The sequence below is a fragment of the Sminthopsis crassicaudata genome, chromosome 5, assembly GCF_048593235.1.
Source record: "Sminthopsis crassicaudata isolate SCR6 chromosome 5, ASM4859323v1, whole genome shotgun sequence".
In the NCBI taxonomy this organism is placed as follows: Eukaryota; Metazoa; Chordata; class Mammalia; order Dasyuromorphia; family Dasyuridae; genus Sminthopsis; species Sminthopsis crassicaudata.
Window position 1 is genome coordinate 185,140,492 of NC_133621.1, and position 144,179 is coordinate 185,284,670.

The 144,179-nt window shown below is 35.1% G+C and overlaps 1 protein-coding gene across 2 annotated transcripts; it reads left to right on the forward strand.

Annotated features, from left to right (window-relative positions):
* The first annotated feature begins 47,764 nt into the window (after positions 1-47,764).
* Positions 47,765-51,190, forward strand: KCNA1 (potassium voltage-gated channel subfamily A member 1). 2 transcript variants are annotated; one of them, XM_074268998.1, is made up of 2 exons: positions 47,765-48,462; positions 48,851-51,190. In XM_074268998.1, exon 2 carries the CDS (start codon positions 49,346-49,348, stop codon positions 50,828-50,830), a length of 1,485 nt encoding a protein of 494 aa, XP_074125099.1. In that variant the 5' UTR covers positions 47,765-48,462; positions 48,851-49,345; the 3' UTR covers positions 50,831-51,190. The 2 variants fall into 2 exon arrangements, with proteins under 2 accessions (XP_074125099.1, XP_074125100.1); XM_074268999.1 differs by having other exon boundaries at positions 47,776-48,462; positions 49,338-51,190.
* Positions 51,191-144,179: the final 92,989 nt, after the last annotated feature.

Genomic DNA, 144,179 nt, shown 5'->3' on the forward strand with positions numbered 1-144,179 from the left:
GCTCTGATTAGGACCCTCAGCCAGTGTCCCACAAATGATCTTGCTTCCCTAACCCTTCTGATGGATGCCAACTATAGCTGTCCTCTTTGCCCTGGAGCTGAAACCAGGGACACTACTCTCTTTCAGGTGCTCACAACCAGCAGAATCCCTGCCCCTCTGCTATTGCACTCACCAGGCAAATGCAAGCTCCTTATACTTCCCTCATCCCTCTGTAATAGTAGCTCAGCTCAGAACGTGTCTGGTCTTGGCATCCCTGGTCAGTGGAAGGTCCTTAAACATGTCCTACTCAGCCATCAGACTCCTATACTGTCTCCAAGATGAAAATTTCTTAGACTGACACTGCCTTCCACCCCTAACTGCTCCCAGGGCTTTGTTATTTATTGATTCTATGCACTTCATTCATACTGAATCTTTGCCCCAGGAGGTCAAGTCTTTCCTGGGATCTTCCCAAGTTGTTTTAGGAGAACAATTGCATTTCCCTGACTTTTGTTCACTTTCACTTTTCTACATTCCCTTTGAGGTGAGGTTCTGTCTCTTTTTGTGAAGGAAATTTGGGGTCAAAAGTTTTTTGAGCTACTCCACCATCTTCCTAGAATCCTCTCCATCTTTCCCCTCTCCAACACATGCTCTAAGAGTTGATATGCCTAAAGCATCATTCTGACCTTGTCATTTCCCTTTTCAAGAAACTTCAGTGATTTCTTATTTTTCTAGAATAAAAGACAAACCCCTCACTTTGTCAAAGTTTTCATAACCTGACTAAATTCTCTTTCCAGACTGATTTCACAGTACTCCCCCTCATGTTCTCTACATTTTCGCCAAATTTGTCTGTTTGCTTTTTCCCATACATGATATTAAATTTTGATCTTCTTTATTTTCCGAGGCTATCCTTTATGCTTTTTAAGCTTTCACTCCTCTCCTCCACTGCCTGTAATCTTAAACTTCTTTCAAAGCCCATGTTAGGTATGATTTCCTATATAAGACATTTCTCCATCACTCCTTTCTCCAGAATTAATTTATATTTACTTGGCATGTGGAGAGATCTGTGAGGTGTGGGTGTGTGATATTAAGCTATGAGCAATGCACTTGAGGACAACCATAAAAAAATTGATTCCTGAAATAAACAAACAAATAAATAAATATATCAGGTTCATTGGTTAGCTGTCTAGTGCCAATGAGAAAGACCTGAGTTCAAATATTACTTAAGACACTTACAACCTGTTTGTCTTGGGGCAAGTCATTTAACTCCAGTTTGCTCTGGTTTCCTTGATTATGAAAAGGAGATAATAAAAGCACCTACTTCTCAGTGTTGCCATGAGGACCAAAGGAGATAATAATTGCAAAGCACTTAATCTAGTATTTGACATATAGTAAGAACTATGTAAATGTTAACTATTATTATTACACTCTGAAATATTGTCATTAATTTCCAATGTAGCTGGCTTAGAGATGAGTACACTGCATGCAAATTAGTTATGATGGAGTGGGCTGTGCAGTCTGTACATTAATTAACAATCAATCCAATTCTCATTCCTTTCTACTTGCTATTGGTTTATTTCCTTATGAATCATCTACTTGAGTTCCAAGGCAATCAAGACTCATATTCTGATTTTACCTCAAAGTAATAGAAAAAAAATCTTGCAGCAATCAATTAATTAGCTTCAAGTTCTCATCTCAATTTATAAAAGGGAGAAATATTTTCCCCTATGTGTCTGATTTTTGATTTATCTCAAATCATCAAGTTTCATTGGCTTAAACAAATTATTATAGTACTAAATAACATAATTATAAACAAATATTTATAATGTATTAGAAGTGAGAAAAATTCACAGCCAGAATCAACCTTCACTTCTTCAAAACAATGAAAAAAGATACAGAACAGAATAATGTCACTAATACTACTGATGACTTCTCCTTAGCTCTAGAAACATTTCTCTCAGGATGGTAAATTGTTGAAGAAATTTTCTTCAAAATACTTCTTCAGATTTTCTCAGGATGTAACAGCTACCTCTCATAGTCTTCTCACACACTCCTCACTGTGTGATATGGTGAAACTCAGTCTCAGCCTTTCACATGAATAATAGTTAAACTCTATTTCAGTGTCTCACAAGAGGACAGCTAATTTTCAGTCTTCTCACAACTCGTAGCCAACTAACTGAAAGTTAACGCTCAGTCTTTCCCTCCTCATATAGGAAGCAGCAATTTAAACTTAATTCTCTCATAGCACTTCTGTAGACTACTTTTCTCATATCTGTTAACAGTCATATTCTCTTTCCTGTCAAATGTATGGCAATAGAATCCATAGTCTATGGAACCAAGTACTAAAAAAGAAAATTCTCTCTTTAAATAGCTATCAGTACTTCCAAATAGCACCAGGGAATTAATTACCTTTTTTCACAAGCTAATTTCCCCATAGTCCCAAATTTATATATATATATGTATATATATATATATATATACATATACATATTTATAAGTCCCAAACTTATAAACAAATAAAATTATGATTGATGGGCTTGTCAGTTATTAGTATTATTAAGTAGTAAACACAACATTTAAATAAGCTGTAGCTAAGATGAGGTTTACAGCACTATTTTAGTCTTGTTCTTTCTTTTGAGAGGCAGTTGGAGTTAAGTGACTTGCCTAGGTTACACAGCTAGTAAGTATTAAATGTCAGAGGATGCATTTGTACTGAAGTCCTCCTAACTCCAGGACAGGTGCTCTATCCTTTGTGCCATCTAGCTGCCCCTAGCTATCTTAGTCTTAAAGCAAGAGAAAGAAGAATCGCTTATTGGACATTGCTTTCAACATTTGTTAACCCACTTCTTATTGAATCTCTTCAAGTTCTATAGCTCATGTGTATAATATTCCCTAATTTAGAAGAAAATTCTTTCTTCAAGATCACTGGAATTCCCAGAGTTCTGAACAAATGGGAAATTTTATGAACAATCTAGGTTTTTTTTAGTGTCTGTTGAGCTCTTCCTAGAATCTGTTAACAGTCTAATCATCATTATTACCATCATCACCATTACCATTATCATTACCATCACCATTATCATCATCATCATCATCATCATCATCATCATCATCATCATCATAGCTGCCATTTATAGAACATCTATTATGTGTTACACTGGCACAGAGCAGGCATCTCATAAGTATTGAATTAAGAAAATAATATATATTTTTAAAATTGTATCTAATGAATGAGGACTCTGATAAGTAAAGAGCCACCAGCCTATGACCCCCTTTATTTTTACTTATTTGGGTAACGAGGTGACATAGTGTGTAGAACACAAGGCCTGCAGTCAGGAAGATATGAGTTCAAATCCAACCTTAGAAATTTACTAACTGGGTGACTCTGGAAAAGTTATTTAACTCTCTTTATCTCAGTTTCCTCACTTGTAAAATATTGATAACGTTGTTGTGAGCATCAAATGAGATAATAATTGTAAATAACTTAGCACAGCAGTGTCTGGTACATAGTAAGCATTATAGCATTGTTAGATAATATTGAACCATCCATGTAAGTTTTATTCTTTATTATTAATGTTTTAGCTAAGTTCTCAATTCTAAATATAGGAAATAGATTAATAGACACTTTAAAAACATTTTTCTTTAAAAAATAATAATATAAACCAAACTGATTAAAATCATATTTTACTTAATCCCCTAACATCTCCTCCAGCAGTTGTCCTCTATCATTCTACCTCTTGCTAATCTTTAATCTCTCCTTATTTAGTGGTTCCTTCCCTGTTTTGTACAAACATGCCCCCGTCTCCCCTTTAAAACATCTCCTCTGACTTCTCAGTCTCAAGCTAGTATCCTTTATTCTCTTCTTTTTCATTAGCTGTTTAGTGAGGGTATATGTGGGGAGGAATTGTCTTTACTTATTAACTCCAATTCCTTTTCTCTTATTCCATAACCTTTTGAAGTCTGACTTCCCACTTCATCACTCAAATGAAATTTCTTTTTCCAAAGTTCCCCTGATTTCTTAATTGCCAACTAGAATGGTTTTTTCTCAAACCTCCTCATTCTTAGGCACTCTAAAGTATTTGACTTAATTGACTACCTCTTGTCCAAAATTGTGACTTTTCTTTGTATTTTCAGGACTCTGTGCTCTCTTGTTTTTTTTTTTTTTCTTTTCTTTTCTTTATACCAATTCTGAGCTCAGACTTCTCTGATGCAGCATCATTCATGTGTCAGTTCTTAAGTGTGGATGTGCCTCCAAGATTCTGTATTGTATTATTTTTTCCTCATTCTCTGTCTCTCTGTTTCTCTCTCTCTCTCTTTCTTCTTCCCTCTCTGCCTCTCTCCCTTCTTCCCTCTTCTTTCTTCCCTCCATCCCTCTAAGTTTCTTTCTCTGCCTGTCTGTCTCTCTCCCCCATTCTGCTCTTTCCCTTTCTTTCTTTCTTCCTCCCTTCCTCTATCCCCTCCCTCTCTCTTCCTCTCTCTGAATCTCACCTTATCAATTCCTATATATTTAAATGTCATGTCAGTGCAGCTAACTCTTAGATTTATAAATCTAGTCTTAATCTATTTTCTAAGTTCAATTTTATTCTTTTAGACATTTTATCCTGAATGTCTGGGAGGCATCTCAAGGATCTACTTGTTCAAAACAAAACTCAATTATATCCCACCAAACTGAACTCTGCTAAATTTTCCTATTTCTGTTGAAGACAAAATTGTCTTTCTAATGATCTAGTTTAGTATCCTCAATGCCATCTTTACTCTTCCTCAACACACACAAACACACACACACACACACACACACACACACACACACACACACATGAATGCACATAAACACACAGTTACAAAGCATTTATACTTTCATTTCATCTTTCAAATCCATTCCTTTCTCTGTACTCATATGGCTACCATGCTAGTTTAGGTTCTCATCATCACTTGTATGGACTTTTGTATATCTTTCCAGTTGGTCATCTTCTCTCAAGTTTGTTCCTTCCACAATCCTTTCTTTACAAAGCTTCCAAAGTGAAAGACCTAAAGTTCACACCTCTCTACCTTACTGTCTGAACATATCAATAAACTTCAGTGCCTCCTTGTTATCTCTAGAGTTAGATCTAAACTTCTCCCTTTAAAGCCCTTCACAGTGGGCCTTCAATCCACCTTTCTAGCTTTATTATTTATTCATGCACTCTTAAATCTAGGCATTTCAAACTGGGCTTGCTGTTCTTAAAAAATGACACTTCTCATCTTTCTTCTCTATATCTTTGTATAGGTTTTTCTTATGGATAGAATTATAATGATAATAAAAATAACTAATATGTATATAGGATTTATTATATGCCATGCACTGGGCAAAGTGCTTTACAATTATTAACTTATCTAATCTTCACAATAACCCTGGGTGATGGGTACTATTATTATCCCCATTTTACAGATGAGGAAATTGGGGCAAACAGAAATTAAGTGACTTGCCTTTTGTCACATAGCTAGCAAATGTCTGAGACTGGAATGCAAATCTTCTTGGCTCCAGGTCTAAGTCTTTAAACATTGTATCACTTCATTGTGTTAGAATGTTCATCTTTCCTTACTCCTGCTACTTAGGATCCCTAGTTTCTTTCTGTAATGGGAATTGGTAGATACACAGATCACCTCACATGTCTTTCATGTGGAGAAACTGGGAAGCTTCCTTCCAAGAAAGTTGTGATGTGGAATAACAAGGAAGTGTCATGGTTATAGATTCATTCTGTAAATAGATCTGTTTGGCTATATGTTGAACAGGGGTCTCTTTGATGAATTGTGGAAGCATTCAAAAAAAGACTAGTGATGTGAGTCTCAATCATTTTTCCTTCCAGCATCACTGGTGGTGGATATTTTGGACTCTTTTGCTGATGGTGTCTTCTGGGAGACAAAGTTGGGATATATTAGGTCTTCTTCCCATTTAGATTAATAGGTGGCCTTTGAAAAGAAGCCCAAGTTCTTTGTCTATCTTGATCTTGTTCTTTCATTTTAAGGGAAGGAAAAATGATAATTTAGTGTCCCAGTGTCCTGAGTTTTGCAGCCAGTCTTCAGTCCCAAGAATCAAGGTTTAGAATTAAGAAACTTGTTTGGACCAATGTTATGTAGATATTATGTTAATAGTGGGCCCAATATCCCCAAAGATCTAGATGGGATGGGGGAAATGTACCCCAATCCTCCCTCAAATTATTGGGGGAAATGCTTATATTTTTATTTTTAGTATAACTTCAAAGTAAATATCTCTTTGTAAAAAGCAATTGACTACTTAAGTGGGACTGGGGTATATTAATCACTAACATCTACCAGTGGGAATAAATGATTGGAACTTGAGCAGATGGTAATAGTGAATAGACACACCAAAATCCTTCAAAGTACCCTAGAATATACAGAATACAAATAGTTAAATAATGGAAACTGGACTGGAGCAAATCTCATGGAGTGTTTGCTGGACATCCCAGGTAACTTTTGGTGATGTGTAGCTAAGAACTACTGAGTTTGTCCCTTCATCTCTCACCTCATATTAGCCAAAGGGAAGAGGGAAACTGAATCAAAGATGTCAGAAAGGATTGCCCATTGAGGAAATGTAGCCAGTTAGTGGACTTTAAAGGGAATTGACTCCATTATCTAGTGCTCTATTTTTATTTCAATATCCTGACCATATCTTCTAATCTCTCCTGGAGTTATGGGATGGTATATAGTTCTTTCCCCTCATTCATGTGGCATGAATGACAAACTTTGACAGCTAAATTGTATAGACCAAGATGAACTTGATATTTTGCCTTAATTCCTTGGGTGTCTCTTGTGCTTTGTGTTTCTATCCTGAAAATAGTGACAGCAGAAATCCTTGATATGAATATTTTCAACCTTACAGACAACAATGCGAATTTGAAGGTTTTGGAGCACCTTGAAATGGTTACTTTTCAAAAGTCCCCAGTAACTGTCCCACAACTTCTTGGATATGACCTCCAACAGGAGGATGAACCCAACCCTCTGAGTTGGAGGGATTTGCTTGGACAGTGCAGATTTGAAGTGAAGATCAATTTCAGTAATCTATGAAAATCTTTCATATTTTGTTGCATTATAGATCAACCTCCTGGGACAATAACATGGTAGTTATAAGTAACTGCTACTTGTTTAAATCTTTGATAGGAAGTCTCTTGTGGTAATGATTCCTTAAGGAAATAAATAATTGTTTTATACCTGGTTTTCATTGTACTTTCTACTCCTCGCTTTTGGTGAAACTGTTTCATGAGCCAAACCTAAGTTTCAAGTTGTTCTCCCCCCAGAAGTCTAGGTTAGAGATATAAAGAGTCAAATACTTTAGTAAATTTAGAACTCTTTCTTAAGAGCTCAGCATCATTCAGTATTGACCCTAGTCTATCTGTGTAGGTTTTTAGTTGATAAAGAGTGGAGAGAAAAGAACAAATATGTTAGCCTTACAAGGAAAGTTTTTTTGTTTTTTTTTTTTGAGGGCCAATGGGGTTAAGTGACTTGCTCAGAGTTATAAAACTAGTTAAGTCTGAAGCTAGATTTGAACTCAGGTCCCTCTGACTCAAGTGCTGGCACTCTATCCATTGCACCATATAGTTACTCCTAGAAGCAGCATATTGTTGTTAACACATACATACATGTTGTCTCCCCTATTAGAAGTGCAGGCTCCTTTAAGGGAGAGGATATTGCTTTTCTGATATAGTATCCAAACTTAGTAGGCGGTTAATAATAATAGAAAAAAAAGTAGATCAGTTAATGGTAATAGAAAAAAAAGTCCTCCATCTATTTAAGTTTTACAGTTTCTGGAGCTTTAGTACTGTATAGTAATTATGCATATGATAATGACTAAAAGTCATTGGAAGATTCAAAAGTGGTTTTAAAAAATATTTGAGATTAAATTATTTTTGGTATATCCTTCATAAATTTTGAAAAATTATATGCTGACTCTTTGAAAATTGGTTATCTACGCATGATAATTTGATTAACTGCAATATTCAATTATAATACTTCATTCTTAGATAAAAAATTACTGTAGAACACATATAATGATGGTTTAAATAATTAACTTGGGAATTTGAATTAATCTGAATATGGGAAATTACCCAATGCTTTTAATGACCTTAACCTTCTTACAAAGACAAAAACATCTTTCTATCACCCATATTCTTCATGTGATGTTATATGGCTGTGAGTCATGGAATACAACAATCTCTAAAGAACTGAAGTTGAGGGTCATCCAAAGGACAAGAAAGAGACACATGATAATCGTGAATAAGCTGCAACATATTACTAATGACAAATTATGTAAGAGATACAGGGTAAAGGATATTATAAGAAAATTGTATGACAATCAATAAAATTGTCATCCTTAATTGGTGTACTGAAAGATATATTCTAGTTTCCTAGTCTTTTTTCCTTTCAATGCTGAGAAATGGAAATTCAGGAAATAGGAATGAAAAAGATCTCTTCACAGTGAGCACTCCATAACATTTATTTTATTTAGAAATCCTTGGATTTGATCATGAATATAACTATCTTTTCAAAGGCAAAGAATGTATGTTTGTGTAAGAATTTTGCTTTTTTATATTTTTAACATGCTAGCTGAAATGATGAAATTAAAAGTACTTAGTTTGACCTTATTTCTATAAATATTTATTCTTATTTTTTGCATATATAAATTGCTTTTCTTATTAATTTAATATGGACCTAGCCCCATGTAGCCTAATATAAATCTCTGTTGATTGATTCATTGGGAAGGAAAAGACTGTATGCTTCCAATGTAATATCACCACCATGTCATAATACCTATATAACTTCTCTTTTGTGAATGTAGCCTACTTATTGGGTAGAATGCCTTATCTATACCTCTTCACCACCTATCTGCCTAAAGTTTACCTTAAACAAGATTAAGGTATCTTACTCATTATTTATTGATGAGACTTTGTGTCAAAGCAAGAATCCAGTATAAGTGTTAATATCTATGGTAAGGTGCTTCAGGGACACTTTTCTTGCTTTCAAGTAGCTTACAGCTTAATAAGGGGAGAAATATTTATATAAATATGTAGAGCACATGGAATCCCTAGACTAGTGATCCCATTTTCAAGGTAGTCTTTGGGTCCACATCTACTCAAAATAGTTCTCTGTTCATTACTGATGGATTTTTTGTATTGAGTCAAAGAAAATAATTTGAAACAAAGAAATTTAACAAAACAACCCAGTGTGAATTGCATTGCCTTAAATAAAGAACACACTTTCCTATATATATATATATATATATATATATATATATATATATATATATATATATATATATATATATATATATATATATATATATATATATATGCAAGACTTAGCATTTATAAGGATCATACATTAGGAACTTAGCCATGGAGCATATTTGTGGAGAAGCAACTCCTCTATGTAATGGTAAAGAATCCCTGATGACTTTGTTGTCATCTCAAAGCTGTCATTAGGTGTGTTTCTTGCTGGGTTTTGTATCTTTGTTGGTCATGTTGCTCTGTGGGGCTCACTAAGCCTTTTCTTCATTGGGCACATCTCTGCTGGCTCTATCAATTTTCTGTGCATTGCTCCAGCAGGCTCTGTTGATATGGTGCTATCACATCCATTGGTCTTTTGTTATTTTGGTCCCAAAGTGTTTCCTCCAGGTCTTCCTTCTACTGCCTCTTTAGGACCAACCAAGTCATAGACTAGAGTTATAATGGTGAGAACTTCTTTTTAAGGCAATGGCTCATCACCAGCTCTTTAGTCATACCGTGTTTCCCCGATAATAAGACACTGTCTTATTATTTTTTTGGGACTAAAAAACACCAGAGGGCTTATTTTCAGGGGAGGGCTTATTTTAATGAACATTGACAGCAATTTTAATAAACAGGTAAATGTGAACAAAAATTTTTTTACCTTTATTCAATAATGATCATGTCATCTTCTTCAACAACATCGTCATAAGTATCCATACCCTGAATTCCAGCCTGGATGTCTTGCGCCAGCAAGCAAATCACCAGGGAAGAAGAGGATGACGCGCTCACTGCTGCAGCTCTGATTGGATGCAGCTCGGAGCGCGACGTGCGTTTCACCCGGGAGGGGAGGGTGGCGCTGCTTACTGAAGATACCGCTACGCAGCATATAGCGCAGGGGATCACCATGATGACCGTTTTCATAGTAAGTTCGATAGGGCTTATTTTCGGGGGAGGGCTTATTTTAGCGGAATATTAAAGAGTATGTGGGTGTCTTATTTTCAGGATAGGTCTTATTATCGGGGAAACACGGTAGTTAGCAAGCAGTTGACAAAAGAGACAGAGTACTTCCAGGCTAAGATTAGACCCTTGCTTACTGGGTATTATGTCTAAACCAAAAATCAAAGCCTCCTGTTATGCATAACTATCTAATTCAAGGTTCAGACAATTTTATACGTTCCCTAATTTCTCTATTGTTCCAAATGAATTTAAGCCAGAACATCTTTAAGCAGCAAAGAATGAGTGGGCTTTGGTGCTATATTTGGGCCAACAAAGATTTCAGTTTCTCTACTAGTCCCTACAATATCCCCCAAGGGATAACTGCACAAAAGAGGTCAAAAAGAACAGCAGAAATGATTATATTTTATTATATCACTAAGCAATTATTAAGTTAAGATTAAGATTTTTTTCTCTATATATTCTCATTGAGGTACCAGCCTTTGTAGATCAGACTTTGCTAATAGATGAGATTTCCTAAATCCTCTGAGTTCATGTTCTGTAATCTTGGGTGGGACTCTAACCCAATAGAAGACCTTACAAACAGAATCCAGTCTAGGTGAGTTCTTGCCCTTAAGAAATAAGCTTTTGTCCTTAAAACCTCCATTAGAATTTAGGCTAACCCAAATTATGAAGGCGAAAACTAATTAAAATGGTTTAGGTAGAGATGAATTCCTTTGTACAGAGTGCTAGGGGCAGTTGCATTTCATGGTCAAGTTAGGTTCTCACCAGGAAGAAATGAAGATTTTTTTTTTTAGCCTACCCTCTCATTAATATGTCTCTTTCTTTATCAATTTTTTTTTTTTTTTTTAACCAACTAAGGTTGATTTTCACCTGTCAAGGGCACCTCCTTTTTCAAAGGTAGTTAAGTTTTCAGGGATCTCTATGATTTTGTCTTTGGTTAGTAGAGAGATCACTATCATTTTTTTTTTATTATTATTTATAGCCTAATTTATAAATTGGTTATTAATTACCTATAAATTTCATCTCAGGATTTTCATTTGTTGCACCTTTAAAGGGAAGCCAGAAGTCTAGAAGTCAGAGAAAGGGAAATAATTAGATCAAAGAAATCAGAAAAATAGAAGCAAGAAAAATATACATGGAGGGAAACAGGCAGCTAAACAATCCTTTCAGGGTACCAATGTAGTCCCAGGGATGGCAGCAAAAGAGTGGCAGCTTTAGAATAGTCTTAGACCTAGTAGAACAGATCCTCCAGTGGACTCTATTATAGAATCATTCTGAGTTCTTGGATTCAATGGAGGAGTTCCTAAACCAAACAGGAGCCTATTTGGGAGCAATAAAAATCAGAATCATAGACTTCATTCTTCAACAGTATTGTGAATCATGTGGGGAGTTGAGGGAGAGTCGATTTTATTCACATCAAGTGCTTTTCTATTGTGGATGGGCCTCACTTAGGGTGGTAACCTGTAATTGTTCATTAGAGAAGTGGGGATCAGTGGAAAAGGAAAGTTTTCTTGATGGTTGTTCTATCTAAAATTTGCTTCTTATCTGAACTTATTCTGAATTTTAGTGTTAACACCAATTTTAGAGGACCATGTTATGTTTTTTCACTCATCTTCTATTACCTAGCATTTATTCTATATTCTCTCTCTTTATCTCTATCTCTTTCTCTATCTCTATCTCTCTATCTCTATCTCTATCTCTATCTCTATCTCTATTTTTTTTTTTTTTTTTTTTTTTTTTTTTGCTGAGGCAATCGAGATTAAGTGATTTGCCCAGGGCCATATAGCTAGAAAGTGTTAAGTGTCTGAGGTCAAATTTGAACTCAGGTCCTCCTGACTTCAGGGCTGCTGTTCTATCCACTGCATGCACTACCTAGCTACCTCTATTCTATATTCTTTCTAGATATCTTTTCAAAAATCTAAGTTTGGTACTAGTCTTGCTTTTTTGTTTTGTTAAGTTAAAAACAACTTGACTTTTACTGAATATATCATTTTTGCCTCAGTGCTTACATTGAAATTGAGGGCCCTTTTCAATTTTGTAAAAAACTAGATATGAACCAAATTTTCTTGTTAGGGAGACAGCATCAAGACAAAGATACCAGTGTAGCAGCAGAGACCCAGGCACCCTCATTGCATGTGTATTTACAATTTTGCCTTGTTTCTGAGATCTGGTCCTGTATCTCTCCCTGGACATCTCCCAATACTTATTTAGTTTGATATCTTAGGGAATGGGGAATTTGCAGAAAACTTTATATGGAAAGACAGGGAGAATAAATGGTCTTTTCCTCAATTTCATCTGTGGTAGTCATTACTATCTGCTCCCAGAAATGGAACTATATGTAACACCTACATATTTAAAGACTGACCTTCCTTACTTATGACTATCTATAAGATCCATGTACCTCTGTAGTCTGAATATCTAATGTAGTCTGAATAAAAAATACTAATTGAATAGGACTTCTGAAAATCTCAACTGGATAAAATTTGTGAAGACAGAAGTTCCCCTAATAGGCAACTATTTTTGCATTAGCTTTCAAGTTTCCCTTTCCTGTTATAAATGTGAACAACTCCATTAATTTTTTTTCAACCACTGTCAATAAAAATTCTTTTTTGTGTTATGGGACTCCTAGAAACTAAAACACAGACTTTGTGTAGGCAATGGTGCCTCAAAAATGGCCTGCATCTTTCCCCCAAGACTTGGTTTCTTTTTCTGAATAAATTATTTATGTAACACTCAATTTACCAAGTTCAAAAAGCTTGATGTTTTCCTTGAATCTTCCCTTTCCCTCACTTCTTATGTCCAATCAATAATGTTAAATCCTATCTGTTCTATCAGAAGATTTCTTCATGGTCATATAGGTATTTATGGCCATCTACTTATACTATTGCATAATCTTTCCCTGTCATTCCATTTTAAATTTCTTCCTCTAATCCATCTTTAACTCCAACACCAGAATAATCTTTCTTTTCCTTTGAAATTATGCCTTGTCTATGCTTTCCTCTTTTTATCACTGCTGGAAAAAGGCTAGAGTATCTGTGGGGGAGAAATACAATCCTCCAGATTCAACCTTCTTTTGTAACAAAAAAATATAACTAAATGTGGATTTCAGATACAATGATCATTAAAAATGCAGATATCTGCTCTTTTACTGACTACTCTCCACCTCCTCCTTCCTCAAAGCATAAGATAAGCTTCATTATCTGTTCTTCAGGATCATTATTGGTTTTTCAGTTACTCAGAATTTTTCTTTTAAGGATTATTTACATTGCTATAGCCATTATATATATTATTATTCTTTAGATTCTGCTTATTTCATTCTGCATAAGTTTGTGGAGTCACACACTCCACTTATGAAAAATAACGAATTCCATTCTTTTATTCCTCCTTTCTCCACGAGTGTTGGTTTTCTTTTATCCTCCTTTCTCTTTTTTATCTTCAAATTATTAGAACAAAATCAATCTATTTCTAGGATCTTTGCTTTTCTTATTTCGTTTCTTTGTTAGTTTTTGAAGAAATATTTATTTCTTTTGTCTTTATTAAACTATTGACACTACATAATCTATAGTCCCTTCCAATTGCCCAAATAAATGTATCTTTCTAGGTTTTTATGAATTGTTGTTTTTGTACTCCAGTCTTTTGACTGGAAATTCCTCAACATTCTCTATTTCATTAAAAATCCATTTCCCTTCTTCCACTCTTTTTAAGATTATAGTCAGCTTTGTAGAGCAAGTTATTCTTAATTGTAAGCAATTAGTTTTTGCTTTTTTAAACATTATATTTTCACATCTCCTGCTATTTATAGTAAAAGCTGTCAGATCTTGTATGATCCTGGGTATAGATCTTAGAACTTGAACTTCTTTCTATATCATTGTAATATTTTTTTCTTCTTGGAGTGAGAGCTCTGTGTGACAATCTGTATGACAATTGGCTATGACAATCTTGGGACTTTTCCTTTGGGGATTTATTTCAAGAGGTAACAGATGAATTCTTTCTATATTCACTATTCTCACTGGTTTTAATACATGTGACAAGTTTTCTTTTATGATTTTCTTGGAACATAGTGTTCATGTTCTTTTTAAATGCAGGAAGACCAATAACTCTTAAATTATCTCTTCTTGATTTGTTTTTAAGTCAGTTGTTTTTAATATCAATGATAGTTTACATTTTCTTAAATTTTTTTTGAGTTTGTCCTTCACTCTGTCCATTTCTTGATGTCTTATAAAATCATTGATTTCTGTTTGATTTAATATGATTTTCAGGGGATCCTCCTTGGGTCTCTTCTAAGCTATTTATGGTGCTTCTAATTCTTTCCTCAAGAAATTTAATATCATTTTCTATCTCTTGCCAAATTTACTAGACCTGTAATGAGTTTCCATAATGATTGATGTTTTATTTGATTTATTGATATCTTCAGCTTTAGTTTCTGAATTGGGCCTTTGTCAGATTCAGGATCTACCCCATTCTGTATTTTCAAGTGGAATGCTAGGCCCTGCTCAGCCTCAAACTGGGTCAATTGTGTTTCTTTTCTGACTTCTATCTCCAAGAATGATGTTTCCTTGCATCCTTGAGGTTTAATATATCCTGGGACAGAATTATAGAGACCTTGGAGGCTCAAGAGCATAGGCTATCTAAGTAATAGTTTTTGTTACTATTTCACCTTTACTAGCCACTGCTGTTCTCAAAGAGCCCTTTTTTATATTTGTACAACTTTCCTGGGGAGATGTTTAGACTCTCACTATTGTTGCATCCAGAGGGAGAGACTTGCAGGTATTACTTGAGCAATATGAGTAGTAATACATTGATCATCCTGGGAAGCTGGGCTTATTTGCAAGTACAGATGCTAGCTTTGGGGTTTTATTCTCTTTTCCTATTACCTCTGTGCTACTGGCTGACTTTTTGTGTATTTTAGGTGTGCAAGTCACTTTCTATAGTATTTCATTTATTTCTTAATAAATATTTGATCTAGTGATAATTTTCTGCTTTTTGCTGAATAGTGTGAGGGAGCTAGACAGTTTGCCTCTGTTTAGGAAGTGATCTTGGTTGAAAGTCTAAAGATTTAAAAGAACCATGTAAACATAGAATATAAAATCTTGGATATAATCATGTGTAAACCATCTTGAAAATACAATGTGCTATGATGGAAAGAGCACTGAATGGGGTGTCACCTGATATAAAGTGGAGTCCTCAGGCTGCCACTAATTGACTGTGTGTTAATGGGCAAGGGACTTTCCAGTTCTAAAACTCTAAGTTTCCACTGTTTAACACATATCTGTTTGTCATTCATATTTGTGAGCTATCATTTGGTCTATAAATAAATTAACAGGATAATAGACTCCTCAGGTAAAGTTTCTAGAAATTAAGGCAACTATTGCTTCCTACCTCTTACTAGAATCCATTTCTTCTCTAATAGTGCAAAAATACTTTCTCCATTCAGTTCTTTGGGGGAAATAATTGCCTCATTGACTTAGATCTTCTCTCCTGTGCTTAATTTGATATCTAATTGTCAAAATACTGCTTTGACCCTGTCTCCTCTATTTAATGTCTTTTCCATTATATTTCATAAGTAACCCCACCATCTTTAAGGTTTTACTCCTTCAGAGAACCCTCTTACATGAGAAATAAAAATGCACAGAAATTATAATTAGTACAAAATATTCAGAAATCATTTTTATTAATTAGTTTATTTAATATATTTTCCCAGTTATATTTCAAACATTTTTTACATTTTTTTAAACTTTTGAGGTCCAGATTACTACCCTTATCTCTACCCTTAACACCCATTAAGAAACCACATGTAAAGTTATGGAAAACATTTTCATAAAAGTCATACTGTGAAAAAAAATAGATCTCCCACCCTAATTAAAAAAAACCCTCAAGAAAAATAAAGTTAAGAGAATGAAAGACTGACATACACACACACAGACACAAAGAGAGACAGAGAGAGAGAGACAGACAGACAGACAGAAACAGAGACAGAGAGAAAGACAGAAAGAGAGACAGACAGACAGACAGAGACAGAGACAGAGAGAGACAGAGACAGAGAGAGACAGAGAGAGAGATACACAGAGAGATACAGAGAGAGAGAGACAGAGAGAGAGACAGAGAGAGAGAGAGAGAGAGAGAGAGAGAGAGAGAGAGAGAGAGAGAGAGAGAGAGAGAGAGGGAGAGAGGGAGAATGGTTCCATCTGTATTCAGACACAATCAATTTCTTCTCTGAGTATGGTTAGGATTTTTCATCACAAGTCCTTCGGAGTAGTTGTAGATCATTGTATATCTGAGAATAGCAAACTCCTTTACAGCTGATCATTCCAGAACATTATTATTACTTTGTATACAATACATATCACTTTGCTTGATTTTATGGAAGATTTTCTAGATTTTTTTCTTAGTGCCTCCTGCTCATATCTCATAGAACAATAATATTCCATCATAATCACATATCACAATTTATTCAACTATTTTCTAATTGATAGGATATCCCCTCAATTTTCTTTCTTTCTTTCTTTCTTTCTTTCTTTCTTTCTTTCTTTCTTTCTTTCTTTCTTTCTTTCTTTCTTTCTTTCTTTCTTTCTTTCTTTCTTTCTTTCTTTCTTTCTTTCTTTCTTTCTTTCTTTCTTTGTTCTGAGAAGAGAGCTGCTATACATACTTTTGTACATAAAGATCGGGATTCATGACTAGTAAAAATTGTCAGATCAAAGGATATGCATAAATTTATAACTCTTTGGGCATAGATCATATCTCTTAATCATTTATTAATTGGGGCATGACCTCTTATTTTTAATATAAATTTGATTCAGTTTCCTTTAGGTTTGAAAAATGAAAACTTATCAAAGAAACTTGCTTGAAAATTCCTCCTACAATTACTATTACTAATTGTATTCTCATTTATTCTATTTTCTCTCTCCTTTTGCCCTGCCTATCATCAAAAGTGTTTTGCTATTGACTATCCTTACCCCCACATGCCCTCTCTTTTATCACTCTCTTCCCTTATCCTATTCTCCTCCTATTTTCCTGAAGGGTGAGAGATTTCTATACCCATATTAAGGGTGTATTTTATTTCCTCTTTAAGTCAATTCTGATGAAAGTAAGGTTTATTCATTGCCCTTTTTTTCCCCTTCTTTCCCTCCACTGTAAAAGCTTTTTTCGACTCTTTTTAATGGCAGATAATTTGTATCATTCCATTTCTCCCAGCACATTCCTTTCTCACTCCTTATTTTCATTAAAAAAATATATTATCCCTTCATATTTAACTTACACCTGTGCCCTCTCCTCTGTCCATGTATACTTTTTCTAATAGCCATAATAATGAGAAAGTTCTAATTAATTACAAATATCATCTTCCCATGTAGGAATGTAAATAGATGAACCTTATGAAGTCCTGATTACCTCCTTATGTTTCTCCTGAGTTCTGTATTTGAAAATCAAATTTTTTACTCAGTTTTGATATTTTCATCATGAATGCTTGAAAATCCTCTATTTTCACCCTTTCCCCTGAATGAGTAATACTCAGTTTTGCTGGGTAGATGATTTGGTTGTAATCCTAGCTCCATTGCTTTCCAGAATATCACATTCCAAGATTTCTGGCCCTTAAAGCTTCTAAATCTTGTGTCATCCTGACTGAGGTTACACTATACTTGAATTATTTCTTTCTGGATGTCTGCAATATTTTCTCCTTGACCTGGGAGTTCTAGAATATAATATTTCTGGGAATTATTATTTTGGGATCTCTTTTAGGAGGTAATTGGTGGATTCATTCATTTCTGTTTTACCATCTGGTTCTAGAATACTTTTTCAGTTTTCCTTAATAATTTCTTGAAAGATGATATATATATATATATATATATATATATATATATATATATATATATATATATATATATATGTATATATATATTTATCATGGATTTCAGGTACTCTAACAATTTTTAAGTTATCTCTCCTGAATCTATTTTCCAAGTCAGTTGTTATTTCAATGGAATAGTTTCCATTTTTCCTGTTTTTTCTTTTTTGGGGACTTTGCTTTATTCTATTTTGATTTCTCATAAAGTCATCAGCTTCCATTTGTTCAATTCTATTTTTTAAAGAATTATGTGTGAACTTTTGTATCCTCTTTCCCAATTGGCTAATTTTGCTTTTTAAGGCATTCTTCTTCTCATTAGCTTTTAAAAAATATTTCCTTTTGCATCATTCTCAATTCTTTTCCTACTTTTTCCCTCTATCTCTCTTATTTGATGTTCAAAATCTCTTTTGAGCTCTTCCATGGCCTGAGCCCAATTCTTATTTTTCTTGGAGGCTTTGAATGTAGGAGCTTTGATTTTGTTATATTCTTTGGAGCGTGTGTTTTGCTCTTCCTTGTCACCACAGTAACATTCTATGATCAGAAACATTTTTTTGTTTTCTGTCCATTTTTTGGACTATGGAAAGAAACTAGTCTATGACTCAGCTTTTAACTCTTTGTTAAAGTAGGGCTCTATTTCCAGGGTAGAGGGTGCACTGTTCCAAGCTTCAGGGGTTTTGTGTATCTTTTTCAGAAATCCTTCCAGGGACCTCACCACAAGGTTTCTTTTCTGTCCTGGAGCTGAGTGTCCCCATCCCACTGTAGCAGTAAGATGTAATGTACTAAAGTAACAAGAGTCCTCCTATTCACCTGGTTCCACAGACCTTTTCTGGTGACTTTCCAGGTGCTCTTTGGTGTCTCTGGACTGAGAGGTCTGGAAGCCATCAGTACTGATGTTATAGACCTGTTCCTGCTTCAATGGTGTGGGACTGGCTCCAGGCCTGGGTCAGGTTCATGGCTGTACTGGCGGGGCCTGCACCAGGACTGCACACTGGACTCCCACTCAGATGTAATAGACTTTTTCTGTTGACCTTCTTAGTTTGCTTTCGGCTAGAAAATGTTCTACTCTGTCATTTTGGGCGTTCTGACCTTCTACAATTTGTTTGAATCCATTATTTAAAAGAATTTGGAGTGGTTTGGGGGAGAGGTGGGCTGAATTCCTGCTTTTACTCCACCATCTTGGCTCTGCCTCCATATTCAGAAATTATTGAGTGCATACTAGAAGGGCAAGTCTACTGCTTTACCAAAAAATGGAAAGTTTGCAAACTGCAAACTGTCCTTAATGCAGTTTTAATTAAGCTTAATTAATCCAAATTAACTTATTAACTAATTAAATTAAGCTTAATTAAAAATTGTACTAGGACTTTTGGGACATCCTGTATAAGACATTGAGGGGAAATGTGATTTTGGCAACATTCTAGAATGTATTAGTTAGTAAGCATGTAAAAAAAATGGTGATTATAAAGAACCATAGCTTCATCAAGAACAAGCCACATCAAACTAAGTTCATTTTCATTTGCAGGGGGGATGGGGAGCAAATTAAATAGACTTAGAGATTACATTAATAGTAGACATAGTTTACCTAGATTTCTGTTATTCATCTGACAAAATTATGTTATCCTTGTTGGCAAGAAATAGAAAGATGTGGCTCAGACAATTGTTTAGTTAGATAGATTCATAATTGGTTGAAAATCCAGACTGAAGAAGTGATTAGTGATATATAACTAATTTTTTAATCCAATGATATTTAATTAATGGTTTAATGTCATTTGGGGATGAATCTCTGGTGGTTTATCCTAATGTTTTATATTTGAATCTGGGCTTTTAAAAATATTTTTTATTTACAACATGGTTGGAAGCAAGTGACACAAAAGTGGATTGTATGGCTAACAAATTGTGTGACATATAGTTAAGATCTAAATAAATCTAAAAAAGACTAAAAATGGTAGGTTGAATCTATGAGATAAAATGTAATAGAGACAAATATAAAATCTTCCCATGCAATTGGCTAGGCAGCAGGGTTTTTTTTTTTTTAAATGAATTTATTTATTTATTTTTATCATTATTTTAAAAATTTTGAGTTCTGAATTTTTTCTTTCCCTCCCGACTCTCCCCCACCCATTGAGAAGGCAAGTAATAAGATACCAATTATATATGTGACATTATGGGAAAACATAGGTCCATATTAGTGATATTGTGGCAGTTTATTTGAAAAAAGATTAGGGATTTCAAAAGATTATAAACTCAATATGTCATAAATATGACATGAGAGCCCCTTCATCCCAAGTATGACTCTTAAACTGTATGAAGCTAAGCATTGTGTTCATGATGATGGAAATGGAGTCCCTCAGTATTTTGGGTCATCCCAACACACTTGGAATATTGCATTGGCTTAGATACTGCATTTTAGGGAGAACATTAATAAGCTGGAAAGCAACCAAAAGAGAAACATCAAGATGAAAAAGGACCTTGAGATGAACTGTATTAGGGCTGACTGAAGGAACTGAGAATGTTGAATCTAGAGAAGAAAAGACTATGATGAGATATGATATCTTCACATATTTGAAGGAGGGTTATATGGAAGAACGAGTATAATTGTTATGCTGAAATTCAGGGGGCAGAACTAATTATCAAGTGTAGAAGTTCAAAGTGGCAGAGTTAGTCCTGATATAAAGGGAAATCCCCTAGGAATATGACTCAATATTTATTTTGCCACAGAAATTTTTTGGTGTAAAGGAGTCTGGTTTATTCATAGACCTCATCAGTTGGTTTGTGCAATTTCTTCATGAAAAGCTTGCTTCTGGGAAAATGATATGTAAATGAACTGCCTTGTAGGAACTATGGAATTTATCTATACATTCTGTAACTGATTCTGATTGGCCAAAAGTTGGGGGAATAAAAGCCTTTTTTTTTTTTTTTTTTTTTTTTTTTTTTTTTTTTTTTAAATTAGTTGTAAAGATAAAATGGTCAGTGATTTCAAAAAGGTCTGAGTCATTTTCACCTGCCTCTTGGCTTCATTTCAGTTTGGAAAAGATTAATGATTCATTCCCTCTGAGGCATCCACTGAGAGGGACCTCAGGGCTTTAAATACTCTTTGAGGCCATGTAGTCTAGGGAAATAAGTTTCATTCCTAGGCCTTGTTCCTATGGGAGAGCGAGCCACAGAAATCCAGAAATTACAATCCAGAAATTAAATACAGATCAGGTGTTGAAATCAGTCCAGTATAGCTGTCTTAAGAAAAAAGGAGAAAATCTCTGGATCTTTAGCTGTAAAAGCTGAAAAAAGAACAAACAGCAATATTACCTTTGGATGTAAATTTGGGACCAATACTACAAGGAAATGAGATTAAGTTGTGACCTACTTTTTAGAGACCAAGAAGCATAGTGGAGAGCATACCTTTATAGGTAATGTTTAATCACTGGTTTTCCAGACTCAATTTTAAATTTTATATATATATATATATATATATATGTATATGTATATATATATAATTATTATTATTAACAAAACAATAAATCCATCAACAAAACAATGAATCAAGCTCCAATCTGTAGTATTAAGCTGGTTCAGCACATTTCTGCCATTTGGTATTGGGAAAAAAATCTCGCACATTTGTTCTTTTAATGTCTTTGAGGTAAACATCCCTTTGTAAAAATTTCCTGATGTGTTAAATGAAGGTACAGTGCTGATCACAGTTTTATATCAATTGTAGTATGTCAACTGGATTGAACTGACCTCTAACCTATGGGTGACCAGAACCAAACAGAGCCAGCTAGAAATAGGAGAGTCAGGACACAAACAAAAGTTTAACTAGCTTCAGAGTGAGGAAATGATGTTTGCAAATGGAAGTCCAAAGGCAGGTGGATTATGACATAAACATTTTTAAATCTTGAGCTATTGTTATCTGAAGAAACAGTATTATCTTAAGTCTTGGGGATTGTGCCCACCCCTCAGGACACAGGGACAGGGGTTCTTTGATGGGAACTGGAGTAAAGTACCTATCAGTGACATGGAACAGGGATTGTGAATAAGGGATGAATGACCCTGGGAAATAGGGGGAGCTAAAATTCTTCAGTGAATACCTGGTGCTGGTCCAAACAATACACTTTGCCAGAAGGTAATGTCATCCTGAGTGGATTATTGTTATGTGAAGCTCAGGACGCAGCTGTTTGCTGGGGCTCAAGTCTGGGAAACACCGTATCCTCAAAATATTTTGATATTTCCCCTTTTTGACTAAAGAGAGGAGGGGCTGAAAGAACTCCTATCCTTATTATCCATAAAGGAGAAGCAGGTATAAACCATAGGATATTGTCCAGGAGGTTAGTTCCTTGAGGGGACAGCTAGGAAGTATTAAGTCTTCGAGGCCAGATTTAAACTCAGGTCCTCCTGATTTCAAGACCGGTGCTATGACATCTAGCTGTCCCCATCTTTGTTTTGTTACCTCACCTAATCATTTCTTCCTTTGAAGGGTATCATCCCTATGTTATAAATATAGGCTAAAATTATAAGATGTTCAAACTTGAATCCTATTATAATAACTCAGAGATCTTCTAGTGTCAACCTATTATTAAATAGATTTATAGATATTAGATTTTTTAATAGATATTTTGATTATAGATATTTTCTATAAAAGGGAAAAGAGGGACATAGTTATATCATAACAGAGGGTGAAATTCCCTTAACTTTGTTTGATTTTAGGCATGAGTCACATCTGAGTCAATCATGTAGTCACTGAGTATTAAAGGCAAGACTCATGATTAAACAAGAGGGAAATGTTCCTTTTTCAGAAAGGAAATAGCACAATGGGGAAATAGAGTCAGGAGGATTCCACCTAGACCATTTCCTAGATCATTACCAAAACTTTTCCCAGTACACTTAAATTCTTTCAAATGTCCTCAGATTGTTGCACATATCATTTTCTACTATTGGCTTTATGACAATTCAGATAACTATTTGAGTAATGAAAGCTCAAAACAACAGCAAATTTGTAGTCTCAGAAATTTTTACCTAGGATAGTGAAATTTCACTAACTTGTGTTTTCCTGACTTCTTCATATTTATCATTTCTTACAATAACTGAATAAATTTTTAAACACTCAAATATACCAACTAGTTCAGTCACTCCCCAGTTGATGATTTTCTATTTTGTTGCCATAAAAATGTAGCAATGAATATGTTAGTATTTTGTTTCTAATAGTTCCTTTACCTTGTATCATTTCTTTTATTTAATGATCCTTAACTATCCCTTCTTTAAGTTTAGCCTCATTGGTTCTTGGAAATTTACCTTTTCAATAAAGAAAAAATATTTTATTTTGATCTCTGGGCTTGATAAAGTCTTTCATAAAGATAAGTTTAACATACAAGGATAGTGAGAAATATTTTTGAAATTAATCAGTAATTACATTTTTCTTTTATACAATTAGTTCTTTTCTTTAATGTAATAATTGATACAATAGACTAAAAATGTTAGGGATCTGAGAGGCCATTTGGTCCAACTCCATTATACAGATGAGGAAAATGAAGTTTTAAATGGTTTATCCAAAGTTACCTATGCAAATGCCACAGGCAGCCTTGAATCCAAGTCATCTGCCTCCAAAATCAATGCTTTTCTCATGGTATCATTGTTTTGGGTTTTGTTCTTTAGTGTTTTTTAAAGCATTCTTATTTTTTTTTCCTTCTGTTTCTGCTGACTATCACAAACAAATCATCAAATCATCAATTTCCAGTAAAGTGAATTACAATCTTTAGTAAAAGAGAAATCCTTTTCAGACCCTTACATGTATGACAACAATATATTTCATAGCTAATACTTCTCAGCATCATTTTCAGATTTTTTATCCTATTTTGTTATCCTCTTTCAGAAAGGTTCAATCTTTTGGTCTAGGGGCTAGGGATTCAGTTTAATTTTTGAATATGCTAATATTATAAACAAGATCATTTATTTCTGCTTAATTAATTAAATATAAATAAATAAAAATTAAATAAATAAATAAATAAATTTATTTTAGAAAGCGGGTATCACCATCTTCTAATAGCCAATCTTGTCAGATTAAGCCTTAACATTACAATTTCAATCATCAGGTTTATCTTTATCAAAATGACAGGTTTTAGTGATAGTAAATACTTCACTGGGTTAAAGAGGTGTTACACATGGTAGTAGATTTGGAAATTGTAGAAGATTTTAGATTTAAAGGATCAATTTCTATAAACAAGGTTTCCCCAGACGTCTTAGTGAAGTTTTTGGCTTTAATATTGTAAAGTCATTGTTGCCATTGTTCAGTCATGTCTGAATCTTTGTGACCCTGTTTGAGGTTTTCTTAGCAAAAATACTAGGGTGATTTGCCATTTCCTTCTCTAGCTCACCTTTACAGATGAAGAAATTAAAGCAAACAAGGTTAAGTGACTTGCCCAGGGTCAGACAGCTAGTATGAGTCTGACGAACTCGGGTCTTCCTGACTTTAGGTTCCAGATCAGATCCACTGTGCCACTTAGCTGCCCTCTCTCTTAAAACTACTTATGTTTAAATTGCACTAAGACTTTTGGGACATCCGTTTGTTCTTTCCAAATCATGGGATTTGCAAGTGCAAAGACCTACTCTAGCATAAGTGATGTGTATCGCACAAGCCTTATCCCAAGAATCAAATCAAAATATAGTTTCATATGTTTTCTTAATTTAACTTGAAGATTCAAGCTTTATGAGATCACCCAAATGATTGACATACTTAATAGACATATAGAAAATTGAAGTAAATGTACACCAACATCTACAAAGTATGGAACACTTATTAAAAAACAAAACAAAACAAAACCCAACTAGTGTTAGAAACAAGAGTAATGTTTACAAAAATATAGCAGGCACACAACTGAGAGAACAGTCAGTTTCATGTGGAGACTTTTGCTGCCTGACTGAGCATGAAACAGGGAGGATGGTACTAGACAGGTTGGCATGAAAAAATGGAAAATGTGCTGAATTTGGAGTGAGAAAACCTGGTTTTGAATCTGCTCTGCCACTTCTATGTGATCTTAGACAAACCACTTTTCCTCTTCTGTTTAGTTTTTTCATTTGTAAAATAAGAATATTAAACTAAATGACAACTTAATTCTCTTCAAACCCTAAATCTATGTCTCAGCCTGCTCTACCACACAATGCACACACTAAGACTTGACATAGTATCCAAAAACATACCAACTAGTCATTTTCTTTCTACTATTCCCCTCTTCCCACTTCACCATCCTTCCTCAATTTCCCCAAAAAGCCCATATTTTATTATTGATCACTTTCATTATCTATATAAAAATTCATATCATATTATATTACTCAATTATGATGGCTCCTAGAAAAATTCTGTTTGTTGTAAACAATAACAAGGTTATGTGATGATCATCTGTGATGGACTTGGCTCTTTTCAACAATGTGGTGATTCAAGGCAATTATCATAATTACACTTGGGGTGGAAATGTCAATCACATCCAGAGAGAGATCTATAGACACTGAATGTGGATTGAAGCATAGTATTTTCATCTTTTTATTTGTTTGTTTTTCATGGTCTTTTCATTTTGAACTGATTTTTCTTACACAACATGACAAATATGGAAATATGTTTAAAAGAATTACACATATTTGACCAATATCAGGTTGTATGCTATTTTAAGAGAAGGAAAAGAAGAAAGGAATAAAGGGGAAAATTTGCAACACAAAGCCTTAAAAATTAATGTTGAGAACTATCTTTACATGTTTTTTCAAAAAATAAAATGCAATTGAAAAATTCTGTTGTTTTTTTTTTTTAAATCCAGCTTCAAAATTTTACTTATAAAATATTCGGACATGTGATGCCCCAGACTGGCCCCTCAGAGTTTTAGAATATTCCAGGGAGAGTTGCTATGTTGCTTGTCTCTAATGCCATCATCTTGAGCCCCAATTTTCTGTTTTCCCTTGTGAAAATATTTTGGAGATACCCTATTTTCCGGAGCTTAGGACAAGAAAGCAAGCTGTGTCTTGAGCGTGGCATAACAACAATGCTTTGCACTCAGGATGATATCACCCTCTGGTAAAGTGTATTGCTTGGACCAGCACCAAGTGTTCACTAAGGGATTTAGCTACCCCTCTTTCCCAAAATCATCCATAATTTATTCACAACCCCTATTCCTTGTTACTGACAGGTACTATGCTCCAATTCCCATCACAGAACTCTGGTTTTATTCCCCCTAGGGTAGGACATGACTCTCAAAGCTTGAGACAATACTGTTCTCACAGAGAACCTAAAAATAATTATGTCATGATCCAGCCCACCTGTGGTATATAAAACCTGCCTTTGGTCCAGGATGTTAAGCCCTTTTTCTTGAAAAATAGAAGACTTCTGTTTGCAAACATTTTCTGGGACAACTGGATAGTACAATGGATAGAGCACAGGTCCTCGAGTCAGGAGGACCTGAGTTTAAATTTGGCCATGGACATTTAACATATCCTAGCTGTGTGAGATTGGGCAAAAAGTCATTTAATTCAAATTGCATTGCACAAACAAATAACATTTTCCTAAATATGAAATTAATTAAATTATGTTTGTGTGCTAATTTTCTTTTTTCATATTTTCTGTTTGCCAGCCTTTCCTGAGCCTTACCATCAGGAATTACCCCACCTGCCACCAGTCACCCCAGCTCCTAGGCAGTGCCCACTGCTCTATTCCCCCCAAATCCAGTCAATCAGTGTCTTCATTAGTGTTATGCCTTACCCTCTATATACCCCACTCAGTTACTTCCTGGAAAAGTCCAGGTGCCCCTAGAAGAACCTAGTATGGCAGTACAAGACGGGGGAGCCAGCCAGCTCCTGACCTTAATGAACTCACCCTTCTCTGTTGCAATTGCAGAAATGTATTAGCTATGTAATTTATGGCAAATTATTTTATTTGTACTTGCCCCAGTTTTGTGATTTGTAAAGAGAAAGGTAATAATAGTTGTTGTTGTAAGATCAAAATGATATAATGATTATAAAGTGCTTAACACAGTTACTGGCATATATTAAGCACCACCTTATTATTATTTTTTCAACTGAATATAATTGTTCTATATTTGATAACTTTAAAGTAGGTTTAAAGTGTCAGAGGTAATAAGGTAAATGATTCTTATATATGATAATTTGGGAATGCAATTGATGTCATCTGAAGTTTAATATTTGTGTTGTTATTGTATTTCTAAATTATATTATATTTCCAAGTTTTTAATCTGGATGTTATTATACATGATTAGGGCTTTTAAAATGATATGACAAAAATTGAAAATTTGAGAAGTTAAACACTTAGTGAAATGTTTATAATATTTATTATTGTAGCAAATTTTCATTTAAAAAATCTTGGCTATTGTCAAATCGTATAAGGTGATTTAATGATGTACTTCAATATATTAATGATGAGCATATTATCAGATATTTACTATATGTTCAAACCCCCTGAATATAGTTAGTTTTGATTTATAAGTAAAGGATTAATGAAACTATTGGGGAAATATCAGGACATGAAAACACAAATGGCTAGAGAGAAGACAAGTGAATGACAAAAAAAGAAATTAGAAAGATAGTAAAAAATCCAGTAAATATGGTGTCTCTGATGCTTTGGAAGAAAGTATCTGCTAGGAGAAAGAAATCAATAGAATCTAATGAGAAGTACAGATGTTTATGCAAGGAAATGTGATTTAATAACTAGATCAAGTAAGGAAGTAGGAGGAAGTTTTTTTTTTTAAGGTTGAAGATACCTAAGTATTTTTGTAGGCAAATGAGGACAAGGCAGACTCCACCCAACCTTAGAAGGAATTTAATCCCATTATGTTGTACTCATATTTGGGTAGAAATCCTTTAATTAGACTATCCAATACTGGGGGTTAGGTGCTTGTTGTTCTTCCTTCTGGAGGAGGATCAAAATGACATTACTAAGTTGGAATGAAATAGTGTGTCTCACTGTGGCTGATTAGACCAATATGAGCTCGGAATGCTCTGCCACAGGTCAGACACAGATAGTCCCTATGAACATTTGGTGTGGATTCTCTGGCTTTGCTGGAGGTAATTTAGAAGTAAATGACATAGTTAAAGTTCATTAGAATAGGTCCAGTTCCTGATTGTAATGTTCATTCTCTCTCATTACTTGTTAACCAATCAAAGTTAATTGCCATCTTCTGGAACACTCACTTTTTCAAGGTCATATAAGCCTTGAGCCCCACCACAAGGGTCATTGATATTTGAGAACACCACTGATGCCTTTTATTAAAATGCTAACATTATTAATAAAATAACTAACTACCCAGAAAAACAAAAACAAATGAAGAGAGGAGACTATGACTTAGACAAGATCACTTTTAGCTTGAGGAGAGGGGTACATATATATCATGGTAATGTTAGAGATGGGTCTTAAAGGAAGAGAACAAAATATCAATAAAGATTTAAATAATCACCAGTAACAATTATTACAGTCTATTAAGGTGGATACTTAAACATCAAAATATGAAACAGCATTTCACCTTCACCTGGATGCTTTATTATCTAAACAAATCCTTCCAGGTTCATGTTTTATTCCTTCTAGGGATTGTGCTCTGTTAGAAGTCCTCTTTTCCAATAAGGGCTGGAAAAATTGTGAAGAAATTCTAAACTCACAAGTTTAGAAGATTAGCTGGAAACATCTGTCTTAGGATTGCTACTGAGTTACCTATATTCACAAAAAGGAGAAGTAGCTTGACTTGGATCCAGACTCATGTTGACTTAGGGCAACACATGGGCTGGCTGCCAGGCTGGAGGGGCTACTTTTCTTCTGGATCTGTAAAGAAAGCTACATCTCTGCCACTCTCAGGACTTCAAAGCAAATGTTACACTTAGAGAAAAAAGCAAAATAGAATTTTCATTTACATTTTCACATAATTCATATTTCTGGTCCACAGAACCCCATGGTTCCATGGGACAGAGCCTCCAACCCTTTATTTTGCAGATTTATATCATCATAGATGTAGATGTAAAAAGACATCAGAGGCATCTGGTCCAATCTCCTTATTTCACAGATGAGAACATGGAGAAGAAAGTCCTCATTGACAAAGTCAAGACTAAGGACTGGATCAAGAAATGGGAAATAACCTTATAATATTGTTGCAAGTTTCTAAATCAATGAAACGTCCTTTAGAAGCACCTAAGTGGCCCAGGAGGTAGAGTAGTGGGTCTGGAGTCAGAAGATCTGTGTTCATATCTGCCTTCAGATACTTACTAGCTAGAGAGAATTTTAATCTGGGCAAATCATTTAACTTTTGTCTGCCTCATTTTCCTCAGTTTTAAAATGATGATAATCACTTATTTCCCAAGATTGACATAAAGATCAAATGAGATGATATTTATAAGATGCTTAGCACAGAGCCTAGCACTTATTAGGCATTTAATTAATATTTGTTTCCTTAGACTCATAAATATTTAGAAACTGTTTGCAAAACAGGACTTTCAATATGTTAGAATAAAATCTTTCCAGTCTTTTATTTAAAAGCCCCCAAAGAAAAAGTTTAGTGAGGGGAAAAATAACAACAAAAACAAAAGCTAAAAACAAAACATTGGGCTAGATTTGGAATTAAAGCTTCACATCTGAATCTTAGCTATGCTACTGACTTGCTACATGACTTTGGGTAAGGTTTTTTCCTCCTCTGGGCCTAAGTTTCTCCATCTATCAAATGAAATGGTCTGACTAGACAATCTCTTAGGTGCTTTCCAAGTCTGATGCATTGAGTATAGTATTGGTCTTATAGAAAATTCAGCCCAGTGACATTTTAACCAACTGAAACTTCATTGGAAGAGCTTTTTGCGGAGAAGTCTCTTTCCAAATCATAGCCAAAACTTTCCCACCAACTACTGCAGAATTGAACAGTGATGGATAGAGAAAGCTCTGCCAAAAGGAGCTGCTTGCAAAAATATGCAAGGGAGACAATAAAAGATATTATGGTAAAGCACAACTCAGAAGCCTAAGGAAAGCAAAGAAAATTATAGACTGCAGAGTGCTCTGAACTTGGCTACTTGCACAGACCGGTGTTTATTTTGAAGTTCTCTAAAATATAATTTCAGAAAAGGAATCCTAGAGGCATTGAAACATGAACTGATGATCGCTTTAGGGACTCCTCACCCACTCCCCTTAACTATTTAGAAAGCTCAAACATTCCTCTATATAGAGCTTTTCTTTTGACCTAAGTGGAGGTTCAGATATTTGACAGGCTCAGAGAGGGAGATCATTTCAGTGCTTACATGGGAAAGGAAACTCGAGGATCTCAAATATCAGCTTATCTACCCTACCTAGAGTCAGCACAGTATAGCAGAAAAGGTATTGGCTCTGGAGTTAGAGGGCTTGGTTTAAAATCTTTCATCTGATGATCTTTTTCTTCCCTTTTCTCCCTTCCTTTCCCCTCTCCTGCTTTCTCCTTTCTATCCATCTATTTTCTCCCCTTGAACCAATGTTGAGCAAGTCACTTTACTTTCCTAAGCCTTTACTACTCTGTGAAATGAAGGTGCTGGACTAGATAATCTTTGAAGTTCCTTCCAGCTCTATGACCTTCCCTCTACGTAGAAGCAAAACTCCATTTATAATATTATAAGGGAGTAGCTTTCTAGTCTAGTTTCAAAGATCTTGAGAGAATGAGATTTTACAAAACTGTAGTATTATCTATTACTTTGTTTCATAACCCAGGAAATTCTTCAACTTAAATTTATCTTTTGTTTAAATTATATTCAAGATTTGCAACATTCTAGACCAGTACCTGATGTTTGCAAAGCTCTATGCTAGGCTCTGGGAAAGATCCAAAGTTTAGGTGATGAATGATCCTTGTTATTATGAAACTTATATGAAGGGAAATATAGGAGGTCTGATTAAATTACTGCCAAATTTCCTTCTAGCTCTGAATACTCTAACAAACATACCAATTCTTATAGCAAAATAATAAATTATAAGATATCAGAGAGGTAAAAGAAAAGAGTTTTCTGAGATAGTTACTAAGAATGATAGGAAATTAAGAAAAGATTCTCCAGAAGAAGTAGTATTTTTATATTTTTCAGGGAAGTGAAGAAGGAAGACATTCACACTAGGCAGGAAGCTATTTTTAAAGAGCATTGGCATGGTGGAGGAAACATAATTTGGTCTGGGGGAATTTCTTCATTGGGAGATTACCTCTAAGAGAATTGTACCTCCATGGGCTGTATCATACATTACACACACACACACACACACACACACACACACACACACACACACACACACATACAGGATAAGTGAGTTCCAAGCACCATTTGACCCCCAGAATGGCTTATAGGATTGAGGAAGGGAATATAGATCCCGAAATGATGATGCAGCACTACCCCTTAGAGTTGCCACTTCCATACAGCATTGGTCCATGATTTGATATTTCTAAGATTGATTTATGGCATAAAAAAGAGGATGGGGCAAAAGCCATGAAAATAATGACATAGAAATTGATTGGAAAAAGGAAATCAAACTTGAACCTTCAGAAACTTTAACTCCATGAAGGAAGTGAATATAATGACAAAGGAATAAAAAGGGTATAAGCTATAAACAACAAAAATTCAGGATAGACTGAAAAAGAAGGTAAATAATGAAGAGAACAAAACAGAGAAAAACTTATTAGAAATTTTCATAGTAAAATCCTAAAAATAAGAAGGCTACAGTGGTGAGAAAAGGATGGATTTTTATAAGTAATCATTTGAGTGGGGAAAGAGAAGGGATAAAAGAAAGAAGGAAATAGATCATGAAACACAAATTTAAAAGAGATAAAATAATACAATCTAAGCTCCTGGAGAAAGGTGGATGAGGGAGAACGAAACAGAGGAGAGACAGACAAACAGACAGAAAGAGAAAGTAAGCCTGTGGTTAAAATCAAAACAATATCAGCAAAATTAATCATAGGGATAAAGTTCTAACTGAAAAGAAATTGAAAGAGTAATGCTAAAGAAATATTTGGAAATAAACATAAGCCTGGCAATTATAATTTTAAATGTGAATGGATTAAATTATCCAATAAAGTAAAAGAGATGGACAGATTTATTAAAGAATAGGTACTCTATAAAATCTTATTCTAATATTTCATTATGGTGTGGAGGTAACCCTAACTTCTCAAAGACAATTCCAGAGAAACACAAGTTTTCTCAGATTCCATATATTTGAAAGGCTTTTGCTTGGCAACATAATGGTTCTGCTTTTTAAAGGGTCAGAGAGATTTATCACCAATAAACTGGTGATGAGATCTTTGATCATGACAACCCATAAAAAAAAAAGAAAAAATTATTATGGCTTTCAGCCTTATGTCCATATTCTTCAATATAGTTAGGATTCTGCTAACTCTCCTTTTCTCAAACAAATTATCTCAGTTCTTTCAATATATTTCTGTGGTTAAAGAATGTTGGAAAAGAGAGATGATGCTAATAATTATAATTTAAAATCCTGATTTGACTATTGATACTTTAAATGACATTAGAATGGACATATGAAAATAACTGAATTATTATCAATATTGGCTTTCTTAAATCCAGAAAAAGGAAATTAAAGTTAAATTGTAACAAGAACCTTTAAAAAAGAAAGGAGATAAAATTGATTTTTTATCATATGCCTTAATACAAGGAGAAATCTCATTTGGTCTTTTAATATTGAAATGCTCATGTTAAATTTTATGAGACTTCCATGAAAATAAATCTAATTGAAGAAAATAATAAAGTAGAGAAATGTTATGAATAATTTGATGAATCTCCAAATTAAATCAACTATATTTTGATGCTTAATGACTTCAGTTCAAAAGTTTCCGTTGTTTTAATTTCATATCTTTTTTTTTCTTTTTTAAGTTTTATGCTTTCTTCTTCCTTTCTGTTAATGTTGATCTTTGCTCTAGCAAATTGACAGTTTGACTATAGGTAGCAAGCTCATTCAGGAATGATTCCTATATTATGAATGCTGTTAAATGTAATCACTTTTATGTTTTATAAAAGTGTTTACAGCTTTCTTGAAGAATTCTTCATAATACATGGGAATGAGACTTTTATAAAACTTTCCCCTCTTATTCCTTCTTTAAAAAATAACAACAGCTTTTCATTTTTCAAAATATATGCAAAGATAGTTTTCAACATCCAAAACTTTGTGTTGCGAATTTTTCTCCCTCCCTCTTCCTTTCCGCCCTTCGTAAACAAGTAATCCAATGTAGGTTAAATATGTGCAGGTCTTCTAAACATATTTCAACATTTATCATACTGCAAAAGAAAAATAGTATTCTTTATTCCTAATCCATGTTTTCCAATTTATTTCTCACTATCCATTGTCACTTTTGAATTGAAGTCATTAAGTATCTAAGTATGGTTGATTTAATTTGGAGGCTCATCTAGTCCTTCATAACATTTCTATAATGTTTGGTTTGGATTATAGGTCAGAATTCCAAGCCACCCATTTAAATCACATCAGGAGAAAAGAAAAGTGAAATAATATAAATAATATGTGTTTATAGAATTTAAAAATGTACAATTCTACCCAATTGTTTGGATATTTGCTGAGGGTTTCCCCTTATAGTTCTCTCTAATCAAGAGAGAGGGGAATAAAAGGGAAGAGATAGGATTTATAGTTGCTTTTCTGGGAGCTATGCTGATTGGAAGAGAGGCTTTATTGCTGGTAGATGGCTGGGCAAAGTAGAATCCTTCTATGTGAAGGCTTGTCTAGTTTGTACTGTTCTTCAGAGCCCAACTCAGGGAGCAGATCTGGAAAGCTGCAGACATTAGGCTTAGGATTGCTGCTTCATTGAAGTAGTATAATGCTGTCATTTTTGCTACAAAATTTTAACACTTTCTCAGAAGGTGGCTGTCCTGTGTGTTGAAAGAGCCTATCATGACTTTTGAAAGTCTAGAATAACAGAGAAGCAATTTTCCCCAGAAGAATAGTTGTGACGATGAGAAGACCAGATAATAGAAAAGAGATTTTCCCAGCAGGTAGGATGTGGTAAAATCAAGGACACCAGTTCTGCAGAGAGGAATTGTGATTGCTCTAGGCACATGGATTTCATACTTATGTACTTGCTGGCTAGGTCTCTATAGATTTGAAATGTATACCTTATTAGTATCCCTTGACCCTGGGGCCTCTCTTTTCTGACTGTGGAGGGTAGAAGATGGACATTGGAGAGCTCCTTTTAGATCCTCATTTACAGAAGGTCTTTAGAATAGTCATCTCATCATTTTTCACCCAGCTCTGGATTTCATCATGTTTCCTGGCTTGGTACCCTCTCTTCCTTTCCCCCACATTTTCAGCTTCTTATGTGTTTTCTCCCAATTAGATTGCGAGTTCTATGATAACAGAGATCACCTTTTGCCTTTTTTTTTTTTATCTTTGGCACTTGGCATGGCTTCTGGCACATAGTAGGTGTATAATAAATGTTTATTTACTGATTCAGTGATGTAATTATAATTACTTCGTGTAAATGGGAAGCACATCAGTGAAGACTCAGGATCTAAAGCAGTAACTAGAAGTTTATGCTCTCCTAAACCCCATCAGGCTTACCTATAAGACCTAGAACTTTTAATTGTAATCATGTGGACATCCTAATCTGCCAAAAAGAATGCAATAGGGATGAGATAGCCTTCCCCAAAGGAGAGTCTGAAAGAATTGAAGTAAGTATCATACTTGAGCAAAGTCATTTTAGGCTTTGGGTCCAATTTTATATTTATTACTTTATAAATGCTATTTTATTATATATGTACATATACATACATATGTCTTTGTGTGTGTTGACAGCATTTTAAAATTATATATATATATACATATATATATATATATATATATAAATGTATACTCACATATGTTTATTTGTGTATTGATAGCATTTATATTGTACTATATGGTTTGTAAAGTATTTTTTTATATTATTTCATTTGACCCTCCTGTGAGAGAAAAGCTATTATTTTCCTCATTTTACAGTTGAGGAAACTCAGGTTGAGAGGTTAAATGACTTATCCAAGGTCATACAATAGTAAGTGATCAAGATAGTATTTAAATTTAAGACTTCCTGACTTCAAGTCTACCATTCTATCTACTATATCCAGCTACTGCAGCACCTAGCTGCCCAGGCATCTTGACATAATAAGAGATCTGGTATCAGAGTCAGGAAGGATTGGATTCAAATCCTGCCTCTGACAGATACAATACTGCCTCTATCGCTCTGGGAAAGTCATTTTACTTCTAAATGAAGCAAAATACTCTTTAAGATCATACACTACAATCTAATTTAAATATTTTAAATTAGATTTCTTTACATGAGAGAATTTCTTTACATGAAATTTCCTACAATAACAAAATCACAGGTCTTAAAAAACCACTAGTAACTATTTTAAAAAGATATGAAACATTCATTCCCAAATTGACTCCATTCCCTATCATCTTCCATCTGCATTGGAAAAGGTACTAAGAACTTTGCAATCAAAATCTCTATGTAACCTTGAGGACCCATGACTCAGTATTTCCTTTCCTAGCATTTCCTAACATTTTCTTCCCCTCAAAACCTCCCACAAATAAAGCGAAAGCAATACCTTCCTTATAGGATCTCATAGCATTTTGTATTGTTTTTATGTACTTAACCATATTCTAATTAATATTTATTTGTATCATTGTATTATAAATTTTATTAGATTATAAGGTCCTTGAAGATACAATTTTTTTTTTTTTTTACCTTTTTTTTATCTTCCCTAGAACTCAGCATAGTAGGCACCAAGGTGAGTTGAATCATGGTGAATAGGGCTGGAGATTGCTGGTAGAGGAGACAGTAGGTGTGGACCATTCATTTAAAAAGCTTATGGGAAAGGGAGGGAGAAGATAAAAACTGGGAATGAGCTAAACTGTTATTGTAATTGGTGAATTGAGTTCCCACATAGGCTAATGAAGACATTTTTCTTCTGAAGCTTGAGACAAGTGACTCTTGAGTTTGTCATGAATACATTGAAAATTTAGATAAATGTAGAGCTATTTGGTAAAGTCTTTGAGTATTGGCAATATTATTGCATAAAACACACATATACTTTTAGGCAGTGGCCTTGGAGATGGAACAGAATTCACCCAGCAGAAGCATTTAATTCCAAACCATTTCACTGCAGTCTATAAAATATTTACATTGTTATTCTACATATACACATTGCTTATATCCCATCGCATTTCTTTCCTCCTGATGTGATTTAAATAGGTGGCTTGGAATTCTGACAATATTACCCAAGCCAAATATTTGGAGAAAGAACAATAGAATTATACATTTTGAAAGTATTATGGGTGGTTATCAAGTCCATGTCCCTGTTCCCTTGACAGAGAAGTACCTAAACTACTTTAAATAAATAAGCAACTATTCTATATACAAATGACATCTATGACATTTTAAATCTCTAAACAATCTTTCTCTGTTATCACTCAATGCTCAAAGGAAGAACATTTAAAAAAATCTTCTATAACTTCTTTATTTTATAATCAGTACAATTTAATTCAATTAAACAAATCTTTATTAAATTCCTATTACTCAACAAACTAAAATAGGAAAAAATGAACAGATAATTTTTGGAAATCTTATGACTTTATTTGGTAAATGACACAAATATAGAAATAAAGATTATTTATTCTTTATTATTAGATAGAATAAATTAAGGAAAAGTCCAGACAAAGTACTTTTGGAAATTCAAGGAGGGGGAAAAAACTAGTGTGAGTTGAATTGGAAGGAATTTTATTGTTGTTGTTTTGTTCTTTCAGTAGTGCTTTTGTGAACCCACTAAGTTGTTTTAAAGATATTTGAGTGGTTTGCCATTTTCTTCTTCAACTCATTTGACAGATGAGGAGACTGAAGGAAACAGGATTAAGGACTTGCCCAGGGTCACCCAGCAAGTAAGTATCTGAGGTCAGATTTGAACTAAGGAAGATGTCTTCTAACTCTAGGCTTGATGCTGTTTATGTCACCTGGCTGCCCTGGAAGGTTAGGAAAGGCATAAAAAAGAAACTTAAAATTTTCAAATCTCTGTCCTATTAGAGTCTGATGCCTCAAATTAGAAAGGTAAATTGGAACCAGGGAAGTTTAAAAATGAAAGTCTCTAATTAAAAGGAAAAGACCTTCAGAAAATCTTATAAAAATGTATGAAGAATTATGATGATAATCACAATGATAAATATAATAGAGCTAGACAGCATCCAATTGGAGTATAAGCTTTAGCAAGGGACCTTTTCCTAAGGTTTGCAAGGTGCTTTACTTATGCAATGAGGGAGATAAACAGAAGTCTAACCCTAGTTGCTTCTAGGTAAAGAACCCGACATAAAGAACTAGTCCTATCTGCTTCAGGAAAAACAAGTGGCTCAAGGCTGAAAGACTTGTTTCTTTGGAGTAATGTAGGAAACCCTTAATGGAACCTCTTCCCTGCCCCATTTCTTCCCTAGATGGTTGTAGTGGAGGGAGGTGGGATGGGGACATAGACTATATAAAAGTGAGCCAGGAAGAGTGGCTCACTTCACAATGAACCTAAAAGGGAGTGAATTCTCACTTTTGTTTTCTCTCCATTATGAGTAACATGTAGAATCCCTTTTATCTTATTTATCTTATCCTACTCCAACAGCATGGAAGCTGGGAGTACATAACAGAAGGTATATGTCCTTCCCAGGAAAATGTATTGCTTGTTCTTGAGTTCAGTGGGATTTCCCCCACTGAGAATAGCAGGAATGCTGAGAGAAAGATTTCCAATGTTGGAAGCAGCCATAGGTATTTGGAGATTAGGAGGAGCTTGGTTCCTCAGCACTTGGCTACACTCTAAGAGGAGCCTGACCACCCTTATTCTTTGGAAAAAATAGAATGAAGGAATCAATTTGGAAGGAAGCAGGATGAGCACAACTAGTTTTTCATAAGACATATAGATCTAAAAGGAATAAGACATAGTGAAGAATGCCAATTTAGCAGTCCCACCAACTGTTTCATGTTTTGATGCTTTAAGTCTCAGTATATAATTGTCATAAATCACTGCTTCTTGTTGGTTTTGTGCTGTTTTGATCAATGCACACTTATGAGTCTTCTTAGTTGAATTATTTCTTTTGAGTAGAGGAAATACAGAATTGTCCTTTCCTGATTTACACTGTCAATATAAATCTTTCTACTTTTACTTTTGGGGACATCCCAAACATTTTCCCAGTCTCTAAGAGTGAGGATATAAACTAGCCAGAGAGTTTGAGAAAAGGAGCCTGATCTATCTGTAGGGGTTAGGATCTCCTAGAACTGTACAGGGTATAAATTTATGGGTCCAGAGCCGAAAATGACAAATGGAAAGGGAGAGGACATATGTCCCTGTTGAGACCAATGTCAGTTCTTAAGGTTACAAGACAAAATATAGAGTATAAGATATTATCAAGCCCAAGTCAAAATCAGTCATTATTACATTTGTTCCTATTAACAACGCACACTACAAGTATTATTATTTTTATTTTAACAGAATTCCCCACTGCCAAGACTGGGAGAGGTTAAGTGATTTGCTCAGGGACACAGAACTAAAAATCATCTGAGGATTGTGACTGAGTATAAATCTGAGCAAGTTCAGCAAAAAGTGAAATAGAGACAATGGTATGCTGGCAAATATTTAACAACTAGCTCTCCCAAAAATTGTATGCATGACACACTTTAAAATGTGATCTCAATTATTAATATTTTCTCCATCATTTTAAGTTCAATCAACAGTATAAGAAACTACTCATTGATTAATAGCATTTGATTTTCATTGTATAGATATGCACACGGAAAATTTAACAATTGGCTCTTAGAAGCTGGTTCAAGCTGACTGTAGCACAACCCTGGCCAAATGCTGCATGTATCAGACCAAGTTCATGGAAAAGATATGGACCTCCAAAGAAGAGAAGAATTTCAATAGATAGAGATGTGGAAGGAGAACATTTTAAGCATGGGGAATGGCTTGTGCAATTGAATGAATGCATGAAAGGGCAAAATGAGATCAAAGAATTAGTACACTTTTTCTGGAATGTAGGGTTGGTGAGAAAGATTAAGTAAAATTTAAAAAAAAAACAAAAAACAAATTAGATCCAGTTTATCCAGGACATTGAATGCCATAGTAAGGCATTTGTATTTTATTCTGTAGGCAATGAATATAGAACCATTAAAGGGTTTGAGTCAGGATAATGATGTGGTCAGACCTGTGCATTAGGAAGATTATTTTGGCAACCACGAGAAGGTACTGTCAAAGACAAAAGTGGCTTAGAATACAAAATCATTTGTATAACATTACACAGTAGGACAGTAGAAGATTACAAGCAGCAGTATCACCTCATGAAACACTGAAAAGTTTAGAGAGGGGAAATGAATCTGCAAAAAGCTTGATGTGAGACTCAGCAAAGGTAGGTCATCCCAAGAGCATTTGAGATGAAACTGGATGTCAGCACTTCTCTAATCACTGATTCTCATCAAAGGGGATGGTGACATTGCTGTGCATGGACTTTAACTCCTCAGCCCCCAATGTGCCACGCCCTTATATAGTGATATGGAGGTGATAAGTAGAGCATGTAGTTGGGAAAAGTGACTAGAAGAGATCAAGTCATGCAGAAGAAATTTGTGCTAGCAGGAACACGGTTTTAAAATTATTGGTTTGAGGTTTTTAGAGTTTTAATCATTTCCTAATAATTCCCCTATCCACACAGATCCTTTTGCTATACAAAAACAGGTAAGTAAAATTGATGGCAGTAAGATGACAGCTGATAGAAAATGTAACATTCTATACCCATAGTCCACCATCTTTATAATAGAAGAAAATTCCAGTCATCTGAAACTACTATTGATCATTGAATTTACTCTGTATTCAATTGCTTTTTATTTTTGTCTTGTTTTACATTATTGTAATCACTGTGTGGGTTGTTCAGCTTATCTGCTTTCTTCTGCATCAGTTCATAAAGGTCTTCACACATTTCTTTGAATTATTCATAACTACTAGTCAATAAATAAACATTTATTAAGTATCTACTATGTGCCAGACATTGTGTTATGCACTGGGAATACAAAGGGAGATAAAAAAGAATCTCTACTCTCAAGAAGCTCACAGTCTAATGAAGGAGTCAACAAGCAAACAAATATATACAAACAAGCTATATTCAGGAGGAATAGAAAATAACTGAGAGGGAAAGCATTAGAATTGAGAGATTGGGTCCCCATACCTCCTATCACATGCCTGTAAAATAATTTGTTCAAATCAAATTAAATTACTTAAATCAAATTCATAAGAACTATCAAACATTTACTATGTCCCAGGAAAGAGCAGCTGTGATATAATGATAGAACCTGGAAGTCGAAGTTCAGGTCTTGCCTTTCAGACATATTAGCTACATGCCTCTGAGCAGGTAAATCACTTAACCTCTTAGTGATCTAGTCAAATCTAAAAGATTATAAATTGGAGAGATTGTGCTGATTTACATTGGTAGAGGGAGCTTCCTCAATGGAGAGTTCCCTATTTTAAGGAAATCACAGGTCATGCCCCAATCCCTATGTTTCAGACACTTTCTAAAGTGTGAAGGATACAATAACAAAAATAATGTCTGCCCTCAATGAACTTACATTCTACTGGAAACATGCAATATAAACACTGGCAAATAAATCCAAAGCATATCTAAATAAATACAAAGTAAATAGGAAGAAGGGGAGATCCTACTTTCTTAAAGGGAAGTAGAAATTCTAAAAATTGAGATGAGATAAAATATTCCAGATATAGAAACAGCAAAGGCATACAGTCAGGGTACATCAGGTCATTTTAAATGGAACTTAAAATGTGTGAGGGTGAACAATGTCAATTAAACCTGGAAAGATGGGATGGAGCTAGATTGTGAAAAGTCTTTAAGAGTCAGAGAGTAGCTTGTATTTTATTCTAGAGACAAACTGGAGATACTAAGAGGATTTTTAGAAAGGGAAGTGAGATGATTAAACCTCTGTTTTATAAATATCAATTTCATAGAAATGTAGTGGATAAATTGAGAAATGAAAACAGTATAAGTAAGGATAAGTAAGGATGTCAATTACAAGTGTAATATGGACCTCCAAAGAAAAGAAGAATTTCAATAGATAGAGATGTGGAAGGAGAACGTTTTAAGCATGGGGAATGGCTTGTGCAATTGAGGTAGTAGCCATGTGAATGAAAAGAAGGGAAAGCAGCCCCTTTACCTATGTTCTTGGTACTTCCTGTGTATTTGTCCATTCAAATCATCTACTTTCTATTTATAATCTTCAATTTTTAAATAGTAGTTCTTTGCCCATTGCTTACAAATATTCCCAGGTCTCCATTTTCCTTAATAAATCTATATATAATACTGCCATCTCCTTGAGCTATCATTCTATCTTTCTCTCTTTTTTTTTTTTTTTCATTGCTACCACTTAGAAAAAAGACTGTGTTTTTTGTCTGCAGTTCTTGACCTCCAACTTCCTTTCTAATTTGGCTTTCACCCCTGCCACTTAACTAGAGTCATTCTCTCCAATATTACTAATGATCTTCTTACTTCTAAGATCAGCGGACTTTTTTTTCCCCAATCCGCTTTCTTTTTGACCTTTCTGTAACTTTTGATTCCATTTGACAACTTTCTCCTCCTTGATATTTGTTTTCCCCCTTAGTTTTTTGTGACTGTCCTTCTAATTCTTCTCCCATCTGTCTCACCTGGTTTTTCTCAATTTTCTTTAGGTGGACCATATCCCACCACTCTAAAGTGGACATATTTCAGATTTCTATGGCAGGGGGGGTCTCTTCTTTTTTTCTGTAAATATTCCTTCTTCTAGTTATTCCATTTGCTCTCATGGTATCAACTATCATTTGTGTGTCTCTCTAATCTACATATTTAGTTCTCATCTCTCTTGAGCTCCAGTCATATTTCTTTAATTACCTACTGGACATTTCCACCTGAATTTCCCATTGACATTTCAAACTTAACAAAATAAAATGAATGATCTTTTCCCCTCCTAACTCTTTCCCAACCCCATCCCCACTTCAAACTTCATTATTTCTGTGGCTACCTTTCTAGATACCCATATTCATAACTTAGGGATCATTTTTCAACTCTTCACTGTTAATCAAGCCCTACATTCAATTAGTTTCCAGGCCCTATTCTATGGCCACAATATTTATTTTATCTGTCTTCTCTCCATCCATACAACTATTACCCTATTGTGAGACCTCATCACATCTCACCTAGAGTATTGCAGTAGATCCCTAATTGTTCTTCTCTTCTTCCCTCTCCATTATACTCCCACCAAATATATATTGCTGGCCATGTTACTGGGATGCTCAAGATGTTTCACTGACTCCCCATTCTCCTCAAATTAAATACAAAATTCTTTGGTTATTTTTTAAAGTACTTTATAATCTGGCTCTACCTGATCTTTCCAGGCTGATCATACAGCTCTTCTTCTACCTGACCTTCCTTCTTTAAATGTGAACACTGCTCCCCAGGACAGAATTCTCTGCCTCTTCACCTCTGCTTAGTAAATTTAAGAGTTTTTTTAATAGCAAAGTTCAAAGTCCCACCTTCTATAGGAGGCCTTTCATTCCTGTGAAATTATTTTATATTTACTTTATATATTCTTACCTATGTGCATCTTATTTATTAGCAGTAAAATATAAACTCTATGAGAGACACTCAGTAGATGCTCAACCAATTCTTGTTGAATTGAATTGAACTAAAGTGGTGATCACTGAGAACCATCATGGCCTCATAAAATGTTCTCATTGTCAAAATCATCTCACTGCACTGTTGGATAGGGATGCTGGGCTAGTAGACTAGAAGAATTTTGTCAATGTTGTTCACCCAGATTTTGGGTAAGATGATAGCTCCCATTCTTTTCTTTGAAATATGGAGAGAGATTATTAAAAAATTACCTCTGCTGATTATTATGTGTATGACTTTAGGCAAGTTACTCTACCTTTGAGTTTCCTGATCTCTTAAATGAAGGGTCAGCCTCTGAGGACCAACTAGCTTCAGATCCACAATCCTATCATTTGATGATTCCATGATTCTTTTTTTTTTTCCTGAGGCAATTGGTGTTAAATGATTTGCCCAGCGTCACACACTTAAGAAGTATTAAGTGTCTGAGGCCAGATTTGGACCTTGGTCCTCCTGATTGCAGGGTCTGTGCTCTATTCACTGTACTACCTAGCTGCCCTGATCCCATGATTCTTGATTTATTTTGTCTGTAAACTTGTATCCTTTAGTAAAATATAAGCTTCTTGAAGGCAGGAATTTTTCATGGTTGTATTTCTTTTCTTTTAATAATATTTTATTTTTCCAAATACATGCAAAGATAGTTTTCAACATTCACCTTTGCAAAATCTTTTGTCCCCAAATTTTCTCACTCTAGTTTCCCCTCCCCTATTGAGATATTAAGCAATCTAAATTAAAACATGTGCAATTTTTCTAAACACAGTTCCATGATGTGCCAAAAAAAAAAAATCAGATCAAAAGGGAAAAAAAACACAAGAAAGGGGAAAAAAAGCAAACAAATAACAACAAAGGTGAAAATACTATGCTTTGATCCACATTCAGTCTCTATAAGTCTCTCTCTGCATGTGACTGGCACTTGCTATCACAAGTCTTTTGGAATTGCATTGAATTACTTCATTGTTGAATAAAGCCACGTCCATCACAATTGATCATCATGTATCTTGTTGGTATGTACAAAGTTTTTACTTCATTCAGCATCAGTTCATATGAATCTTTCCGGAGTTTTCCGAAATCAGACTGCTAATCATTTCTTACAGAACAATAGTATTCCACTATAATCATATACCATAACTTATTCAGCCATTCTCCAATTGATGGGCATCCATTCAATTTCTAGTTCCTAGCTGCTACAAACATTTTTGCACATGTGGGTCCTTTCACCTCTTTTATGATCTCTGGGATACTGACCCAGTAGAGACACTGCTGAATCAAAGGGTATGCACAGTTTGATAGCTCTTAGGGCATATTTCTAAACTGCTCTCTCTAATGGTTGTGTCATTTCACAACTCCACTAACTCGTTGTATTTGTGCAAATACAATTACAATACTTAGCTCACCATGTAATAGGTGCTTAGAAAATAGTTATTGATTGATAGATAAGAGTAGTTCCTGCCTTTATAAAGTTTGCATTTGGAGGAGATAATGATTATGAAGGTGACCCAGTGGATCGAAAAAGCCTGGAGTCACAAAGATCTGAGTTCAAATTTGGCTTCAGACACTTCCTAGCTTTAGAACCCTGAACAACTCACTTCACCCTGTTTCCTTAGCTGCAAACTGGGCTAGAGAAGGAAATGGCAAACCGAGCCAGTATCTTTGTCAAAAAAAAAAAAAAAACCAAACCAAAAAACAAAAACAAAAAACAAAACGAGATCACAAAAGTTGGACATGACTGAAAAATGATTGAATGATTAAAATGCTTATGTAAATAATCATAGTATGGAAATAGGACAAGAGAATTTCAAAGAGGAATGCAAATAAAATTTTGAGATGAGTTCTGTCCTTCCTTTATTTGGCGTGAGTGATGCCTGACAAGACCTAGAACTTGAGAAGACAGGACTTGGTCTAATGACAGAGTCATAAATCAACAGAATCTCAAAGTTGGAAGGGACATTTAGTCCAACTCAGAATCCCTTTCCCAACATCTTATAAATGTTTCTCCAGGCTTTGCTTGAGTACCTTCCATCAGAAGGAACCTAATACTTTCCAAAGTAGGCCTTTCTACTTTAGAACAGATCTACTCATTAGGAAGCTTTCCTTTAAATCAAAAATAAATCAGCTTTTGCAATTTCCATACACTGCTTTTAGTTCTGCTCTCATGGAGCAACCAGAAGAAATCTAATTCTTCTTCTATGTATCAGCTTCTAAAATACTTGAGAATCGCTTTCACCCAAGTCTTCTTGTGTCCAGACTAGGTAGTCATGAGTTCCTCCAACTGAGCCTTATATAACATTAGTATTACTCTAGTTACTGTCTATTAAATACTGTCCAGCTTCTTAACGGTTTTTCTAAAATGTGGCCCCCAAAGCTTAATGATATTCCTGATAAGATATTCTCAGATCATCATTCAGTCTTGATCTTATGATTTGCTTCATGAAGTCTAAAATTATATTATTTTCACTGGCTACTTTGTGTCATTGCCTAATCTTTTTCTTTTAGAGTCTGCTATCCCCTCCAAATATTTTTCAGATAAATTGCTATCAAGTCATACCTATCACTTTCATTTTTATCTTATGAACATGATTTTTATAACCCAACTAAGACTTTACATTTTCCTGATTTAATTTCATATTTTAAATTTTGGTTGAAATTTCTAGGCTACCATGGATCTTTGGGGGATTCCCCCTCCCTTCCCTCATTAGTATACTATTCTTCCAAGCTTGGTGCCATATCTAAAGTTGATGAATATATAATCTAAGACTTTATTCACACTAAAAAGATAAACATCAGAGGGCTAAACCTAGGTTCCTGAGTCATTCCTCTTAAAGATTTCTTTCCAATTTGACAGCAAACCATGAAAGAGAATACTCTCCTAGTCTAGCTATTCAAGTAGTTCTGAATTATCTACAACTTTCTAGATCACACCTTTCCAATTTATTCACAAGAGTAGCACGGGGAAGTTTGTCAAATGTTTAATAAAACCTGGATGAATTCTATATTTATAGCACCCCTTAAACCTAAAAAGCCAGTAACCTAATGGGTTTCCCTAAGCCAGTTTCCCCTAATGGGGAAAAAGGAAATTATATTTGTTTGGTATGAAATGTTTTTGATGGATCCTGTTAACTCTTCTGGATCATCTCATTCTTTTCTATACTCAACCTCTTTTAGGGTTGCAATCTCCAAATGATGAGTCAGCAAAATTAAAGTCTGCTTTTGGCTGCCCAGATCAGGAAGACAGAGAGTTGGTGAGTATTCAATTCAACTGAACTCAACAAGCATTTATTAAGTGCCTCTTCTAGGATCTGGGAATACAAAAAAAAAAAAAAAAAGACAAAGTCTTGAAGCTTACATTCCATCGGGAGATATAACAGGAATCCCCAAGGAAATAACCTTGCCTATATTTTATTTTTAGGAGCAAAACTCTAAATAAAACTGCTTAAAAAGATGCCTATTCTCTTTTACTTCAGAGCCGAAATGTTTGCCAAACTGAATTTCCATTACCCTTTCAGCATCGTTCTTTTAGTGGGACAACTACTGGTTCTAGCTAGTTGGGATGGAGGGAAATCCGTACTTAGAGAGATGGCATTTGGTCTGGTAGCTTAAGACTGAGGAGAAGAGGTACTTATATAAGATACCTCAGCATCCTCAAAAAGAATGCAGGGGTGTGAGTATGGGGGGAGGGAAACACATAAATAAAAAGGAAAGCTTTTAACTCTTTCTCTTCTAGCAACCGCTGAACTGCGATGAGGGCTGTCCAGGGAAGCACGGAATCCATTAGACATCCTCTCGAGTGAGCCAAACAGGGAGGCTGGGGCCACTGACCTTGATTAAAGAGGTGGTAGTGTACTGTAAGCAGAGGAAGGGGGAAGTGTGTGCGTGGGGTGTTGGTGCCAGTGCATCAAGGAGAACCAATCACTGGCGACTCCCGCTTTCCCCTATGCCTCTTAAGAGCCTTAGCCGCAGCCCTAAAGAGCTGGAGTGTGCTCTCTGGCTTCCCTTCTGCTGCAGGTTTAGGCGCAGCGCCTACGGGGGCACAGCTGGCGCCTTATGCCTTATGCGCCCAAGCTCCTCGTGCCAAGTACTGTGTCCTACCCCGCATCTCGCCTCCTGGCGATTCCATGGGGGCGGCTTCCTGATTGGAGAAGTGGCAAGGGCGACATGTGGCTCAGGAGGGGGGATCTATCGGGAAAACAGATCGAAAGTGAGGAGGAAAGGGCAGTATGTGTATGTGTGTATACTGGGGTGGGGGGGGGGAAGAGAAATTCAGCAGGGTTTTTCACTCGATTTTCAGTTGGCATTAAGTGGGTAGAATACGCCACAAAGCGAAGGCGAAACCGTCTCCTCACAAAGCAGGCAGATCTTTTCTAATTAAAAATAAACAAGAAAACTTCATACCTACGTTAAGACTCAAGGAGATGATTCCCTCCCTTCTCCTAAAGAATATCCCAAATCCAAGTGAACCCGAATTGCTGACTTTTCTCCCCCCACCCCCAAATGCTCTAACGAACAGGGAAAGGGCTGCATTTGCCTAGGAGTAGAACTCCTACCTCAGGCAACGGGGGCTCTCGGGGGTAGTGAAGAACGCGTTGAGTGAGTTCAGGCCAGGTGGAGAGGGGCTTTCGGGGAAAAGGATGGAAGAGGTGAAGTAGGAGGCAAGTATGACAGCAGTGCATCACACGGTGACTAAAGAGATTCAATGCGGAACGGACACATCTATACAAGCATCCACATCAAAGCCACCAAGGATTTTGCTTGCCTCGAGTGCTACAGCCTGCATTGCGTCGAAAGTGGTCATTTCCAATGTTAAATCCCCTGGGAAGGTCGCAGCTGGGTAGTTTCGCGTGTTTGAGGTTCTGAATTGTGATGGGCCAGGGACAGAGAGGGGGAGGTTGGGGGTGTTTGTTGGAGGAGGAGAAGGATGGCTGACAAGGGTGAGAAACTCGCTCCTCTGCACCCTTCCCCCCCTCCCCCTCCCCCTTCTCTATCCTCCAGCTCCTTCCTCCTCCCCCTCCCCATCCCACGACCCTGGCGGGCCAATCCCCGCTTCGCACCAGAGGCGCCTCCTCGGGTTTCTGCTGATCTTGCAGGGTCCAGAAATGGACCGCGCCGCCGCTCTGCCGTTGCTACCGCCGCTGCTGCTGTCACTACCGCAATAGTCCCGCTCCACTCCGAGGCTTCCCAAACCCCAGGTGTCCAGCGGAGCTTCCTGGAGGACTAAACTAGCGGGAGGCGGGGTGGAGGTGCTGGAGTCGCTATGTAGATCTCGGGGCGGCTCTCTCCTGCCGCCCACTGCCGGGATCCATCCCTCCTGAAGCGAAGCAGAGACTCCTAGAGTGCCGGGGGGAGCGATAATTTTTTTTTTTCCTTTTCTTTTTTTTTTTTTTAATTTGAATTTTATTTTAATTCCAGAGATTTTGGAGAGGTACCTCTCCTCCCCACTTCCCCTCTTCTCCCTTCCCTCTTCAGCATCCCAGTAACTTGGAACTGGAGAGGGTGCTATCTTTCTCCCTCTCTGCATAGTCCTTTGAGTTGTTAGAAATGGGCTTGGGTATGAATATTTCGGCAGCAGCGGCCCTCTAAAGCGATCTCGGCAAGGAGAGGAGCGCAGGAGGACAGAGCTGGAGGCTGAGTTTGTCACTGCGCCTTTTGGATGCTGCTGTTGCTACCGCCGCCGCCAAGGAGACTTGCCGCATTCCAACAGGAACTCTTCTCCCGACTCCACATTGCCTCTGACGCCTGCCCAGACACCCCTCCAGGTAAGATGAGCAGCCCGGCAGGGCTCCGCCATTCGGGGGGCTGACTTCACGAATAAGAGTGGGGAGGACGTGGGGGGGAACGGGGCGGGAAAAGCCTGCATCTCTGGTAGCCCCCACCTTTGGGCTCACTTGTTAATGAAGTTGTAAACAGATTGGCTATAGGGGAATGGGGGAAGTGGGCAGGAAAATCTAGAAAACTTGAAGTGTGTGCGTGTGTACGTGTGTGTGTGTGTGTCTGAGTGTGTGATTGTCTTAGGTGTGCCTGGTGCTTTCCAATACAGGAAAGGTAGATAGATGTATGTGCTTTTTCAGTGTCTGTAGATGCGTTCCGTCTGAATGCTTTTGATATTTTTTTTATACCTCCCTATTACTTTCTATTTCTCTGCAGCATCCATCGATCGCCCTGGTGGGAGCATAAAAAGCAGCAGAAGAGGGGTAGGAGGGAGGATAGACCAGAGAAAAAGGGAGAATGGAAGGCAGGGGAATCTGCTGAGCTGACACGACACCCATTCCTGTTCTTATGACGCTTTAGGGCGGGGGAAAGGGGTTGCCCCCCCCAAGGCAATGTTGAAGTTTGCCAGAACAGCTTTACCTTGAGAGGAAAGAAAAACAGCCTCCTCCCTCCCTCAACAGAACAGGAGCCAGGTGCTGCTGGAAAGGGGATTCCAATTTGAGAAAAGACTAGGTGGGGGTGAGAGTAGATTGATAGGACCCAGATCAGTTTCCCTTCTCCCCTTGGGTTATTTTCCCCAAGGGGTGGCGGATTTAAACACTAGGTGGGGGGTGGGGGGGCACTTGGTTACCCTCCCCCCCCTTCCAAAATCTTCACTACCCCAGTCCCTCCCCCACTCTCTGCTCCACACTCTTCCACCCAGCTTAGACCATGACGGTGATGTCCGGAGAGAACGTGGAGGAGGCTTCTGCTGCCCAGGGTCATCCCCAAGACATCAGCTATCCAAGGCCAGCAGACCACGATGACCATGACTGCTGCGAAAGGGTGGTGATCAACATCTCTGGGCTGCGTTTTGAGACACAACTTAAGACCCTGGCACAGTTCCCCAACACATTGTTGGGGAATCCCAAGAAACGCATGCGATACTTCGACCCCCTGAGAAATGAGTATTTTTTTGACCGCAACCGGCCCAGCTTTGATGCCATCCTCTATTATTACCAGTCCGGAGGGCGTCTGCGTAGACCTGTCAATGTGCCCCTGGACATGTTCTCTGAGGAGATCAAGTTTTATGAGTTGGGTGAGGAAGCCATGGAGAAGTTCCGAGAGGATGAGGGTTTCATCAAGGAGGAAGAGCGTCCATTGCCGGAGAAGGAGTATCAGCGCCAGGTGTGGCTCCTCTTTGAGTATCCTGAGAGCTCCGGGCCTGCTCGGGTCATTGCTATTGTCTCAGTCATGGTAATCCTCATCTCAATAGTTATTTTCTGCCTGGAGACCTTGCCTGAGCTAAAAGAAGATAGGGAATTCAGCACCTTTCAACCAAGTGACAACACAACACTCTACTACAAATCCAACATTTTTACAGATCCCTTCTTCATCGTGGAAACATTATGCATCATCTGGTTTTCCTTTGAGCTGGTGGTACGCTTCTTTGCCTGTCCCAGCAAAACAGATTTCTTCAAGAACATCATGAACTTCATTGACATCGTGGCCATCATCCCCTACTTCATCACCCTGGGCACTGAAATGGCAGAGCAGGAAGGCAACCAGAAGGGTGAGCAGGCCACATCACTGGCCATCCTAAGAGTCATCCGATTGGTAAGGGTCTTTAGAATCTTCAAACTGTCCCGCCATTCCAAGGGTCTCCAGATCCTAGGTCAGACTCTCAAGGCTAGCATGAGAGAGCTAGGTTTGCTCATCTTTTTCCTTTTCATTGGGGTTATCTTGTTTTCTAGTGCTGTATACTTTGCAGAGGCAGAAGACGCTGAGTCTCACTTCTCAAGCATCCCCGACGCTTTCTGGTGGGCTGTGGTGTCCATGACCACTGTAGGATACGGTGACATGTACCCTGTGACAATTGGAGGCAAGATCGTGGGCTCCTTGTGTGCCATCGCTGGTGTGCTGACAATTGCCCTGCCTGTACCTGTCATTGTGTCCAATTTCAACTATTTCTACCACCGAGAAACTGAAGGGGAAGAGCAGGCTCAGTTGCTCCATGTTAGTTCCCCTAACTTAGCCTCTGATAGTGACCTCAGTCGCCGTAGCTCCTCTACCATCAGCAAATCCGAATACATGGAAATTGAAGAGGATATGAATAATAGTATAGCCCATTATAGACAGGCTAATATCAGAACTGGCAACTGCACCACAGCTAACCAAAACTGTGTTAACAAGAGCAAGCTTCTGACGGATGTTTAAAAAAAAAAACACACACACACACAAAAACAAACTAAAAACATCTCTCTCACACACACACAGACCCTCCTCCCCCACAAATTTCACTTAGTAACTTGAAAGACTTAATAGAAAAACCTCAAACAACAATAACAACAACAAAAAAACCTAGTGACTTATGTCACGCTCTGTAGATACTTTACTAAATAGTCTTTGAATGCTCTATTGACCTGTAAATGCATTATTGCATTGCAGATTTTTTTGGCTCAGAGAACCAGAAGCTTTCAGGATCCATAAAAAATACTATTTTCATTTTATTAAAAAAAAAGAAAGAAAAAGAAAAGGTATTTTCCATAATTGGTAAAAAAAAAAAAAAAAAAAGAACAGTCTTTGAACTAGTCTAGGTAAAATAGGACTCATATGCTTCTCTATATTGAAATGTTTTTCATCCCTCTGCTTGTTTAACTTAATTTTAAAGAAATATTTAAAAACAGATGATCATTTAGAAATATAAAAAATGAAATATGCATGGGACTCCAGTTAAAAATCTCTGCAAACTGCACAGTGACAGTGTATCAAGAAAGTGTATCAACTATCTATACATATAAAATATATGTATAAATGAATTGACCAAAAAGCATAGTGAATATTGGCCGTTTTTATTTGATTCAGCTAAAGTGTATCTATCCTCTTGAAAAATCAGATAGTCATGAATAGGCCATATAGCACCTTATAAACACAATATTGGGATGGATCTCTATTGATCTTCTCTACTCTTTGCCCCATTCTCCCCAAATCAAGGTGGTTTTATTTTTTATTGTTTGTTTTTTTTAAGGAAAAAAAAATCAATCGAGACATCTGCAATGCTGCTAAGTTTTCTTAACTGCAGATGAACTGCACATAAGGTTTTATTCTTCCCCTGTTAGAGCTCCTTATCCCTTCACTTAAAAAGAACTGGATGCAAAACTTTTGTTCCCCCCTCCCTCTATTGCAAGAGAGAACAAATGGAGTTTAATGTAGGCATGTTTGAATTTGACACTATTTATTTTATAATCGCATGCGGGGATCATTACCTCAAACAATAGGGGATAAGCTTTCTTTTGAACTGACTCTTCTAAAAATAAGCCCTTTTTCATTTGCATTCACCAAAAGTGCACTCCTTAATTTATTACCTATTTTATTAGTAATTTAAAGTACTGTATTTAAGTGCATATGTTAGTCAAATGGGAACAATACTTTTTTTTGGAGCTCAAAGCATGTTCTATTATTCCGCATCATGGCCTATTTGACTAGGGTGTAACTTGAATTCATTAATGCATGATTTCAGTAAGAAAAAAAAATAAGTAAAAAAAAAAAAGTTTATGATATGAAGGGCCCAAATAAAGTGAAGGGAGAGAAGGACTCAGTGAATTTTCCTGCCTTAGCTCAGGGAAATGTTTGGTTTCTGTCCAGGTGTTGTCAGAAAGAGGATAAAATATTCCCATCCCTTAAAGGGAAAGTATATGGAAAAAAAAAGTTAAGTTATATATAGCAACACCTAAGAAACAGTATCCTCTATAGCTAAAGACAAAAACAAACAAAACAAAAAATGGTGCAATACTGCATGCTTTTTGGTGCATTCTTAGAATGTAAATGAAACTCTTTAACTAATGTGCGCATCCAAATTATAGATAATTTCTTTTTGCAGTTATGATTTGAGGTCTTTAGAGACTTTGGTACTCCCTTTGAGAACTTACTGAAGAAAATCAATTTATTTAAATAGTTGCTTAGTGCCTTTATCCTGCACCCACTGAATTGCAGAAAGTGCCTCCATTAATACAGCTGCAAAGTTGAAGAGGGGTAAAAGGGGAGGAGCTGGGGCATCTTTTTTTTTTTTTTTTTTTTTTTTTTAATTTTTCACCCTCACCACCTTCCCTTCCTCACTGCTCACTCCCTCCCCTCCCCCTACACCAACATGAGAAGACTACACTATACTGACTCTTGGAGAGACAAGACAACAAGGACAACGATGTCCTATGTCATCAGTGGACTTGCTTCTCATTGGTAGTCTGATGTTGACAGTGACCTGAGGCCTGAGACCCAGCTTCTGAGTGAACATGGACAATAAACTCAATTTCTCCTTTCCTCTTCCAAAAAACTGAGAGAAATGCTTTGGGATTTTGACTTCTGCCAGAGTCTCTATGAAGTTTTAGCGTCTCCTTAGATCATGAACAGGTACTTTTCTCTTCTACGTCTCATATTTCCCTCGTATTCTTACTCCCCTGTTATTCTGGAATCCAGAATAATTCAGTAAATAACCTTTTCCTGATCTTCCCACCTCAACTCCTTTAGTTTTCTAGTTAAACCTTTTTTTCTTTCTACTCTCTTTTTTTATCTTTCTGCCCCCATTTCCATTAACTGAACACCTTACAACCCCTGCCCCAATCACCAACCTCACAGAGTGGTGGTCTGCTTATGGACCAGCTAAAGGAAGGAAATGTATAGGTCCTTGGAGACAAACAGCTGTCACTTAACTGAGAGGCACAAAAAAAATCTTTAAGGACACACAGGTGGGGATGGAGCTTCATTTTGAATTTAGCATGAGGCTGCCGGCTGCTGACCACTTCCTTCTCCTGTCCTGCTTTGTATAGGGATCTCTCCCCTTCCTCTCTCCCTTCTGCCCTTCCCTCCTCTCTAGGCAGTACAGTAAGGCACTTAACACAATATAATCGTGCACAAGGCTTAATTGCTGAGCTAAGCAAAATAATTTAGACATTTTCTTTGCTTGTTTGGCTTCTATGAGCCTGAAGGATGGATACAAACAAACATACCCTAAGTGAAGAAGGATCGAAAGAACATGACCTTCCTGTGGTAATTGGAAGGCACCTGACTGTAGGATGAGAAACCTCTCCAGAATGAGCCTGTGGTGCTTCCTCCCCATCCTCCTCTTTACCTCAACAGTCATTCATCACTCTTTCCTTCCATCTCCCCCTCCCCTCTAAAACTCCCTGTTTAGGGGAGAAAAAAATCCACCCTCAAAAACAACTACAAAACAACTAAGAATGTTCCAATCGTTCATCTCCACTCAGAGGTCTAGAACGCACAACTTCCTGTGTTCAACTGCACTCAGTCAACAGCAATAATCCATTCAGTGCTGTGGGATGAATGCTGAAAGGACCAGCAAATAGGACCAAAGCAGATGTGACTGATTGGCTACTAGGTGTCTCTAGTAGTTGAAAATCTTCACCTTTGCCTGTCCACTGGACTGATGACTCTGCATGCGTTAGTGGAGAAAATGATATGTGGATGGGACTGTTGACCGGGGTTTGGGGTGAGTTCTAAAGAGTTTGGGGGTGGTATGGGGAGTCTGGATGTCCCTTACTCATTCTTAATTCATTTCCAGAATTCAACAAGGATGGCTTAAAGGGATTATTTTGTGTAGTATAGGCATGCAAAGTTTGATAAAAGCTCTTATTCCTTGCACTACAACAGGGCTGAAATGTATTTGTAGACCTGAAGGTGCACTTAACAAAGCTGCCTGTTAAGGAATTGAATTAATACCCTTTAGCTTATTTGTTTATTTTTTTGACTGGCTTTTGTCCTTTTCCTTTCCTTCCCCAGAGACTGATATGGCTCATGTTCTGAATATTCTCCAGGGGGAGAAAACTTCAGAAAGGCTGATATGCACAAATCAGCTCTTCTAGAATTTAGGGGCCCTAGTTTAATAGGGTAAAATGTTGGTCCCTGCCAGTGCTCTGAGAGGAGCTAACTTAACTAGACAGGTTTGAAGCGACCAAAGAAATTATATCACCTCTGTCCTTGAATGTGTAGAAGACAGATTATAGCCATAAACCTTTTCTGTTATTTCTTCACTTGCTGTGTCCCACCAAAAAAAAAAAAAAAAAAAAAAAAAAAAAAAAAAAAAGTTGATGTCATTAAATAAGTCATTCAGTTCCTTGGTAGTGGGCTAGCCCAATGAAACCAAGTTAAGCAGCAGCAATTTCTTGAAGTTATGGCTAATGGACAATCATTTCCTTAAAAAAAAAAGAATTTGTATAGATGGTTTAGTTCCCATTACAGTAGAGCTGAAGCACAAAGGGAAATTACTATCTTAACTCACTTAGAAATAATAATCATCAGACATTAAGTGAGGGATGTGTTTCCCTAAGTAGAATTTTCATTCCATTGGAGGAGAAAGGGCCTCTTTTATTTCATGCATCACATTCAGATTTTCCAAATAAGAAAAAAACACATCTGAAGGAGGCAGGAAGTAAAGGTCCTATCCCATCCCCCATTTATTGTGAGAGATCTAGAAACATGCACTCATAATTTTAACTTCTTGTTTGGTTGATAGATAATTCAGTTGGGTAAAACAGAAAGAATTAAAGAAAGACTGAGCAGAAGGCAATTCTCCTTTCTCTTCCAGGAATGGCATATTCTTGGGAGTGGTGAGAATTGGTGGGTGGTAACCATCCATTGTACAATTTGTTAGGAAGGATGCAACTGCCAAACAATCGATCTGAACTGTTTAAAGCAGGAAACTAAATCGTGAGATTTTGGTATGTCAGGCCTGATTTTTACTTTCATCTTAAAGAAAAATAAACTTGAAATCAGGAATAATATATATTGGTTGGTGGCATCAGGAGGTAGAATCCCATCTGCCATTCAGATTATCTTACATGTGTTTATGTTATAGAACTTTGAGATGTATGTAAAATTTCTCTTCCTCATCACTCAGGCAAGCTACCAAGAAATTTACACACTTCATTTTGCAAAAAAGTGAATGATGTGTTAATTGACTAAAGCTCCACATCTAGCCTGAATGGGCTTCAAGATTTAGGGTTTCTGTTTGAAACCTAAATCTTTACTTAATACATTAGTATCAAAACCCATCTTTCCACACAGGTAAACGTTTTCTACTATTAACTTCCCTGGGAGTACCAGGACATCCAATAGAGGTTCTTCAGGAAGTCTTCCCACCATAGGCTGTTAGTTTGAGGGATATCAGCCCTAGTTTCAGGATAGTTTTAATTGGGAGACTACTTGAATTTTCTATCACACAGAACAGAAAGTGCAAAGAAAGAAATTTTATATCCCACTGTTTTACAAAAACAAAATATTAAACCCTTGAAACAATAAATAGGGGTAGGGGACTGGGAGAGGTGGGAAAGTTGGTGGGGGGGAGGGGATAAAGAGGGATGAAATCCCATGTATAATATGCCATCTGAAAAGTTTTTCTTTCCATTGACATGCAGAAGCACTTTTATTCTCTAATGCACTGTTTGGAAATCATGTATTCAACAGCTGCAGGTAGATAATATGGGCTGTATATGACATACCTCTGGTTTTTAAAATAAAGTATTAATCATCAAGGTTAAAATAGAAAATGAATAGTATTAATTTAAAGTGCACCATCAGGGCAACAAACCATTGAAGCTGACAAAGCAGTATTTTGCTTCCTGAGTTTGCAAACTGCTAACCTCGTTTTCAGGTTACTGCTCATTTTCCCCTCTCCTCACAAAGCTCTTTGATTTGTCAGTTAGAGGACATTGAATGTTACAGTTGAGAGCCTAACTGAAGTGCATAGTTTTCATCTATGCAATTTTCCTTGCTTCTGTCACTTTATTATCTGTTCATACTTGGCATCAATTAAAGATAATTTTTAAGGATCTTATCCTGGAACATCTCGACTGATTATTTGTCTGGAGTCCAGTTCATCTCTTTGGGATATAGACACTGATAGATCTTATTTCCCAGTCATTTATTTTTAAAAAAATATTCAATAGTATTTAAGTTTTCCAAGTACATTTAAAGATAGTTTTCAATATTCATTTTTGTAAGACTTTGTGTTCCAAGTTTTTCTCCTTCCTTCTGTTATTTCCCCTCTCCTCAAGACAGCAAGTAATCTTATGTGGGCTAAATATGTGCATTAAAAAACATTTCCATATTTGTCATGTTATGCAAGAAAAATCAGCTGGTCATTTATTGATGGAGTCAGCACAGAATCATGAAGCACCTGTGATCTTTTGAAGAAACTTGTAGTATTTCTTTTGATTACTGAACACTTTTGAGGTTGAATGAAGGCACCAATTGTAGGATTCTTCTCAGGCTAAATCTAGCCAGAACTTGGCCCGCATAAGCAATGGGGGAACCAAACCTAGTGAATGAAAAAGGAAATACTGTTCAAGTAAGTATGTAGATTCAATTTTCTTATATACTGTTGGACATATACTTATGGTTTGTTGTTGCTGTTGTTTTGAGTTTATGGCTTAAGCAGTGTTTTGGGAATTTGACATAATTGCAAAAAGGATTTGAATTGACATCAAGTGGTACAATGCAAATGAATTGTCACAACAATGTGTGGAAGGAAAGGGTGACTTGTTTGCTTTTTTTTAATGATACTTCCCCCCTTCCTTTGATGAATCAAACCTAGTGAATGAAAAAGGAAATATTGCTCAAGTATGTAGTAGATTCAATATTCTTATATGCTATTGGACATATACTTATGGTTTGTTGTTGCTGTTGTTTTGAGTTTATGAATTAAGCAGTGTTTTAAGAATTTGACATAATTGTAAAAAAGAATATGGATTGACATTATAGTAGCCTAATGCAAATAAGTTGTCACAAGAATGTGTGGAAGGAAAGGGTGATTTGTTTGCTTTTTTATGATACTTTCCCCCCTTCTTTGATGAGGGTCATGAACTTGGCAGGACTTTGACCACTGTCTATGACTAAGTGATGGAAGTAATATTTCTTTTTGATTATTGCCAGACCGAGAAGTCGTTTCATTGCTTCTTTGTAAAGACGCTGTTTTATCCCACTTATTATGAATCAGCTATTAAAACAAGAGCTCAGGTAGTGTGTGTCTAAAACTGGTACCATGACAATACATTTGTGTATCCAGTGCTAAAATAGAAATACTTTTGTTGTGATATTGGGGGAGGGGGGAAATCACAGATATCTGCTTTTTTTCCCCTCTCTCCAAACAATGAGAACAGCAAGGTGACAGAAGCTTCATTTGGAACTCACCCTACACTTTGCATAGATCTGGACTTTCAGGTGTCACTGGAAGAAGGCCAGATGAATAGTAAGCAGTAGGGTAGAGAAAGGACCATAAGGGTGGGTGTGAATTTTTGTGAGATTCAGCCTAAGTGTGAAGCTTTCTTAAAACAGCTGTAGTCAGAACCAAATAACTAGCAGGGCCAAGGCTGGGGAGAGAGCCAGTAGCTTTGTAGCTTGCCCAACTTCGAGGGGAAAAAAGAAGCCAAGCTAACTTTGAAGTAATGCTACTCTCAGAGATGAGAAGGAGGAACCAATGTAATTTGGTCTCTGAGGATTCAGTAATAGTGAGAAAGATCCTAGTGACTACTTGCAATCAACTGAGAGCCTTAACCAAAAGGCAATCTACACAAGGAGAGAGCACAAGAGCACAAAGGTCTGATGGAGGACTGTGTTGCTGCTGTAAAATCACTTGCAATTATGAAAAAAGTATGCATATATATGCATATATATATATATTATAGTCAGAAAATAATCTTTTATACCAACTCAGCCACTTGATCTTCCCAGAAACTTGTATGCTGAAAATGTTAAATGTGCTTCATTGTTTAATTCTTGCTCTGATGCTAAAGAAGCAAAATGGGTAATTTAAGTAGTTTTCCCTTTCTCTCAGACCGCTTTGGCTCAATCCTTACTCATCTTTTCTCTTCTCCTAAAGCTTCAAGTAATCTGAGACGGCTGAAGTAAAAAAAGGGAAGTTTATGATTGTTTTGGGTCTTTTCACTACTTCTTTCAGCATCTCTTCTCTTCTGGGACCAATGTTCTCCTTCACTTATGTTAGGGAGCAAAACAGTTTGATAATCTCACTCATGCTAAATAGTTAGAAGTTGATGTCATTGTTACTAATAATCAGCAAGCAATCATTAAGGTCCTATTTTGTATCAGGACTGTGTTAGGTGCTGGGGATACACATAAAAGAATAAGAGTAATGTAAGCTCCTGAAGTTTGGGGGTGTGTATACTTCCCCTTCCCCCCCCTCTCTCTCTGTCTCTGCCTCTGTCTCTATGTGTGTGCGTATATATGTATATATATATATATATATATATACACACATATATACGCATATTCAACCTGGAAAGATAATCTTGATCCAGATTTCAAAAGGGTTTAATGCCATACAAAAGAGTTTGGATTTTATCTTTAAAACAATAGGGAGTTCACGAAATTTCTTGATCAATGGAATGACATAGTCAGAGAGTTGTGCTTTAAAGATATAAATTTGGCAGCTATGTAGAGATAGAATTGAGAGTAAAGAAACAGAAAGCATGGAAGCCATTTAGAAAAAATTGCAATAGTTCAGGGGAGAGGAGATGAGTGCCTGAACTAGGGTAGAGTGGGGGGAGAAGATAATAGAGTATGTATGCAAGATATGTTAAGGAAGTATAACTAAAAATCCCGACAGCTGATTGAATATGGAGGTTAAATAAAAATAAAGAGTTGAAGATGACTCCTGAGTTGTGAATCTGGATGACTGGAAGAATGGCACCCTTTATAAAAATAGGGAAGTTAGAAGGAGGCATAAGTTTAGGAGGAAAAATAATGAGTTCTATTTTGGACATGCTGAGTTGACGATACCTATCAGAAATGTAGGTGTATATGTCTAGCAAACAGTTAGAGATGTGGGATGGGAATATGGGAGAGAGATTTGATTCATTTTACTTCAATTCAATTCAGTAAACACTTATTAAGTGCTTGCTATGTGCCAGGCACTCTGCTAAGTGCTAGGGATACAAAAAAAGAGTCAAAAGCTATCCCTGCCCTTAAGAAGCTTTCAATCTAATGAAAGAAACAACTTGCAAATAAATATGTACAAATAAAAATGTAAATATGATCAACAGTGTCTCAGACGATGGGAAAGATGAATGTTGGACTTATTAATTTAGAGGTCATTGTTAACCTTTGGGAGAGTGGCTTCCAATCAAATGGTGGGCCCAACTGCAAGGAATTGTGAAGTATGGAAAGGTAAGAAAGTAGAGGTTATGAGGGTATACAGTCATGCTGGTCCCTCCTCTTCCATCTGGAGAATTAGACTATGAAATAGAAGAGAATTATACAGTAATAACTTAAGGGGATGTTAGCAATGAGTGATAATTTTTCTTTTTTCCAAGATGGGAAAACTACAGGTATGCTTGAAGGTAGCAAGAAAAGAGATAGAAATAATTATAATTAAAGATAATAATTGCCACTATCAGTAATTCTTATTGTAATAATAATAATAATGATAATTATTATTATATTAACACATTGCGCTTGAATTATGTTTTACAATTTTCAAAGTACTTCACATGTATTATCACCTCATTTGATCTTCACAATACTTTAAGATAGTCAGGGTACAAATCTTACTCTTATGAAAATTGAGGTGCAATCAGTAATCATTTATTAAGTACCTATTTTGTGGCAAGCATTGTGCCAGGTCCTGAAGAGAAAAATAAATATATGAAATAATCACTATTGATAAGGAGCTTAAATTCTATTGGGAGAAACAAAAATGACATAAATATAAAAAATAAATTCTAAGAATTACAAAATAGCTAAATGCAGGGTATACTGAGAAGGAAGGAAATAGCAGTTGAGGAGATCAGAAAAGACTTCATATAGAAGGTCATTCTTGGACTAAATCTAGAAGGAAAAGAGAGATTCTATGAAGGGTAGATAAAAGAAGGGGTGGGAGGAGTCAGTTTCAGGAAAATGCAAAAGACATGAACAAAGCCAACTTGTGAGGAACAAAGAGTATAGGAGGAAGAATAATGTACAATGAGACTGAAAAGATGGATTAAAGCAAAATTGAGAAGAAATTAAAAAAATTAATAGTGGTTTTTATACTTGATTCTAGAGATAAGAAGAAGCTACTGGAATTGTTATGTAGTCAGATGTGTGCTTAGGGAAAAAATCACTTGTAAGCAAAGTAAAGGAGGGGAAATTTGGGGAAATGAAGGATGGAGATTAGTTAGGAAGCTGCTATGATAATCTCAGAAAGGAATGATAAAACTTTCAACTAAGGGTAACTCTGTGAGTAGAAAGAAGACATCTAAGAGATGTGGTAGCAGTAGAAATAACAAAATTTGTCAACGGATTGGATGCTTGAGATGAAGGAGACTGAAGTGTTGATAAGATACTTATGAACCTGGGAAGGAAGCTGGCACTTTTAACAGAAACAAACAGGGAGATTTGGATAAGGGGTAGTTATGAGGGGAAAGGTAATGAGTTTTGTTTTGGAAATGTTGAATTTGAGATGTCTCTAGGACCTTCAGTTTAAAATGTTTAATAGGAGATTGGTGATAGAGGATTATAGCTCAGGAGATATTTTGATTTAGAAGTCATCAGCATAAAAATGATAATTAAATCCATGGGGACTGATGAGGTCAATGAGAAGAAGAGCATAAGGTGCCAAAGAAAAACTTTGGTGATCAGTCCCAGTTAGGAGTCACCATGACTCATGAACAAAGAAACTTGAGAAGGAAGAAACAGACAGATTGGGGAAGAGCGATCAAGAAGAGATAGTGCCATGGAAACCCAGAGAGGAGAGAATATCTGTGAGGAGAGGGTAGTCAACAATGCCAATTATAGCAGATGAATCAAGAAGAATGATGACCATGAAAGACTATCACATTTAGAAATTAAGAAATGATTGGCAGCTTTGGGGGAGAACAATTCCAGCCAAATCATGATGTTAGAAAGCAAATTGCAAAGGCTTGAGGAGTGAGTAAGAAAAATAGAAGTGGAGACTGCAAAGTATAGACATCTTTTTCTAGGAGTTCTCTAAAAAAGGGAGGAGAGATATAGGACAGTAGCTAGAGTGGAAATGACAGGGTCTAGTGAAAGATTTTTTAAGAAAGGAAGACCCTTGAGCATAGGAAATAAATGACTTGATGCTAGCATCATAGCTAATAAATGATAGTTTCAAGACTATAATCCAGGTTTTCTGGATTCCTAATCCAGAATTTTCCCATCATACCTTTGATTTTAATGTGCTTTTCTTTCACTGGAGGAATATTTATTTTTAGGGAAATATTTGAAGGCTAGAGGAAGCTTACCTCACAGGAATGAATCACTAATGTTAGCATTTGAGGCATTGATGGTGGAGATACTTTTATGTAGGAATGGGAGCTCAAATTTCAAAATTACCTCTGGACCTAGTTTTATTTTTTCTATATTTTTAAGTCTTACTCTATGTCCTAACCTAATAATATCACAGACCTTCAAATCCTAAATGTCAATGTCAAGTCCTGACAGGGGATAAACTGAATCACCAAGTTTAACATTGGATAAATCATATCTTGCCTTTTTGCTTCAATTTTTCATAGGTAAAATATTATTGAGATTGATTTCTTCCTTTTACTTAAGAATACTGAGGCAGTATAAGACACTTGTTTGAAAAGTTCTTAAAGTTTGTTGGACAGACACTCACTTTTTAAATGAAAATGGCTATTACTAATCTTCTTTACTAAAACAAAAAACAACAAAAAAAGACTCTTACAAATATATTGGTTAAGAGGATAAAGCTGAATGGCACATGTATTCAAGGCTTCCTAGGAAAATTTTGCTGCCAATTCTGTCTCTGCAGAATTGAACTGATCTTATATAAACGTATATATATATATATATATATATATATATATATATATATATATATATATATATATATATATATATGTATATGTATATCAGCTGAAAGATTTATTAGTATTTCAACCACAGCTACTTCCTGCAGTGTTCTCATCTGTTCTTTCCCTATTGAAACTTCTTTCATATTATACTCACTGTCACATCTCCCAAGGCTCTATCCTTCATCTTCTCCTTCTTTTTATTTATTGCTGAGGCTGGGGTTAAGTGGCTTGCCCAAGGTCACACAGTCAGGAAGTGTTACGTGTCTGAGGTCAGATTTGAACTCAGGTCCTCTTGACTTTGGGGCTGGTGTTCTATCCACTGTGCCCCCTAGTTGCCCCTTATCTTCTTCTTTATACTGTCTCACTTAGTGATTTCATCTATTTCCATGGATTCAATGATCATCTCTAAACAGATTATCCCCCAATCCATATACCCAGCTCTAGTCTCTCCCCTGAGCTGCAGTCATATTTCACCAAGTGCCTACTTAATTTGTCTCTGAATGTTCAAAACAGAACTCATTACTCCACCTCTTCCCCCTCTGAGTCTTTCCCTCTTCCCAGCTTTTTTACTAATAGCACCATCAATTTTCCAGGTGCCCAAGGTCACAATCCTCAGAGTCGTTCTCAGTTTCTCACTCTCAATTATCCCAAACATTCAATCGTTTGGCAAATTTTGTCCTTTCTACCTTTGCAGTATCTCTCCTATATATCCCTTTTCTCCACTCACACAACCACAACCTGAGGCCCTCATCATTTCTCACCTGGAATACTGGAATAGTTTGCTGGTTAGTATCCTTACCTCAAGTCTGTCTCTCCTTACTCCAATCTACCCTTAACTCAAGTGTCAGTGAGTTGCATAAAGAACTCCAGTGATTCCTTATTATGTCCAGGCTCAAATATAAACCTCTCTTTAGCACTTAAAAACCCTAAAATTTACTACTTCTTATAGTCTTTTTATAGTTCACTTGCTCCCTACCTCCTACCTCTCCACGTGCTCTGGAAGCTAGCTATATTGGCGTACTTGCTGTCCTTGGCGTGATGCTCCGTCTCCTTTTGCCTTTGCATTTGCCATCCCCTACACTAAGGCAATCTCCCTCCTCATTCCTGCCTCATAGTTTTTCTGACTTATTTGAGAACTGAGCTCAGTCTATGCCTTTTGTCAGTGTCCTGTCCTGGTCCTTTTAGCTTCCACTGCCTTCTCATCTGAGATTATCTTCCAGCACAGAGAGGCAGGTAGGTGGGGCAGAGGATCTGGAGTCAGGAAAGACTTGAATCAAATACTGTCCTCAGATGCTTACTAGGTTTGCAATCCTGGACAAACTACTTAACCACTGCTTGCCTTAGCTTCCTCCAGTGTAAAACAAAATAATAATAATAACATATCATATCATTGTGAGGATCTAAGATAATTTGTGTAAAGCATCATGTCTGGCATGTAATAGGTACTTAATAAATGCTCACTCCTTTCTCTGTCTGTATTTCTGACTGTCTCTGTCTGTCTTGCTCTGTTTCTGACTCTCCTCTCTGCCTCTTGCAATCTCTCTTACTGTTCCCTCTCTTTTTCTCTGTCTGTCTCTCTTTCTCTTTGTTTCTCTCTCTGTCTCTTTCTCTGTCTCTCTGTTTCTCTCTCTCTCTCTTTGTTTGTTTGTTTCTCTCTCTCTTTCTTTCTGACTCTGTCTGTTTCTCTCTGTGTCTCTGTCTGTCTTTCTTACCCTCTGTCCCTCTCTTCTTCTCCCTCTCTCTCTTTCTCTGTCTTCCTATCTGTCTTTCTCTCTGTCTTATCTGTACCTACGTCATTCATTTTCTCCATTAGAATGTGAGATCTGCAGTTAGGAAATGTTTTTCCCCCCCTTTTGGGGGGTATTCTTTGATGTTAGCATAGTGTACATGTTGAATAACACATAACGACTGTGACTCTGGGCTGGTCACTTAAAATTTCAGTGACTTGTGAAGTATGTTACAGAACAGTTGTGGATGAACCTTAGTAGAATTAACATCCTCCCTGAGAGGTTCTTATATCAATAGACTCACAAGCTTAGATTAAAAAAAGAAAGAAAGACAATTGGTTATGTAAGCCTCCTTGAAATTAAATACTTACTTGTAAATTAACAATCAGAAAGGAAGCCAGATTCTAGAACATATTTTCAAATGTATAATAAATGCATTTGGATGTGGTAAGCTTGTGTTTGCTTATATCTATGCACATATGCATACTTGTGTGTGTTTATATGTATACCTACACATACAGATATGTATACACACATATATGAAGGGCATGATCTCATCTCAAGGTTGTTTCAAAAGTTTGGATTTAAATGTGTTTTTGGGAATATTTCCAAGAGACTAAATCTATTCAATTTGGGTTTTTCAGAATTTAAATCAAAAGATGATCAATGAATAGAATATCAGACTTAAGATAATTATATTTTGAGATTGAGCCAAGCCTAACCTTAATAAAAAATTCTCACCTCATAATGCATTCAATTAGTAGTGTTTGGAAATAAAAGATACTTTAATTAGACCAACAGTGCCCATTGCCCTTTTCTGTGCATTCTACACAATGTAGTCATTTTGTTGGGGGTAGAAAAGAAGTAATTATGCTTTATTTGAATTTCAAAAGGAGCCTTTCTGTGACTGGCAAGATTAATGTTAGGGTTTGTTCTCCCTTACCCAGGCAAAACTTCCTTTGGAACTAGAGACAGTTGTGCCTACAGCAGTTTCAAAAGAAGGGTCCCTAAAACTAGATTTTTTTCAATTAAATTCATGTTACAAGGTTGTTATTACATGAAAAATTTTTATTTAGTTGGTAATAGTGATGTTTGATAGTGATGATTACAAATATGTTCAATTTACTTTGTAACTATGTAATATATTGAGAAGCCACTTGGCCTGATGAACAAAGAGCTTCCTCAGTCAGAAAGACCTGAGTCACTTAAACTTTTAGTGCTTCAGACAACTCTCTGAGAGTTACAGTACAATTTCCCATTTCTACTGGTTGAAGATATTTCTCCATGAGAATTTTCTTCACTACTAATGAAACAATAGACCAAAACCAATCAAATAAAAAAGAATTTTAGATATTCTTAACTTTGACAGAAAAGATTTTATTTTCTATCTACTTAATTTCATATTATGTAGTAAAATAAAGCACTGACAAGTCAACAATAGCAAGTGAATATCTGAAGAAAAGTTACAAGCATTGAAATTATTTAGCTTGAAAAAATTTTCAAGTGACTTTTTGACAAGTCTGCAAGAATATGTTACGTTTAGAAGAAATGTGGTGAAATGGTAAGGGTCTTATGTGTTAGAATTGAAAATAACCATATCTTACCATTTTAAAAATAGGAGGCTGTTTTTCCCTTATTTATTATCTCTCTCTCTCTCTCTCTCTCTCTCTCTCTCTCTCTCTCTCTCTCTCTCTCTCTCTCTCTCTCTTCATTCACTTATTTTGCCAACTCTAAAATCTATAGTTTCAGCATAATATGAATGAAGAACTAGTTACTAAGTTGGAAATTATGAGTAAAGTGGGTTTTGAGGGTAAAGTGATGGTTCCATTTTAGTATTTGTGACAAAACAGAGCAAAATTGGACCTAATTTGACATAGATGATAGATTTGAGAGAGAATATGTTAAAAGTCTCAGAGAATATATACTTTAAAATTTATGATATGACTTCATGATTTCAAGTCACTAACCCCCATAAAATTGTAGGTAAACGGGAATATGTAGTATGCATGCATGCATATGTGTGTGTGTATGTGTGTGTGTGTATCAGTAGTTATTGATATTGGTTGCTTCTTTTAGTGACACTGAGATTGTGAAATAATCTCCCAATTCCTTTACAATTATATCACTTCCAGCACGGATTTCCTCAATATACACTTTTCTAATCTAGCTGCTAACTCGATTTTACTTCTCTTTTGTGCTATTTATACCTCTTCTAAAAACACACACAGGAATGTCATATTTGAGTTCAAGTATAGTGACCCTACTGTCCTTGATAATGAAAAACATATGTTACTAAAATCTTTGGAGACTCTTTCCCATTTTTCTTCAATTGGTGGTTCTTCCACCAATTCTTCTCCATTCTTCAATGCTCTTGGTATACTTTAAATGATTGAGTCTCTCACTGAGATTTCTTTAATCTGCTTCTGCTCTCATTGCTTCTCTCTTATATAATTACACTGCTCATTAGATTCTACCATCCTTTATAAAATTTTAGAAAAATAATTTATCTATTTAAAGCCAGTGTGACCTAAGATTTCTACATTTTTTCCTTTGGTGAGTCAAGTGTTTCATTGAGTCATCGAGCTAGAGCAAGAAGGGACCTCAGAAGCAATCAAATCTCCCCATGTTATTTAGATAAGGAAAATGAGACCCAGGAAGTCATAAATAGTTTCAGAAGTGAGATTTGACCCCAGCCTTTAGACTCAAAAACTGTTGCTCTTTCTGCTGAACCACATTTTTCTGACCAACTCTCTTCCTTTAGGCTCCTTTTGCCTTCTTGTTAAAACGTTTTATTTACATTGGTTAAAACTGTGTGTGAAATTATCATAATCTCTATGCCCTTCTGTTTTTCATCTTCATTTTTCATCACTAACAATTTGTTTAAATAAGTCAAATTGGTACCATTCTAATTGTGTATCCTCTCATTTACATGTTTTTTAAACTTTGACTAATTTTAGTTTTTAATTAAATTAGTTGATGATCTGACAGGGTGTTTATGGAACATGAATAACTGATTTAAGAATGATTCTTATATCAGGAATAAGTTGTTTCATGTCCATCAAAATGTAATCAGTTTTATTTTTGTGATATTATTCAGTACTAGGCAGTTCTGGAGACTTCCAATTCTTTTTTGAAAATAAATATTCATATATGTATATATGTATGTGAATATATGAAACTTGCATGTGGATTATAAGCCATTGACCTCTCCTTCCTTATTATTATTATTATTATTATTATTATTATTATTTTTTGCCAAGGCAATTGGAGTTAAGTGACTTGCCCAGAATCACACAGCTAGGAAGTGTTAATTGTCTGAGGCCAGATCCTGACTTCAGGGCTGGTGCTCTATCCACTGCGCCACTTAGCTGACCTCCTCTCATTCCTTATTTGTGATCTATATTTTCCAATACATTTTTTTGCCATCTCATTTTGGGGTCAAAATTATCTAATATCAGAGGGTGGGTTGCTTTAATTTTGAGGATCTTATCGAGTACTTTTTGGAATTTCTCTACATTTTCATTCTCTGTAACAGATGTTGAATGAGCTACCATTATCTTCAGGATGGTATTTGGGCTAATTAAGTCACTCAAGAGTTTCATCATCCCTTACTTGATTAATCAAGTCCTACCACTGAAAACTGACTCAGTTGAGTGACAGCAGCTGCTTTAACAGGGACATTTCACAAGCATGGCATCAATTGTATTAATAAGTGGATAAGGCATAATGTTTGAAAGAATTGGTTGGGTATTGTCATGACCCATTCTTTTATAGCTCAATGGAGTTATTTAGCTAGTGACCACTGGCCTGTGTGTTATTCTAGCCTTGCAACCTGACCAAACCAAATCTGATTTGTGTCTAAGAATATCATTTGGAGACTAAAGGGTAATATGAGAATCCCAGCTGGGTACCATATGGAAAAGTATTAGCTTGTATACTAGAATATCTAGTTAGACAATATAGTGAACTTGTTGGGTTATTTTACTGCAAACCCTGTCTTCTTTTAGTAGTCAGTGTCCAACACAAGTAAACCATATGTTTATATATATATGTACGTATGTATTTATACACACATATAAAATATACACACATATAACTACATATATGTACTGATACATAATGTATTCATGTACATATACATATATGTATTTGCAAGTGTCACATAAATGTGTTTTTTCAAATCCATGATATATGTTTGGAATTTAAAAAAAAGACCATTCCAAACTTTTCCTCTCCCCTTTTTAATAGGGATATTAGACTAGAAGATTAGAGAATGCTATAAATATTATTTATAAATTAATCAAATATTAAATATTAATTGCTGATTAATTAATATTAAATAACAAGCATTATTATTTAGGAAAACATTTTACAGTCTTTCATAGTATTCTTCCTTAAACAATGAGAATAGTTCAATTGATTGGCTACTAGTTTGGATCTGCTTAAATGATCAGACTTGAAAAGAATTTAACAATAGCTTGATACCAACTTGGATTGTGGTCTTTTGTGAAGTGCCTCAGGAATGTGTGCTTGGTGTTATGTTTTGAACACATCCACATCCATACATCTTGAAGAAAGTATAGGGTTAGTGCTTATCAAGTTTCCAGTTATACAATGTTAGTCAGATGCAAAAGACTCTTAAGAAATTAGAGCATTAGCAAAATCTAATAAGAAAAAAGAATAGGGTTAAATATAAAACCTTATCCTTTCAAAGAAAAAAATTCACAAGTAGAAATTTAAGGAGGACTGGTGAAGGAACAGTTTGTTTGAAAAATAGCTGGAGCTTTAAAAGACTTCAAGCTCAGTATGAGTTAGTAGGGTGGATAAGTCAGTAGGGAGATTAGGTAACCAAAAATGATAATGCTTTAGACAACCTTTAGAAGATTATGCTATATGAAAGTATCACTTGAAAGAATTAAGATACTTAGCTTGTAAAAGAGAAGACTTTATATCCTTTTTATTGGAATATTTGTTTCTCCCTGATGGCAATCTTCATTTTTGGCTTCACAATTTAGTGCCTCTGTTTAGCTTAGTGTCTTGTATGTATTAGATACTTAATAAATGTTTTTGGAATTGAATTGATAGTTGTCTTTAAGTATCAAAGGTGTGTCACTTATAAGAGGAATGAACTGATATTTGGCCACAGTGAGTAGAATTAGGAGCAATTGGTAGAAGCTGTAAAGAGTAAAATTAAGCTTGATGTAAGGAAAAAATTTCTTAGAACTATTTGATACCAGGATGGGCTGTCTTTGGAGGTATTAGCATGCTCTCTCTGATTGGAGACCACCCTTCAGATTCTGAGCCTCACACAACCTTTGCTGCGTGTGTACTTAAAATTACTTCCATCAACTGTTGAAACAATGGAGTAGAACTTCAGTGGGAGGTCTTGGTGGGAAAACTGCTTGCAAATAATAATAACAGCAACAACAGTAATTTATATTTCAAAAGCATTTTTAATTTTACAGTTCTTTCATCACAATAATTCTATGGAGACAGGTAGTAAAGGTTATCATTCTGATTTTTACAAAGGAGGAAATGGAGGCTCAGGGGAGTTAATTGACTTGACCAGATCATACAACCAATGGGAGTTTTACCCAGGTCTTTGGATCTAGAGCTAATTTGCCACAATCCTTCTTCTTAGACTGAATTTTTAGTGATGTGATCCATTATTAATTACTTTAAAAAAAGAAATTGATTGTATGATTAAGTGTGCGAAATCACAATGAGGAACTTTGCCAATGATAGAGATCATCAGGATGAATCATGCTTTCTATCTCTTGGCTGAGAGGTGATGGATTAGATATGCAGAATGAAATATACATTTTCAGACATGGCCAATGTGGGAATATGTCTTGTTTGATTATGCTTATTTTTTCCAAAGGAGGGGTTCTATGGGAGTGCATGAAAAGGGGATGCAGATAATTAGTGATAGCATACCAACAGAAGAAGAAAAGAAAGAAAAATGTCAACAAAATATTAATGATACCCAGAAAAGAATAGATGGAAAGTGAAAAAGGAGCACAGCACAACTGGGGAGATTGTTATGGATCAGGGAATCAATCAGATTATTTTTAATCTTTTAAATTTAATGTTTATTAATTAAAATAAATAAAAATAATTTAATTATCAGATATTAAGGGCTTACTCTGGAGTAGGCTCTATGATTTTATTCACATAGGAGCTGTCATAAGGGGAGCTTCCTCTACCAATGTAGGTGGGCCATTTCTCTGCAGTTTAGAACTTTAACCTTAGAATAAATGTTCACCCTTCCACATACAGAATAAATCATTCAGAGCCTAAATTTCTAAATATAGAAATTAATTAGCAAAGAAGTTTGCATGCTTGTGATGGGATGGGTCTAGCATCCTTGTGTAGTCCCTGGGAATTCCTTCACATACTGGCCTAAAAAGTTACTTCCTGTTCAAGGTATCCTGCAGATCCCCTTTTCTCTTACATAATTGCTTTTACCAGCCAATGGAAGGACATCTTAATTCAAAGCAAAACATATTTAATCAAGCAGCTTAGAAAATAAAATGATAAGAAAAGCTTTCCAATCATGTCCCACGTATCCAGACATTTCCACAAGCTACTGTGTCACAATGAGACAGGGTACCTTGATCATGATCAAGAAACATGCATGGAAGAACACACACACACAGGGAGCAACTGTAGCCAGGGAATATGCACAAAAAAATGAAGTGGCAGAGACTAGGAACATGCATGTCCAGGACATAAAAATCAATCAATCAATAAACAAGCATTTATTATATACCTACAATGTGCCAGTCACTGCACTAGATACTAGAGATATTATGCTTAAGGAACTTACGTTATGGGGGAAAATGACATATATGTATATAAATAATAAACATAAGGCAGCTAACAGAAGGTAGTAAGGGAGGGGAATCCTTAACTATTGAGGGGATTGAAAAAATCTTCATGGATAGTTTGGTGTTCGAGCTACATATGGAAGAAAGAGAGGAATTCTAGGAGGGCAAGATGTTCTGGGAATGGAGGATGACCAGAGGAAAAATATGGCCATGGGAGATGGAATGTCCAGTGTGCATTGTGGGAAGGGGAGCAATGTGTATATAATGAGACTGGAAAAAGTTTGGAGCTGGGTTGTGCAGGACTTTCAGAGCTAGAGGAATGAAAGGTACTCGTAAGTACATACATCTATTGTAATTCTCCTCTTAACAATGACAGCTCCCTATGCTGCACTTTGCATTTACAGTCTCTATGTCTGCTAGGTGTCTTTGTCTGATGGGCATTAAGATCAGCAGGTGATCTCTGCTCTCATCTGTTGTGTCTCAAGTCCCTTCAAGGCCAACTGATTTTTTCTCTGTTAATCTCTATGAGGGTATAATATTGGCAAATCTCGCTAAATACAAATATAAGGCTCTGTTTTTGCATAGCCAAATGCAGGGGAATCCAGGACCCAACTTGTCAGAACCATTACTAAATTTTCGGTTTGAGCATTTATACTTCTGAAATAGACATATTACAATCAGAATTGGTTTATTGTTTTGTTGTTTATCTAGATTTTAAAAAGTGTTGGAGAAAATGCTACTAATGGAGGTTAAGTTTAGAAGGATGTCATGATTACATTTTTTTCTCCAAAGAAGTATTTTTAAATATTATCAGAGCATACCTTTTATGAATAAGAAGCCAACAAAAGCTAATAAGCTAAAATTGTCTATCCTTTTAATTGCTTAATTGCTGGTGCAGATTCAAATTTTGAATCTTGGAAATTATCAGACTTGGGTTAAGAAATTCTTTCTAATTCTTGTTGCATCTATTTCTGATTGGGGTATAGTTTCTTTCACAAATTTCCTTTTTCCAGGGGCTAAATTTGTTAGTTAAGTTAATTTTATGAAGAATCTTAATCCACTTGGTGTTTGATAAGTTCTAACATATTTCTTTGAAATTCATCATAATAGATATTTTAAGAATTTTCAGAAGTATGTACATTGGGACAGAGATGCATTAGGTATAATGGCTTCCATCAGATTTCATACTGTTTTTTTTGTTACCCTTTAGTCATTATAGTATGTCAGAAAAAGCATCAATCATAGAGTCAAAAAAACTGGTTCTGTATTCAGACAATTTCCTCATCTATCAAATTTGCATAATGCTCTTTGTTCCAGAGTCTTGTTTTAAAGAAACAGTTTAGTCCAATTTAAAGTTATTATATAAATGAGTTATCATACAATCACAGAATAGTAGATCCAAAGATACAATCAAACTATTTCCCCACACCCCATTTTACAAACAAGAAAGCTGAGATCCATAGAGATTGATGACCAAGTTCAGTGGATACAGTTCTAGAACCTGGGTTTCCTGAAAAGAAATTTAATGCTTCTTTCTTAAGACACATGAGAATGATGAAAATGGGATAATATTAAAGTAAATTCTGGTTAATATTCTCTAAACTCAGAATTAAATGCCACATACTAATGTATCTACTAGCCTAGGTCATCAGGCATCTATGCTGTACTTATTTTAAAGGCATCTTAAATATTGGCATATAGTAAGCACTTCATAATAATATTTTTTTGTTAATGTTGGGCTGTTTGTGATCAACATGGTATATTGCAAAGAGTACTAGATTTGAGTCCAAGAACCTGAATTAGAATTCTGCCACACATAATTTGCATGTCCTCAGGCACATCTTTCTGAGCCAAAGATCCTCATCTATAAAATAAGGAAATTGAAGTAGATGACCTTAGAGATCCCTTCCAAGCTTAACTATGAGTCTGTGAATTTATGTTTTAAAATGGAACAGGACAAGAACATCTCCACTGGAGATAAAATCTTACCTCAAGTTCTTTACTTGGGTTTACAAAAAAGGTACATGTAGCATGTAGTAAAGCTACGGCCCCCATATTCTTTTTTCTTTTTGTCTGTTTACTTCTATGATTTCATTCATATAGAGAAGTCTTAGTAAGGAAACTTCCTCTGTTAATATAGATAAGCAACTGCTTTGCACTTTAGAGTCTAGGACATTGAGAAGGGACATGTCTAGGGCTATATAGTAGAATCTTTATTATTCAGTTGTTTTTCAGTTGTATGCAACTTTTTGTGATCTCATTTGGGGTTTTCTTGGTAAAGATGGTAGAATGGTTTAATATTTCTTTCTCTAGCTCATTTTATAGATGAAGAAACTGAGGCAAACAGGGTTAATTGACTTGCTCAGGATCACACAGCTAGAAAAGTGTCAGAGGTTAGATTTGAACTGGAGAATTTCTGACTCCAGACCTGGCACTCTATAAAGTATAGCCTTTTGAAAGTCTCCTACTTTGTTACATGTAAGATGATGATTTTTCCTACTGGTTTCTTTAAGATTTTGATCGATAGCCTCTATGATACAAAATACTTAAAAAAAATTGTCACATGGATATAAAATCAAGCAAGATCTCACATATATGGAGCAATTGAGAAGACCATTACAAAGTAAGAAAAAAATAAAAAATCTGAAGAAATGTTATTTATTTTACTTTTTTTTTTGCTTTGGACTAAATATTGCACATTAGGCTATTTAGATTGCTCTGAAACTCTTGGAAACAGCTTGTGCTATACAAGATCTAAGATGCTAACCTTGTAATGCATATTAGGAGTAATCCTCTAGACACTCCAGAGTTTTGCTATATAGATTATAGTTCAATTATTAATCAGAGATGATGGAGGATGGCTGGCTCTAATGCTAGTTAATGGCAAACATCTATGTTAATAGCTCTTCTTTTTAATGCATGTTCAAAAGTATAGAAGTTTCGAGTGATATTGGTATGAATCTGTTCTTCTCTGGCTTGGACACCTCTGTGGTATAATGCTTCACAAAGGTCACAGAGAAAGCACTAAGCCCACTGGAATGCTTTAATGTAGCTTCACAACATATAGCACATTTTCCTAATGAAATGATAACTAATGGATTTTATATTAGAAATAAGGATTGCCTGGAGAATGATGCTAGGCAGCACAAGGGGCTGTTAAAAGAAAAACCTCTTAAATAAATTTGGGGATAGAATCAGAATTAGAAAAAAAAAACAGTATTATTTAAGCCCATTATTTTTCAAAATGGGGAAACTGAGGCCCAAAGATAATAAATATGTTTAACTTTACACATCTGTTTAATGGCAGACCTAAAACTAAAGCCCTTGTCTCTTGATTCTCAGACCAATAATTTTTCTATGACATTCGGAAGCTTCTAGATTTTTTTTTCTTTTAGAAAATTGATTCTACAGAAAAAGTTCACTTAGGAGGGACATGATCTCTCTGATTCTTTTAACACAAGTTCAGTGATTTGACAGGTAAATTTGCCTGACTTGATAAGTGGCCTCTAAGGAACTCTCTCTCTCTCTCTCTCTCTCTCTCTCTCTCTCTCTCTCTCTCTCTCTCTCTCTCTCTCTCACACACACACACACACACACACAAATAAATATATCTTGAAAGGTTAAAATCCTTACAGAATTTCAAAGGTTGTAATGGCATCAGTAACTATTTAATTCATCTAATTCTCCAAAAAGACTAGTCTCTACAACAAATCCAAAAATGGTCATTCATCTTCTACTTAAAGATCTTCAGTGAGAGAGAATTTACCACTTCCTGAGACAGCCATATTTGAGTGGGTTTAATTTTTCAGATCAAACCTGTATTTCTTTGCCTCTTTGTGACTTCTACTCATTGTTCTGAGTTTTTCTTCCAGGGACCAAATAGAACAAATTAGAATATTCTTTCCCTTTAAATGTTTAAAGATCCCTCTGAGTCTTGAATTCTTTATTCTTTTATCATCAGTTCATTCAGCCTGGGCTTGTATAGAATGAAGTGAAGCCCGTTTGCCATTCTGGTTGTTCTCTTCTTGATGTCCCCCAGCTTATCAAAATCCTTCCTAAAATGTCTAGAATTTAATGAAGTTATTGATGTGTCACCTGACCAGGGTAGAGTATTGTAGGACTGCTGGTTGCTTTTCCCAGGCAGTTATGACTTCCTTAATAAAGCCCAAGTTCGAATTATCTGTTTTGATTGCCTTATCGTACTCATGTTGTAGACTCATGAAGCACTTATAGTCTATTAAAACCCCCAGCTCTTTTTTTTTTGGGGGGGGGAAACAACTTATTGTCTTACCATGCTTTTTTTTGAAGTTATCTTCTTGAAATTATGAAGTAAAATTCTTGAGCCTCAATATAACAAATATGTTTTTTATCTCTATAGAATCGTCATCTTTTAAAGATTTAGTCTAATTTTCTAGCCTGTCAATATCTCTTCAGATCTTGACTGTTATCCACTATGTTACTAAACTTTTTAGCTTCCTAGCTAAGCTTCCTAGTTTATTGGCAACTTTCTTAAGATGTCATCTATACCTTTATCCAAATTTCTGAAAAAAATATTAAATAATACAGAGACAATACCAGTCTCTAAGACATTCTACTAGATTCTGTTTTCCAAGATGACATGGAACCACATATGAGTATTCATTTTGTCAGATTATTCAACTAGTTTTGTATCCATGCATTTTGTATTGTTCTCTAGAAAATCTACCTTTTTTAGAAGAATAATGTGAAACACTTTATCAGTTGCATTATTAAATTTAAGTATTAAATTTAAGATCCATATGTATCTGTATATATATGTATATTTGTGTGCATATATATACATGCATATATATGTTATAAATATATGTATATATACATACAAATTATATATATATATATATATATCTAATTCTATATTGAATGACTTCATCAGAATTGTTATATAAGCAGACCTTAATGTCAGGTTTTTGTCTTTCATCTTAGGGAGAACAACCTTTAGGAAACTTAAATGAAATTTTTTTTGATTGGTGTATAAGATTTAGATTTGTAAGGGACCTTAAATCATCTAGTTCATCTTTTTCTTCTAAAAGTAGATCAGCAATACCAGTTGCCTAATGTTGTAGTTAAAATCTTAATAGGAGTTGGGGGTAGGAGAAGGAAGTAAGTGGCAGGTCCTTCAAACATAGTAAAGAACATGGTTTTATAACTTTTAAATGCTCTTATATAATCTATGTTTATGTAGAATACTCTATAAGATTTCTTTTAAAAAGCAGCAACTATGCTTTAGCTGGACTTTGTGTCTTTAGTGCCTAGGAAAAAGCTGTATATGCAGTAGGTCCTTCATAAGTGTATGTTGAATGAGCAAATGAATGAACAAATTTCACAAGAGTTGTTTGAATAGAAAGATTAGTATTATTCTGCCAGACCAATATACATCATATAAAAAGCAAATTTTTGGTCATTAATACTACTTCAAAATGGAATGATCTATTCTAATTTTTGATGAGTTCCCCCTTGCTTGAAAATATTTAAACAGGGACTGGATGAATGAACTCATATCATATTCTGCTCTTCCTTCCTTCCTTCCTTCTTCCCTTCCTTCCTTCCTTCCTTCCTTCCTTCCTTCCTTCCTTCCTTCCTTCCTTCCTTCCTTCCTTCCTTCCTTCCTTCCTTCCTTCCTTCCTTCCTTCCTTCCTTCCTTCCTTCCTTCCTTCCTTCCTTCCTTCCTTATTTTTAACCTTCCTTTCTTCCTTTTTCTTTTTCCTACACCTTATCAGTTAAATGTCTTTCCTCATGTGGAAGAGTGGAAAGAGCAGTGATTTTCTGATCCATTTTTATTGATTTAAAAGCTTAGGGCTTTATGATGTTGGATTTTATCAAATACTGGTTTGTGTGGTATATTTAGTTCTATTCTGAGATAACTATTTTGTCTCATTGACTTATTTTGTATCCAGTAATAGATACTTAAAGTAATTTTGATTTTATAGTATAATCTGAGATCTCCTGGTGCAAATTCCTTCTTAATAATTTTTCTTCATAATTTACAAGAAAAATATTAATTATTATTATTATTTTTCTCACATTTATGTTTTTATCATTTTTATCCAGTTAGATGAAATAACCCATTCATTTTTGAATGATATTAAAATAAATATATAGATTAATTTGAAAAGTAGTGTCATTTTAACTCTATTGGCTAGCCCTAGTCATAGAGAATATATTTCCAATTATTTTTTTCTTTAATTCCTTTGAAAATGTTTTGTGGTTTACTTTACACAGGTCTTGTATGTGTCTGGTTACAATAATGCATGCATATTGATTTGAATGCTTGAATGAATAACTTCCATTGGTTTTGCTAGACAATAATTCCAAAATCAAACTATTGACCTAGTTGAAAATAGCTTTGATAGGAGTGCAGTATAAAGGCAAGAGAATAGGACAAAGTCTTCTAAGACTTGGTCTCTGTTTCTGACTCTGCTCTCAATTACATGTGAAATGAAGATGGCTGGAGACCAGCTTAACTTCTGGGTCTTATTTTATTTTCCAGTTCATATTTACATCTATATACATGTACTTCAGAATTAAATGAGTGAAAAATATTTATTAAATGAAATATTGCTGTTATTGTTGTTCAGTCATGTCCAATTCTTTGAAATCCTGTGGACTATAGCACATCAATTCTGTCCATGGGGCTTTCTTGATAAAGATATTGCAATGGTTTGCTATTTCCATCTCTAGTGGGTTAAGACAAACAGAAATTAAATGACTGCCCAAGATCATAACTAGTGTCTGGGATCAGATTTGAATTTGGGTCTTCTTGACTCCAATACCAGTGCTCTCTCCACTGGGCCATCTAGTTGCCCCTAATGCTCTAAGTACTGGGCAAAGTACTATGGATACATATTCAAAAGCAAAGACAGCCTCTCATTTCAAAAAGCTTATATTGTAACAGAGAAATTACATGTGGGGATGGATGGCCAGGGATGAGCATTTTGGTTTGGAAAGTTACAGAGATGATAAGTGAAACCGTAAAGGAGTAAAATGATGTGGTTTGCCTAGGGGAAATGGCAGAATTTTGTCATTTTTCCAAAGTCCCCAACTGGAGATTGGGGAAATGATGAGGGGAAAAGGGTCCAAGGGATGAAGTGAAAGGAGCAGTGGAAAAGGTGGTCAGGGAGGAGGAAGTTTATTTTTTATGAGGAAATTAATTTAGAGGAAAGGGAAGAAAGGCTATATCATCTAATCACTCTTTCATATGGTTGTGTAAGACAACTGAAAAATTCGATATGAAGAGGAGAAAAAAAAAACAAAAAAATTTTACTCCTTGTTAGAATAGGAATTATTTCATTAGGTAAATCCAGCTGCATCCAGTATTGTGAGTATGATTGGAGTTCCTGTACCAGAGCCTAGCTAGCTATATCTGTGCTTGAGGGCTCTAGGATACTTTTATGGGGATTATGGGGATTCTTTTCTCAACTACCATTGACTCAAGATCTTACCAATAATGTTCCTCCATCATTAGGGACTAATAATTAGCACTCCAGCCCCCATAACATTGATTAACTTTTACAAAAATATCTTTATTTCAGAGATAGAGCAAGAACAAAGATATAAATATTTCCCCTAACAACTTGGGGACATATACAGCTCAGTCTCTGAGGGAATAAGCACATAACCTAGGTCAGTTCCTACACATCATTGGTACCACAAAATTCATATCCAAATGTGGATGTTTGCCTATGAGTTCTCATCTCAGTTTACATTTCAACTTCTGTTGCCTTAATTCCAAAAAGTCAGTTCAATGGGTTGCTTCTTGTTCTTCAAGGCATCAAAGATGAATTAGCAGCAATCTAAGCCTGGATTCTGACTGAAGTCCTGTGGTTCGCTCTCCTGACCTTTCAAAACTTACAGGGTTGGAAAATCCATCCTCTTTACTTAGAACGGAAAATAACAAACACAAAGGCTGAGGACAGAGGCCCATTTCTTAGAGCTCTGTGACTGATGTGGAGAAGGCCTCTTTCCTTTCAGCATTGTCCCTCTGGATGGCATAAGCAAAGGAATCCATCCATGAGCAGAGCAGCTAAAATGACAAAATTCTGCCATTTTCCCCAGGTAAACCACATCAGTTTACTCCTTTCTGAGGCCAGAAGGAGAGGATGGAAACCTCCTATAGCCTTCTGAATCTATTGGCAACCCAAAAGCCTCCTATTTGACACCTGGTTTTAGCAAACTAGAACCAGTTACAGAATGTCTACTCATGCTCTGCAGTTTCTCCAAGGCACTTCCATAATATATCACCTTGTCTCTCCCAGAAGCAGGCTCCCCAACAACTCCATTTGAGGAAGATTAATCAAGTAAGCTAATGTATTTTGTACATATGCCAGATGTTCTTTTTTACTTCCAAATGCTAGTAAAGGGAATTTTTTTGAGGTAATATGTGTGGGAAGAAAAGGAAACAAATGGGAGGGAAGTTATTTATTAATTATGACCTTATCATCTATCCTTTTGATCTTGAATACAGGCCCCAAACATCTCTTCAGGTTTAAGGCCTTAACAATGATATAAAAAAAGAAATCTATAGGGATTATTTTAGTGCTTCACTTTTTGGGTTGTTTAGCAGACAAGTATGGCAGGCTAAAAAAAAAGGCCCCAAGTACTGCTTGTACTTTTATCCTAAGCTATTTACTAGTGGCTCTTGGAGTAGGTGAGATCCCCCATACCCTACTCCATACACTTAACTTTTCTGAGTCTTCAGAAGGAAGAAAAAGGAAAAAAGTGAAAAGGTCGAGTAGATCTTCTCTTGAAAGTCAGGAAAAAGAAATGACATCTCTCTTGGTATTTAAAGCTAGAGGGGACTTCAGGAGTGACCTAGTGCAATTTGCCCATTTTATGGATGTGGAATTGAAAATTAAGGAATTTATGCCCAGATAGGAAGCAGCAAATGTGGGATATAAACCTAAGCTCTTTGATTCCAGAGTACATACTCTTTCTATCTTATCATGCTGTCTCTCATAAAAGGTCATTCTCCAAAGTGTCTGAGTCAACCAATAAGTCAGTATTAGTGAAGACCATTCTTGAGGAAGTCCCAAGACATATACATGTCCTGCTTGGAGAAATATCATCAAAGAGCCAACAAATATTCATCACTATGTGGGTCATCAAGATGACTGGACCATTGGTCATATTCCTACATGTATAAATGGGATGAATTTCCCATTTAGAAGGGATAAATTATTCTGGTAGCTAACTATTCCTCCCCCCCCTTTAAAAAGTGGTCTTCCATTTTGCTTAGGCTGGAAGTGTAGCATCTGTTAAGGGCCTGATCTCACTGCGGATCATCAGGGAAACTTTGACCTGCTTCATTTTCAGCCTGAGTTGGTTGCTCCTCCTTAATCAGTTGCCATCCCCTTTTCTCATTCTAAAGAAACTAGATTTAGTATGTACAACTGATTGACTTTAGCCCTACTCTATCTTGGAACTCCCAAAGTCATCGTGTATCACCCTCAGTCTCTCCAGTAGCAGAGATTACAGGCCTGTGCCATCATACCTAACTGGCCTTCAAGTTTTCAAGACATGGACCATTCCTCCCAAAATGAATTAGAGATGAACACAAAATTAATTTCTTTCATAAGTCTGCTCATAATTATTTTTTTCTTGTTGCTTTTTGTTTTTATATCACATTCATTTGTTTTTAAATTTTATTTTTTTTTATCCTGAATTCAACAGCAGCAAAAGAACATTTCCATGTACAAGGAATAAAAAAAATTATGTGAAACTGTAAATCTCCATTATGTACAGTTTTCTTTTAAAAAATGAAAATATATTATAACTTCAATATGTTTCCTTATGAATTTTGTTCTATACATTAAAAACTCAAACTTCCTCCTCTGCTCCTTCCTTCTCTTCCTATTCTTCCTCCTCATTCTCTTCCTCTTCCTTGTCCCTTTCATTTTTATCAGCACTATCACTCATTCCCCATATACTCCCTACTATGACCAGAAGAAAAGGAAACCACAGTACTCATAACAAATAGGTATAGTTAAGCAAAACAGATCTCCACATTTTTCTTGTCCAAAACATCATGTTAATTTCTGAATGTATACTTTCTATTTCTGTAAATCAGTTAGTTTTCTCTTGTAAAAAGTTAAAATGAGGAAAAATAAAGTACTGTTTTAAATTGTTAAATATTTTTTCTCCCTATAATAACTTAAAAATAAATTTAAGCAGAATCAAATGAGGTTTATAAATAATAGCACTTTTCTGATGGCAGATACCATCATGTTTCAGAGCTTAAAGTATCATATTCCCAGTGTGTTATCCCCAGTGAACACAGAAGAGATCCAGCAACCTGAAATGGCAACCAGAGATAACAAAGGGAAGAGCAGTAATGAATCACTAGAAAGTAAAGGGGTTCCTTAGTGATGAGGAACTCCTGAGAAGAAGATGAGAGATATAGCCAGGGCAACACTTGCCCAGTAGCATTAATGATCAGAGGTGGAATTTCTTCTTGACAGTTTTTTCTGTCTTTTTGATGTGTTCAGGGGCAATCAGAGTCTCTCCATCACTGTGGATCTGGATCTCTGATATTGACACATTGAATATTCCCTGGAAACCACAGTGTTTGGAAAGGGAAGCAGCATGGCCACTTTAATTATCTGCTTGTTGTCATAGCTATCTACTTTTGTAGCTTGTGAACATGTGCCTTCCCTAAGTACAGTTGCTGTGTATATGGGAATCTAAAGGCTTCTGCCATCTCTGCCTCCACAAACTTCTACTTTTCACTTTCTGGGCTGAATATAGGGGTACAGACATGCATCGTTTGCTTTCTGGGCAGCCTTTTCCCCCCTCTCTATTTTCCCATTACTTTTTCTGTATTGTGTAGCAGGGACTATCAGTTTCTTCAAGAATATTATTTGTTGATAAGTAATGTAATTATTACATTAGTAATAATAATAATTTAATATCTTAAATTAAGGGGAGAATAAACATTTGAAAAAATTAATAAAATCAGGAATTTTTTGAAAACAGCAAAAATAGATTCATATAATTTAATAATTAAGAAGAGAGGAAAACCAAGTTATCAAAACAAAAATGAGAAAGGAGAACTCATAATGAATAGGCAAAGGGTTAAAGAAAATTATTAGAGAATGCTATGTCTATTTATATGCCAATGAAAATGGGACTATTTATAAAATGGATTAATGACTATATTTCAATGCTAATATGGATATCTGATCTCCCTTATATAGGTATTGTATTCAGTTGTGTAAAGCACAATCTGTCAAATGCTTTTTCATCCTAGGTTACTTTTCTATGATCTCCCATTCATCTTCTCTGGGGATTGGGGACAAGGTTGGCCCAATATGCCTTTCTCTAGGTCTTTTAAAATTATGTAAATACCACTGTGATGTAGAATGTTCTTTATTATCCCCCACTCTTAGGTTGTAACCATTCAACTATTACTCTGATATCCTTTATTATACTTGTGCACAAGTAACAAATCACCATTATCTTGCCCTTTATTTTTGTCCACCACACATTTCTACACTGACCTTTGGACAAATCTCAATTTTAGTTGCTCAGAAAATATGATTCTCCAAAGTGTTCTATGGGAAGATTCTAGGGGAAGAGTTGATGTCACAAAGATGGGTTTTATTTTAGGGAAAAATTTGGAATTAGTGAAAATGTTCTATAATTTCCCAATGCAATCTTTGTCATTGTCTCTTATTCATTCATTCATTGAATGAACTTTTGTTAAGTGGATAATGTGTTCCAGTCTCTGAACTAGATCCTTGTTCAAATAGATCTGTGATTTCCAGTTTGGAAGTTCCCTCTAATAATATGGATTGAAATCTCTTCATGCTTTTCCATCTTGTGCAACTCTTGTTTATATCTATACATAATCTTGCCTCAGGAAATCCACTCATTATGTTGGGAACCTTTCTCTCTTCTGTCATTGTAAATAAACAGTGGAGCACCTATCATCTTCACCCTCATCAGGTAAACATCTTTTCTTCCTATCGTGCATTTTGGTGACATTTTTTCTTTTTTCTTTTTTTCTTTTCTTTTTATTTTTTTACTAGCATCCTTCTTTGAAGTTCCTTATTGGTTCTCTGTGATAGACTATTTTTCTCTATTATGTGCTTCCTTATATTCCTCTCTGTAATATTCTTAATTCTTTTGAACACTGTTTTATTCTTTGTTTCATTGCCATATAGTAACAATGGTATAATGATGACATTAAAGAGATGGTGGAGTTCTGAAATAACAGTTAAGTAAATCTCTTGATAAGAAGATTCTGAATATCACCTTGCAGGATAAGATACCAGACACAGAGGTCCTTTCTTGAATAAAACTGCCAAGTATTCCTTCTCTACTGCAGAGAGCACAACTCTGTTGGGTTGACCACATTGTCTGAATGCCAAATGTATGCTTGCCAAAAAAATTAATTTAAGAAGAACTCACACAGGGCAAGTGCTCACAAGATGATCAGAAAAAAACAATACAAGGACATTCTCAAGGTATCTCTTAAGAACTTTAGAATTGATTGCATAACATGGTAGACACTGGCACAGGACCTGCGAGCATGGAGTGCCCTCATCTGAGAAGGTATTTTGTTCTGCTAGCAAAGCAGAATTGAATTAGTCCCAAAGAAATGAAAGATGTGCAAAATTAGAGAAGCCCCCAAATGTTCATATGGACATTAGGTCTGACCTATGGCAGAGCATTCCCAGCTTGTATTGGTCTGAATAGCGATAACTGGATAAGCTGCAACTTGACTCTGAACATAGTGATGTCCTTTTGGTCGTCTTTGAGAATGAAGGACAACAACCAGCCAATGTAAGTTTGTTAGAAGGAGGGAAAAGACTGCTTCATTTCTCTATTTTTTATTTCAAGTACCTAGAAGAGTTCCTGGCTCAGAGCATACATTTAGTAAATATTTGTTGATTGATTAATTAATAAGAGGAAAAAGACTCCATTTCAAAATGCCATCATTTTCATAAGTGAGAGAAATAAAGGGAATAAATAAGTACATAAAGGGAATAAATAACAAACTCAAAATCTAGATATATATGTTTTTTAAGAGAATAAGGAAAAAGGTATGGAAGAATATCCTAGAGAAGGAATAAGAAAGAAGACTTTACTATTCTATGTAAATGGACTATTAAACAAGAAAATTATGAATATAAAGGTAGAGATAGTGGGATAAATCATCTCATGAACCTCATTTTTATTTTAACTGAACAAGGTAAGGTTGGGGGAAAAGAATAAAACTATAATAATGGCAACAAAGAAATGGGCAGAGACAAGGAGGCAGTATGAGGAAACTTTAAGAGAAAAGATAGACTTGGGAATGAAATGATCACAAATCATCCATGAAAGGCTTATTATGAAGTAGGGATTAAAAGAAGAAAGAAAGAGAAAGGGATCTCAGTAAAAAGAAGAAAATGGGATCATTTCTTCAGTTCAGCTAGATTGGTAGTTCTGATTTCACTTGTGCCACCTTCCCATCTTTTCCTCACCTTCCTTTCCCCTAGATGGTGTGAGGGAGAGTATAAAGAGATTAGCATAGACATAGAACATAAGGAAAAGAAAAGCAAACTTAACAATTATGTATGTAAAAATGAATGAGATGAATCCATATACAAACTAGATAAGAGTGGAAGAATAAACCAGAAAGAATTATTTCAAGAAACACATTGAAAACAAAAATTCACACGGAGTTCTAATGAATGATTGAAGTAGAATCTATTTTGCTTCAGTTGAATCTACGAAACCAAGGGTAATTATTTCAAAATGAAAACACAGATACAATTAAAAAGTGCTAAGAAGGGAAACTATCTTATGCTTAAAGACATCATACATCATGAAACAATAGCAATACCAAGTATACACGCCCTGAATAGCATTATATCAGAGTACTTAAAAAAGAAAATGAAATTCCTGGGAGAATTAAAGAAAAAACAATAATTGTTGGAGACAAATATGTGTCAGTCAACAAATGTCATTGAGCCGATTTTTGATCATGTCTGATTAAGTTGGGGTTTTCTTGACAAAGATACTGGAATTATCCTTCCCCAGCTCATTTTATAGACGAAGAAATTGAGACAAACTGAATTAAAAGACTTGCCGTGAGTCACCGAGCTAATAAGTGTCTGAAGGCAGATAAGAACTCAGGAAGATGAGCTTCCTGACTCCAAGCCCAGAGCTTTATCTACTGTACTACTTAGAGTCCCTACCCTAATTATTAAGTTCCAACTATGTGGTAGATATTGTGCTAAGTGTTGGCAATACAAAAAGAAGAAAAGAGAGTTCCTGTCCTCAAGGAACTCACAATCCAATGGGAGAGCAAAGAAATATATAGAAATAAGGTATGTATAGAATAAATAAAGAATAATTAACCTAGAGAAAGCATTCGAATTAAGAGGGACTGAGAAGAATTCCTGCAGAAGATAGAATTTTAGTTGGGACTTGAAGAAAGCTGGGGAAAGTAGGAGGTAAAAATGAAGTAGGAGAGCATTTTAGGCATGGGGGACAGCCAGAGAAAAATCTCAGAGCCAAGAGTTGATTGTCATGTTTGTAGAACAGCAAAGATGCTAGTGTAACTAGACCAAAGAGTATATGTCAGGGAATAAAGCATAAAAAGATGGAGTTTGTGGGGTGGGGAGGAGGGAATTTTGTGTATATGAAGGGTTTTGAAGATCCAAATAAAGAATTTTATTCTGGAAGTGATGGGGAGTCACTATGGTGTGTATATACTGAGTGTGTGTGTGTGTGTGTGTGTGTGTGTGTGTGTGTGTATGGGTGGGTGATATGGTTGTACCTATGCTTTAGAATAATCACTTTAGAAGTTAAATAGAGGATGGATTGGAATGTAGAGGGAAAACTTGAGAAAGGCATTTATGTTGACCTAAATTAGGGTCAGAAGAGAGAAAGGCGCATCAACAGATCTTGGCAACAGATTGGACATGGGGGATGAGAAAAAGTGAGATAGTGAGAAATTGAGGATTAAAGCTAGTTTGACCTAATAAGTAAAGTTAAAGAACCAAAGACAATTTTAGAAAATTTAGATTTAGATTTAGAAAATTTAGAACTTTAGATTATATAGTTTTAACAATTATTGAATGTGAATCTTGAAGAATACACACATTTCTCAACTTTGCCTGATACTTTTACCCAAATTGATCATATTATAGGGCATAAAGAACTCATAAAAATGAAAAAAGTTAAGCATACCATTAATAGATTATAGCCCATGTAAGTTTTGTGCATCCTTATTCTAACACCAAGTATCTTAGATGACCTCTGTATCCCAGAAAAAAGTCTGCATCTTTCCCTCAGGGTACTTAGGAGCACCAATGAAGGGTAGGGAGTGATTCCCTAATGCCAGAATCCTTTCTAGGATATGCTTCTGGCCAAGATTATCAATTGAAAATCATTTAGTTGGTCAGTCTTAAATAGTTTTTCAAAGCTATTTTAAAAGAAAGGAATGTTAACAAAGGAAGTTAAGTAAGCTACAAAATATCCTCTTCCCAACCTCCACCTCCAAACTGTACATTGTCTCATAAGTACAAAGGAAGTGGGCTGAAGCTTAGAGAGAATATATCACAAAGGAGGGACTTATGGATTCTGGTTGTTGGGAATCCTTTTCTACCATTTCTGGGATGCTTAAGCAATCCCCCTCTGACATAGTAAATCTGCTCATCTGGGCTCCCAATGCAAATACTGCTTTAAATCCTTCAAAGGTGGCAAGGTCTTCCTCTAGGGGGTCTGGGCAATCCTAGAAGCTCCTCCTAGCCCTCCAGGAAGTTTCTCCTTAGGAGTATTTTGGAAAGTTACACTTGAGACAACTTTTGAAATGAATCTCTTTCAATTCTCTTGATAATTTATAGATGATACTGGCATGTGGCCATTTTTCCTTGATTATCCTCTTCTTTGTACAACTCATTCTAGTTGGAAAGCCTTTTCCCACTTAGTCTAAATCTATGACTGAATTGATTGATTGGGCTTCTTAACACTTTAAGTAGGGATGGAGTTGAGTAAATCAATCATTCCATCCTTACAGGACCACAGCACAATAAAAATGAAAATCAATAAGAAGAGCTTGAAGAAAGGATTCATGCTTAAATGGATACTAAATAAACATAGAAACAATAGATAATTTTATCAAAGAAAATTATAATGAGAAAATAAAGCAAAACTTTTGGGATATAGCCAAAACAGTTCTTAGGGGAAAAGGAATATCTTGAAACATTTTCATCAATGAAAGAGAAAAAAATAGATCAATGAATTGAACATGAAACTAAAAGAATAGGACAGTGACAGATGAAAAAACCCAAACAAATATAAAAAGAAAAATTCTAAAAATAAAAAAACCATAATTCTAAAAAACTATTGTGTTGATAAATAAAACTAAAAAAATTTTAAAAGAAATTCTTAAAATAGGCAAATTATTAATGCCATGCTGCCTCACTGCTAATTATTAGCAAAGGGTCTATAGAAATATGTTCTAAAGATTATTCACTTTGAACAAGTTGTATTCATATGTCAGGAATGCAAGGCTTGTTCAACATGAGAAAAACTCTAGCTATAATCCATCATATTCATCCTTAACTTCTCTTCTGAGTTCCAGTCACATCTTGGATCTCTAATATTCAATATGTCCAAAAGAACTAATCTTTTCTTTCTTCTTTTCTCAATTTTCCTTTTATTTTATACAATTTTATTTACATAGGCTTATACCATATGTATCATCTTCAACTCTTTACTCACACTCACACTTCTTACACAATATATAATCTATTGCCAAATGTTTCTGCCCTCACAGCATCTTTCCTATTTAACCCCCTTATCTCCCCCCTTCGCTTTTTGGTTGAACTGCTGAAGTAGCCTTCTGGTTGTTCTCCCTGAAATTCTTTCCTACTAAAATGAGTCCTTCACTCATTTGAGAAAGTGATTTTCCTAAAATATAGGTCTAACCAGGTCATTCCCCAATAGATCAAAAATCAATGGATATAAAAAGCTAGTTTTCAAAAGAAGAAACACAACTATCCCATGAAAAATCATTCTGAATCACTAATAATAAAAGAACTTGCAAATTAAAACAAATCTGAGGTTTCACTCCATTCTAATAGATTGGTAAAAATGTCAAAAATTAAATGGTAAATGTTTGAGGATCTGTGGAGAGATGTGTTCATCAATATAGTTTTGCTGGAGAGATGACTTGATACAATCATTCTAAAAATTAATTTGGAACCAAACTAGAAAACATACTAAGTTTTGATTGAGCAATACTGTTTTACACAGATACTTAAATGAACAAGGTCAGAGGCAAATGTCCAATATACACAAAAATATTCATAGTAGCATCTTTTATAATGACAAGGAATTGGAAAGAAAATGGGTGACTCTTTTATGTCTACAGCTTGACTTAATTAAAAAAACTTGTAGTTCCATATATATATATATATATATGTATATACTTTATTAATATGTCTCTTTCACAGCAACCTCCTAACCACCTTGAGTGAGTTTTTTTTAATAAACCCGAAAAATAAAGCTCTGCAGATGTAGTTGGAAAAGAGTAACTATTGATCAGGAAATGACTTAGCAAATTGTTACATGAATGCAATGGAATATTATGTTCCATAAGAAATAACGAATACGCAGAATTAAGAGAAACTTGGGAACATTTGTATGAATCAGTGTTGAGTAAAATAAGCAGAACCAGGAAAACAGTTTATGTGATCACAACAAAATAAAACCACAATGAAATATTTCAGAACTCTGGTTAGAGTAAAGGCTGATGGTACAATATAACTTCTATCTATTAGCAAAGAAGTGGTCCAAAGAGTATTTTCAGAAAATGAATTAGTTTTTTTGCTTGATCATTCATCAAAAATGAATATTCTATTGTGAAAGGAGGTATTTTATAAAAGGAAAAGCATCAATAGAATGTTTTTAAAAGTTGTCCTTTCTTCCTCATTTTATGCAATAATTGTTAATACAACCTTCTGTTATCTTCATGGTAATATTTTTGTTTATTTTCACTGTGAATCCAGGAGAGAGATTTGACCAAGTAGCTGGTAAAATGTTTTTTGTTGTCTTCGGGCATTCCAAAACTGAAGTTCACAAATTTCTTTGTCTTTCTAAGGGTAACCTGTGAAAAAGCCTTCCATTTTATCTAGATCATTTTTTATATCTTCTATTTTTATCTATAGTAAGACTTTCAATGTTTGATTCATTTTCAATGGCCTATGAGATTTTTGGTCATTGAACAAGGAGCTCACATCTTGAATACTAACATACATTGATGTTTATAGATGGTCTAAAAATTATGATATTTTTAATATCTATAACTGACAACCCATTAATACAATAAATGCTCAAATAGAATAGATAACCTATATAAAAATCAGAATACAAAATTGAATAGGCTATTCATGACTTGTTATGTTAAAAATAAGGATACCAGGACTGGATAAATTCATTAGTAGCAAACACAAATAATCCTTGTATTTTGTGAACTACTTTCAAAAGTAGACAAAGAAGGCATTCTATAAAATTATATCTGTGAAGAATATGGTCCTGAGCCCCAAATCAGGGAAGGATAATGAAATTACAAAAATAAAATAACAACTATGGGACAATTTCATTAAACTAAAGATGATTGATGGAGAAATATACATAAAATACTTGCAAAATCAATATAACAATCAATCAATAAAACCATTTGTTATGATCAAGTGTATTTATAGCAGAGATGTTAGAATGATTCAATATCAGTAAAACAGCATCACACCAAAATAATAATAAAAAGAAACCATCATTCTATCATCTATCATTCATCTATCATTCAAAAACTAACTACAATCTCATCAATGTGATTGTTCCTTCCAATAATATAGACCATACCCTATCATTCTTGCCCATCCTGTAAAACTCTTGTGTTCATAGTACTCTAAGCATGCAGATTACAATCAATGTATACTTAATAGTTGTTGAATTGACTTGTGAGATAAGGTGATTGGAATTATTTCCCCCCCAATATTGCAGGTGGTGAAAAAAAATCCATAATACCTCAGCAATGCTGAGGCTTGACCCTGGAAGTCATATGTTCACAGAGCATTGTGGATAAATTGTTTTTCTTCTTTTTGTCCTTACAGTGCTATTCTCTATAGTTCAGTGAATATTTTAAGACTTGCTTCATTATTCAATCACATAATCAAGAAAATATATTATCTTCTTGAATTGTTAATCTATAATTTTCCATCCTTTCACAGAAAAATGTATATGTTTTTGCATCTACTTTGTGCTCTCCTACCATAATGTGACTACTTAACCACCATTCTACTGAAATAGATCTCTACAAGGTCATCAATGATATTTCAATTGCTCAATCCAATAATCTTTTCTGTTCCTATCCTTTTTGATCTCAGTAATACTTGACTATTGTCTCCTTCTGATACTGTGTCATCCCTGGGTTTATGTGACATTCCATCTCCTGACTGACTTCTTATTTTTTGTCTTTTGTGCAGGAACATCCATTTCTTGCCCCTCCAATGTGAGTAGCTTCCAAGATTATCCTGAGACTCCTCCCCACTTTCACCCCACCTCCCTCCCTCCCCTCACCCCCTTTCCGGTTTTTACTTGCTCTCTCAGTAATTTCAGTAGCTCCTATGGTTAATGCAGGTGACTCCCAAATTAATGTATCTAGCCTTCATCTCCAATATCTCCAAATGCCTTGCTGAATATTTCTACATGGATGTCCACTAAGCATCTTAAACTCAGTGTATCCCAAACTAAAATTATCTTCCCCCCAATACTCCTTCCCCTTCTTCCCCTTCTATAGAGTATCACTATTCTTTCAGGTGCTCTGGGTCAAAACCTGGGAGTCATGTCCACTCTTCATTTACCTTCATCCCTAAAATCCAGTTTCCAGTTCTTAGCAATTCTATTCTTCAATTTCTCTGTCCCATTTTCTTTGCTTACATGATCATTAGCTTCATTCAGGCCCTCATCATCTACTATTTCAATATCTTCTGAATTGGTCTTCCTGCCTTTCCTGTCTTCAATTCACCTATTACGCAAGTGGTCGATTGATATTCCTAAAGCAAAAGTCATTCCATGTGTTCAAGAAAATTCAGTGTATCTCTGTTGCTTAAATGACATAATGTATGTGAAGTGCTTTGTGAACCTTAAAGTGTTATTTAAATGTCTTATTATAGGATCAAGTGCAATCTCCTTTGTTTGGCATTAAAAGCCTTCACAATCTGCTGCCAACCTCACTTTCCAGACTAATTTCAGATTATTCTCTCTCACACATTCGACTTTCCAGCCAAACTAATCATCTCGATGTCATTCCCTGCTCGACATGGCATTTCATCTCCTGATGCCGTCTGTGTCTTTACCCTGACTGTCCCCAGTGCTTGGAATGCTTTCTCTCCTGAACTCTGCCTCTTGGGATCCCCAGCTCACTTCAAGACTAAGCCCACATGCCGCCTTTTATAAAAGTCTTTCTTGATTCCTCCTGTTTTTGGTACTCCCTCCTCCTAATTACTTTGTATTTATCATTAAAGATTTACTTACTTGTAGACATCCTCCGGCTTTTTAACCCTCTGTCTCCAAGGAGAACAGCTCCTTTTGGTGAAAAACTTTTGTTTCTGTCTTTCTCCCATCAGCATCCATAACAGTCTCCCAATGTAATAAGTTCTTATTAAATAGAGTTGCCTACATGCTGGCTTCCATAAAAGTCTTTCTTGATTCCTCCTGTTTTTGGTGCTCCCTTATCATTTAAGACTTACCTATAGATTTCCTCCTGCTTTAACCTTCTATCTTCAAGGAGAATGACTCCTTATGTTAAAGACTTTTGTTTCTGTCTTTCTCCCACCATCACCCATAAAATACTTTATGTAATAAGTACTTATTGCCCACTGAAAAGTAAATTGTCTCATGAAAGGCAAATAATCCTAGTGAAGGGGATTTTTGTGTGTTCTCTTTTTTCCCCCTTGATATTTAGCTATTCTCTGGATGCATTAAGTTCTGCCTTTTTCAAAACCCAATTGAAGCATCCTCCTCTTCCCTATGCAGACTCTGGATCGTGTCTGTCTTGCTTTATTTCTTTGGCCTTTGCGTTGTTTGCAACACCTCCTGATTTAGCAACCTCTTTGCCTTTATTGAATGTGTTGTTAGTGTTTTCTCCTCCTACCACATCATTAATAAAGATGTTAACTAAAACTGGGACTATCACCAATCCCTGTGACACCCCACTAAACACCTCCCACCCACTTGCTACATTACCATTTATCATTAGCCTTTGTTTACAATCCTTTCAACTGTTTCTAGTCCAAGTGGCAGTACTTCTATCCCCAGCCAACTTGCATTTGTTTCACGTGGAAAGCACAGGGCACATCATTTCTTGTACTTGGTGGTATATCTTTTGTTCTGGTGAAGTTAGAATTTACCAAGAGGTGATTTTTGGCAAGTAGAGACCCGAATTCTGATTTTTCTGTGAGTTAAACTAAGGTAGACGAAAAATAGCACAGACAGAGTTGACAAGGCAGCCAGATGCCCAGACAGCAGCAAGTTTTGCCAGTAAACTTGCCAAGGAGATGCCAGCTGCTTTTGTCATCTTGTGAGAATATCACACATATACACATTCATTCAGTTGATTTTTCATGATTTCAAAATAGACTTAAATTAAAATTTCCCCCCCAAATGTTAGATGTAAAATAAGTTTTCTTGTTGACTTTTAAAAATTGGATTACATGTAGCTCATGGTTCTTTTTTGTGTGTTTTTCATGTATAACATAATTAATTATTAAATCAATAATTCATTCATTTAATAAATATACATATTGATCATCTGTTACTCATGAGATACCTGTGTTAAGTGCTGAAGATTTTATAATTAGCTTTTCCTATAATTAAGGTGTAGAAAGAGTTCTTGGTACTTGATTAGCTCAACCCTTTTATTTTTTAGTTGGGCAAGGTGAGATTCAGAAGGAAGTCACTGGCCTTATGGCAATAAAAACCTATTTTCCTAATGGCATCTCTCAGGTTTATACTCTTTTTATTAGACATTAGAACTGCCAAATTGGATCATACTCTTGGCTTACCCAATCTAGAATTTTCGCCTTGACAGTGGCATTAAGGGACATTTTGTATGGTATGGTTGTATAAAAATGCCTGTTAGTGCTAGTCAGTGATGAAATCTTAGATTGGATGGGCCAAAATTCTAGCCAAATTAGGATTTCTCTTAAAATCCCCTTCTATCTATTAACCAAAGGATAGCTAAATCTATCTGAACCAATTGATATTTTTCCATTTGTATCATCCTTTGGAATAAGCAGTCCCATAGATTTAATATTTGCTCTTTCAAATAGAACTTAATTTTATTTATTATAAGCTTACTTCTTTCAAATTTTGTTATTTTTCCTAGTTCCAAATTTCAGGACTTTGCGGATTGAGCCTGATTTAGTTTAACACTGTGTAAGTTTCATGATTTTCTTTCTATATTTTGAACTGATTCCATCGCAGACTTCATCTCTACTATTATTTTTTTTTCTTTTTACTCCATATTTTGGAATCATGGAATATCAGAACTAGAAGAAATGTTAAAGATCATGAAGTTGAACCCCTCTTTTGACATGTACAGGCAAGTTAAAGGTTATACCACTGGTTGGGAGCAAATCAGGGACTAGTGCTCAAGGATGCTAAGAGCTTTCCAGCATACTTTCCTCTCTCCTTTTTCATGTAGAAATCTTTTTGTCTTGCTGCTTCTTATCAACATTTTACTTCTCTGGAGATGTTTCAGGTCCATGATTTCTTTATTGAGCTCCAGTTGCCAGAACTACATTAAATACACTATTATTATATATGTAGTCAACATAATGCTCTGTGCCTTGTTTCTATTGCAAGGTCTACAGATTAATTAATCTCTTTGGTCATAATAGAGTTTTGGAAAATTTGATTAATATTTATTTTGAGGTGAGTATTTTGTGGACCTTAATGAGCTACAGAAATATGTGTCAGCATTATTATGACATTAATTTGGATGTAAGATGTTCCTTAATATAGATCACATTCCTAAAATCAGATTTTTTTGATTTTTTTTAAAGAAATAGTATAGAATTACAAGAATTACAAAAGCATAAAAATATTGATTTTTTTCTGTAGAATACTTGTTTTGGTTAAATTTATTTCAATTTAAATAATGACTATTCATTGAATTGAACTGAATTTCTTTCAGTTAGAATAAAGATGGTTTTTATTTGGTCTCATCAATTCTCATTTTTTCCCATTATCATAGTTGTTCTTACCTACCTAATCTTCCCATAAAATATTATGACATATATGATATATGATACACAAATTTTAATCTGTGTCCTGATTTTTTGATCATGCTTCAATGTTGTATATCTTGTTGCTTGAATTTGTAGTTTCAGAATTTAGCATATAGGAAGCACATAAATCCTTGCTGACTTGATGAATGATGATTTATCTGTGCTACATGCTACCTGACAAAATGATAGTATATTAACGATGCCAAATGAACATAACTTTGAAGAAATGGACAATATGAGAATTTGTTTTGCTTGAAATGGTTCTTTTTTTTTAAATGAACAGTGAGAGAAAGAAAAATGCTTGTAAGTTGAAAAATAAAATAAAATGAACTGACTTCTTATCTTTATTTCTTCCAGTCTCTTAGGGGTTATTGGCAGGTTTTGTCAGGACATAAGGCGTTTAAAATCTTGCCGGGAAAGAAGATGCTTCTAACTCTTTTGGGAGCAACTACAATAATAGAATGGAGAATATAACATCTGCTCAATGTGTTTAAACCACAAACCTGAAAATTGAAAGGAAAAGAAAGTTTAAATGTAAACACCATATTGTATTCCCTTTCCAAATCATGTTGTACTTTTTTCCTCTTTGTTGTTGTTGTTCAGTTATGTCCAACTCATTATGTCCTATTTTGGGTGTCAAAAATACTGGAATAGTTGTCATTTCCTTCCCCAGTTCATTTTACTGGTGAGGAAAACTGAGGAAACCAGGTTAAGTGATTTATACAGGGTCACACAGCTAGTGTCTAAGGCCAGATTTGAACTCAGGAAGATGAGTCTTCATGACTTTAGACCCAGAGCTCTGTGTCCTATGGCACCATCTAGCTGCCCTTCTTTTCCTCTTTATTCTGCTTTATGTTTTCCTTACTTATAGAAACTATCCTGGCACACATACATTGACAACATCAAGATTATAGATTTTTCACTAAAAGCTGAGAGTGGAGGTGGACCAGGACCCAAATAGCAACATAAATCACTCTCCTTTCTGTTTTGAAATGAACATTTAAAAATGAAAAAGTTAGCATGAATAAATGTGAAATGTATTGAATTGGAAGGCAAAAAAATTTCATGGACTATAACAAGACTAGATTTGGAAAAATGTACTTTTTTATTATAGCTTTTTATTAACAAGATATATGCATGGGTAATTTTAGAGCATTGACAATTGCCAACTCTTTTGTTCCAAATTTTCCCCTCCTTCCCCTCCCTCCTCCCCCAGATGTCAGGTTGATCAATACATGTTACATATGTTAAAGTATAAATTAAATACAATATATGTATATATGTCCAAACAGTTATTTTGCTGTACAAAAAGAATCGGACTTTGAAATAGTGTACAATTATTCTGTGAAGGAAATAAAAAATTCAGATGGACAAAATTAGAGGGATTGGGAATTCTATGTAGTGGTTCATAGTCATCTCCCAGAGTTCTTTCACTGGGTGTAGCTGGTTCAGTTCATTACTGCTCTATTGGAACTGATTTGGTTCATCTCATTGTTGAAGAGGGCCACGTCCATCAGAATTGATCATCATATAGTATTGCTGTTGAAGTATATAATAATCTCCTGGTCCTGCTCATTTCACTCAGCATCAGTTCATGTAAGTCTCTCCAGGCCTTTCTGAAATCATCCTGTTGGTCATTTCTTACAGAACAATAATATTCCGTAACATTCATATACCACAATTTGAAAAATGTACTGATAATGAAAGGTATGATTAATATCCAGTATGAGACAAGTATGATTTCTTGATGAAGAATTGATCATTATATGTCAAAATCCTGCAAACACAGTTTCAAATTATGTGATTATAACAAATAGAGGACATATTAAATTACATACACATACACACAAATTATTTTCCTTATTTCCTGGGAAAAAAGTATAGATCTTCTTTAAGTTCTATTTGGAGGATGACAATATATCCTTAATGTTCTAGAAATTAATTAAAATTAATCTATCTTCTGTTGTTTATTTTTTATACCACAAAATAAATATATAGAAGGCTTTATTTACTTATTTATTTATAATGGCATGGATAGATTAATTGTACTTCTTTATATTTCCTTGAGGGGCTACCAAGCAGCATAGTGGATAGAACACTGGTGTGGAGTCAGGAAGATGGGTTCAAATGTGACCTCAGACATTTACTAGTTGTGTGATCCTGGGGAAGTCACTTAACCCTATTTGCTTTAGTATCTTATTTGTAAAATAAGCTGGAGAAGGAAATGCAAACTATTTCAATATCTTTGCCAAGAAAACCCCAAACGGGACCACACAGAATCATATTTGAAACCACTGAACAGCAACTACAAGTTATTAGTATTTGTAATGTAGACAGTCAGCAATACTCAATAGAAAGCATATAGCAGATGCTCAGTGGGTCTCTAGAGTCCCTTTTCCCTTTAGAAGTGTTTGATCTATGACTTAGGAACAATATGAAAAGATAAACCAAGACCTAGCTAAATGAGTATGCTGAATCTCATGCAGATTTTCCTTTAAAATAAGGAAAATTATGATAGCAAACACATAGTTTGTTTATGTGATTATAAATTCATGGAATCATAGAATCAGAATCTCATTAAGAAAATGCAACTTGAAGTAGCTAGGTGGCTTTGGAATTAGAAAGATTTGAGTTCAAATGTGCCCTCAGACACTTAGTAGTTGTGTAACTCTAGGCAAATCATATAACCCCATTTCCAGAGAGAGAGAGAGAGAGAGAGAGAGAGAGAGAGAGAGAGAGAGAGAGAGAGAGAGAGAGAAGAAAAAGAAAAGTGCGACTTCCCTTATCTCCTTCCTTGCTTTGCAACTATGGGCATGGAATGTTGACTAGACAGTTTAAACTCACTTGATATATTGTGAGTTTTTCTGAACTATTTTCAAAGTTTTTTTTTCCTCTTTTGAAAATACTTTGTTGCAAGGACGAGGGAAGGACGAAAGAAAGATAGCTGGAAATGTGATATAAAAGCAAAATTTTTCAGTTAAAGAAAAATGATAAAAAGGAAAGAAGAACAGAGAAGATACTCTCTGAAAAAGATTTTGCAATCACTGCCAAGTTTGCTGAATGAAAAATATATTCAGAATTAAAAAAAATTAAAGAATTGGACTTTCAGAGTTTTAAGGAACCTCTTATATTATTTAACCCAATTCCATACCGGAGAGGGAATCTTTCCTTCCTCTCTCAATCCCTACCACCCCTGTTATTTAATTAACTTCTATCTGAAGACATTCAGTAATAGAAAGCTTGCTCCCACTTAACCACACTAAACTTTCCCAACACTTCTGATTCTAGTGCCTTTCCTCTGTTAAATATTTACTATTTATATTATATATAGCTTGTTTATAAAGCATTGTTTTTCAGGTTGTTTTCCCTATTAGACTGTGAACTCCTTAAAAGTAGGGACTATTTTTTTTTTTTTTTGCCTTTCTTTGTAAACCCAAAGCTTAGCATAGGGCCATAATACTTGCTGACATTTAGCTATGATTATTAGGGCATTTTCCTTACACCAAGCAGAAATCTATTTTTTAACATGTTCCACTCATTGTCCCTAGTATTATCCTCTGGGATTAAGAAGAAAAATCCTAATTCTTTTTTCCCATATAGCTTTTGGTTCCCTGGGTAACATTTATCCAGAATGCCCTGACATTGCTTACCTCCCTCAGTGTGTGAAAGGGGACCTTCAACCAATTTTTAATGACTCACAGAACCTGGAATCCTGGGTAAAATTGCCAAATAAATTGAATCTGTTGTTGATGCATAGACATTCTCCCCATCTCCTCCCATCACTCTCACCTTTTCCTCTCTCCTCCTATTCTTCCCCTCCCAAGTGCTCCAATGTTGTTCTCATTTGCTGTCCAAAACTCCAACTTCAATACCCCATTCAGATTTCCATGATCCCACCCAAAGTGTCCCCAAATTATTTTTCCTTCCTTCTTCCTCTCTTAAAACATACTCTGAACTAAAAAGTCCCATTTCTCCAGGTGGCAGCTTTTGTCACTTTGGAGATTTAATTAAAGTAATTCACAGTAAGATGTGAATGATGAGAAGGTGTTGAAGGGGTGAGTATCTGGTGTGTGTGTGAGTGTGTGTGTGTGTGTGTGTGTGTGTGTGTATGTGTGTGTGTAAACAGCTTGTATTTTCATTTTAAAAGGAGAGAGAAGTGTGATAGAGTGATTCTTAACAGATTCTTGGATGGCTATTCAGGGCTTGCTACCTCAGGTCCCTTAGGAAAATAGAATCACAGTACCTTCCCTCATCCTCCACTCCCATACACACATATGCCATATATACACACAATCCAATGGGATTGTTCTGAAGGAAGAAGCCTTTTTATTCATTTGTTCTTTCTATGTTTTCTAGTCCCTTAGTATCCATCTTTTGCTACATTTCAGGCAAGCAGTAGTGATCTTTTAAACTTATTTTCTCAGGCAGATGACTGCAACCAATAGACAATACATATAAGTATAAGATTATTATTATTATTGTTATTTTTAATTAATTTATTTTTTTGCTGAGGCAGTTGGGGTTGAGTGACTTGCCCAGAGTCACACAGCTAGGAAGTATTAAGTGTCTGAGGCCAGATTTGAACTCAGGTCCTCCTGACTTTAGGGCTGGTGATCTATCTATTGTGCCCGATTGGCTGCCTCTAGGTATAAGATTCTTAATTATATTGTTTTTCTGGAATGAATCCTTTTCTTCCTTCCTCTTTACTCTCCTCCACCCATGTAATCTGGAGTTCAGCAATGAGATATAAAAAAAATCACTTACTCTATGTAAGTACTATGATAAATGCTAAAAATACAAGGGAAATAGTGCCTGCTCTCAAGGATCTTATAGTCCGATGGACAAGACAACACGTAAACAACTATATATAGTCAATCAATTAATCAGCATTTACTACTATGTGCCAAGCACTTTCTGCCTGCAAGGAGCTTACAGTCTAATGAGGAAAGACAACAGCAAATAAATATTTATACAGCAAACTGTATATAGGATAAATTGGAAATAATCAACAGAAAGAAAGTGCTATTATTTAGAAAGGTTGGAAAAGAATTTTTTATAGAATGTGGAGTTTTAGCTGAAATGTGAAGGAAGCCAGGGAAGAAGAGAGAGAGATTTAAGCCAGTGAAAAATGCTCAGTTTTCAAGGAACAACTAGGAAGCTACTGTTACCAGGTGGGTATAGGGTATAAGAAAGTCCGGAAAGATCTGTGATTGTGTGTGTGTATACATGTATAATTGGGCATATATGCATATATGTGCATAGAGGTAAGTTTTGAAGACTGAATGACAATCAAAAGTCCTGAGATTGAGAGCCCTACTTCTGATAACTTATCTGAATAACAATATAAAATTCTTTTACTTTTCTATGCCTTAATATTCTCATCAGTAGAAGATGATATTTGCACATTGAAAACCTTAAACTATGTATGTATGTTATACACACATACATAATTATCTATCTATCTATTTGTGTATAACTGCATGATGATTATGAGTTTAATAGAATGTAGAGCTATAAGAAACCTTAGAGATGATCAGTGCTTTCTATTTACAGATGCAGTATTTGAACCCCAGAAAGGGAAAGTGATTTGCCCAACATGCTAAATAGAACAAAATCTAGATTATTTTACTCAAAAATCTTTTTTTTTCCCCTTTTATTAAAAAACAACATGGATGTCACCACTTCCCAGTTCACTAAAGCTCATTTGAAAATTTTATTATCCCTGGTTCATATTAGCCTTATCTCTAGTCCTCTCCTTAAATTTGAATGTATCTTTGGACAGCTCACATGAATAATTTTTCAGTGAGAAAGCTGATTTTGTTACACATTCCTATATTTAAGCATCAAATATAATGGGAATTGCTAAATATGGAGAAGTTGGAACATGTGCTTGAATGGGGGTGAGGAATAAGATTGATATGTTAAATTCATCTCTAGCTTTCAATCAATCTAGATTTGTTGCAGAGATGGCAGATGGTAGAATTTTGTAATAGGATTCAGAAAAAAAATTAACCAAAATTCTGTAAGGCCAGACCAAGAGAGAAGTGACATATGGCCATAGGATCATAGGATCATTGATTGAGAATTGGAAAGTGTCCAAAAACAACTATTAGGCGTATAAGTTTATATTATTCTTTTGACCCACTTTAGTGGTTGGGAGTTTCTTAAATATAAACTTTATTCTGCCTTTTATTAATAAGAATTCAAATTTATAACAAAATTTTAAGAAATGAAAATAAGGAAAAATAATATGGAAGCTGAAGCCAACTGACAACAATCTTATCTAAGAGATCGTAAACAATGGTTCTCATATACCATAATTTGTTTAGCTATTTGACAATTGATGTGCAGCCACTTTGCTTCCAGTTCTTTGTTACAAAAAAAAGTACTGCTATAAATATTTTTTATAAATATATTTTTTTCCTTTGTCTTTGACCTCTTTGGATATGTATGCCTACTTCTGGCATCTCTGAGTCAAAGGATATGCACAGTTCAATGACTTCTTGGGTATAATTTTAAATTGCTTTCCAGAATAATTGGACTAATTTGCAACTTCATCCAAAAGTGAATCCAAAAGTGCATCTGTTTCTGCAAATTCCTTCCAACAATTGCCATTTTCCTTTCTTATTCTTTTTTTAGGGGAGAAATTTTTTCCAGTTTAATGGGTATGAAATGAAACCTCCTATTTGTTTGAATTTGCATTTTTCTTTTTATTAGTGACTTGGAACATTTAAACATATGACTATTGATAGCTTGCATTTCTTCTTTTGGAAATTACCTGTTTATATAATTTCATGATTTTTTTGGGGGTAGGAAATGGCTCTTATTCTTATATATTTATATCAATTTCATCTACATCTTAGATATTAGAGTTTTATCAGAGAAATTAATGCAAAATTTTTTTCTCTAGTTAACTGTTTCCCTTCCAACTATTCTGATATTGTTTGTGCAGTTTTTCAATTGTATATAATCAAAATTGTGATCTCCTCTATCCTATGTAAGAGTAAGAATTTCTCCCACTCCTCTATCATTAACTGAGAAAGGAATCTCCTTAAATTCCTTAAATTTGTTTATCAGATGACAGTTTCTTTTTAGGTCCCTTTGGAGCTTTTATTATACTATCTAATGTAAAATGTTGATTTATATATTTTTTGTCAGATTGCTTTCTATTTTTCTCTTCAGTTTTATTTTTTCAAATAAACTTACTACCATAATTGACATTTATTTAACCCTCTGCTATTTTGTTTGAGAACCTTAATTACCTACCTGTTCCATTGCTCAATATTTCCATTTTTATTTTGTTTTATTAAATTTTTAAAATGTTTCCATTTTTAAACTGGTAATGTGTTTCCTAGCATTACTGGTATGTAATATAGTTTAAGATCTGCTAGGCAGATACCTATATATAGTTGGTGCAGTGCAGAGAGTACGGGGACTAGAATCAGGAAGATCTGAGTTTAAATTTGGACATAGGTAGTTACTAGCCATATGAAGCCGGGAAGTCACTAAATATCTGTTTGCTTTGTTTTTCTCATATGTAAAATGGGAGTAATAGCACCCAACTTTCAGGATTGTTGTGAGGATCACAAGAAATAATAATTTTAAAGCACTTTGCACAATGCCTGGCACATGATATAAATGTTAATATAAATATAATATAAATAAATATTAAATTATATATATGATATATAATTATATAATAATTAATATAAATGAATAAATGGCACTATATAAATGTTTCACTTGTGAGATTACACACACACACACACACACACACACACACACACACAAAGACAAATACAACTTTTTTTTGTTGTCATCCAGTTGTGTCTGATATTTTTGTGACCTCATTAAAGGTTTTCTTGGCAAAAATACTGGAGTGGTTTGCCATTACTTTCTCCAGCTCTTTTTATAGAGCAAGAAAAATGAGACAAATAGGGTTAAAAGACTTCACTCTCATGAGGGATTAGCATATAAAGATTAACTGTTAATAATAATTATAATTATGATTAGTTCCCCCTTGTTTCCTATTTTTTTTTTCATTATTTTCCTTTATATTCTTGAGACTTTTCCCTTCTTGATGAATTTTGTTATTATTTTGTCTAATCCACAAAATAATTTTTTTTAAAGTTTTTTTTTTACAGCACTAAAACTATAAATCTATTTAGGTAGGATTTTCATTTTTATTATATTAGCATGACCAGCCAGCAATGAATAACCACTGTCTCTCCAATTATGCAAATCTTCTCTTATGTCTATGGATTCATATAATTCTTATGTATAAGTAGATTCCCTATTTTATCTAGTTTGTGGTTATTTTGAATGAAAGTTCTTTTTAAAAAACTTTTTGTTTAGTTTTCTTGATTACACACAAAGGGGCTAATGATTTTTATGTGATTATTTTATATTCCGCTACTTTACTGAAATTATTATTTCAATTAATTTTTAATTGAATATTTTGAGTTATCTTTGGAAATCATATAATCTACATGAAGTGATAATTCTGCTTTTTCTTCTTGACTGGCACATCCTCTCTATTTGTCTTGTATTATTGAAATAAATAAAATTTCTAGACTATATAAAATAAGAATTATAACAACTGAACTGACTTTGCCTTTCACCTTATTTGAAAGGCCTTTAGCATTTTTCCATCATAGATAACATAAGCTCTTAGTATTAGTTAGATTTTGTATACCACATTAAAGAAAGGATCAATTATTGTTATTCTTTTAAAAATATGTTAAAGCTAAATTGGCATTATATTTTAATACAAATCATTTTTCTATATTCAGTAGTGTAATAATGTGATTTAAAATTATTTTTGTTATTAAGATAATCTATTATATATATAGTTTTCATAACTTTGAACTAATATTGTGTTCTTGGTATAAATCCAATCTGGGCATATTGTGAATCTTTTAAATATGTTGCTATAGTATCTTAGATAATATTTTAGGCAATATGCTTATATCAATATTTATTCAAGATTGGTAAATAATTTCTTTCTCTGCTTTATTTTTTCCTAGTTTAGGCATTATATTTATCTCAAATGGGTTGGTAGGATTTTTTCTTTTTCTATTTTTCAAATAAGTTATGTAATATTGAAGCTAATTAATTTTCTTTAATAGAATTCACTTGTAAATACTTCTGGAATGGTTCCCGTTTCCCCTGGGAGTTCATTTATAACTTGTCTAATTTCTTTTTTCTGAGTTTAGTGTTATTTAATTCTTCATTTCTTTTTCCCTTAGTCTGAGAATTTTAAATTTTAAAAAATATTCATTCATAAATTTTATTGAAATATAACTAAATAAATAATTTTCAGAGTATTTCTTTTATTTTCTGCTTGTGAATTCTTTTTCCTTTTAAATTTTTTAATAATTTCTTCCTTTTTATTAAATTAACTAATAGTTCATATATTTTGAAGTTAAAAAAACTAAATTGCTTTAACTTTTTTATTCTTTGTCAGAATTTTTATTTTTGGTTGGGGGATTTTGATTTGTTTCTTTTCTAATTATTTTAGTTTTTTAGCCAATTAATTGATCTGTTTCTTTTCTTTTTTGTTGATGAAAATGCTTAGTGGTGTGCATTTTCCCTTAAAAATTTCTTTATCTATATCCCCTAAATTTTGATATTTTTTGTCATTGTTGTAGTTTTCTTTGATAAAAATCTATTTGTCTATGTTTTATTCTTTGATTTATTCTTTAGGTTTATACTATTTAAAATCCTTTTAAATTTGAATCCTTTAAATTTTTTGTTGACTTTTATATATATATATGTATGTATATACATATACATATACATATATATATATATATACATATATAAATATATATATATATATGTTTGTTAATGAAAGATACTTTACTATTTCGGTGGTTTTTTTTTTTTTTTTGCATTTGTTTGTGATGTTTTACCCTCGCAAATGGCCAGTTTTTCTAAGTGCAATAAAAACTAAGAAATCCATAGTCTTTTCATTGACCATTCATTAATCGCCAAATGCCTATTTTATGTTTTTCTTAAAAAAAAAATTCAGGTCTGTAATGTCCTTCATTATATATATGCACACACACCTACACACACACACACACACACACATACACACACACACATATATATATACACACACACACACATATACATGCACATGTACATACACATAACACACATATGTATATATACATATGCGTATATATAGTGTGTGTATACATATTCATGTGTAGATATTGCATGTGAACACATATTCATGTAAATCTGAAAGGGATACAGTGAAGTGCCCAATTATATTTTTGCGATTTTGACCTGCTAAACTGCTAAACTTAAACTATTTTCTTTTCCTTTAAGCATTTAAATGTTACATTAAGTTATAATATGTAACATATAATGATATATGTATACACACATCTAATGTGTGTGCAGGTACATGTGTGAGTAGAACACTGGGCCTGGAGTCAGAAAGACCTAAATTCATAATTCTTATTATAATTACTTACTAGATCTGTGAGCCAGGATAAGTCACTTAATTGCTATCTGCCTCAATTTCTTCATCTGTAAAATGGGAATGATAATAGAATAAAAAAATAAAAGTAGATATTTCTTTGTAAGGTACTTATATAATTACCCTACTTACTGTTTTTTTAAACTATGTTTGCTTTTACTTTTACCTTGTCTGAGATAATATTTACTATGTTTAAAACTTATTTTTCAAGTCTGTTTTTTGTAAACAACCATACCATTGGATTCTGTTTTTTAATTCATTCTGCTACTTTCTTTTGTTTTATAGGTGAGTTTACACTATTCACATCCAAAGTATTTTAGGTCATTATTGTTAATTATTTACTTATCCAATTTATCCTTTTCTAATTTTTCTTCTCTTCTCTTCTGTTTACTAAGAAAAAGAGTAGGGGGAAAGGAAAGGAACAGAATCAACACTAGTTGGTTTGATCATATTTTTTGATCCTTTGTCTCTTCATTCAATCCAGATACTAGTCATTGATTCTTCTATTTTCTTTTTTTATTCTTTTTAATTCCTCTTTATGATTCAGCCTTCATATTTCAGTTCATTTTGCTTATGACTACATATTTTTCATTTTCTTTAGAGGGCACATTATCGAATTTTAGATATTTTATTTTAGATCCTACTTCTTAGACTATTGACATAAATTTCTAACTTTTTTTGTTAACTTTTGTTTTTTAGGACCCATGTATTTATTTGTTGTATTGAAGGTTTCTCTTCCCCCTTCCTTGCCCCCCGCCCCCAGGTGCTTGCTATTTTCTTGTCTTTCTTGTATGAGGCAGTATTTTCTTTTGAAACTCTTTGGTTGTTTTCTTTATGTCTTCTCATCTATCATCCATCCATTTATTTATCCATCCATCTCTCTCTCTATTTATACAATAATCTCCTTAAATATGTAGAATTTATAATGAATGTTTTCCATTAATGACTTGGGAGAATCAAGAAAGTATTCATTCCAAAGATATTGCCTGAGCTACAGCTTAAAAAAAGTTTGAAGTAAGGAGAGAGTGTCTTCCATGAGAAGTACATTCCATTGAGGAGGGTTCATGAACTTCTTTTCCTTAAATTATGTAACCAGACTGATTTCAGATTTCAGATTTTCTAACGGGATCTGTGGCAGAGTTTCTATTGTTAATGCATAAAGTGAAATAGAGAATGAACAATTATCTAGCAATAATCTAATTAATTAATCAATGACATCATTCATATCTTAAGTGTATTATTATTTCACCTACATGTTCTACTTTGGCTAGCTACTGTGGTTAAATTAACCAGGGATTTTCCATTTTCCATTTTCTTTTGAATTTTATATGTGTTATCTCCAAACTGGAAGGAATCATCATCAAATTCATGCTATTGACCCCCAGAAAGAATGAAAACAATAAAAAAAATTGCGTTTATTTAGTTCTTGGATCTAGTCATCATTAAGAGACAAATAGTAAATATCTCTTCAAGGGTTATTACTTTCTTTTTCTTACCTGAAGCAATAACAATAGCTAACATTTACATAAAGTTGTAAGGCTTGCAAGGCACTTTGCATATCATCTCTTTTGATGTTCTTAACTTTATTTTACTATTATCTCACAAGTGAGACTACTGAAACTGAGAGATATTAAATGACTTGCTTAGGGTTACTCAGCTAGTAGGTATTTGAGGCATGATTCAAATTGAAGCCTTCTTGACTCTAAAGTCCTTCAATAATGACCTGAACAATAATGACTTAAAATACTTTGAATGAAAGTAGCAGAATGAATTAGAAAGCAGAATCTAATAGTAAGTTATTTACATGAAACACATTTGAAAGATAGCTATTGTACCATTTATTAGCCTCTGAAGGAAGCAACATGGTACAATTGAACATGTCTTGATCCAGAAGATCTGAATTCAAATCCTGCCCTCAGACACCTCAGAAAGCTATTCAATTTCTTTGGCTGACTTCCCCCAGTGAATTCTTTGTCATAGGGCACTGGAAGTTGAGCTAAATCTGTATTTGTTAACCCACAACACACACACCTCTGAAGTCTGAAAAGCGGGCCCAGAACTAAAAACTTCAGCTGGTGACTATTCAAAATAAATAAGTGAATATTTATCAAATTGGACAGAGAAGTCCAAGAGACATCCATAGTCCTTTCTTCCTCACTTGCATTCAAGTGCATCCATCAGCAGAGTGGGAAGGACCTGGGGAATGCTTAGCAGACAAGGAAACCTAAATGCCTGCCAATCTCATTCTGTTTGCTAAAGAATTCCATGCAGTATTGTTTCATAATTAAAAGCTTCCACTTCCCAATAGAAGTTTGCCTTTCTTCATTCCTACTGGTCATTCTGAATGCAGAGACAGCAAAAAAGAAATTCAGGAACATAGCCACCCTCTCCATCCTCCAGTCATTATACCTGACTGCAGTTGCTTTTATTATTATTATTATTATTATTATTATTATTATTATTATTATTATTATTATTATTATTATTATTAGGGATCAATAAGACCACATCCCGGGCTAGAGGGTGAGGCCTGGAAAAATAATCCTCTCCTCTCAATCTCTACCACTTCTCTCTAGGGAACACAGACTTTCCTTGCTCTGACCAGCAAGTCTGGAGAAATGCATTTATCCCATTTGATATATGTTTCCCAAACATTCTGCTGATTCAGATTCCTGTTAAATTTGCAAAGTGCATTAACACCAGATAGTCACTTACTGTAAGTCTCTTATACAAATAAGGAGTGTTGAAAATTCATCAAAGATGAGCATAAATTCAGTTGGGGCTGGGGGCTCGGGAATAAATAGGCTGGTGGAAGAAAGCATTGGAGAGAAGGGATCTCCTTTCTATTTTCCCATAGATATGTTCACTCTAGCTCAAAGGTTACCTCCTCCAGGGAGCCTTCTCTGATTCCTTGAGTCAGTGTGTACTTATCATCTCAGATCTTACTTAGCACTTGGTTTTCAATGAATCTGTCCCAAAACTTTATTTTGCACCTATTATGTTCCATTCAGCTTGCTAGATGCTAGGGATATAACGAGAAAAAGGAGAGTGTCTGCCTTCAAAAATCCATTTTCTTAGGAGAAAACAGACATATATGTATGTGAAAATCTGTATAAATTAAATACAAGTAATTTGGGAAGGAGTGATTACATGAGGAAAGGTTTCACTAGAATTTGAGCTGAACCTTGAAAGAAATGAGGGTTTGTAAGATGAAGAGGCTAGGAGAGAGTGCCTCCCATGTATGGAGGATAACCTTTGGAGGGAGTTTGGGGAGCCAGGGACACATATATTACTGATCTAATTGACCAGAAAGATGGTGATGACTCATATTTGCCTTTGATGAAGGAATTACTTGTCTGCTGATGATACCCATTTACTAGGTCATGAATTCATCATAGAACTTTTGAGTTGGAATGGACTCTGGTGATCTTCTAGGTCAACATTTCTATTTTATTTACTTTTTTTAAACTTTTATTCTATTTCCTTTTATTTCCTTATTTCCTTTTACTATTTTTAGTAATTTTAATTTTATAATTTTTATAATTATGATATATAATGTTTAAATTCTAATTTAATAGTAATTTTAATTACTATTATTAAGAGATGATCTTTCACATCTCCAAGGAGGTGAATTCCATTTTCTCCCTGGGCAGTCCATTTCACTTTAAGATAGTTTTAAGTATTAGAAAGTTTTCCATCACATAAAACATATCTTTGCCTTTTTTCAACTTAAACTCATATAAGGGTTGTTGTCTCCACTTCCCTAAAATTCTTTTAAACATGAAAATGACCTTTAAACTGTTGCTTTTTACTTTCAGTTGATCAAATAAGTTAAGGGTCATACCATAGTAAAGAGAAAAACTGGGAGTTGTAATGAAATGAACCCAAATACTAGACACGACTACAAAGTTGCCATTAAAAAAAAAACATAACATGGCATCCACACCAAAATGTGAATCCTGGAAAAAAAAATCCTTCCCTCTCAAGACCTAGCACCTCTGTACAAAGTACAGACTTTTCTTGTGTCCTGACCAGGGAGTCTGGAGGAATGCATTTATCCCATTTGAATGAGAATTTAGTCAGGAGTTCCTCACATTAATTCAATAAGTTTTTAAAAATATAGAAATAATGAAAAGCATTAAGTGAGGTCAAGGAAGGAAAAGTCTTCTTGGAGAAGATATTATCATATTTATACTTTAAAGACTGGATTCTCTGTAAGGGAAGAACATTCCATAAATAAAAAGTTATATGAATGTAGGTAGAAAGGTGGAAAAGCACCACACATGTATAGAACAGTGTATCATCCAATTTTATTGGTATTTAGACTATATAGAGGGTCATAGAAGAGATGAGAAGGGATATGTAGATGGAGCAGCCTCTCAATTCTCATCTCTCTTGACAATGTGTTTTTATTGTTTTGGTCTTATTCTAGTATCAACTCCTGTGCCTATGGAATCATCTGAATTTTGCTGATTAATCTATTTTTGATTTCCTGTTTTCAGAAAAATGAAGAATTTTCTTTTATTATTTTCTGTAGTATGGTAGTCAGGTTTTCTGATTTGTCATATTCTTTTAGGAGACCTATACTTCTTAACTTGTCTCTGCTTATCCCATCTTTAAGATTATTTTCTTTGGCTTATATAGAATTCCTATGTTCTTTTAACCTTGCTGTTTTTGCTTCTTCTTGCCAAATTTTCTTTTGCTTCTGTATTTTTCTATTTCAAACCTCTCTCAGAACCTATATTACTTTGCTTTCTCTATCTTGTCTTCTAAGTTCTTAAAAAATCTGCATTGGGAATTCTGAATTCATAATTTCTGGCATCTTCTTTTAAAATGTTATTTTTCTGGAGATTTTTTGCTTTATTTTTTCCTTTGGATCCCACAGAATTCTCTTTTTGACTGGAGTATTTTTTTTTTCAGTCATTAAGTTTTATTTACTAAGCTTACTAAAGATCCTCCCTTATGTGTTACTACACATATTAGCTTTGACAGCTGTAATTCTAGATAATCTATTGACTTTTGTTATAAATATAATCCTTTTTACAGGCTTTTGGCTAATAGAATGGTTTTTTTGTAAGATGGAATTATTATTATTATTATTTTAAATTTTATTTTATAATTATAACTTTTTTTTGACAGTACATATGCATGGGTAATTTTTTACAACATTATCCCTTGAACTTACTTCTGTTCAGATTTTTTCCCTTCCTCTCCCAACCCCCTCCCCCAGATGGCAGGCAGTCTTATACATGTTAATATATTATAATATATTCTAGATACAATATATGTGGGTAGAACCGAATTTCTTGTTGCACAGGAAGAATTGGATTCAGAAGGTAAAAATATCAGTTTACACTCATTTCCCAGTGTTCCTTTTCTGGATGTAGCTGATTCTGTCCATCATTGATCAATTGGAATTGGATTAGCTCTTCTCTATGTTGAAGATACCCACTTCCATCAGCATATATCCTCGTACAGTATCATTGTTGAAGTGTATAATGATCTTCTGGTTCTGCTCGTTTCACTTAGCATCAGTTGATGTAAGTCTCTCCAAGCCTCTCTGTATTCCTCCTGTTGGTCATTTCTTATAGAACAGTAATATTCCATAACATTCATATACCATAATTTACCCAACCATTCTCCAATTGATGGACATTCATTCATCTTCCAGCTTCTAGCCACTATGAAAAGGGCTGCCACAAACATTTTGGCACATACAGGTCCCTTTCCCTTCTTTAGTATTTCCTTGGGATATAAGCCCAGTAGTAGTATGGCTGGGTCAAAGGATATGCACATTTTGATAACTTTTTGGGCATAATTCCAGATTGCTCTCCAGAATGGTTGGATTCTTTCACAACTCCACCAACAATGCATCAGTTGACTGGAGTATTTTGATTCGTTCTCCTTACTATGTATTTTTCTTAGTGTTTTGGCATCTTTGATTGTTTTAGTCATTTTTCATTCTGTCTTCATCAATCTCTCTGTTGTTTTATTTGCTTTTGAGCTAGGTTTTTGCTCAGACTCCTTTCTCTCTTGCTTTTTGGGTCTTCCAGCCTTTTTCTTGTATTGCAAGTCTCTTGTCTGTAATTTCCCTCTCCAGTCTTTGATCTCTTCCTCTTCCAGTGCTGCATAGATTCCTTTAAGGCTGGGTATTCTGAGCCTCCTCATATTGGGGAATGTGATCCTTCTGACACCTGAAGGGGGTGAAGAGAGGCTTTCTGAGAAAGCAAATCTGTTTATGCCTTTGACCCTGTTGTTGTTACTACAATTGCTTTTACACTCACTCAAATGTCTAGGAAAGGGCTTTTTGAGATTTCATAAGACACTGAACCAAAGGAAAGACAACATAAAAAGGAGAATCCATTCCATACAAAGATTTATTTATAAGGGACTGACTGGGTCTGGTGGAAGGAAAGAGTATCCCATCACCAATTAGAAGATGCTCTTACATCTCAAGAAGGTTGGAAAGAGAGGGATGAAAAGAGGAAATTGACCTTTTCATATATTTGGGAAGTTGTGGTTCAGCACTAACCCTACAGATTAGGAGAAATTTGTGGAACGGGGAGCATGGAGGCAGCATAAGGTTATAGAAGGAACTAAGATTTGAACTCTGAAGATCTCTATTTTAGTTTCAGCTTTGTCATTATAAATGAAAGGAAACTGTCAGAGGATTTCTGTATTATCTCTGAAGTAGAGGGGAGAAGGTCGTCACCATCATGCATCCCCAAGGGAGTACTGCATTGCTATAGAGATAGAGGATTCTAGAAATGTGTTAATCCAAATAGAGAAAGATTTGTCTAGGGCAGAGTTTCTTAAACTTTTTCTATTCATAACCAATTTTTGTTTGAGAAATTTTTTATGTGACCCAAGGTATATAGCTATATAAAATAGGTTATACAAATCAAAGATTTCCTGATAATAAATCATAATTTTGCAACTCCCACATTGTTATGACACCTCACATGGGATCACAAATCACAGCTTAAGAAGCTGGGGCCCAAGGCATGGGGAAAAGACTAATTTGCATATATAAGCAGCCATCCAGTGTGAATGACATATGTACATACATATGTATAGATATATTGCATTTGAGATATCAGTAACTATATATCATACATATCTATAGCATCTGCATTTATTTCTCTGTCTATAGCTACACACAACATACACACATACACACACAGGACTATGAAAAGTACAAGTAAAGAGGGAAGTAGCATACCAAAGTGTTGGATTTAGAGCTTGGAAGATCTGGGGTCTTGGAAAATCTGTCACTCACTCACTGTGTGAACATGAGCAAATCATTTAATTTAATCTCATTTTCTGCATCTATAAAATGAATTCTTTAATCCCAGCCTCAAAACCCATTGGTATGGGATTTTCTCCTTGTTAGTGAAGATCAATACCACTAGCATCTATCACAGTGGATTATTGGGAGATTCAAGTGAAAATATGCTTATGAAGCATTTTGTAAAATATTTTTAAAAAGTACTTCACTAATATTAGTTTTACTAGTTCCGAATCTGACTGCTAAAGTCCAGTAAAGTTTTATGGAGAAAAGACACCTGCATTTAGATTTGAAGAATAAACAAATTTTCTCAAAATAGAGATAAGGGAGAAGGGATTGCTAGCATAAGGATTGGTTGATAGCAAGGAGCAAGAAACCAGTTGGAGGAATAGTTTTCAATTCAGTTTTGGCAGGACAGAAAAGTAGATGGAGGAGAGTGTGAGGGAAAGCTAGAAATATGACTTGGTAGGAGTTCATGGAAGTAAGCTTTCTGAATTTTAATCCTGGCTCTAACACATTGTTTAAGTAAGCATGTGTCCCATTTCTCTTGTTTCTAGAGAATATATATAAATCTTCAAGAACAGAATGATTAATCTAGCATTGTTATTACTGATGAGCTGATGGATGATATAGAACTATATAAAGGAAGGACAACTGGGAGTGAAAAAAATTGCTGGGTTTTTCATTACACACAGTTCAGAGCAGGGTTAGCCTGTCTGGTTTAGTTTCTAGCCAAGTATACTATGGAAAAAAGACTGTTGCTAAAAAGATAAATAAAATGTGTGATGCAATTTCAAAAGTATAATAAAGTGAAACTGAAATATGGTCCTTGGGGAAAAAGCACAGTCCTACAGATTTGGTCATGGAATCAAAAGGCCTAGGTCCTCACCATTACTAGCAGTGAGGCATGTTGAACTTCAGTTTGTCTACAAACTAAGGATGATTATATAATAGCAGTGAATTTGTAATAGAAAATAGAATGATGAATAGGAATTTGTGGAACTGAAAGCATAGAGACAGCATGAGGTAGTAGAAGAAATATGGGATTTGGACTCAGGAGATCTTTTAGTTTCAGTTTTGCCACTGAACAAATAACTTTCCTTTCTAGACCTCCATGTACACCCTTGTAAAAGGAAGAGGGTTTGATTAATACTATGATCCTGTGAGATCATCAAAAAACAGGGAATAGGACTGGCCTGGGGAGAGGGTTGTATACAAAAGATCAACGAATGTGGATTGGTTTGTTTAGAGAAGAAAAGGCTGAGGGATGACTTAGCAATAGCTTTTTAGTGTCTGAAGGATTTCTTATACAAAGGGTCATCATCAATTCAAGCCTTTTCAGGGACTGTTCAAGAGGAAATTACTTAAGTTGATATTAGTCAAATTGAAGAAGGAATTTTCTGAGCATGTGAAGTCTGACTCATTAAAATCGATCACTGAACAAAATTATAGAATTGCTATTGTTCAGTCATTTTTTTTTTTTTTGTGTCCAAGTCTTCATGATCGCAATTTTCTTGGTAGAATTAGTAGAGTGGCTTGCTATTTCCTTTTCCAGCTCATTCTGTACATGAAGAGATTGAGACAAACAGGGTGACTTGTCCAGAGTCCAGTTATAGAGGCCAGATTTGAACTGAGGAAGACGAGTCTTTGTGACTTTGGGCCTAACACTCTATCCATTATGTTACCTAGCTGCTCCAAACAGCATTCCCTGATGGAAAATGGAACCAGAGCTACTGCCATAAAAGTATCTCATTCTAACCCTTTTACCTTTCTGTAAATATACTTGTTAGGGATAATCTTTGTCTAAGATGGCATAAATGCTATCCTGCTCTTAAGGCAGGACAAAGAACAAAATAACATTTTAACGTCCTTCCTAGGCAAAGTAACCTATAGTTCTCTAGTTTGCTCCTTTCTTTAAAAATTCAAAGGACTGACTGATTTTATTTTAATATTTTTCATAACATTGAACCTCAATTAAACGTTGGTTTAGTACATAAGAGTGCTGGACCTGGAGTCAGGAAGAACTGAGTTCAAACCCAGTCTCTTGACACATACTAGCTATGTGAGCTTGGGAAAGTCATTTTAGTTTGTATCTATCTCAGTTTCCTCATCTATTAAATGAGGAGAATAATAACTTCTACCTCTTAAATTTATAATGATAATCAAGTGAAAGGATATTTGTAAAGTACTTTGTAAACCTTGAGACATTATATCAATGCTAGCTATTATTATCATCATAATTGTTATTATTCCTTTGTCTTCATTTCATCCTTATCCTAGGCACAACTCTCAATAACTGCGTATTCATAGCACCAGAGAATTTTAGAAATGAAAGGGATCTCAAACACTATTTACTTCATTTTTCTCATTTAAGAGATGAAAAACTGAGACTCATAGAAAATAAATTTATCCCAGTCCCAGAGCTAGCAACCTAGCTGGGATTTTGGCTTCTGGGACAGTATTTTTTCCTTTATATGAATTTTCCCAAGATTGATGTGCTAAGAACTTAATGTTGCATTCTAAGTGTAATATCATAGATATAGGGAACTCATTACTCTTTTAACTTGCAATGAGATGCTTTTGCTGAAGAAGCTCTGAAAGTCACATTACCACTGACTTTTGCTGCAATTGCATTGCAATTCCCTTTCCAATTTGCTGACTGACATCCTCCTCCTCCTCTTCCTCCTCCTCCTCCTCCTCCTCCTCCTCCTCCTCCTCCTCCTCCTCCTCCTTCTCCTTCTCCTCCTCTTCATCATCATCATCGTTGGAATCTTTCTTGGCATCCCCCCAAGCCACTTTTGGCTGCTAAATCTTTGTGATGGGACTTATTGTTACCCCATGGAAGGTATTTTCCGGTCTGAATCTTGCCTTGTGGTTTCTGTCCCTATTTCAGAGCTGGAAGTGTGGGGAATGGGGCTAATATAACTTTTTGTCATCCCTCTGCAGAGCTTTATTAGGAAAAAAAATATAACAAAAATATAGAAAACTTAGCAACCAATCTCTCATATTGTGTCCCTTCATAATAGCAGCGAACATTTTTTTTGAAGCAGACTTCATCTTTAAGCATTTTGGGTCTATTCAGTGCTTCCAAGGTCAAGACTATGGATTCATATTGCAAATTATAAGTACATACTAAAGGTTTGTTGAACTAAATTTAATTGGGGAATATTCACAAAAAGAAAAGTTATACTTTTCTTTTACTTATACTTTATAAAAGTTTTCTTATACTTTATAAAAGTTATATATCACAACCTGTTTTATTCCCCCTTATACTCCTAACCCCTGCTGGCTATATGGCAAGTTCATGTGATTAGTCACTAGGTAAACCAGATTCTAGAATTACTGTGAGCTTATTGCCATTACTCAGAAAACTTCTTAAATGCCTTCCTGATGGTGACTCAGTAGCATTATCTTTCCATAGGGTAGCCCATTTTAGTCATGTTTTAGACCATATCCCTTTGTGTCTGCGGAATAGAAAGCCCTATTTGAGCTTTCCATGTGATCCCCATCTTCAGACTTATTCCTTTACCCTTGCAGTTACACATGCCATCTCATGTGCTTACTCTTCTCAAATGGTTAATTAATATGTAGAAGAAAACTCTGTAGAATATGGGTTCTTATCTGTGAAGAGCTTTGGATTAGATCAGGGCTTCTTAGTCTTTTTCTTTTTTCCTCCTTCTTCCTTCCTCCCTTTCTTCTTCCTTCTATTCGTTTCTATCACTGATCTTGCAGTTAAAAGACCTGATCTGGAAACTCAACTCTTGATCCCAACAACCTTTGTGGCCAAGGCTAAATCATTTCACCACTCTGACCTTCAGTTTCTTCATCTATAAAATGAGCATAGTTCTATTTGCATTACTTGCCTCACAGCAGTGTGAAGAGGGTACATTAAAACTTTAGGTTTCCATAAAAATGCAGATTGTCACTGTTGGCTATTCTTCTTTGTGGTCAGTTTTTGCTCTTTGCTCAAGGTCAGGCTTACCAGTTTTCTGCCCATGTAGCAGTGTTCAGTTCCAAGTCACAATTGATTTTTTTTTCAATTGAGATTTTGGTGAGATTTAGTTTCAGATGTTGTTTAGAAGCCCAGCTCCACTTAAGTCTGCTGCATTCCCTCCATCCACCCACTTTTCTCATAAAGCTATTGCATTTGGCTGGCATAACGTGCCCTGGCAGAAACCCTATTACCCAGATCTCAATCATCCCTGGGCAAGGAACAGATGCTTTAGTTCCTCAACTCCTTAGAGTTTGTTCTGTTATTTTGCTCCACTGAGATCTAAGATCAATAGCAGTATCAGCATTTTCTTAAAGCTTTGTCTCAGAGGTGAGCTGTTCCCTTTACATTCTCTGTGCCCAGATTCTCCAAATCTGTTCTCATCTTAATGATTTATGGGAGAGCATTTTCTAAGCATTTTCAAGAAAATAAATATGCATGCATTGGGAATATTTGAACATTGACTTTTTTGTTTTGTTTTGTTTTACATTTATGGTATGCATATGTAAATCACACTTTGGAGTGTGGATGTCACAGGCAGAGAGACAGACTAGGGTCCTGCTTATTTTGTGAGTTAACCAGTGGTGCCTCAAGTAGAAACTCAATGACCACATGTCAGGATAGACTGGATTAAGTAACGTGTAAATTTTCATCCAAGTCTGAGATTGGGTGATTGTGATGTGCTGGTTTTCCCTCTAGTTTTACAGATAGCTCAGGGAAAGGAAGGCTAGAAACAATGAACCCCAAGACAGAAAAGCTCTTGAGCAAAACTAAGTCATTAAACTTGATGTTTGAAGGTCACATTACAGATCAAACATTCTGTGATTCTAGGATTGAGGTCGGGGTGCAATTGTTTAACCTGTTTTATATTAATTCCCCACGATTTAAATAAAAAAGGTCAAATTTTGGGAAAGGAGTAAAAGGGAGTTTTGGTTTTGCCTTTTTTTCATGAACTCTGAAATTCCTTTTATCTGACCATAATCTGTGATCATTCTTTTCTCCTTTTCTGGCCTAAATACCTAACACTTTTTTTTTTTTGCCTTCTAATCCAATCAATTCTCACTTCCTCACTGTCCTGTTCTGGTAATGTCCTCTTTTCCCCTTGTTGACCCTTTGATGAATCAGTTCAGCTCTACACTCTTTTCTTGACTTCTTACAAGGGTTGTGCTAGTAAAATTTTAACAACCAGCTCTCTTTCAATTTTTTTTCCAAAAAAATTTTTTCCCCTGAGGCAATTGGAGTTCAGTGACTTGCCCAGGATCATGTAGCTAGGAAATGTTAAGTGTCTGAGGTCAAATTTGAACTCAGATCCTCCTGACTTCAGGGCTGGTTCTCTACCCACTGCGCCACCCAGCTGCCCTCCAACCAGTTATCAAAACAAAACAAAACAAATAATCTGCATTATTAATAGTTCCTCCATTATTTTCTTAAGTCTAGAAATCAACAAAATATTTATTCAAGCCCTGATTTATAGCATATACTGATTTTTGTGGTGTAAATGCCCACATTGAAAATTTAACAGCTCATATCAACTCTGTAATGTGCTCGCTTCAACATACTCCTGCCCATCACTCTATTAAATATCTTACCCTAATAAGACTTAGCTTTAATTACTCTTACTACTCATGTCCTGCTGAATAAATTTGGAGAAAAATTTTTTTAAGTAATGCTAAGTAGTCTTGCTACAAATTTATGTTACATCATCTCACCTGGGGTCTCACTGGAGCAAGGCAAGCTTTGCATACTTCTCTAATCAATTCATTACATCACTCACTACAGTGGCTTTTCCAAACTATTTGTTCTCCTCAAGTCTCCATAAGCTAGGGGGTCCTTGTCTCCATCCCCTAAGATGAGAGCTTTGCCTCACATTTCACTGAAAAAAAATGAGGGAATATATTGGTTTAGAGCTTCTTCCTTTCTCCTCCATTCTCATTCATGTGACTTGCACTGCCATCTTCTCCTTTACACTGCCTCACATGAACAAGTAGGTTTTCTTGCCAAAATAAGCTCTCTCTACATATTCAAGGCATCTCATTCCACCTTGTCTTCCTAACAGATTTCCCCTTCTATTATCCCATTCTTTCACTTATCCTTAATTTCTCCTTGTCTACTAGCTGTTTCCCTACTGCTTATAAACAGTCAATCTCTCTCTGAGATTCTCTCTCTCTGAGAGTCAATGCTCATTATTTCCAATCTCTCTGCTACTTTTGACACTCTTCTCCTTAATATTTTCTTCTCTCTGGGTTTCCAAGACATTGCGCTCTCTTAGTTAACCTAGTATCTTTCTGGCCATTTCTCACTCTTTTTTGGTTCACCTTCATTTAGGCCATTGCATATAGTTAATTGTGGGTATTAATCCAAAATTATCCTCTTCTTTCCCTATACTGTTTCTTTTGGTCATTATGTCAGTTCCCATTGATTCAATTATTATCCCCCTGAAGATCTTTTTTTGAACAGCCTTTCTCCTGACCTCCAGTCTCATAGCTCTAAATAGCATCTTGATCTGGATATCCTGTAGCCATCTGAAACTTAACATTTTCAAAAGTGAACTCATTATCTTTTATCTCCTCCATAAGCCCAAATTCTCACCTTTTCCTAACTTCCATTTCACTCTCCACCATCCTCCAGTCATCCAGATTCAAAACCCAGGTGTTATCCTTGGCTTTTCACTTTCTCTCACCACTCTCACTCCATCCAATTGTCACTAAGTTTTGTTGTTAATAATTTCCCATCATCTTTTGTGTGTATCCCTTTCTCTCCTCTGATACCACTTCCACCCTTGTGCAGGCCCTCAACTCCTCACCTGTAGTCTATTGTGTTCTTCTCTGCCTCCATACTCTCCTCCATACTCTAATTCAGCCTTCACTTAGTTGTCAAATAGATCTTTCTAAAGAGAAGGTCTGATTATGTTTTCCCATTATTCAGCAATCTTCAGTAGCTCCCTACCACCTCCAGAATCAAATATAAAACCCGTTGGCTTTTAAATCTCTTCAGAACCCTTTCTAGTGTTCTTACACCTTACTTCTGCCTACATACTCTAGTATCTAATGACATTGGCCTCTTCTCTATTCCTCACATTAGTCTCCTTTTTGTTTCTCATGAAGGACTCTCCATCTCAACGCTCTGGAAATTTCCCTGGCTATGCCTTGTGCCTGCAGCTCTCTCCCTCATTATCTTTGCCCCATGACTTCTTTCAAGTCTCAGCTAAAACTCCATCTACTGCAAGAGCAATTTATCCCAGTCCTCCTTAATCTTGCTGTCTCCTCTCCAAGGTGACCTCCAATTTATGCTGTATATATCTTGTTTATACACAGTTTTTCCCATGTTGTTTCACCCACTGTTAGACTAAGGGCTCTTTGAGAGGAGACACTGTGGTTGTGTTGTTGTTTTGGTTTTTGTTTGACTCTTTTTTATATCTTTAACACTTAGTGCAGTATCTGACACATAGTAGGCATTTAATAAATGCTTGTTGACTTGATTATGTATCCTTAGTACCTAATAGAATTCCCTGAACATAGTAGGTGCTTAACAAATGCTTGTTGACTTGATTTTGTATTTTTAGTACCTAGTAGTCCCTTGCACATATAGACACTTAAATGTTTGTTGCAATTAAATGGATTAAATTGAAGCATTAGATTGCCATTATATTCCCAAATCATATCCCTAGCATTATGAAAAAAAATTAGAACTAATTTCTGAAAGTATTTTTCAAATCTATTCTCCCCTAAGTTTGTTGAGTAGAAGATAAAACAAGCATTTGATATTCACAGTCATAGAATGTTAATGCCTAAAGGCCACTTCAGGCTCATTTAATCCTCCCTCTTAAAAGATGAGAAAAGTGAAGCCCTGGGAAAAAGGAGAGGGAGAAGAAGGGAATGAGCATTTATTTGCACCTGCCTTGTGCCAGACACTATGCTAAGCACTTTTTACAAATAGCTCATTTGATAGTGGCAACAACACTAGGAGATAGGTACTCTTATGATCCCTACTTTACAGTTGAGGAAATTGAGGCGATCAAAGGCGAAATGACTTGCTCAGAAACTGTGAGTGTCTGAGGCCAGATTTAAAGTCACCTTCAGCCTAGGGCTTTGTCAGTCCAGTTCCACCTAGCTGTCCTTGCTAGTGAAATTAAATGACTTACCAAGATCACATAGCTAGGAAATTGCACAGTTTCTTTTCTCTGCTACATAAAACTTCCTACTTGCCCTGAGAAAGTAGCTATTAACATGATTAATATCTGTTCAATTTTTTAGCAGCTACCTCTTCATGGATCAGTAGGGAATCACAAATTTGTAGCCTAAGACGTAAGATGTGTAAGAATTTTCTTGTCCCCAGTCCTGCTTCTCCAAGGGCATTTTGATTTTTTATGCTTAAAAGCTATGGGTAGTTGGATAGAGAACAGACTTTATTTCATCTTTTGGAAAATGAAGAGCTCTCCTGGAGCCATGAACAGGTAACAGAAAGTGCATAAAGGCTCTCACAGCAGCTCGTGAGAGGGCAACTTCACAGGAGTTTGGGGTATAGAAACATTGTCTCTGATGGATTGAGTGGGCAAGCGCATGTCTGCTTCTGACATTTGTTTCTGCAGAGACTGGATCATCTCCTGTGCTGCTGCCATCTTTTGGGCCAGCTATTTCCTTTTGCAGGAACTCTCCTATCTAGCTCTGTGGGCAAGTACATGCATCTCACCATGTGCTTCTATGGCAAGCCACTATTAACTAGTCCTGGGGTGGGGGGAAGGGGAAAACTCTTTCTTCTTTCCCTCTCTGCATTCCTCTCCCTTAAGAAAGACTTAAGAGAAAAGGGGGAAATTAAGGATGGCCAAAAAGATTCTTCCAAGAAATTTTGGCTACAGGACTTAAAACTTAACTGGAAAATTAAATGGAAACCTTTATCTAAGTTTCAAAAGATATTTTAGAAGGAAACAGGAAAGTCAACCAGAAGGGAAAATAAGACACAGGATGTTATATACAACTTAGTCGAAGTTACAGGACCGATGGTGAGGATTCTCAGTCTTTATAACTTAAGAGGTAACTGGTAAATTACATTCTCTTTAGGATAGTCTATTTTATTATAATTTTTTAACCAATGGAGAGAAGAAGATGATTTAATTAATTTATCATGTATTACATGACAAGATATTGTGGAAGGAAACAGCCAGAAAGTCATAAGCAGATGACAGAGGGAGGATAGATGCTGTGAGTAACAACTGATTTGTAGCAAAGTTGCCAGTATAAATGTAAGTGACTCATTCTACAATCGGGTGCCAGGCAGAGGTGGGCACAGTAGTTGCCTCCTGCTAAGAATACAGTATAATAATAATTTTAAAATTCATGTTCAGTTGAGTTATATATTTAACCCTTAGCTTAGCTGTGTGCTTTGGAGGATAAAGTAAAAAAGTGCATAATGTTTCACCTCCCTTTTGGTACTACTCATGTTATATAGGCAAGTCAATTGAGCTCCTTAGGCCTCAGTTTCCTTAGCTACAAAATGAAATTGCCTTCTGAGGTCACTTCCAGCTCTAGATTTATGATCTGTGATATCCTGTCCTCAATTACTTTATAAGCTGGGAATGAGGGGGAAAGGGAGCAATCATAGTATTGTGAGAGTCCTGAGCTTAGAATGAGAAGATGGGTTTGATTCTTCACTTTGGTTTTCTGGCTCTCTGAAATTGACCACAATCATTTTATCCCCTCTGGACCTCATTTTGTTATTTGTAAAATAAATGAGTTAGATTAAATGATTTTCCAGCTGTAACAGCCCAAATCAGACTTTGCATCCTTACCTATTTATTATTCGGGCGTCCAATTTTGTCCAATTTTTTTGTGACCCCATGGACCTAGCAATACTATCCATGGGACATCCTTGGCAAAGATAGTGGAGTAGTTTGTCTTTTCCTTCTTTCTAATTAAAGTCTCTTCTTACTGTACCACAGACTTAGAGGGCCACATAGAAGTGTCTGGATGATGTGACCTGAGCCATCCTTACTGCTGAGAACTCTGGCAGACATCTGCATCACTGTGGAAAGGCTCACAAAGGAAATAATATCACTGATAATATTGTCTTGGGATACAAAAGATAATGTCCTTTCGATAATCCATATGGACATTTTGGTTGGCGCTGTTAGTTGGAAGGATTTGTAAGTGCTGAATGTACCTCTGATTTAAAACACAGTAGGAAAAAGCCAAAGTGAAAAAAATTCAGGAAGAGGAGAGAATTCAGCATCTTGCAGAGAGGTGTGGGAAGGAGAGAGAGGTCGTTTGTAGGGAAGAGAGCTTGCCAAGAAAAGCATGTGTCAACACAGCAGGGAGAAAACAAATCAAGACTCAGTATTAAGAGCACTGGGAAATTTAAAAGACTATCACCCTTTCCAGTGAAATATAAATGACCTTACATTCTTAGACTTCAGACTTTAGACCTCAGACCTCAGACCTTAAAGGAGCAAGGTACAATGCAAGGAGAACTGACTTTGGGGTCAGAAAATGTGCTCAAATGCTGCATTTCGTTCTTATTACCTGTGTGATTGAGCAAGTTACTTGACTCTTCTGGGTTTCAGTTTCCTTATCTGTTAAATGAGGAGATTGATCTAGATGATTTTGAAAATCCCTTCAATTTCTAAATCTATAGTACTATTAATATGCTTCATCCATCTGTGAAACAGATAATATAATACATAGATAGATGATCATAGGACTAGCTCAAATTTACCTTAGTAGAACCTATATATGCAAATATGTAAACTACATCATCAAGTTCTTGACCTGCAATTTTTTTCCCTCTTCACTGGCTCCTTTTCTTCTCTTTCTACTTAAATCCTCTTATAATTTTTTACCTTTTTAATCTTTTCTATATCTTATTCATAGTATTTCTCCTTTTTCTTCTTTGAATTTTACTCTTCTTTTATCCTGGCTACCTCCTCTTCCTCTTCTTTCTTCTTATCATTCACTGCCCTTTTCTTTCCTCATTTCTTTCTTCCTTTTTTTTCTACCATTTCCACTCCTTCAATCAGTAAATAACCAATTTTATTACTAAATGCCTGTTGTGTGCCTGTGCTAGGCACACAAATAAAAGGGATACAGTTCATGCTTTCAAGGAGTTTCCATTGTACATTCTTTCTTTGTTTGTTGTTTAGTCTTTTTAGTCAAACCTAATTCTTTATGACCGCATTTGGGGTTTGCAAAAATACTGTAGTGGTTTGCCATTTCCAATTCTTTTTGCAGATGAGGAAACTGAGGCAAGCAGGATTAACCGATTTACCAAGAGTCACGCAGTATCTGAAGTGAGATTTGAACTCAGGCCTTCCTGATTCTATATCTAGTGTTCTATTCACTATGCTACCCAGCTGCCTTGCATTTTCTCTTCTCCCTCTTTTTCTCTCTTATACATGTTTACTTTTTAAAAATCTCAAATCTCTTCCTATAGACCCATGCCTAGTAAGCATTAAAAGTTGTTTCATCAACTGGGGATCTTGTTGGATTATTTATTATTTGATAAAAAAAATTGAGGGAGAAAGACAAGGATGCTTATTTTATATCATTGCCTTATTTAAGTACATCTAAATGGATACTTTTACCACTTAATAAGGAAATAAATGAGAAACAGACAGGGTGTGAGGAGGTCTGTCTGAACTTATAAATCACTTGAGGGACTCATTTTATTTTAATACCTACCACAAAGCTTTATTCTGATGAGCACTTAATAAATGCCTTTTCTGATCACAAACTGTATATCCCATTTTTTAACAGCTCACATTTATATGGTGCTTTATGATTGCAAAGAACATTATAATTTCATTTGGTCCTCATAATAATCCTTTGAAGCCTTAGGGAGGATATAATCTCAATTAGTCCAGGAACAGCTTCTTATCCAAACTTTTGGTATATGCCCAGGGTCCAGCAAAATGCTTTCTCTTAGATAGTATAATAATTTTCAGACCCATTTTTATGACAAAGAAACTGAGATTCAGGTAGTTATTTATTTACCCAAGATAAAAATAAATTCAAACTAGACCTTGAGATTTTGACTCTAGATTTTTCCCACTTTGTCCTGAAGCACCTTAAATCTTAGAATCATGTAAACAAATTAGAATTTAATTCAGTGCAATGAGCTATTATTAATTACATACTCTGTGCCAAATACTGTGTTAGGAATAGAAAGAGAAAACTGAGGCAATATTCTTCTTTATTAGATTGTAGTTTTTTGAGAGAGGGACTGTCTTTTGCCTTTTTTTTTTAAATTCCCAATGCTTAGTACATTGTCAAATGACTAATTAAATTATTTTTCTTTTTAATTTTTTTATTGTGGTAAATTTATTTTTTTAAATACACATTGTTTTATGAATCATGTTGGGAGAGAAAAATCAGAGCAAAAAGGGAAACACCATGGGAGAGAGAAAAAAGAAGTAGACATAGCATTTACTGATATACATTCAGTGTTCTTAATTCTTTTTCTAGAAGCAGATGGCATTTTCTGTCCAAAGTCTATTGGGATTGCTTTGGGTCACTGAACTACTGAGAAGATCCAAGTCTTTCCTAGTTGATCATTGCCTATTTTTGCTGTTATTGTGTACAATGTATTCCTGGTTCTGCTTATTTCACTCAGCATCAGTTCATATAAATCTTTCCAGGCCTTTCTAAAATCAGCTTGTTTATAATTTTTATGGAACAATAATATTCCATTACCTTCATGTACTACAACTTGTTCAGTTATTCCTTAATTGATGGACATGCACTCCTTTTCCAATTCTTTGCTAACACAAAAAGAGCTGCTACAAACATTTTTGCACATATGGGGTCCTTTTCCCTCCTTTATGACTAAATTCTTTTCTTTCCTGAATATTCATTCTCTTAAAGAGATAACACATAAAATAAGTGAAATTAAAAATAAGTAAAACTATATTTATAAAAGTGTATGTATGTATATATATATATATATATATGTATATATGCTTAGTACAATGTCTGGCATCTAAATAAATGCTTAATAGATTGTCAAGTGACTGACTAAATTCTTTTCCATACTAAATATTCATTCCCTTAAAGAGATATCACACATAAAATAAGTAAAAACTATATTTGTAAAAATGTGCACATTTATGTATGTGCATATATACTTTTATGTAAATACATACATCCAAGACCAGTATGGGGAAGAGGAGGAAGTACCAACACCTAGGAGAAACAAGAAAGACATTTTGTAAGAGTTGATACAAACTGAGCCTTGAAAGTAGCCAAGAGTTCCAAGAGACATAGATAAAGGAAGAATGTCCAGGCAAGAAGATCGTTGAGTCTAAACCTTTTCTAGGGGGTGAGGGGTAGGTAGAGGAAAAGGGACACATCCAGCCATGAGAGATTTTCCAGTTTCCCGGATATCCTCAATTGCAAAATGTCCAAAAAAAAAGAGTGTGAGGTAAGAAAAGAGGGATGGTGTTAAAGGCAGAGGTCACAGAAGCCTTCTAGTATGAGTGACAACTGATTGGAAATCATTATCAACAGAAATCTCCATAAATAGTCATGCAGACTTTCCTTGAAGATCTCCAGTGAGGAGATCCTTCAAATTCTACTGGTTGTTACTAGTTTGCTCTTTGAGGCCATTCAGAACAAAGGCGATGTCTTGATCCATATGATGGATCTTTTAATGCTTGGAGACAATTATCTTGTTCCCCCATAATGGTTTGCTCTCTCTACAATCTACCTCCCCCTCTTTCTTTCTTTCCTCTGCTTCTACCATTTTTTTTTTCATCTAGGCTGAATTGTCCAAATTCCTCCATCTCATCGTCTTACAGTCTTACATCTTCTCAGACTCCTAGAAGTAAGAGAAGACCCAACATTCTCTCAAAATCACACTATGAATTTCAAGTAGACAAAACTATAGTGCCTGAAGTCTTCATAACTAGACAGCTGTATATAAACATTAATATCATAGAAAGAGGTAAGCAACTCAAGGATTTGAGCATTTCCAGGGGCTTCATAAGTCTTATCTAATTAGTATTCTACTATTTGTCTATGGGGCTGACTTGAAGATGTTTCTGTGATTATCTTTCATGATTGGGCCTAACCAAAAATATATAGAATATGGTCATTGCCTCTGAGAACTTGAAGATTTACTCTCATTTTTATTCGATGAGGATGCTTCTTATGTTGGTCTCATCATCTATAATATGAGGATACCACTACTTAGTTCTTATGAAAATTAAATAATAGCTTTAAGTTGCTATATAAATTGAGCTCTGATGTGGTATTTTAGAAACAGAGTTAGAATAAAAATCAGGAGAGCTACATTCTAGATCAGGCACAGTCATGAAGTTGAATGAATCTCTGTATGCATGTTGAGTAAGTTCTTTAGGCATTGTGCTTCAGTTTCCTTCTTATTCAAATGGGGTTAAGTATGATTGCCCTGGAGGCAGCTAGATGGCACAGTAAATAGTGTGCAGGGCCTCAGAGTCAGAAAAACTTCTCTTTCTGGAGTCAAATTTAGCCTCAAATATTGTGTGATCCTGGGCAAATCACTGAATATTGCCTAAGTATTCACTTCTGTAAAATGAGATGGAGAAGAAAATGGCAAACCTCTCTAGTATCTTTTCCAAGAAAAAACCCAAACAGGGTCACAAAAAGTTGGACAGCACTGAAACTATGGAACAACAGCAAAGTGATTGCCCTGCTTACCTCACAGTGTTGTGAGATTCAATGTTAAAGTACTTTTTAAAAAATACAAGGTTCCGTGCAAATGCATCATCTTATTATTGTTTTTCTTCTTATTATTTTGAAGCTTTTTGTTCATATCAATATTGAGCAGTCTCTCCTTCCTCATTTGGTTCCTTTTGGAAACCAGGAAAGGAGTTTGGCATAGAGGATATAGTTCTAGACCTGCTCAAGTTCTGGATTGTGCACTTAATCCTTGTGAAGCCCCTTAATATCTCTGAATCAGGGTTTCCTTAGTTATAAAATAAGAGTGATAAGAGCACTTACTTTGCTTTTTTGCATATATTTACATAGACGCACATTTTTGTTGATGTATAACTACATATTTACAAATCTATATATGTGTACACATGTATATATTGATACATAAATGTATATATACATGTACTCATATAGCTGTATCTACATCTATGCATCTATATAAATACACATAGCTGCTGTTCGGTTGTTTTAGTCACATTTGAGTCTTAGTAACCCCGTTCGGGGTTTTCTTGGCAGTATGCTATTTCCTTCTCCAGCTCATTTTACAGATGAGGAAACTGAGGCAAACAAAGTTAAGTGATTTGCCTAGGGCCATACAGCTATGTAAGTGTCTGAGGCGGGATTTGAATTCACAAAGATGGAACCTTCCTAACTCTCTGCTGTGCTATTTTGTTGCCTATGTACATGTACATGTATTATGTCGCTATATATATATATATATATATGTTAGATACTTGTTTAGCTATAGAGATATATATGTGCTATATAAAGACTTATGAAGATTCATGCATACATATGAATGTAATAACTTCTATTAAGCTTGCCACAAAATTCTGGGATTTGTAGTTCTTCCAGATTGGGAGGAGAGGAAATGAACTTTTGTAAGCAGAATGAAAAATGAAAGAGTTAATAGCAGAGACAACCTCTCTCTGTGCGGCAAGGACTGGCATAAGTATCTGGCACTGGTTGACTATTTCCATGGTTCTGGAGTTTTTTTCAGACAATTAAGGCTTCATTGGCTTCTTGTTCCAAAACTCAGCCTTGGTACTGCTGAATTGCTTTGGAAGGGTGGGGCTTTCGCAGACCGAGATTCATGACCTTCCTTGCCTGTTTTTCAGTTTCATTGTCTTTATCTTTTTGTCTTTCCCCTTCATCATCATCTTTTGCTTCATCCTTTCAGTTGTGCTTAGCATAATTCAACATAGTAACTTTGCTCAGAATTAAGGTTGGAAACACACACACACACACACACACACACACACACACCCCTCTCTCAAACTGAAATAAACAATACCCCTTTCCCCTTTTGTACACATTTAGGGCTTGTAGTCGCATAAAAAATCGAGTCATAGGATGGGCATTGTGTAAAGACCAGTGGCCTGGGTATTAGGAGAAGGCTTATTTTGCTGACCTCCCTGCTAAATAGCTTTGTCACCTTTTTGTGCTTATTATTTTTTTAGTCTCTCTAGAGAATGAGTTTGCTGAATTATATTAGCTTAAATTCTCTGATTGACAGAAATAACAGAAAATGGATTATGTCCAATCTATGATTAATGACTGCATAGTATTGGTCATATTTTTGGTTTTTGCTAGAATTCTTACTTGTCTGTGGCCACATTAATTCTGAATCCCACATTTTTTTTTCCTCCCAGACTTTGGGTTTGTGGTCCAAGTTTAATTTGTATGTGTATTGGAAGTTTTGCTCAAGTTCAGCTGATGCTGATTAACCAAATTTATTTGTGAAATGGTTGTATTGTATAACAATAGAAGGCCAAGGGATGAGCTAGGCTTCTACATGTTTGTACTTTATTACTACATGAACCATTTGAGCAATTGCAAAGTACAATTATACGAACTCCAAAGGACAAAACACTAAGGCACTAAAGGAACAAATCATTACATAACACAAATAACTTACCCTCTTTGGACTTCAGTTTTTTCATTTGTAAAATGAGGAAGAGATTGGACCAGATTGCTTCTGAGGTTCATGAAAGTTCTAAATCTATTATACTACCATCATTATTTCTTCTACATAGATACAGAAAATCCTTCTCCCTACTTAACTTTTTTTTTTTTAAATAGCAAGGTCATGAGGGACTCTAGATATTGTTTTTATGAGTGTGGATGTTCCAAATGACTCTCCTTCAGTAGAACTGTTGTCCAGAGAAGTCCTGCTTTCTTTGATTTTGTAGCTGCTTTGACTCCTCTGGAAGTATGAATGTTACATAAATAAGAGAAAATGTTTCTGTTACTGTCATTCCCAATCTGCAGCTTATTTGGACCACTGAGTGTGCCTCAAGTCTGGAATGATCTCCCTTCTCATCTCTGTCTCTAAGCATCCCTAATTTCTTTCAAAGCTCAGGAGCATTTTCTGTATAAGTCTCTGGTAATGGTTGCTCTGGCTTAAAATGATCTTATATTTGCTTACTCATACACAAACTGCATTTTCCCTCCTAGAACAAAAGCTCTCTGAGAGTAGAGCCTAGTTTGTTTTCTCTTTAGTCCCTAGGGCCTAGCATAAGATCTTGTAAACAGTAGATGCTTAATAAATGCTCATTGAAGTGAATTGGGTTGAATTCGTGGGCCTTGGAGTTATTGATCTTTTATCTCATTAAGTAATTTAGGATAATAAATGAGCTCATATGTATAGATAATATAAATATACTCCATTGGTTAAGTAATAGCTATTGCATTTATACCTACATATATGCACATATTGCTGACTTTCAAATATTTGTAGCCACAGCTGTGGTTGATAAAAAGAAATTTCATTTAAAACTACTTAATTCATAGCAATATTTTTTCAACACATGTTTTGTTGATCAACAGTTACTAATATTGCTACTATAATTAGTTAGATGATGTATAAATTTAAAAGGGTCCTTGGACTTGAAAAGGTAAAACACTATGGTTTTAACTATTGTCAGGTGAACCTGGAAGGGATAGTTTCATAGATATGCCAAATGAAAATATCACAAACCAATCTTTACTACAAATTATGTAGGGCATGGAATCTTTGATCTCAGTTTTGGTGGCGAGAATCATTCCTCTTTTAGTTCCATAATTCTTTGAAAAGTGAATGCAAAGTAAGTACAAACAAAACAGAATGAATGAATGAGTGAAAAGGAATTTATTAAGCACTTACTATGTTCTAAGCACTGAGGTTTATATAAATAGGAAAAGTGAGACAATGATTACTTTAAAGGAATCTACCCGCTAATTGGAGAAGACAACATGTTAAAGAAAAGTCCAGCTACAGGATAGATGAAAAGGTCCAAATATTCTATGGATATATCGCTGGGGCAGAGATAGGAAGACCTAGAGTAGGTCATTTAACATTGCTAGGAGGCTTCAGGACACAGAAGTAGAGTAAAGGTCTGAAGAGCTTTCATCTTATGGGAAGGGATAGAGTTGATGATTCTCATCTTATCTATGTCACTTGAGCAGTCCAAAATAGGTTCTGAGCATCTGAGGCCACAGGGAGGAGGTGATAGGAGAAGGTAATGAAGAAAGATGCTTTTATTAATATTGAGTTTTCCAATTTCTCAACTGTCTTGGAGGAGTTCCTGGACAGCATGGGGCAAAAGCAGGAGGAAATAAGGGAAGAAAAAGGGAAAAGGGGTGCCAATGCATTAGCAATCTTCCTGGCCTGGCTATCTCTCATTTGAAAGGATAACAGATTGTCAGATTAGGTTATAAGTAATTTACCAAGACTGACTTCTCTTATTAAGCAAGTAGTAATACGTTGAGTGATTAAGAATACAGAGAATTCTTATTGGCCGATTATCTCCATCAATCTACTTCAAGTCGTCCTTTTTTTTTTTTTTTTTTTCAGTTTAGCTATTTGATTGAGTATTATGAGTTAAGAAGGCAATAATTCAAATAAGATTTCTGTCCAGAAATTTCTTAAACTCACATGAGGTAAATGCGCCTCATCATTATTTGAAGAAAATTAAAATCCTTTAAGTGTGGGACCCATTAACTGAAAATAACCAGTATGTACATATAGGTATTACAAATGAAGTATGATTTGGAACTATTATGGAATTATTATTGGACATGGTATCTAACACAAATAACAGTTCTTCCTCAGAAAATGTTCTGTAAAGCCAAATGGGAAGTTTTGAACAAATTGCCTGAAAAAGTGGGTGGTTTTACATCAATGTCAAATGACATTGTCTTATCTTTCGAGTTTTATTATGGTTTTCTTCAAAAGATGCTTTATGGCTCAGTAAGAATTAGATTACTCATTGCTTTTTGTACAATTTCTGTGCTTTCCCCAATGATATGCTTTGGTTCACATTGTTCCCTCTGCTCAGAATATCCCTACCTTCAAACATTGCTCGATGAAATCCTGCCCATCCTCCAAGATCCAGATCAAATGTTAGCAAACTTGGCTTCAGTCCTGGAATATACCTCAGAAATCATCTTGTCCAACCCTATCATTTAAAAGTGAGGAAACTAAAAATGAGAGACTTTGTGACTTTCCCAAGTTCACATAGATAGTAAGTGACAGGCTTTAAATCCAGATTCTTGGGCTCTAAAGCTAGTATCATTGCCATAATATTTACTTCTTTTCCAACAATAACTTCTTTCCCTCATTTTCCACAACTAGCAATTCTTTTTTTCTTTCTTTAGACCTCACATGACCTCACAGACTTCTTTAATTCACTTTTCACATTCTCTCTTCTTTATAGATATAATAATGACTGTTTTTGCCACCTATTAGATTGTAAATTCCATGAATGCAAGGAGAGTGTCATATTTGTTTTTATTTATCCCAGTGTCTAGTGTGGAATGCACAAAAAGATAGAAAATAAATATTTATTAGGCATTCATTATATGCATGGCAACTAGGTAACAATAAGCTGATAGAGTGCTGGGCCTACAGTTAGAAAGTCTCATCTTCCTAAATTCAAATATAGCTTCAGGTATTTATTAGCTGTATGATCTTAGGTAAATCACTTAATCCTGTTTGCTTCAGTTTCCTCATCTGTAAAATGAACTAAAGAAGGAAATGGTAAACCACTCCATTATCTCTATCAAGAAACCCCTCAATGAGGTCACAAAGAGTAGGACATGAGTGAAAAATGGCACAACAACAACAAAAGTGATAGGCACTCTACTACATGATGAAGATACAAAAAAGAATCAAAAGACATTCCTTGCTCTCAAGGAGCTTACACTCTAATGGATGAATGAAATAAATACAATTTATGGAATAAATATGTCACAGATTTAGAACTAGAAGGAATCTAGAAATCAATTAGTCTAACCTCTCATTTTATGGATGAGGAAACTTGGCTCTAGTAAGTTTTAGTGATTTCCCCAAGATCATACAGAAATAAGTGGTAGATTAAGATTTGAATTCAAATTTCTTACTCTAAATCTAGCACTCTGAACTTTACTATACCACCTTAAATATTTGTTGACTTGGTTTGGCTTGAATTTATTTGAATGTTGCTATGTAATCTGGTTCATGCTGTACTCTTTTAGAGTCATATAAAATAACTGAATCTAACCAGATTCAGTTCCATAATATTAGAGAAGACTTCTGATGAATGCCTTCATGTGGACAGACTACATACATGCTGAATGTAATGGGTCAAAGATTGTTACCCTCTATCACAAAATGGCAAAAATGAAGAGTTAATGAGAGACCAAAGAAGCCAGCATCTGAAGTCTGGGCAAGTCCCACCATGACCAATGTTAGAGATCAGAAGATTGAGAATTGAGAAGGGAGGCAGGATGTCATAAATCTAGGATATTGTCATCAACAAATGTTGAAAAAGTTGATAACCCAAATATTACCTAGAATAGATTTTGAGAATTTCAAACTCATTTGGAAGAATCTGGGGGAAATCTGGGAGTATGGATGAGATGAAATAAGAATCAAATATATGATATGTAAGAGCAAGGACTTATAAGAGGACTACATCATTCAATGATATAGTTTTATCATTGTTTAAGATAACTGTTTAAGTTATATTTAAGAACTTGTTAAGTTCTTAACAAGTTTAAGAAGTTTAACTTATGTTTAAGAAGACTGTATGTATCTTAAGGACTTGAGAGAGAGCAATGAAGTCAAAAGGCCATATCATATGTGCCAGGCAAGTCAAACTGTTACTACTACTATGACCATTACCACTGTTTGGATTCTGATAGGGATAATCAATAATTCTGGATTTAAGAGTTTGGGGAATAGCAGTGGCTTCTCCCATTACTGGCTTTGTTTTTAGCCTAGGATCTGCAGTCATCATTGAGGAGAGATAATCACTGTGAAGAAGGGACCCTCTTTCTATGACCAATACCAACTGCTAGCCACTTGCCATTGACAGGCAGATAAATTCAGAAGCCCTGGGATCAGAAGTAATACTTAGACCACTGGTCCTATTTATAGACCTCACAGATATCATTTAGGGAAGTTTTTCCTGTGAAGAAGGGACCAGCCAACAGATATAATCTGGGAATTGTGGTGGCAGATGTATTAAAGCATCAGGCTTTGATATTGCTCTCCTTGGATTACAGATAAATTTGTAATTATAAGTTTTGAGCTACTACATGTATAAACATGCTTAGAAAGGAAAATAACTAAGCAAAAGTTATAATCAGTACAAATGGCAAATTTAACAGAGAAAATTATAGAACTCCCTGTATTCTATGATAATAAATAAAAAGGATAAAGATCTACATATAGTTCAAAGTTAGTAAATCATTTTGTAGGTGATGCTATTCTGAATAGTAAGCAATTGGTACTTTAGGACCATCTGGAATTTTTGCGGCTAAGCATAGTTCCAATGCCATAAGGCAAAGTATTAGTGGTAAGAAGCGTGGTTGTTCATAATAATGGATTAGTACAGGCTTTCTAGTCAATATGGGAGAGTGTGGGAGCCAGGTTACTCATGTACTCCTTGAAAACAACAAAAATACCAAGGGAAAATGACTAAAAGTACATACACAATAAAATTTTTTAAAATAAAAATGAGCAAAGTAAGAGTGCTAGTACAATAACAAAAAAAAAAAAAAAAAGAAAGAAAAGAAAAAAGAAAAAGAAAAAACAGAAGCAATTAATCAAGAGTTGAAATGGAAAAAATAAATGATGCAAAGTATTCCAAGAGATGTCTTCAAAAGCCTAAATGATGCATTAAAAATTTTACATATGAAGTAACATGAGTAAAATGATCAAAGTTGAATAGTAAAAGTGCCTGAAGAAAATTTTAAAGAAGTGGGGCAGAAATAAAACTAGACTTAAATGATGCTAATCAGTATTAGAAAGAAATAATCACAAAGATGATATAGGGAGAACATAATCACAAATTTGGGAGAATCAATAGAGATTCAAAAGGAAATAGAATTATAGTCAATGTACAATTTAGCACAGTGCAAGACACATAGTAGGTGCTTAATACATGTTGACTGAAATAAATAAAAAAATCATGGAGTTATTAAAATAATTAGAAAGCACAAAATCAAGCAGTAGACTTTAGATCATAATACAGCAATGTTAAGATTACTCAGATTTAGAGAATTAAGAGACCAATACATTTAAATGTGATATCCTTAGAAATTATTACTTCCTAGAACTAGCAAATACAAGCTCTGATATTATAAATATGTATAAACAATTCATAAGAGCTGATAGCAGAAGAACCAAAAATTCATTATTCCTGTAGCTGAATATCTTCTGGAGGCATAATTAGATTTCACAATTATAACAATTAATAGATTGCTATAAGAAATTGTTAGAATTAATTTTTATTAGAAAATCAAATATTAGGTAAATATTTCTAAATAAAAATCAAGTATTAGAAAAAATATTAGGTGCTGCTAAGGGACAGAAATTAACTTCCAAGAAATATTAATCGAGTTCACAGCAGACTTCTTTCCAAGGACAAGGATAATTGTAACAATCTGAATATAATATAGACTAATGTAAGGGAGGTGATCAGAGAAGACTAATTTGAGAAACTTCCTGAAGTGATTACAGGGGTGTGGGCTTTGTTTGAAGGCTGCTAAAAGGGAATTTCCTACTGAAATGTCAGCATGCCCCATTGTGGCTAAATTGGTTGGCTATATTTAAAAATAGGGGAATACCTCTTGATGATTAATAATTGATTAAGAATAGGCCAACAATAGTCTATAAAAGTAAGCGGGGAGATCCAACTAGACACCATTGGAAAATTTTACACATCTTTGAGGCCATTTTAGTTCTTTCTTTCTTTTTTTTTTTTTTTTTGTTAGCTGACTCATCTGGACTCATTTGTTTGGGCTTATCTAGGGAAGGGACTCATTGGAGAAATTAGTTTGGAAACTACATTTTGGGCATACAAGTCCATTAGGGATATTTATATCTAGGATGATTTGTTTCCTTACTCACATTAAATGAAAGTACTACATCTAAATTGGGGAGAACTCAGGGTGACCTGGAAGCATATTTCAGACTACATGTATTTTTTTTCCTTTCCTTTTTCTTTTTTGATCTTTCCCTTCCTTTTGTTAGTTGTTGTTTTAATTTTTCTCTTTTCTAATTGTTTGGAGTTGGCATAGCAGGTGGTAGTCTATGAGAATGTTATAAAATTTTGTTTGTCTCTTGAATTTTTATCACTCTGTATTTGTGGATGAATAAAATCTCTAATTTTATTACCTTAGTGGTCATGTCCTCAAAAGATTATAAATTTGAGGAATGGCTTTAGAGGGGCATTCAGGAACTGTGTAGAGCTCTAACAGGACATCTGTTAAAGCCTCCTCTAGTCCCCAGAGTTACCCAGAAATAGGGACATACCAATTGTGACTAAAAACATCATAGTTAAATTTACCTGTAGAAATCATGGAATATGTATATCCTCTGTCCTGCTGATATTATTATTATGTGATCTCTGCTTGCCTGTTATGGATAAAACAGTGGTTAAAAGTGTTTCCTTTAGTATCTGTAACAAGTAGTACTATTGTTTCATTAAATCAAGACTTAGGCCATTTTAAATGTCAGATTAGAGGGTTTTATCCTTAAATCCACATGCAAAATCATCCTTCATCATGTCATCTATGAAATCCCCTAGATTGTGGATTGAAATAGGCAAAATAGTTCTATAACATAAGAAGAAATGTCCTTATGTAGGTGTGGATCTCATAAATAAAATTTAAATCTCTGTACATTCATTTATTGGTGAGAGCAAGTGAGAAGCAGACTTCAATGATCATCTCTAGTTGGAAGGGCTTTGTAGTCTAATCTAACCACCTCATTTTGCAGATGAGGAAACTGAGGCTCAGGTATGTTAACTCATCTGTCTGAAGTTACACAGGTGGCAACTAGCAAACTCAGGGTCTCTGACTCCAATAAGTGCTCTCTCTACTGTCCCAGATTGGAAGAATTCAATTGTTGTCAGTCTTCAATGAAACAAAGGCCAGACAAAATCTAATGAAAAGTAGCACACACACACACCCAGGAGCATGGCACCAATTTTTATTTGAGTCCTCTGCGTTGTTTCCTTCAAAATAGGAACACAAATATTTCAGTGTGCTCCAAGGCAGCATTTTAAAGGAACTTTAATTCAGATTTCAAGTTAGACAATTATTCATTTGCTTACCAAGAGTATTTGAGAGTGAATATACTGCCTGCCTTTATCAAGCTTTGACAAACTTTCATTCTTGTGATTAGAGAGTGTTGCTTTTAATAAGAAACAAAGAATGTTACTGTATTTTGTTACTAGAGAATCTGTTTCAGAAACTATTTCAGTAAGTGATTGTGGGAATTCAAAGAAGTGCAAAGAACTCAAGAAAATAGAACTATTAGTTTGCATCACTATATCCACTGAAATATATGACAACAATTATGAAAGAACAGCTGCCATTTGAATAGCATCTAAATACATTATGTCTATTATCACATTTGACATAATCATCTTATACATATGTTTATAAATAATATGTATATTGTGTAATATTCCCTAATAATAAAATTTTACAACTAAGGAAAGTTAATTAGTTAATAGTTCTAGATTAGGCAAGATATCCTTTTGTGTATGTGTGTGTGTATGTGTGTGTGTGTGTGTGTGTGTGTGTGTGTGTGTGTGTGTGTGTGTATGTGCTTATGTGTTTTGGTCCAGACACATAGGGAGCTTCCATTGAGGAAGTTCAACAACTATTTTGAAACTTAGAATCTTGGAGAGTATGTATGTATACATTTATTTTTGCTTATATATATATGTATATATATGCATTTATATATGTACACACAGTAATATAACAATTGTAATACTGTTGAAAGTTCTCATTACAATGGAATAGCATTCTATTAGCCAAAGTAGTGCCTATTAGATTCAAGATCCCATCACACTTAGGGAATTTTTCTATATTTATCATAGCAGGCAGTGGATGTTGAAGCATTAAAATTGCTTTTGTATATTGTTGTTGTTATTTTGCCAGGAAGTATTTATTTCTTTATCTCTGGGAGCCATCAAAAGTGAAGACTTGTAATCATCTGGGATGGGCAGTTACTTCAGCAGAGGGAACAGAGCCTTATTGATTGTTGGAGTGATTGCTTGTGTTTTAGATTTTAGAAAGCTGACCACTTATTCTGTGTTTTTAATTATATAATGTCTTGGTTTTTCCATACATTTAGCTCCCATTTGGAATTTAAGCTAGTTTTTTTTTTTAAACACTTAGAGGAAACACTTCTTACTAACAGTCAATTTTCAATTCTTGACTCACTATGAAAAATTTGATTCCCTGACAAGTGTTTCTTTTTATATTTATTTATATAAATATCACTTATATAAATATTTATGCTACAAATATTTTTGTATATGTAGGTCCTTTTCTACTTTCTATGACCTTAAAGAACACATTTTAAAGTTCATTTCTTATAAAAATATTTTTGGATACAGATCAGATTATAGGATAAAGACCATTTTTTTTTGTAAGTAGTACTTTATTTTTTCTATTGAGTTCCAAAATTTTTCCCTTTCTTCTCTTCCCTCCCTGATCCTGAAGACAGCAAGCAACGTAATATAAATTAAATCTGTGCAATCAAATTAAACATATTACACATTAAACATTTTGTGGGGAAAAAAGGAACAAAAGAAAAATAAAACTCATAAAAAGCAAAAGCAGAAAAACAAAAAAAGTGAAAATAATATATTTGGAACTACATTCAGACTCCATAGTTCTTTCTTTGAGAAAGGACAGCATGTTCCACCATGAGTCTTTCAGAATTGCCTTGGATCATTGTATTGCTAAGTCTATCACTGTTGATCATGCACAATGTTGCTATACTGTATACAATATTCTCTTTGTTCTGCTAACTTCAGTCAGTATCTGTTTATGTAAGTCTTTCCAGTTTTTTCTGAAATCTTCTTTCTCATCTTTTCTTATAGAATAATAGTATTCCATTACATTTATATCACAACTTTTTAGCTATTCCTCAACTGATGGGCATAACTTCAATTTCTAATCCTTTGTCAGCATAAAAAAAGCTGCTATAAATATTTTTGTACATGTAGGTCCTTTCCTATTTTTTATGATCTTAAAGAATACATTTTAAAGTTGAAAAAAAAATAACCTTAAGGATCATCTTGTTTTCATTTTATAAATGTTATAAATGCTAGTTCATGACAGAACCAAAGCAAAAACACTTGGTTACATGACTTTTTCTACTTCAACACCCTGTCTACATTTTCTAGCAAATAGAAATGTATTCAAGGAGGCATGGCATATATCTAAATAACCTTGTACATTGGAGCTATTCATTTGCATTATGTCCAATTTCATAAGTTTTATGATCTTTAGTTCTTTAAAGAATTTGTTTCTTTCCATGCAACTAATCAGATTTTTCCAAAGACAAAGCTGTTCTCTTCATGCCTCCAATTAGAAATGGGAATAAGATAGAGAACCAGCTTGAGAAAAACTAGCCTATTCCAAATTTGCAGACTAATTGAAGAAAGCCAGAGGCTTATCAACTTTTTTGTTTTTTCCTTTCATTTTTTCTGAATATCTTCCATATGGAGGAGGGATTATCTTTGTTTTTCTTGGTCCCAGAAGGCAAAATTAGTTCAATTTCAATTCAATAAATAATTGAAAAATAATAGCAACAAGGATTTCTTCACAATTCAAACAATTTAGAAGTGGAACTGCTTGTCTTTGGAGCAAATGGGTTCTAAATCATTGCTGTTCTTTACATTGACGCTTTATGATAATTTGTTTTATTTTTCAATTTTTAAAATTAAAGTTTTATTTTCAGTTCCAAATTCTATTTCCCCTTCTTTTCCTTCCTTCATCCATTGAAAAAAGCAAGAAAAAACAAAATTTGTTAAAAATATATGTAATCAAGCAAAACCAATACCCCCATTAGCCATGTTCCCCCACCACAAACAAAGAAAAATCCTGCTTTAATCAATAATCTGGTCTCTATCTTGAAGTGAATAGCATATTTCTTCAAATCCTCTGAAACTGTGGCTTCACTATATTGATCAGAATTCTTAAATTTTTTCACATTTGTTTTCCTTTATAGTATCATTGTTTTTATATTTTTTCCTGTTTTTATTTACTTCACTTTGCATCAGTTCACACATGAATACCTTAGAAGAAAAGTGAATACATGTGATCAAGGCAACTCAACTCTGACATTACCAGACTCAAATGGCTTTTTGTTGTTGTTGTTGTTCTCATAGGTTTTTATACTGCTCTTTCAGAAAATAGCATTTCTGTTGGACAAGATGCTTTGCTGGATTCCATAGGTCTGCTCTCTATGTCTGAACTTAACGCCACAGCTAAACTCTCTGGTCTTGTTGTCTACTGACTGTGGCATGCTGCTTTGCTATAAGATACCATTACTGGTGGTAAGAGCAGGGAGAAAAAAAACTCCTCTCTATCTTCTTCCCACTGCATTCTCAGAATAAAGAACAATTCCCTCTCCAGAGTCAAGTTCTTCCTCTTGAGTGTCAAGATACCCTTCATTTATAGAGTTCTAGCCTCCAGGGATGTTGCTGATCTTTCTGGAAGAAATATCCTATTCCCATATGATTTTGATTTCTTTTGGATATCTATATTTTGAAAGATTTTCATTTTAATTTCTTTTCTGATATCTTCTATCCATTTTTTTAATAACATGTTTTAGAATTTCTCTTTAGCATCAAATTCATTTTTATATAGTCTACAGCCTCCAATCTCTCCTTTTATGTAAATCAGTTCATTTGACCTTCTCCAATAATGGAATATCTTTCAATTACTCCATAGTATCTCAAATATATCATGAGCAATCATAGCAATGCTATTTTTTTGAGTATTTTTATAGGTTAGGTGAAACAGGGGACTGGAACTCAGAAGCAGAGAGTGATCTCTTGATATTTCCATTCTTATCTTTGATATTAATTCCCTATTACTCATTTTACATTTGTCCTTTTAGAACATAATTCATTCTCCTTGATAAAGAAAAGAGTTGTGAAATGAAAATTAGATTCTGCCTTCTCTGAAACCAATTGTCATGGTCCCATTTGCCCTGAGTAGCAATCCTATCCCTTCTTTCATTCTCTTCTTTGCCTGTTTCTTTTTTCTTTTTTTGTTTCTTTTTCAGTATAACTTGAAGAAAAGCAAAACAATGGATCCTTTTGGTTCTTCTTGCCAATAACAGCTTCTTCAAAGTTTTAGTTCTCCTGACACTGTGCTTCTATTATGCCTCGCTTACCTGCCATCACTTCCATTTATTGGCCTGTCTTTTTATTTTATTTTATTTTTAATTATAGCTTTTTATTCACAAGATATATGCAAGGGTAATTTTTTAGCATTGACAGTTGCAAAACCTTTTGTTCCAAATTTTCCCCTCCTTTCTCCCACCCTCCCCCCCCAGATGGCAGGTATAGTCATGTCTATATTGTTTGTTTCTTTTTGTATCTAATGAATTTTGTTCTTGAGAGCTATCTGTTTCTCCTATATTGACATCCATCTTCCATAGAATGCCATACCACTGGACTCCATCCATCTTTCTTCTGTGATGTTTTAGCTTAAATACGTTCCTAAGAACAACAACAAAACAGCAAACATTTTTAATCTGTGTTTAATAAATCTGTGTTTAATAGCCTTTGTTTGTTTCTTTTTTTAACTAACAGATAAGATGAGGATTAGTTATATCATCAATTAGACCACTCTTTCTGTTGTTTAGATTACTTGTTTGTGGGATTTTATGGATTTTGTTATTTTCTCCCTTACTGTCTTCTTTGAAGCCTTCTTATTTTTATAGTTCTCATTAATTTTCTTGTATTGAATTTCTTTATAGCTTATTCACATGTACATGTATTTGAACACATAAAGTCACAAAATCTTATCTTCTCCAACATCTTTCAATTATAGTGTCTTCTCTCTGTTAACTATTTCCCATTTATCCTCTCTCTATATTATTTTATATATATTAATTTGCATGTTGTCTCCTCTGCTAGAATACAACCTCAATAAAGGCAGGGGCTATCTTTTTTTTTTTTTTTGTATCCTCAATACTTAGCACAATGTCTAGCTCTTAGTTGGCATTTAATAAAAATTTATTTATGGATTGAGTGGTGTTTAAATAAAATTTATCAATAACAAAAATAAAATAGAATAGAGCCATAGCTGATGATCATAGTAATAATAATTAATAATAATAAAAAACAACTAATATTTATGTGGTAATTGCTATGTATTGGGTACTGTGTTAAGTGCTTTACAATTATTATCTCATTTCATGCTTGGAATAGTCGTGAGCACTATTAAATCCAGTTATTAACTATTAATTGTGTCTCTATTATCTCCCAAACTGAAGCAAAAAGAAATTATGTGCCTTGCCCGGGACCACAGAGCTACAGAGCTTCTGAAGCCCGTTTTGAATTCAGGTGTCCTGACTGGGCCTGGTTTTCTATTCACTGGGCCACCTAACTGCCCTTAGATAGAGTTCTAGACTTGGATTAAAATATTTCCTTTGACAAATTGCCTATATGATTATGGGTAAGTAGCATAAACTCCCAGAGCCTCAATTTACTTATTTGTAAAATGAAGGGGCTGGACTAGATGAGCTTGAAGGTCCCTTCTCATTCCAATACTATGAAAAAAAAGTTATATTTCTGCTTGGAATACAATCCCATCTTATAGGGAGTCATAAGGAAGGTAGGTATTCTCTCTCTCTGGAAAGGAGCTCTCTGCAACCAGAAGGCATGAACGGATGGCTCTTTCCTTTTCTCTGACTGCAATCTCACAGGGGAGTAGCAAAAAGGGAAGGATTTTCTGCAGGAATGTAGTTGGCATCATGACCGAGACCTGGAGCACTGGCAAAGGCCTGGGTGGCTATGCTTCAGGTCTCTGCCAAGTCAGAGGGATGAGGCTGGCAGGGAAGGGAAGCAGTCACTATTGCAGTCTGACCCAGCTGCAGTAGGTGGTAGTAGCCAGTCAACTGATTGGACCAACAACCAGGGGGTTGAGTATGAGGGAGAGCCCACTTCTTCCAGCTCAGATCCTGAGGCTGGCTGTCATTCTTGGGAGAGGAGACGGCAGTCATGGTTGTTTCTGTTGGCAAACAGAAATGTAATTCGTGGTCAGGAGCTTTCCAGTACCCAGCTGCCTCCTGCTTTCTACCTCAAACACCTCAAGAATGTGATGAATGTCCTGTTTATAAACACAGTCTGAAGGGCTAAGTCCACACCCAAGAGTCAGCATGATTTGGATCCCAATTCCCTGGCTCCTTGGTTTTCCTTATCCAGATGGCCCAAACTAACCTTACCCCACCTGTGTCAGCAGAGTCTGGGCAGAGCTCCACACTGGAAAGCAATCAGAATAGAACTGTGGAATTGATGGAGATTTTGAAGAGGAAGGGTAAAGGGACTATGGTGATTTAACTTAGAAAGAAAGAAAAACCAGGAAAAGTTTGTGGTGGGAGGGAAATTCCAGTTCTGAGAATCAGTCCAGCAAAATAGTTGGTGTAGAGACATCAGGTCCAGTTCTGTCTCTTAGGCAATCACTTGATTCTTTTGATCCACAGTTTCATTATGTGTTAAACTAGATGAACAGTTCTTGCCTTAATGGGCAACTGGAAGGAAAGTTCTTGTAAATCTTAAATAGATCAATTCAGGCTAACAGAACAGCAGCAATAGCAGCCACCCACCAAAGCCTCTTTAATGTTGGGAAGAAAGCACACACTTACCATTCCCTTGCTTCTCCCATCGCATTGTCTCAGCTGTCAAAATACTTGCTGATTTTCATTGATGCTAACTTCCCCTCCGTTAGTTTGAACTAGTTTCTGTCTTCACATGCCCTTTTCAATTAGTAGGTAAGGACTAGGTACTAGAATGAATTGGCAATGAAGATGGGTGAAAGATGGAGACCCATATAAAAGAGAAGAAATTATTCTAGCCTGCCTCAGTGGTATGATATCTTACAACAAGCAATCAACTAGAAGTTTGAGTCTCAGACTCCCCTCAGTCTAATTGTGCCATCTAAAGCAAGTCCCTTTCCATTTCTGACTTCCAATTTCCCTTCTGGGAAACGATCCCAGTGACACCTGCTTGTTCTATGTATACTGAAAGGATGTTGTGAAGATCAGATGAAATTATATGTGGAAATAAATAATGAAATAAAGTATTCCAAGAATAAAGAGCCAGATAAAACCAGACGTAAGAGTAAGGCAGAGAGATACTTTAATGATCTTTAGCTCCATTACTGACTTTTGGCTGGATTATATGGTGAAACAGCAGTCAGTTGAAAAGTTCATTTGTGCTGCATAAATGACTATCATGTATATAGTGCTTTAAGACTGTAAAGCATTGTACATATATTAGATCACAATCGTGTGAGTTATATACTATTTTTATTCCCACTTCTCAGGTGAGGAGGTTGAGACAAATAGAAATTAAACGATTAGCTCAGGGTCACACAGTAAGTTTTAGAAGTTGGATTTAAATCCAGGTCCTGAACTCTTACTCACTGTATTATCTAAGTGTCTTTATGTGATTCTATCTTTTCCATATCCTTGGATAAACTGATTGGTTGAACTGGCATTGGGTCAACACAACTTATAGAATGATGAAAATAGCTATTTTTATAAGGCATGATAAGGGGATTTCTAGCATCAATGGATTGGATATAATTTAGATTTTAGGAATTATTGAGCATTAAAGCAGACTAGAATAAGTAGCCCAAGTATCTTGCTGCATCACAGTCTTTAGAGAAGATATTTTAGGTACATTTTTTTAAGAAGAGGAGTTGAGGAATTAGTCCCTGTTAACACTGAGGAATCATGGTTCCTTAAATTGAAGTCTTTTCAAAAAGTCATATTCAGTAGAACAGGTTTAGAGTTTTAACTCTTTTTTATACTTCTAGCTAGTTTTGCTGTTTTCTTTTGCACTGGTATATACAAAACCTGGGGCCTTAATGTTT

Coding starts and splice junctions, on each gene's coding strand:
- KCNA1 (XM_074268998.1), top strand. CDS start 49,346: ATGACGGTGATGTCCGGAGAGAACGTGGAGGAGGCTTCTGCTGCCCAG.